Genomic DNA, 140057 nt, shown 5'->3' on the forward strand with positions numbered 1-140057 from the left:
GCTAAGAATCACATATTTATCTTTTGTCCTTTAAAAAATCAAAAAAATTAATAAAAACAAAAAAAAATTATCATTTATCTATTAAAACTCCAATTGTGATTGTAAGAATACAAAAAATGATTTTAGAAATGAATATAATAAAGAAATATTACATAGTCAAATGGGATAAATTTGATAAATAATTGTTTAATTACATATATTAAAAAAATATATTTGATAATGTTGATAATAAAGCAATTATACAGTATTTTTAAATTATAAAAACTTGTCCTGATAATTGTGAAAAAATCTCTTTATATTGTAAATTTTTTATTAATTTATCTTAATTTTTTGTAATGACATTGTTGTTATGAAAAGATTATGTGTGAAAAATTTATATTTATACTTTTGTGTATTATAAAAGATAAAACTCTTTCAGTCCATTGTTGTATGTCCCATTTTAATTATTTTAGATATTAGAAAAAAAATTAAGTTTAGTGCATTTTATATTAAATTTTTTTAATTTTTTTTGTCAAATTGATGTTTCATGATTTTTATATGAAAAATAGTAAGAGTATTTGCAATTGGATAATAAAAAAATGAAGAATAAATAAATGGATAAAAGGAATGAGAGATATATTATAACTAACTAATTACCATACTTAAAAAATGTTCTAGCGATGCAACTGTCATCATGATATAGACTTGATAATTTAAAATATGATATGATGATACGATACAAAAATAATATAAAAAATCATAATCTTATCAAGAGTAGTTGACTATCATATTCATGCATAAAGAAGCAATCAACTACCTATGATTAGGGGTATTTTTAATTTGGTTTTAATCAAATTAATCGATCGAATTGATTTAATTTGATTAATCAATTGGTCATTGAATTAATTTTGGTTGATTAATAGAAATGATTTTAGAAGAATTTCGATTTTTGGTTAATTCAGTTTAAAATTTGAATTAACCGAAAATTTAATCGAAATATAAAAAAAAATCCAAATATAAAATGAAAAATATATGAAATTGATCAATTTATTTCATAAGTTGTTAGAGGTTTTAACTTAATGCTTTGGTATTTGAATATTTTATTGGATAATTTATTTAGTTTGTTTAAATTATAAGAAATTAAGAATTTAAAATATGATTTAATTTAAATATATTTATTATTTGGTTAATCGAAAAAAACTAATCAAACTTATCGAATTAATTTTTGAAATTAATAAATTTAATTTGATTAATGAAAATAAAATAATATAATTTGGTTAATTAGGTTTTTGATAATTCAATTCAAAATTAATCAGATTGATCGAATAAACACCCCTACCTACGATAAAAAAATCGACTATTACACATTTTAAAAAGGTAACAAAGTCTAGGTATAAAACTTAACCAATAAGCAATCAACTGTCTATCTTAGGAAGTGACTACTATGATCAGTGACGGATCTTAACATATAATTTTGAGGGGACCGATTAATAATATAATATATATTTTCTTAAAACATATTTTATCATACTTATTAATATATACTAATAAAACATGATAAGCACATAAAATTATAAAACAAATATATTACTATGACAACATTATATATACTTTTAACAATAACATGATTTACGATTAACATTTTTACATAAATTTTTTTTATTTTTTATAATTTAAAAGTAAAATAAAAAATTATGAATAAATTAATTATTGATTATTTTATCAAAACAAAAAAACTAAATATATTTAAAAGAATGAAAGTAAAATGCTGATACTAGAAATTTGGTGTTTTTTGTCTTTTTGTAAAGAATTTTCAATATGATTTTTTTTGTTTTGAAAAAGAATTACAACAACATGTAATAGAGGCCTAAAGTAAAAATGAAAACAAAAAATATATGGAGAAAATGGGTTGGAGTAAGATAAATCTCTATTTTCTTTTCTTTAAATTTCCAAATTAAACTTCGATCTATTTGTACTAAAAAACAAAAAAAGAAAAACATATTTGGTGCTCGATTGAAAACTTGAATTTTTTTTGAGAAAATTAGAAAGTTAATTTGAATTTTTTTTAAACTCATTTGATTGTAATTTAAAATTTGTGACAAATCTATTAATTTTAAAAATTTACAAGAAATAATTGTTAGATATAATGAATGAACGAATATAAATGTTATTTGAATTTCTCTTAAATTACAATACATAAATTTAATTTATAAAACACAAAAAATAATAAAATTAATATTTTTTATTAGAAGGCCAATTTATATGTATTTAATATAAATATATATACATGCTAAAGGGCTTTAAAATTTTTGGGAGGACCAAGGTCCCCTTAGGTTACAATTACCATCAGCCCCATTATCAATTGCTATTGGTTTTAAGTGCCCTAAAATTAATGGAAGTCGACTACCTTAAGAGAGTAATGGATTGCGTTGCTTCATGGAGCATGGTGGAGACAAAATATATTAAACGATAGTCAACTTTCTTCTGTGAATGGTCGATTGTTCTAGTGAAAATTGTAATTTCTTAAGTGTGAAAAATAAAATTTATTGAAATAAAAAATGTGATCATTCAAATGAACCCATTTGTTTTTCATGCTTAAGAAATATATCTTTTTTATTAAAGAAAGTGATTTTTAATCTAAATATAATATTTACGTTTGGTATTTAGTTGACTATTTATAAAATAAAATTATATTAAATAAATTTACTTACAAAATGTTTAAATTATTGATAGATAAATTTATAATTATTTAATTTTAAATACATAATTTATGATATGTTACTTTTTATATAAAAAAAAATCCATCAAAACTAAATTTCTACTAAGGTAAATTTAAGTGGTGGACTTGCTTTGCAGGGTAGGTAAAGCTCATAAGAAGAATGCCTATGAAACCACTTGCTTCAATCTGGGGTGCTTCATTGAATAGTTGTTGGATTCATAAGAATGTTGAGCTTGCTTTTAAGAACTTATAGAGCTTGAAGATTGTGATGGGCTCCTGTGCAGTTATCTAACGTTTACTTTAGTGATCAGAAAATTAGTGAAGATGGTCATAGGATCTGAAGGATGATTGGTGATAGATTGCTCAAGAAAGCACCAGGATGCAATATATAGAGGTCGATGGTGGGATAACCGAATTTGTTTCTGGTGATGTATCACATCCACTCGATTCTCAAAAAACAAATATACTATATTGAGGCTATTCTTCCCTGAGAACCCTGTCAGGCTGTCACCTTGTAGACTATATATATATGGATCCATAAACCTTGGCAACAGTGTTTTGACATTTCAATTCCACACAGTAATCTATCAGCTGTATCCTCCCGTGGATTCTGATCCTGTGGGCTAGCTTGAGCAGTTGCTGATCCATATCAACAACCGACCATCGAAATTTATCAAGATGGTAGCCGTCATTCTTTACTGCAAGCGAGCCAGCTGTGGCAATTTATATTTCTCCAGATTGTTCTTATACAAAGTAACCATTTCTTGCTCATACGTATGGAAGGAACATCACTAGCATTTTCTTTTAACAGCCACTTTCTTTTCTTGGTCGATAATCATTTTCTTGTTTGTTTATTTGGAAGTAAACCTTCCCCAAGCTATTAATTCAATGTTTTCTTATTCTGCAAGCCAAGCAATCCCATGGCCGTAACCTAAAGATAATAAAAAATATTAAAAATATTAAATTTATTGAATATTATTTTTAATTAAACAACTTAATTAAATTATTATACTTTAAAGAAAAGAAATAGATAGAAAAAAGGTTTAAACTTTTAATGCAATAAAAGTAGAAAATTCCAAAATTTTCTTTACTTTTTTTACTGAATATTTCTTTCTCGATCCAATGACAAAAGAAGAAAAAGTCAAAAAAAAAAAAGAAAGGTAAAGGAAAGCATTCACGTATCCCATCCCTCCAACCAAAAAGCAAAATCAAAGTCTCCAATTCGCCCGTCAACCACGGTGGTCGAATCCAACATTTTCCACTTTGAATCTAACAAAATATATTTATTTATTTTACAATTTTTTGTTTGATCCAATCCAATTAGCCAACTTTAAATGAAACATGTGGGGTCATTAAATTCTCCATAATTTATCTTAGTTTACACGTTTTTTAAGCCAATTATCTTTCTTTAATTAATAAAAAAAATAAAGTCAAAGAAACAAAACATTTGGTCAACCGTCAAAATCTTGCATCATGATGACAAAGGAAGTTGGATATCTTTCTAAGTCTCTATCTCACAAGTCAATTTATATTTAATTTTGTTAACAATAATATTATGACTATCAAGTCGGTCGTTTTTATTATGTTTTACATTATTATTATGATTATATTAGTATAATTCAAAGTCTAAATTTGTATAGCACCTACTTACTAAACTTTCATGTGTTTGGAAATAATTTATAAAAAAATATTTTTTATGATTTATAAATAAATTCGAATTCAAAATAGTTAAAAAAATTTCTTTTCTAAACCAACAACATTCGTTAATCATAATAAAATATTTAACATATATGAAAGAAACTAATAAATAAATTAAATTAATAACCAACAAATTAACAAATTAAATTTAGATATAATAAAATCTAAATTGAAAACTAAAAATATAAATATAAATCATTAAATTACAAATAAAATTTATTTTGAATCGCTTTGAAATTATAGAGTGACATATGATGTGTTCATCAAATGAATAATACAAAAAAAAAAAAATATATGTATATTTTAGTTATAGATTAAATTACTTTTCAATGAAGTCTTCAAAAAAAAAAATGAAATGCAAATTAGGTCATGAGTTCATAAAATAAATTAGGTATTCACTTTTAATTAAAAAAAATATTCTATAGGTGGATAACCTAATTTTTAAATAATTTTTTAAGTCCCACTACTACATTTTTCAAGATAGCAAAAAATTTGTCAATGGCTTTTATTTTTATCCAAAAAAAAAAAACAATCCAAAATCCTCACACGTCCAAGCAAAATCATCACCGACATGCATATTCCAGAATCCAAAATCTCTTGTCTCCAAACATCCCCAATAAACAAATAAAAAAAGTTTAATAAAACAAAATCCTTTGCTTTTTCGGGTTTTATTTGGCTCATAACACGTTACATTTCATTTTCCTCTCTGTATCGTGACTTACTCACCGCCTTTCTTCTTCTTCGCTGAATCGCTCTCTCCTTTTTTTTTTACATTTTCGCTGCTTTTTTTTTCACTCCTTATAGATCTCGTTTGCGTATTCGTATACGTATTTCGTATAAGAAGACGCGTATCCGAAAAAAGTTCCAGCTCCGGTTGGTGTTGTGGCGGTGATTGGACGCTGAAGAGTTTTCCGTTGCGGTGTTGAGATTATTATTATTATTATTTTTTGAGAGAGAGAGAGAGAAGAGGAAAAGAAGAGATGGGAGGAGGAGAAGAGGGAAGACGATATAAGAAGATAACCATTGGAGTTTGCGTCATGGAAAAGAAGGTGAAATGCGGAAGCGAGGTTTTTGTCTCTTTTGTTTGCTCAAGTTTTCTACTAAATATATGAAAATTATAATTTTTTATGAAAAAATATTACGAGGAATGTATGATTTATATAGTAATGTAATGTAGTGTTTATTGCTCTGTTTTTAATGCTTATGTTTTAAGTTTTCAATGTTTTATTGTCTTCATTTTCAGGTTTTTTCAGCCACAATGGGACAAATTCTGGACAGGCTTAAGGCTTTTGGCGAATTTGAGGTAGATCAGATATATTTTTAAAAAATTTAAATTTTAATGAATCTGAATTGTTGTTATTTTTATTTTTATTTTTGAATTGAATTTGACGAAATCTGAATAAGTTGGCAAGAAATATAAATGCTGATTCCTGTGGTATTTTTGTTTCTGTTTTTCCTTCTTTTAGGATGATCATGATTTATAGTAATGAAAAATGTACCTTTTTGTTTTTTGTTTTTTTTTTTTTTTTGTAAATTCTTTATTTGTGTTTTGAATGCTATGTGGGAGTTTGTTTGTGTGTGTGTGTGTGCATATGTTAAATGTTATGTTGTTTTATTCTTATGGATTGCTTGCATTACAATCTCTCTTTGTAGATTATACATTTCGGTGATAAGGTTATTCTTGAAGAACCAATAGAAAGGTACATTTTTGGTTAATTAGTTGAAACCTAGTGTCTCTGATTTACATTATGATATTGTTGATAATATTGGTTATAATTGGTATTATTGATGTCTTTTTCATTTTATTTTTTTTTTAAATTTCTGTGTCCGAACTATGTTGGAATGTCATCCATGATACAAAAAAGAAAAAAAGGGTGTGGAGTAGATCCACAGATTTGCAAATCAGATGTTCTGTTGGAAGCAGTAAATAGACTGTTTGCATTTATGTTGAAAATTTTGAAATCTTTCTTTTAGCATTTCTGACATTTGTTTTTCTTCCAAAGGTAGAGTTTGAGTTGAGCAACTATGAGACTGAAGATCAGTCCCTTCTTGTCTGATATTTTTATTCTCTCTCTCTCTCTCTCCTTTTATTAAAGGATTCTATGATTTTTGGGAGGGAATTACGTTAGAGGATGTGACGGAGAGACATCTATGTGTGCATTACTGGTGGATGTACTTCTTGATATCAAACTCATATGGTTGCGATTCATGTTGTTTCTCTCCCTTAATTGGGTTGAGAGGTTCCTTATCATTAAATTTCCTATTTTTATTATAATTTTGCATATTTCAGGTGGCCAATCTGTGATTGTTTGATTGCATTCTATTCCTCTGGATATCCCCTTGACAAGGCCGATGCATATGCTGCTTTAAGGAAGTAAGTTCTTTTATATATTTTTGTTTGTTTTTATGCATTTATTCTATGTGCATGTTCAAAATATGTAATCATTTTCTTTCAAAATTGCAGGAAATTTGACCTAATTTTAGATTCTACTATGATAATTTTAATTTTTAATGTGGAAAACTTAACATAATGATTTCAAAAATTTTCAACTGTCATACTTTACCTTCGTGAATAAACCTTTTGGGGATACTTTATGTCTATTTGAGCTTTTAATTAAGCCTAGTTGTTAATTAGTAATGTGCTAAATGTTGGCCAAATTACATCTTGAAAAGTTAGGGAAGAATTCAGCAACAAGAAATTATGGGTGAATCTCTGGTATTTTCTTTTGAAATTATTATAGATCTTAAATGAGAATCTGTAATGAAAATAAGAAAAGTAATGATTCATAGTAATTCTGACTGGATCTTGGTCTAAACTATCAATCATTGGCATGTGAAGATTGCCACATCAATCCATCAATATGGAGAAGTGTTAGGTCTCTGTAGATATAACTATATTTAGGACTCTATGGACATGGAATGCTCAAGAGCAGTAGATGAATGATTTGAATTCGAAGATAATCATGTTCAAGGTGATGATTCAATTAATTTCTCTCTAATTTAGGTTGGAAAAGTCTAAAATTTGGATCATGCATGACTGCAATAGGAAGCACCTCTGTGCTGCTGTTTTATTAAGTGCCACGGTCTCCAATAGTGTCCTAGCATTTGAGTCTTTTATTAGAGTATAGACCTGCACCAACTTTAGCCCTATTTATAGTGAATTTAACTTACATCAAGCCATCCAAGTGGTGTTGCCATTTTATTATTCCATCTCAAATATGTTTATTTCAGCAGAATCAATCTTTTAAAGATTGTAGAAAGTTGATTTCTGTCATAGTTCTAAATTCTTAATCTATATATTATCTAATGGTTTATTATCTTATTTTGATCATTCTAGTTCTTTGAATAAGAATAGTTTTCTTCTCTTTTATACCTAGCAAGTAGTAATTACTTATGCTTTGCAACTGCTTCTGCTCTATGATCCAGACCGTTCCTTGTGAATGAGTTGGACCCACAACACCTTCTTCATGACCGAAGGAAGGTATATGAGGTATACATCCTAAACTTTCATCTTGGTGTTGAGGTTTTGATCTGTTATCAAGTTAGGAAAACCAAGACCACTTTCCACCTCACCTAGGGGCTTCTCAGTGGTTATTTTATAGCTCATATCTGTTTCTTTTGGGATGTTGAGAGAGGAGGCCTCAGTAGGGACTTGGTTCTTCTATCCCCTTTATAATGTCTTTACTTTTGGAAATTGATTGATAGTGAGATTAAGGCTAGTCCTATACCACAATTGGTCAAAGTTTCTATTCTTTGATAAAAAAATTATGCTTTGAGCTCAGCTCAGAACTAATTGTATAAACGGTTGAAATGTATAATGTTAATATAGCAGTTGGTTGACAAAGACTAACCTATTTATTTTGGGATTCTAGAGGCTTGAAATGTATGGAATCTCTGTTCCAAGATATGCCCTTGTAAATAGAGAAGTACCGTACCAAGAGCTGGATTATTTTATTGAAGAAGAAGATTATGTTGAGGTCCATGGAAATCGTTTTTGGAAGCCATTTGTGGAGAAGCCTGTTGACGGTGAGTTTGGTCCTTATATTTACCTTTATCTTGTTGCATATATTTGCTTCTCACCAAAATCCAGACAATGAATTTTATATAGTTCTTTGTGGCATTCTTCTTGTTTCCATAAAGCTTGAACTTACCATGCAAAGAGTATGTTAAAGCATCTTTTCTTTTTTATTATGAAAAATCAAGTAGTGGACATTTCATTCATTGCTCATTAATTTCATTCTTGTCAGACAAACGTTATATATGTTCTTTCTGCATGCATATAACATGGGTGAGGATCAATAAAGTTATTGTGTGTGCCATGCACGTAGAGAATGGTTTTCTTGACGCCTTTATTTGTATAGTCTCTATGTGGAGAAAGTAATATATTGATCTACTGAGTCTCTTGATTAGTAGAATGCAAAGGTCAGACTTTTTTTTTTCTTGTAAAACCGTTTTACTTAAAAAAAGGAAATTATATAAAATATAAGATTGTCTTCTTATTGAGTTTATGATAGGAGTTGAATAACAACCACCGAGCTTATGCAAATTATCGAACATATGCATCTACAATTCTGTACACCTTCCTAGTTCAAGTTCAAAATTGTATTTCTTTTTTAATATGTTCCTTTCTTTAGAATTTATGCATATTTAAGCTGCATGCAATTGAGTCTTGAAACAATGCTCAGGAGGATTCTTGTTCTTTGGTACTTCATAATTGTAATAGAAACAACTTTAACTCTGTTTTGATTGGCTGATCCTTTTTCCAGTTTGCATGTATGCTAACAGATTTATTTTGTCCTTTTTTGAAGGGGATAATCATAGTATAATGATATATTACCCTAGCTCAGCAGGTGGAGGCATGAAGGAATTGTTTAGGAAGGTCTGAATACCTATCTTGAACTTTTGGCTACAACTTTTTGTAATTTTTGCAGCTCTAATAGGGATATTATAAGTATCATGGGTTATTTGGAAAATGCTGTTAAAGTTTTACCTAATTTTAAGGTGCAAACTGCTGTTTTATCATTTTCATTTTAAATGCAGCGGTCAATATGCCTAATAGCTGTCCCATGATTGTTCTAATATTCTCTCTGGTAAATATTACTATAATGTAATATAAATTTTCTTTTGTAGGTTGGAAACAGATCGAGTGAGTTCCACCCTGATGTTAGAAGAGTAAGACGTGAAGGTTCTTACATATATGAGGAGTTTATGCCGACTGGAGGAACAGATGTCAAGGTTGTGCATTTTGGTGTACAAGTTTGTAGTTAATTTATTATTCTCTGATTTATAATTCTATGAAGCTCAAATCTTTTGTTATTGAAAACTTTTTGCACTCAAGAGCATACTCTTTTTGTTTAACTGTGTTTGAATTGGAGAGTGGAGGGAAATAGCATATCAGGGGTAGCCTCGCATTTGCTATCTATGATCATTAGGAGATGTGATGTGGTATTAGGAATTTTAATACTATTAATTCAGTTGTTAAATGTGGTATAATTAGGCATTGATTTTTGTATTGGGAAGAAACAGCTATTCTATTTGCAGACCACACATTGGGTTTTTGTGTTCTTGCTGGATTTTTTTGCGGTTTTGTTTAACTTTTAAGCATTAGCCAATACCATTGCTGCTTCTTTCTTTCAAGTTTGTCTGATTGTCCAGTCAAATGAATATAGGTCTATACAGTTGGCCCTGAATATGCACATGCTGAAGCTAGGAAGTCTCCTGTTGTTGATGGTGTTGTTATGAGAAACCCTGATGGCAAAGAAGTAAGTATTTGGTATATATTATCCAAAGCATGTTCTCTACTTCTTCTCTTTGATGTATGCACATGAGTACATGTTCAGAAATCCCAATAGTTGATCCTTATAGTTTCTTGCCAATAACTTGTTTCTTTGTTGATGCTTGATTGCCAAGCAACCTTTGTCCCTTAGCTTTTTAGGTTTTTGGTATGAGGAAGGATGTTTTGTCTGCAGAAAGCTAGCTTGTAGTTTCAAGTCAAACTTATGTAGAATAGTTTTTATCATCTTTGAGAGTTGAATGGATGATGAAACCTCATTTTTTTTTTTTAGTTGGACTAGAATTATCGGGTGAATGTGTCAGTTGGATTGTGTTATGTGAAAGAAATTAATGTCAGGTCATCAGATTTAAAATTTTAAAACTCACAGTCTACAAAAGACGACTGTCAAACAAGGTAATCATAAACTGAGTCATGCTTTTTAATGCACATATTGCTTGATATGTTTTAATCATGTGCAATGATTTAAATCATTGCCCTTACCTTCATGGTGCTGCAGGGTGAAGAAGGGCCAATAAAGTACAAGGTTAAATCAATAGTTTAGCAGAAAATTATATGTTAAAAAGTAGTGTTGCTAGATTTCACATGCAAAAGCTTCTAATTTGATTGTATCTTTCCCCCCAGTAATGGTTTAAATTATTTGCTTGGATTTGTGGCTTATCCCTTACCATTAAATGCACAGTGAAAAGTTACAGCTAGGTTAATTATTATCGATGTCTAGAGCATATAGTACCAGTACATAATCAGCTACCTCTTTTGCTCCCTAACTGATTCAGTGCTGTTAGACTTACACATCGAGGTTGGAATATATGATGTTTGAAACTTATATTCATTACCTAATATGACAGATCAGATATCCTGTGTTGCTGACGCCTAATGAGAAGCAAATGGCAAGGGATGTTTGCATTGCATTTAGGCAAGCGGTATGTCAAGTGAATCTCCTTTGCAACAAACACCTTAATGTTTGACTAATATGGATTTATGGCCATGTATTTTCTGCTATATTTACTGGAAACTAATTGTATTCATTTACATTTTTCTTGCCACCTTGTCTTCTCATTCTCTCATGATCCTTTGAAACATGAATTTTGCTAGAATAATGTGCTCTGGTAATTCTTCTTGCACTGACAGCATGTCTTTTGGGAAAACATTTGATCATAAGCTCATATTAGCATCTTTAGATATTATTTGCACTTATTGCTCTATCATATATTTTACCATCGTATTTAGCTCTTAGATTTTTTTAGGAGTTGCGTTTCCTATTAAGTATTACGTAAAGGCTATAAAAGATTTATTTACATGTTGAAGTTACTTCCAATTGGGTTTATGAAGAATGGTTTGATGCTATTGTAGAAGATCTATATGTTTTTGGAGGTAGTCTAGATGATGTGTTGCAGAAATAACTGCACTTGTCACCACCTTTTCTTATTAATTAATCATAGAAAGATATGGTTTATTAAGAATTATGTGCTTCTCTTACGTTGACAGAAATGCTTAATGTATATCAAGATTTCTTATTCTCCATTTTTAATTGTTTACATGGCATGTCCATTTAATAATCAGTTTGGTTTCTTGTAGGTTTGTGGGTTTGATCTTTTGCGTTCCGACGGGCATTCATATGTTTGTGATGTGAATGGATGGAGTTTTGTGAAAAACTCTCACAAGTAATGCTAATTAGCTTTTCTTTGATCTCATCATTGTTCATGGTGTTGTTCGTATAGATCTTTTTAATTCAACTATTCTACATAATGTCTTGCATGCAGTATTGAAATCACAGATTTTGTTTTATATGTGTCAAAGTTCTTTGGCCTTTTCATTAGTTAATTTAATCATCCTTGCATCCTGTGTCACAGACAGAAAGAGGAGGAAGGAAAAAAAAATAGCATGTGTGAACAATGACCCTGAATATAATGATGTCTTTTTTTTTTTTTTGGCCAAAATTATAATGGTGTCTTCAAGTTCTTCACATTGCTGTGTATTTTCTTCTTCTCTAGTCTATTCTCTGTGTGTTTGTTGTGTCTCCAGTATAACTTAGCTAATATTTAAAGGTCAATGAAACTAAGTGATATTTAACATGCTCATCAATTTTTTGAATTTTAAAAAGAAATGTTGCTACAGAAGTTAGATGCAATAGCTGAGCTAGATACCACTATCGATCTAAAGTAAAATGTTCAAGGTATGAAAAGGTAACTACTGTAAGTCAACCATGGGTTTAAGCAAAAGCAATTTTAAGAAGATAACAAAAATATTTTTTTCTAGAGTTTTGTCTTTCTCTCCTTATCTTATGTCTGGTGGGAAAAAAAAATTATTTAAGGCTTGCATGTTTGTTTCATTTTTAGATGCTTTTATTTAATTTCTATTGACAGGCCGGCTGGTTGAATTGATGTGTTTATTTTTCCTCTGTTCTAAACTTCCTGCTGTCACATTCTCTCTTGTTTATTTTTTGTGAAAAAGACTTAGTCTCCGCCATAATATAGGTATTATGATGATGCTGCTTGTGTGATGAGGAAGATGTTTTTAGATGCAAAAGCACCTCATCTTTCCTCAGTAATACCACCAATTTTACCATGGAAACTAAATGAACCAGTCCAGCCTTCTGAGGGACTTACTCGTCAAGGAAGTGGAATCATTGGCACATTTGGGCAGTCCGAGGAGCTACGTTGTGTTATAGTTGTTATTCGCCAGTATGTTACTACATTTCCTTGCTGTTTTTTCTCGCTTTGTTAGATTCTCAGTTTTTCGTTCATAAATTATCCTCAATGGGCAGTGGTGATAGAACTCCCAAGCAGAAGGTGAAATTGAAGGTTACAGAGGAAAAACTGCTAAACTTGATGCTAAAGTACAATGGAGGACGACCCAGATCTGAGGTGATTATTTTACTTCTTTATTATTTATTTTTATTGTACAAGTAGATTGTGTTGTCTAAGCACCTGTTTGTTTTTTTATCTCTTATCAGACAAAACTTAAAAGTGCTGTTCAATTGCAAGATTTATTGGATGCTACAAGAATGCTTGTACCCCGTTCCAGGTAGCTCTTCATATTTCATTATTTTTCTTATCTAGCAAAAACACTTTATAATATCCGCTCTCTACAACACAAAACATCAAAAGGAGTGAAAGCAAAAGTTTGTAATGATGATTTTTTACTGGACAGGAAGAGGAGTTGCAACACATTTAGTAGTATAGGAATTGGGGTTGCTTTAAATGAGGAAAAATCTGGCTAATTGTGGGCACAAACTAGTGATATTATGGTTTAATTGGATTAGGGAAGCTGGGAAGGTAATTCATGCTTGTTGGTTAGTTTAAAAGGGGAAAGGCATGATTTTGAGGGCTGAAGCAAAACAAAAGGGAAATAAATTGAGCTTCCATCTGGAATGTTAACAATAACTGTGAAGGCCTTTTTTCTTTTTTTTTTTCAGGGGGGGGGGGGGAGTGGTGGTGGGGATTGGAGGAAGGGGAGTTTACTACCTGAAGCAATATCTGCATTTGCTTTTTTATTTCTATAAGAAAAGTACATAACATATTGGACCTTTTGAATTTGTTTAAAGATCAATAATGATTTAATGTTGATTATTTATGTGATATAGACCAGGCCGTGGAAGTGATAGTGAAGCAGAAGATCTTGAGCATGCTGAAAAGCTTCGTCAAGTTAAAGCAGTACTTGAGGAGGTTATAGATCTTATCTTGAAATTACTTGCCTTTTCAGTCTTCTAGCTCTTCTACATTCATTTTATTCTTCTAGTTCGTTCACTCTTGATCTGAACTCTCTGTTGTGGATGTAGAAGTTCATGGTTCCTCATTCCTCCTTTATCATAAATTACCATTTTGTTATATATTAATATATATTATTATATATATCTATTTTTTTATTTTTTAATTATTAGTATGGGCTGGCTGTAACATAATAAAGGCTTTGGTTTCCAGGGGGGACATTTTTCTGGTATCTATAGAAAGGTTCAATTAAAGCCCCTTAAGTGGGTTAAAGTTCCAAAAAGTAACGGTGAAGGCGAAGAAGAACGACCTATTGAAGCACTGATGGTTCTTAAATATGGGGGTGTCCTTACACATGCTGGGAGGAAGCAGGTAATAGTTATGAAACCCTCATGCATATATGCCTATATTACTATTTCAAGTACTTCTTATTCAATTACTCTATAGTTTATAAAGAGAGTCAATTTTCACGTGAGAAGTCAAACTATCCCATAAAATTAAGAAATTCATTAAACTGAGTAAAGTATTGAAATTTTAAAAATGAGAAGGTTTTATTGAATTTAAAGTGGAGTAAAGTATTGAAAATTTAAAATGAGAAGGTTTTATTGAATTTAAAGTGACCATTCATTTTAGAACATCTAATGTTAGAAGGAAAGAAATTTATTTTGGGCAGAGGGATAAAAATTTAATCAAATATGTGTTACTTCATTTGTTTGTTTTCCTTGTTCTTTTCTCTTTAATAATTTTTCTCTCATTTCCATGCAGGCAGAAGAACTGGGTAGATATTTCCGAAATAATATGTATCCAGGTCATAATAATATATCCTTTTATCTTTGACAGTTAATAGTTTTCTGCATCCTCTGTGACAGGAATTCACTCATTGTAAATATGTTGATCTTCTTAGTATTTGCTTAAGTTAATCTTGACTCTCTTGAGATTTATGTTATGTGTCTGGTAGATAAAATAGTGATGAATGGAGAAGTATGCTGCATTTTCTTGATCAATTTTTATAAAATTACAGGTGAAGGTACTGGCCTGCTTCGCCTTCATAGTACATATCGTCATGACCTGAAAATTTACAGTTCTGATGAGGGCCGCGTGCAGGTATCTCTTCGTAAATAAATGAGCATGTGTTTGATCTTTCATATTTATGCTTCAATTCTGAACTCAGTTGCTATATACTTATTGTCATTGCCATCTGGCATCATTAATAGCTTTGTAAATTAAATCATTTAATAGATGTCTGCAGCTGCTTTTGCTAAAGGCCTGCTTGACCTTGAAGGGCAGCTAACACCAATCCTGGTTTGTAATGATTACTCAACAATTGCATTCTGCTTTTTGACATTGAATTTGCGTGACTGAGTGGTTTGTCTTTTCCAGGTCTCCCTTGTTAGCAAGGACTCCTCTATGTTGGACGGACTTGAAAATGCCAGCATTGAGATGGAAGAAGCCAAGGTTTGTACCTCCTCTTGCCCTTGATTTCACAAGCTGTTTTTGTATCTTATGACAACTCAGTAAACTTGACTTTTTGCCTTGGTAAATGATTTGATTTATCTGCCCATTGGTTTGCATTTTAAAGTTTTGGCTACAAAAGGTACTCTGCTGCATAACTTGATTAATGAAGAATGGTTAGACAGACAGGAGAACTTTGAACAGGCTTCTTTAATGATCTTGAATAACCTGGATATAATCTGGAAAATCAACTAAGTTTCCTCATGGATCCATATGAAAAGTTTTGACCTTGCATCAATCTATCAATTAATTGTTCTTTACTAAAAAATTTAGTGTCAAATTGAGAACGAATATAAAACTGCAATATATTTCTTTTAATGTGGATGACCAAGATATAAAATTTCTCAATGATTAGAGGAATGAAGAGATACAATAGTAAGAAGAAGGATGGCAAATTTCATGTAGATGTTGGAGTTTCAACGGTGGGGAAAGCAGACTTTTCAATCATTCCATATCTCATTTTTTCTTGCTCCCTATTAAATGGATCATGACTTTTGAGAAAAGAAGCATGAGCTAGCTTTTATAGGTTTGCGCAATGTGTGTTATGTCTTTATGCATATCTTCTTGAATTGTAAAAGAATCACTCCTAAAAACCTTTTAAGCTGTTAAGTGAGGAGCTGAGGGTCCAATTGTATGTTGCATACTTTTCTTCACTGACATGCTCCTTCATGTGCAAGCCCATCAGACTGAAAGCATGGGTAAAAGCACAGACTTATCATATATATTGTGTTGAAATTTGATTCAATATAATAAGCGGCTGTTATTGAAACTCTGAATCACTTGATTAATGAGACTTTGATGCAATGTTTAAGAACAACCTAAAAACTTAAGCTCTAGGTGTGTGCCTAATAATGGTTTTTTATATTTCGGTGGACATGTTATTTTCCTACGTGGTCATTAGTTGTCATCTTCTACTGCATCATATTCTGTATAGTTAAATGTAAGACTTCTTGTTCTCCATTTTTTCCACAAGTTACCGCCCCACCCTTTCCCCCCTAGAACAGGGTATAAGGATACAAATGAATGATCATGCAAGGTGGTAAGACTGTCCTTTCATGTTTAACAATCTGCGGATCTGTTTGAGTGCTTCTTTAGACTTTCTCTTTTATTTTTTATTTTTTATTTTTTTGCAGGCTAGGCTAAATGAAATTATAACTTCTGGTGCAAGGACAATTCAAAGCAGTGGAACATCTGAATATCCTTGGATGACTGATGGAGCTGGATTGCCTTCTAATGCTTCTGAACTCCTTCCCAAACTGGTAATTTCATAATACCAAGTAAATATGCAACGCCATAGAGACTCCTTTACACCCGTTGTTACCAGTTCTAGCTCATTTCTATGTCATTTAAGAGGGGAGGAAGCAATACAAAATTTTACTGCCCTAAACAAGATTGATTTGCTGATAAAAAGTATGAACCTTTCTTATTCCCTCCCCACCCCCCCCTCTTTTTTAAAATTTTGTTACCTCTTATATACAGGTAACTTTGACTAAAAAAGTTACTGAACAAGTCAGACTACTTGCCAAGGACGAAGATGAGACTCTTACAGAGACAAGCCCATATGATGTGATTCCCCCGTATGACCAAGCAAAGGCTCTTGGTAAGACAAATATTGACATTGATCGTATTGCTGCTGGATTGCCTTGTGGTAGTGAGGGATTCCTCTTGATGTATGCTCGGTGGAGAAAACTTGAAAGAGATTTGTATAATGAACGTAAAGAGTATGTATCTACCTTTTCTTCTTCATCATACTTGTGCTTCGGATGTCTGAATATTCTGCCAGTTCTGTTATATGTCCTTTCATGTAGATTGTATGAAGGGCATTGTCCATTTTTAAGCTACTTAAAATTTTCCATTTAGCATCTTGAAAGTGTAATTATTACTCAATTTTTGGTGGCTTCTTTTTTTTTTTTTTTTTTTGGGGGGGGGGGGGGGCGGTTGTAACTTTGCGGCTGTGATTTAGAGTTATGATAGTGTTCTTATAAAGTATTGACTTCACTGACGTTGGATTTTCCTGCAGACGGTTTGATATAACACAAATTCCTGATGTTTATGACTCTTGCAAGTGAGTAAATGTTTAATTCTATTAACAAAATTTTGTTAGAAAGTAGGTAGCCTATGCACAACAAATTTTATGATTCAGAAAAATGTCCTTTGTTTAAGAATTTATCTTTGCCTCCACTTTTTCTTCTCAAGACTTAATTTTCTTATTTAATCTTCAATTAATCCTTTGAATTTGTTAAACAGAAAATTGAAAATTGTCCATTCCTTTATTTCAAGGAGATTGTTGCATGGTTTTATTGCATTCTAGCAACATACATTAAAGTTGAAATGAATCTCTTTGGATTTTGGAAAATGACTCATCAATGATGATGGTGTAGGCTAGTTGAGAGGTTGGGGATTGCATCTCACCATGGTATTACGGTTGAACAACTGCTTCCTTTTAAGGAGATAGCTGTATATTTTAAATTTAGCATGCCTTTAGATTAGAGGAAATATCATCAACAACATTGTCCGGAGTACTAAGGGGGTTGGAAACGCATCTTGCTGTATTGTACTATATGCAGGGTAACACATGCCCATAATTTTGGTGTTTCATAACAACCTATCATGCAAATCTCCTAAAACTCAAGCATGTTGCTCCGTCTTGATTATAAAATTTTAAAACATTTATAAAAAGTTCTTGGCTCTTAAAAGTTTAAATGCTTCTTTTCTTTCTGAATGCTTATCTATTTTTGATTAACCTACTTTTTGACAGATATGATCTTCTGCATAATGCTCATCTTAATCTGGAAGGTTTGGATGAGCTCTTCAAAGTTGCCCAGGTACAAACATCTTACCACCACAGAGAAATTAATGTTGATCTTTCATAATTGCTATATAAGCTGTTCTTCTGTGTTTAAATCTTATCTAGGTATACTTGCCTTTGATTAGCAACCACTTTGTTTTTGATGACTACATCTTATTGCTTTTTAAACTGGCTTTCTCCTGTTACCATAAGCAAATGCCTTTATAGTAACAAATTACAAGTTTTTAGTGTTGGGTTTGTACGGAAAATTCAATAGGCTTTTAAAGAACATGCTGCCTAGGTTGCTTATTGACCACTACATCACTTTTTGTTCTAATCATCCTGACTAGTCTGTGTATTGTTATTGCAGCTTCTAGCAGATGGTGTCATCCCTAATGAATATGGAATTAATCCAAAGCAAAAGCTAAAAATTGGTTCAAAGGTGATTCCTTGCTGCCTGTCTCATTCAATTGGAAAGGTTTTGAACAAAAGATCATAGTTAATATGTTTACTGAATGACAAAACTAAATCAAAGCCTAAAAAACTAAATGTGGATGGGCCTTTAAATAATTAAGGTTAGAAAGTCTTTGCATGGCTAATTATTCCCCCTTGAACAATTAGCATTAGCAGCCTTTATAATGCAAATGAAGTGCTTTCAGTATTGATGCATGATTAAGGATATCCTAATTTTTATTCTGTTCCTTTAGATTGCACGCCGGTTGTTGGGTAAAATTTTGATTGACCTGAGGAATACTTGTGAAGAAGCACTTGATGTTGCTGAGTTAAAGAGCAATCAAGACAAATGCTCAGCTAAGACTGAAACAGATGATAAAGATTTTCTACCAAAGCTTTCCACCAAGAATGATGACACAAGAAGATCTAGCACCACAAGTGAAGTATCAATGGATCAAGATGATGATGAAGAGAAAGAGACCAAATACCGTTTGGACCCAAAGTCAGTATATAAACCTTTATCGTGCTTTATTCTATATATTTAGTTTATCATCTTACATTTTAGTCATTTTCAATCAGGTATGCAAATGTCAGGACACCTGAACGCCATGTGCGAACACGCCTTTACTTCACGTCAGTAAGTGCAAATCGTAAAAGAACTATGCTAACATTTCTCTTTCTATCATTCAACTAGTATTTTTGTTTGTCATTTACCATTTAGCCTTACACGTCAACCATGACACGCATGAATTTCCAAGTTTGCAAAGATAGTTGACTTTCTATATATTTACTTGCTATGTTAAATTAATTTGGCATCAATCTGTCTTACAGGAATCTCATATCCATTCCCTCATGAACGTTCTTCGGTACTGTAACCTGGATGAATCTCTTCAGGGAGAAGCTAGTCTTGTTTGCCAGACTGCTTTGGAGCGTTTGTACAAAACGAAGGAGCTTGACTATATGAGTTACATAGTGATAAGGATGTTTGAAAACACAGAGGTAGGTGCCTCTTTTTTTTTTTTTAATTGGATAAGTGTCTAAGATAGGAACTTCAACATGATTATTCATAAGTCTTTCCTCAGATAATACGTGGTCAAGTCTTTTAAATAAATGCCACCAGATCCAGCCATGGTAAATTGGTGCCCGGTGGCTTTCACCTTGAGTCCTTCATCATTAAGTTATCTGAGGAGTTTTAATCTTGAATTCCAGGTAGCTTTGGAAGACCCAACACGGTTCCGCATCGAGTTGACATTTAGCCGTGGTGCAGATTTATCCCCGTTGGAGGTAATACTGTCAAATGTACAAAGTCATGGAAGAATGATCAAAATTGGAAGTTAATATCAAACATCATAACGCAGACCTGAAATATTAAATATTTATCAAAAATATTTTGGTTATTACCCATTTTTTGTGCTTCTTGTTGGGTGCATGAAACTACAATAACGCAATGTGCTTCATTAATTCTTTAAAGATTCTCTTAATTTTTTACCCCATATTCTGTTTTGCTTGACAGATGAAAGACAGCAAGGCTGCATCACTGCACCAGGAGCATACCCTGCCAATAATGGGTCCAGAAAGGCTGCAAGAAGTGGGATCCTGTCTCACATTAGAGAAAATGCAGAAGATGATTCGCCCATTTGCAATGCCAGCAGAAGACTTCCCTCCTTCATCCACCCCTGCCGGATTTTCAGGTTACTTCTCCAAAAGTGCATCGGTGCTTGAGCGTCTGGTAAATCTTTGGCCTTTCCATAAGAACGCTCATACCAACGGAAAGTAACAAGTTCGTTCTCCGTTTCTCGTTTAACTTGTTTTTCTCCATTCTTCTGTTGTTCCCATATATGCATTTTACTATTTGTTTACTTCTGGTTAATATAACTGCCAAGAAAGATCATGAGCTCCTTTCTTGAGTAATATTTTTCCTACTTTCAACAGCAGAAGAATTTTTTTGGAAGAATGTTTAAAATTTTATAATTTTAAAATGCGTTGTAAAAAAAAATGAAAGGTAAAATGTAAAGTTATAGTTAATTGAAATGTAAAATTGATTATAATATAATTAAAAATGAGATTATTATTTCATACGTTATTGGTGAAAAAGATTTTTGATACTAATTGTAGCTGAAATTTTTACATTACACACATAAGGATAAAAATTTATTATATGTTTTTTTATTATATTAATTTTTTATTCTTTTAAATATACACTAAAGAAATAATCTAATTTTTAAATTAAATTGTATGATATAAATTGATTTTTTTTTATTCTTCCAGAAAAAAATAACTAGTGAAAGAAATAATCTAACATATTATATGATTACGTAATCTCAAAAGCTGCAATATAGATGTTTCATAACACTTTTCCTTTATATGTAAATAACAAAATGGGATTAACATGCCCACAGCAGAATGATTTATTAATAAAATATTAAAATTTTAATTTTAATGAATAAAAATTAATAAAATATTATATATTTAATTTTAATAAATGAAACCTTTTTTTAACAATTTTAAGTAAAAAAAAAAATTATTATCAAGATTTTAATATGGTAAGGGAATTTTTTTTCCCTAAATTCAACCCAATCTATTCCCCACCTAAAATCACTTCACTTTCATGTTCTTTACTCTTAAGTAAGTGAGGGGATGTGTATGTAAATTTACTATAAATAAAATTTTCTTCTAGATTTGGCTCAAATTGAAATAGTTTTGTAGCATATGAATTATTTAGAGTATGATGAATTTTAATTCCAAGCGTCTCTAATCTATAATAACAATGATTAGACAAGCACCGAGATGTAATTTCATTGAACATCAATTTCAATTATATTCAATTTAAAATTATGATACATTGTAGAGCAATTCCTAAAGAGTGCCGCTAAACACATTTTAGCTGTTTCTCTTTACCTATTAGTTTTTTTTTTTTTTAATTTCTTATAGGTGAAATTATTTAATTTTTTTTTTTGCAAATTTTTGAAAATAAATTTTCAAAAAGTCATAAACTTTTTTGGAAATAAATTTTTGAAAAGTCATAATTTTTCGAAAATGAATTTTCATAAACTTTTAAAATTTTTCGAAAATTTATTTTTAAAAAATTTTAAAACTTTTTAAAAATTTATTTTCAAAAGTTCTGACTCACGTAAAAATATTTCAACATGAAATCTTATGAAACTAAATATGAAATAAAATAAATAAATAAAAAAAATGATTTATTTTTTATTTTTTTACTTTAAATGGATGAAATTTCTTTTGAATTTGATTTGATTGAACTTAAAATCTCTTAAAAATTTTCGATTGAAAAAAGAGAGAGGAGATGGAGTGCGAGAGAAAGGAAGATAAGGTGCTTTGTTTTTTTGGTAAATTTATGTTTTGGGTGTAATGGATGTCGAGTAAAACATAATTAAATAATTTTATTTATAAAAAATTTAAATAAAAAATTAAAAAAAAGAAAACCTCATATGCATTTAGTAACACTCTTCCTAAATAGGATCCACTTAGTATACACCAACACCTAAATGCAATATTTTATTTTTGATAATATGATTAGGGTGTTTTCATATTTTATTTGGATTTAATTTTGATTTTAAAGATACAATTTTTTTATATCAAGATATGATATTTTATTTTATTGTTTATAAAAATCACAAGATATATCGTGCATTGATTATCTAATTTTTAAAAAAATTTTGTTTAGACCACTCAAAATTATTAAAAAAAAATAATATTTTGATCACCTCTATTTGGGTATGCTATCTAATCATTTCATTAAAATTTAATTTAATTCGTTATTTTATAACAAGTGATAATTCTTTTGATAAAAAAAATTTTATCGATTGAGCTGATCCACGTGAATCACCTCCGATAAATTTTCAATACGTAACCCACAATTTCTTAATGGCACTCATCAAATATGCCATTATCCACATCATCATCATTATTAATCATTAAAATCTTATCTTCAATACGTGGAGTAGCCGAGTAGGTCACTTGATTCCTACTATTAAGTATTTTTCATCCATTTTTGGATTCAACAATTTTTTTTCTATTAATTTTTATAATTAATAATTTAATTTTTAAATAATATTTTTTAAAAATAATTACATAAATAAATTGAATTAAAATTCTTTCATTTCAATCATTTTATTTTAGATTTCCTATAAGATTTCGTAATTATACGAGCATCAATAACCCATAAACACCAGAAAAACAATAATTAAACAAATACAAAGCCTTGATGTTTGTTAGTTGCAGTGTTGCAGTGGTCCGAATTGTGTGATTTAATTATGCGATCATCCCTGAATATACTCCCAATTAATCGCACACAATTTTATTTTATTGAAGATGCGAAAAAGATTGTGACAAATGTCTTATCTTATGACTTGTGTTTTGCAAGGCATCGTGGGTGGAAAATTTTGCACGAGAGGTTGCTGGTCTTATTGAGTTCACACATCACACCACAGACTTCTCATTTTATATTGTATTTAAAACAGCCAATTGGCACTTAATTATACTCATCAATTATTGATAGCTCTTAAAGTCTTGTCCATGGCCTACGTCTTGTACAGGATTTTTCAAGTTTGAATCCGGCTTGATTCGCGAGATTTTTTTTTAAATATTAAATGAATGTTTTTATTTTTAAATATATCTAAAAATATTTTAATAAAATCAATAAAAAAATCATATTAAATGAATTTAAATCAGCTTTCACGATGTGAACCTAATTAGATTTGATTTATTAAGTATTTAAGTTAAAATCAATTGACAATAAATTAAGAGATTCAATTTGAATATAAAATTATAAGAAATAAATATTTATTATATATGAAATAATCCACTTTAATAAACTCACATCACATGTAGACAGAAATGGATGAAATTTCCTATGTGATAAATTTGAAAAGAGTAATAGAAAAAAAATCCTAAAACTTGTGGGTTATAGGCCTACCACGCTTTTGCTACGCTTCCACCACATTTTTAACATTAGGTACAGGAATTTTACTTTTGAATAAATAAGGGTTAATAGTCATATAATTTTCACAAATAATATCAAACAATCAAACATTATCTGATTTAGCAGCAGATATGACAAAAATATGAGATCAAGATAAGACTTGATTGAGCAAAGTTTGAAAATAAGTGGTGTCTTAGGTAATGTTTTTCATAATATTTTTTATTGTTTCTCTTGTCAACTTGGAAAGTGAAGTTTTTTACCTTTTAATAAAAGTGATTATATCTCATTTACTCTTTTTGATTTAGTTCATTGTATTTGAGATCCAACTACCACACCAACTTTAAGAGGTTCATGTTATTTTGTTATAGTAATTGATCATTTCTCTCATTATACTTAGATATATTTATTCAAACAAAGAATTGAACTTCTATCAATTTTTTTGTGAATTCAATAATATGATACAAACTCAATTTTCTAAAAAAATAAATATTTTCAGGTCTGACAATGCGACTGAATATACAAAAATTAAGTTTCATAACCTATTAAAGGATGATGGGACTCTTCCTCAAAGGTCTTACCCATATACTTTATAATAAAATAGTCGAGCTAAAAGAAAATATCATCATAGTCTTGACATAGTTCGCGCCCTTCTCATTTCTTCCTCCATTCCTGAATATTTTTAGGGTGAAACAGCTCTCACTGCTGTTTACACTATTAATCTTGTTCCCACACCAGTATTAAGCACATGATTTCCTTATGAGTATCTATACAATAAGGTACTTGATTACCATTCTCTCAAAGTTTTTAGATGTACTTGCTTTATTTTACTTCCTAGTCATGAAAGGACTAAATTTGAATCTAAAACTAGAATGTGTTATTTTTTAGTTATGGTATGGAACATAAAAGGGTATAGGTGTTATGATGCAGTGTCTAAATATTTTTGCATTTCAAGACATGTAGTTTTTTTTTTAAAACATAAAAAAGTTCACTAGTGTGTCATCTATTACATTCACCATGTTCTTCTTCATGTATTTTTACAAATTCATATTTTGATTTTTCTTCAAATGAGAAAACTATTATAGGTACTTTTAACTCAAACAATGATATATCTTCTTTCACTCCTACTATTTTGATTGTGACTCCTATTGATACAGTTATCCCTTCACCATACATACTACCTTCACATCATCGTTCCATTCAAGTAAGGGAACCTAACACTCAACTTCATGATTTTCACTATTATTATGTTTTAGCTACATTATATGAACCTCACAATTTTCGAAAAGCTATCTCTAATCCTCTATGGTAGCAAGTAATGGCAAAAGAGCTTCAAGCTATTGAAAAAACTCATGCTTGGGATATTGTTAAATGACCTTATGATAAGTTAATGATTATTTGTAAATGGGTCTACAAGATTAAAACTCGATCTAGTGGGTTAGTGGAATGTTACAAAGCTTATCTAGTTGCTCGAGGATTTACACAAGAATATGGCATTGACTATGAAGAGACTTTTGCCTTAGTTGCACATCCCACATCTATTCATTCACTATTAGCAATTGTTGCAGCTAGAAAGTGGCCAACCTTTTAAATTGATGTTAACAATACATTTTTAAATGGTGATCTTGTTGAGAAAGTCTATATGAAGTAATCTCCTGGTTTGTCTATATCTTTTAACATGGTATGTTGTTTTTGACGTGCTTTATATGATCTTAAGCAAGCCTTAGAGCTTGGTTCCCAAAGTTTAATATCACTGTTGTATAACTTGGTTTTACATCTAGTAATTATGATTTTGCTCTGATATCATGTTAAGCATTTAACTTAAAACTAATTGACAGTAAGTGAAATGGCCCAACTTGAATATAAGACAATAGAAAATTAGATATTTATTAAATGTAAGATAACTCATTTTAACACGACCAATTTTAATAATCTTTTGAAACAAAATTTGAGTTTGAAAGTTTCTAAAAGTTACTCATCTTCCAATTTTCTCGAGTTCAAATTAATTTGGTTAAAAGACGAAAATTAAATATCGAATTAGTTTCACAAGTTGAGTAAATAGCTTAATATAAAGTTTTTATTTAATTTGGATGAGAATTGAAAATAATTATTTTAAATTATACTTGTAATCAAATACTGTATTCATATAATCAATTGAATATATAATTATTATATTATAATTAAAAAATAATTTATTGAATAATTAATTAATAAATTATAATATAATTAAACAATTAAATTCATGCACAATTAGATTTTAAGAACTCTCTTTCTTATTGCTAAGCCAAACCCTAATTCACAAAATTAAAAAGTATTTTAATCCCTTAAACCCTGGTTCAGTATAAGAGTCTTGCTTATGAGTGCTGTCCAAAATATTGGCATTTTCAACAAAGAATTAAAAACAATTACAAGCACTCTCAAACACTTAGCCCAATAAAGGGATTGCTAATTTTGAATAAAATTAAATACTCTTTTATGTTACTATCCAAAAAAAGAAAATCTTTTTTTTTTATATTGTTTGTTGATGTGCTAAGCTCATACATTTATTTGTCTTCAGTCAAAGCAAATTTAAGGTCCAAGCAAAAGACAATCAACATATAGTTAATTGTGAATATTAAAGATTAGTGTATTGATATTAAGGACCTATATAATACTTATTTACCATACAAGTTAAATGAAGTAAGGTTTTAGGACCTATATGTTACTTGTTTACTATAATGTTGGAAAATTGATGTTCTAGTGTTGATTAATTTGTTCTTCCTTGCTTATATAATAATGGAAGTGGGTAAAATTTTGCCATACCCTAATTAGACTTGTGAGATATTAGTATCTTTCAATCAATTGTTTGTTTTTACTATTATTAAATTATTACTAATTTTAACTTTAGGTAAAAGCAAAAGTGTTTATGAAACAAACCAGGCATTTATGTTGATATTTTTAAAAAAAGTTAAGTTTAGATTTGATTTATTAATTTAGATCATTTAAATTACTTTGTTATTAAAACATAAAAATTTTATATTTTAACTATATTTTAAAATTAAAATTTTAATTAAAAATATTTTTATAATATAATAATATCTCAAGTCAATTCCAAATTTAAAATTTTTATTTAGAACAAAACATGTGAATTTGGTTAAATCACTCGATCCATGAACATTTTTAATTTTTACGTAAAAAGTAAATTTCTTCATGAATCAGATAACTTATTAAGTTCGTAAAATTAATTTAATTTTATGTATATCCTTTTATAATTTATTATATGATTTATATTTATTTAATTAGATTATTGTATTTCAACTCTATTCATATAGATTTATATCAAATTTCAAGTTAATAAAAAATTTATATCTACCAATTTATTTATATATAAAAATTTTAATCTTCAAATATATATATATATATATATATATATATATATTAGATCCATTAAAAAATTTTTTTAAACGATAGATCCGTTAAATTTTGAATTAAACAATAAGAGGCAAAAAAAAAAAAAAAAAAAAAACCAGCTAAGGTTTAAATCAACAGTTGAATTGTTCCTAAATGAACTTATACAAAAAGGAAATTCAACTACTTAATAAAAAAAAAAAAAAAAAGAAATCCAACTATGTTTTCCTGCGCTTAGTACAGTTGTATAACTCTATAGAAAATAAATAAAATTTTAATTTATCAAAAGAAATAGTCAGTTCCACGACAAAAATCAAAACCTACCACCTTGGTGACTTAAAATAAAATCTTTTTTTATTTTATTATTGTCCTTTCTTTTCTTATTTTATTTAATAAAAAAGCATTCCAATCGTGGAGGCCTTGATAACAACCTCATGGATTTTTTTTTTTTTTTAATGTGTATAAGACTACAAGTTTTCCATTTGGCAGCAACAAAATATAGATTTTTCATAGACATTAAACCACTAAAATGTGTTTCAAAAGATTCTCTTTACGTACAAATAATAATTATTATTATTATAATAAAAAAACTCTATATTTTTCCTACTCCAAAATATTTATTAAGCTTGAATTATATAAAAAAGTTATCTCATGCACTAATGAAAAATTGTCACATTTTTTATTAAAAAATATTTTAAATAAGGTTATAAAATCTAAAAATTTTATGGATTATATATGAAATAATTATCGTTATCGATGATGAATCAGGATAATTTTTTCTTAATTTAACATTAAATCTTAAGTATCGAACAACTATTTCCACTTTGATAGTTAGACTGGTAGTTAGGAATAAGAAATTTGACCCAAATGGTGCCTTCAACTCATTCTAAAATAAAAAAATAAATAGAGGTTTCTTAGATGTATCAAAAGCTTAGCAACTCTATTATATTGTCAAATTATAATTAACCAAACAATGTTAATTATTTGCTTGGAAATATCAACTCAAAATCAAAATGATGAAATTACATTAAAAAAAAAAAAAGTCAATAAGAAGAAGAGAAAATGTTATGAAAGAAAGGAAAAAATGACAATGACTATTGGGACTTTGTGAGTGTCAAGTTAGTTGAATTCAATGGGACTCTTCCTATATTTTCTTATGGCTATTTTTTATTCAATTATTATTTTTTTTCTCTTTTCAAATAGATTGGAAGGACTTGTCAAAGTTATCAATTTTGCTCAACCTGTCACCTTTGTTTTTGAGAACATCTTTAACAACAAATTTTTTTTTTTTTACACTTGAAATTACGAGAGATTAAATTTTAATCACTAAAATTAAGAGTTTAATGATCTATCAAGAAATCATACAGTTATTAGTTATAACAACGAAAGTTTAGATTTTATTCATCAATAATGTTGCTACTTTTAATAGATTATTGGTTATTATAACAAAAAAAAAAAACAAAATATATATATATATATTTTTTTTTTACATGAGAAAGGAGTGAGTAGAATCTTACTCTTTTAGTATAAGGACATCAATGATTTAATCAAATGCTCAAATATAAAAACATATTAGCTTTTGAGTTTTCTTTTCGTACAAGAGAAAAACATTCTTATTGGCATTTAAAATTTCAATCCTTAAAAGATTTTAATAATTTGATTTAGATCCAAATGACAAATTGATTTAAGTTGTGTTTTGCACTCTTTCATTTATATTAGTCCATGATTAATTATTACATTATAGCTCAATCCCCGAAGTAATGCCTCTAACCCTTACTTTTTAAGGGTTTCTACATTCTTAATAAGGAGAGATTTATTGTCTAATTATAGCCTTATTGAAAATTTCTTATATTATTTTTCAATAGAGACATTAACATTTAATATATATGAAGACAAGAATATTATACATTGGTCAATCTCTTTTTTTTTTTAATATTTGAAGTTATTAATATTTAAATTCTGATAACCGTAACACATTACCAGCAAATCACGTGATTATTGACAACCTTTCCTATTCTATTTCTTAGCTAAGCAACCACATTAAATCAAGTTTTAATAAAAATATAAATGAGAAACCTTCAAATATGAAAACTTATAGATGTTCTCATGTTTATGTCTAATTCATAGCTTTATATACCAAACTTTAATGGTTTTTTTGAATTTATTGTGAACTAACAAACTATTTTGAAAAATTTGGGTATTGGAGTGGTTGTTCCTATAATTGCAAAGTCATCACAAGAAATTTTGTGGCATATTGCAAATTTTTTCCTTTTATTTTAACTTAATTTCTTGGTTATCAAATAGAAAGCTTTCCCCATCCTTTAAACCCTTTAAATCTTTTGTTGTGAAAAATTATTTTGATCCCAAATCTTGATTCAAATTTTCTCTATTTATTAACACCTAAATCTTTCAATTTATCATGCACAAAAAAAAATTTGTCAAATTCTTCTAAGCGTTTTTGTTTTTAATTAATGAAGTTTTTCTAAATTGTGCACACTTGGATTAATTGTTAACCAAGTTCAATTCCTACTACAAGAATAAAAATTATAATAATAATAACAAAAATAAAAGGCCAAAAATGGGCAAAGGGATTGAAAAGTTCATTTCATCCATCTAGGACCTCCTAAAATTATTCTAACTTGGACAAGTTTCACATAATTTGCTTGTCCATATCATTTGATTGAGTTGTAATGTTGCTGCCCTACTGTCAAATAGATGTCGTGTGAAATAGGAAACAAATAGTCCAATTAAGAGTTGAAAAAGATGTTTTGAGATTTCTTCTTTCTTTAAAGAAAAATTTTGAATTCTCACTTCTAATTATTTTATAAGAAAATAACGAAAGAAAAATAAATAACATGGTTGATACTTTATTTTAGAAGCAAAAAATTTTTGAAGGTGTCTTGAAACGTATTGCGTTGGATTTAAATTTATTTTTTATAATACGTTATTAAAATTTTATTCGGCTTTAATTTTTTTCTCGAATAATTTTAAGACTGTAGTCTTACAAAATATTGTATGATTCATATTTTTTCAAGAAATCAGCTCTACATTGTGTTAAACTTAAAGGTTATTTTCTTTTTTATACTTTTTTTAATTAAAAAAATTATAATTTGAGAATAAAAAAAGATATTATAAATATTAAAATTTAAAATTCAAATATATTGAATGTCGTTTTAATTATATAAATTAATTAAGTTAAGTTTTAAGTTATTTTTATATTTTCACCTAACCGTTCAAGTATTTAAAATTAAGGGAAAAAATATAAGATTTATTATTTATCTAAGAATGGGCTTGGAAATTCAAAAGCATACATAAAATGTGAAGAAATTGTAAAAAAAAAGAAAACAATAAAGTCCATTTAAAGAATATGCTTGCTTAAAAACATCTCTTACATGATCCCTTTATTTCTTTTTTTAAGATGTTTTAAAATTATATTTTATTTTTTAAAATATATAAAACTCATATTTTTTATAATTGAATTTTATTTTTATGATTTTTTTTACTTTTTGATATTAAAAATTAAGAAACTTAAATTTTATAAAATTTTTTTTAAAATATATTAAAATTAATTTTTTTAAAAATTCATAAAAATCAATATATGATAAATATTTTAAGATGAAAAGAATAATAAAAAAACCTTTTATTCATTATAATTTATAATAATTTCAATGTTAATATTAATTCTATTTTCCCAAATAGTTGAACCCCTATAAACTTCCTAAAATTTCATTATTGCCAATGTAGATGACATATTGATTTTTTTTTTTTAAATTATCTCATGAAGTGAAAATTTTAAATTTTACAAAAAAAATTAAAATACTCATATCTCATAACTTATATTAAAAAATAGGCATACTAATGTATAAAAAATAATTTTTTTAATAAAAAACAAAAGGAAAGAAAGTAAGGGAAGGGACAAAATGATCAAAAAGCATCCAACTTAAAACAAAATAATGTCCTGCTGCCAAGTGTCCTCATTTGAATTACCTAAATTTCTTCTTTAAAAAAAAATAATGAGGATATAATAGGCACAGATTGTACCCGCCAATTACATGATCTAACTCTGTTTCTGTCCACCTTGGAACAATCCTACCCTTTAAAAAGCTGACATTTTTAAGATTCTGGTGTGACAATAAAACAATAATAACCAAACTTTAAGGTAGACATATACAAAACAGAGTACTGTGTTTCCTGCCTTCTGAATTCTGATTCACTTTGTGTTTTAATTCTTCAAATTTTAGCCTTTTGATGATTACGTACTTGATTTTTTGAGGTTTAAAAGGACTAAGTTTGTTGATATGGATAACAAGGATGAGACTTTGGATGCTGTGCTGAAGGAAGCTGTTGATTTGGTATGATACTTCATACTTATCTAAAAGAGGAAATTGCTCTGTTTTTCTTTTTTTTTGGTTAATTTTTTTTTTATTATTATTATTTGGTTTAAGATTTTTTTTTCTGGGATTTGTGTTTTGTTCTGATTTTTAATGAATTTGAACCTTTTGAGTGTAGGAAAATGTACCACTTGAAGAGGTTTTTGAGACTTTGAGGTGTAACAAAGATGGTCTAACCACAGAAGCTGCTGAGCAAAGGCTTAGTATTTTCGGCTATAACAAGCTTGAGGAAAAACAGGTACTAATCACAAAAGAACCTTTATTTGTATTTCTTTTTAAATCAATATCTTTTTGTGATTTTTGTGAGAACATGGACCAGTTAACAGGGTGGTTTATAGAACTGATTATTAAGGTTTATGGACTGAGTTATTGCTTATTGGAGCCTATTTGAAAACTTATAGTTCTCCTGAAATCTTCTAGAAACTAATTTTTTTCTTCTTCTTTTTTTTTTTTTGGTTTTGCAGGAGAGTAAAATTTTGAAGTTCTTGGGGTTTATGTGGAATCCTCTCTCATGGGTTATGGAAGCTGCAGCTGTCATGGCCATAGCTCTTGCCAATGGAGGAGTGAGTATATATTTAATGATTGTTCAATAATTTAAGTTGGTTTTTGTCCTCAAACCGAAAAAAAAAAATTCCCTATAATAAGTCATACAATGAATTTATTATTATTTTTTTTGTTTATGCAATTACTTAAGGACTTTCTTGAATGATGTTATCATTCTTTTACAGGGGAAACCTCCTGACTGGCAAGATTTTGTTGGGATTACAACTCTTCTTTTTATTAATTCGACAATAAGTTTCATAGAAGAGAACAATGCTGGCAATGCAGCTGCCGCTCTCATGGCTCGTCTTGCTCCTAAAGCTAAGGTAATGAATGCATGAGCCTTCATGTTTTTCATAGTACTTTAAACTGACCTGCAAAATGGATGATTTTAGGTCTTTCGAGATGGGAAATGGACTGAGGAGGATGCCTCCATTCTTGTTCCAGGTGATATAATCAGTATTAAACTCGGGGACATTATTCCTGCAGATGCTCGGCTCCTTGATGGTGATCCACTTAAAATTGATCAGGTTCTTTTGCGACCTTAACAGATTCATTGCTCTGTTGGCTGAAGCTGAATTGAAATTGAATTTGTTAAGTTTATTTCTTAATCTCCCCTGTTTCACAATGCAGTCTGCGTTGACGGGTGAGTCTCTTCCAGTAACTAAAGGCCCTGGTGACAGTATTTACTCAGGTTCTACATGCAAACAAGGAGAGATTGAGGCTGTGGTGATTGCGACGGGTGTTCATACCTTCTTTGGCAAGGCTGCTCACCTTGTCGATTCTACAAATCAACAGGGTCACTTTCAAAAGGTCTAAGAGCTGCAACAAAAACAATACCTTATTGTTTAATTTAACTTTTCTGTGTTCTTCTGCATTGTTTTATTCATTAAAATGCTTTTTTTGGGATTTGCTTAACAGGTGTTGACTGCCATTGGTAATTTCTGCATATGTTCCATCGCGGTAGGGATGATAACAGAAATCATTGTCATGTACCCAATTCAACACCGTAAATATCGTCCAGGAATTGACAATTTACTGGTACTTCTTATTGGAGGAATTCCTATTGCCATGCCCACAGTTCTATCTGTTACAATGGCAATTGGGTCCCATCGCTTATCTCTCCAGGTTTGTTTTAATTAGTCTTGGGAGTTTGTTATCTTAGATGATTAATGATCATATCTTAATCTTGCTGATAATAATTTGTCATTTCAGGGTGCTATCACAAAGAGAATGACAGCAATAGAAGAAATGGCAGGCATGGATGTCCTCTGTAGTGACAAAACTGGAACTTTGACATTGAACAAGTTGTCAATTGACAAAAATCTTATTGAGGTTGGTTGGCAATTGCTTCATGTTTTATTTGTAGCCTTCTGATTTTATTGCCTGGTCCAACATTTATGTGGATGTTACTGAATAGATCTTTGCGAAAGGAGTAGATCCAGATACTGTCGTTCTGATGGCAGCACGTGCTTCCCGGCTGGAAAACCAGGATGCCATAGATGCTGCTGTAGTGGGGATGCTGGCTGATCCGAAGGAGGTATGCTGCTCGATGTTATGTACCTTTTTCAGTATGCTAGAATAGAATTTTGATTTCTGTTGCTTACACTACAGAGAGAGCAAGAAGAAAAACAAAATTATATCCTACAAGTTTGAGTTTTTTTTTTTTTTCCTGTTAATTTGGTTTCTTTGCTGGAAAAACAACTGCCTAGGCACGAGCTGGTATTCAAGAAGTTCATTTCCTTCCATTCAATCCAACTGATAAGCGAACCGCTCTGACATACATTGACAATCAAGGTAGAATGCACCGGGTCAGCAAAGGTGCACCTGAACAGGTAGGCTCATCATTAGCAGTGCTCTATGTATTTTGACCGTTTTGCAATGCGATTTGAAGAAATTCATTCCTGTGGTTTGATTATTAGATTTTGAATCTTGCACACAATAAGTCAGAGTTGGACCGTAGAGTTCATACGGTGATTGATAAGTTTGCAGAGCGTGGATTAAGATCACTTGCAGTAGCACGTCAGGTATATTTTTTGTAATCTTGTTTTTTGTCCTATAATTAAGTGGTTCTGTCCCTGTTACATTTTACAACAAAATTGATAATGTTCTTGGTTATATTTATCAATCAATGTGCAGGAAGTTCCTGATGGAAAGAAGGAGAGCTCAGGAGGTCCATGGGAATTTATTGGTCTAATGCCTTTGTTTGATCCACCTAGACATGACAGTGCAGAGACAATAAGAAGGGCATTGAACCTTGGAGTGAACGTGAAAATGATCACTGGTGCATAACCTGATATTGATGCTGCTTCAAACTCTCTCAATTTACTTAGTAAATGCTTTTACTTTGTTTTCACTACTGATTGATGCTTCGTCTTCTTGATCTTTCCAATAACAATTAGGTGATCAACTGGCAATAGCAAAAGAAACAGGACGCCGTCTGGGAATGGGAACCAACATGTATCCTTCATCAGCCTTGTTAGGACAAAACAAAGATGAGTCTATTGCTGCATTGCCAGTTGATGAGTTGATTGAAAAAGCTGATGGTTTTGCTGGTGTTTTCCCTGGTATCTTCACTTTTTCCTTTTCCATCTTGAAATTTGCGTGCAAAAATCATCTGCAAGCTGTGCCTAAAATCTCAAAGACACACTTAAACCTGTAGTGCCTCTTTTGAAACATCTTGAAACCACTGGACAACGAGGTCTATGCTTAGCGACTGATGTGATGGTTAGATGCAATATATGGATAACATCGTACTTGATTTTGGTTTTTAGAATGTGCTTCTTTCTGCTCTCGTTGCTTATATGACTTTCATTTAATTGTTGGTGCAGAGCACAAGTATGAGATCGTGAAGCGCTTGCAAGCCAGGAAACATATATGTGGAATGACTGGTGATGGGGTCAATGATGCTCCTGCTCTTAAGAAGGCTGACATTGGCATAGCTGTTGCTGATGCAACTGATGCAGCTCGTAGTGCTTCGGACATTGTCTTGACAGAACCTGGTCTTAGTGTTATTATCAGTGCTGTACTAACTAGCCGGGCTATATTCCAGAGGATGAAGAATTACACGGTGAGTATGGACCATGGCCGTGAGATGTGATAGGAGCATCTGGAATTAGGCGTAAGTCAGGCAGTTCTCTTAAGTCCTAAGCATACTACTTAGTCAGCTCGAGTAATTCAACTTAAAAAATAGGTTTTACTTGGCCTGTCCTGTGGCACTCAATCCTCATGCCACTCCATTTGTCATGAACTCAAGTGGTTATGGGTTTTCAGGCATTATTATCTCCTTCACTTTCACAATTAACAAAAAGTGATCATATGATTTCTTTCATCTTTGCAGATATATGCAGTTTCCATTACAATCCGTATTGTGGTAAGTTTTGGCATTGGCTTTGAAATATTGCATTCTGACAATTTTGTTTAGTGTTATTACTTTTGTGCTAAAATAGCTCTATATGAATGTGTTAATGGCTTCCTCCCAAAGTAGCTTGATTCTAACTTGATACTGCACCGTCATTTGCCCTCTTGCTTGACAGCTCGGTTTCATGTTACTGGCCTTGATATGGCAGTTTGATTTCCCTCCCTTCATGGTGCTGATTATTGCTATACTTAATGATGGTTTGTATTGCTTGTCTTTGTATGCAAAAACTGCATTCTCTTATTCTATTTAGTATGCTCAAATGATATGGAATGTTGGATTTTCTAGTTATTTGTTGCTAACAAAACCGTTGGTCTGCCAGGAACCATTATGACAATATCCAAGGATAGGGTAAAACCATCTCCTCTGCCAGACAGCTGGAAGTTGGCAGAAATCTTTGCTACTGGAATCATACTTGGTGGTTACTTAGCTATGATGACTGTCATTTTCTTTTGGGCAGCATACAGTACAGACTTCTTTACTGTAAGATGATAGTTTTCACATTAATAGTAACAAAATTAAGTTTCATCCGCTTTTGTATGGACTAATTACGTTAGAATTGGCATTACATTTTAATCAATTATGATCTTTTCTGCTATTTGCTTTTGCTTAGTATGATAATGTGTTTTTTTCAGCACAAATTTAAGGTTTCAAGCCTTCATAATGACAATGGAAAGCTTGCTTCAGCAATATACCTGCAAGTGAGCATTATAAGTCAGGCTCTCATATTTGTAACGAGAGCAAGGAGCTGGTCTTTTGTTGAGCGTCCTGGCCTGTTACTTGTAACAGCTTTTGTTGTTGCACAGCTGGTTAGTAAACTACTGGTTTTTTTTCTTGCAATCTTGAGTTATGAAAAAAAAAAAAAAAACGAACTATTCTTGATTTGTTGGTTTTCTGTCATGAACAGATTGCTACACTGATTGCTGTTTACGCAAACTGGAGCTTTGCTGAGATTGAAGGAATTGGATGGCGTTGGGCAGGCGTGATTTGGCTTTACAACCTTATCTTTTATATTCCACTCGACTTCATCAAGTTCTTCATCCGATATGCCCTCAGCGGGAAGGCTTGGGATCTTGTCATTGAACAAAGGGTATGTATTCAAACTTCTGGAGCAGTTTTTGTTGGTTGCTTGCTGCATGTTTCATTTGGTTGGTTGTTTTTGCAGATTGCTTTCACGAGGAAGAAAGACTTTGGGAAGGAAGAACGTGAACTAAAATGGGCACATGCTCAAAGGACCCTCCATGGGCTGCAGGCACCTGACACTAAGATGTTCAGCGACCGCACCAGTTTTACGGAACTTAATCAGATGGCTGAAGATGCAAAAAGGCGAGCTGAAATTGCAAGGTATGTATCTATTAACAATAAGCTAACACTGAAGTTGCGATCAGCTTTTTCATTGTTTTCCCTTTCCCTCTTCTATGCTTACAAAGATATTCAACTTGATGTTAAAGGGCAACTTTTAGGGGCTTACCAAGCCAGATTTTCTGGTTTCTGCTTAGAATATTGTAAGTTGGATTCTGTACAATGGCACATAAAATGATAGCCAATTCCATGGACGGATTTAACATTTCTTTCAAATAGAAAATGTCAATGCTTGATTAAAATGCATAAAAAAATTTCCAGTTAAATTAGTTCATGTAACCACCCTTAATAAAAGACATCTAATAGGTTTTACGTTTAAAACTCTATCACTTGCAACCCTTTTTTATACTCTTAAGCTGCAGGATCCATTAATGAATACAATGCAAGGGCATCAAGGGTTCTAATTGTCATTCTCATCTGATGAATGGCCAACCAGTTGATAATTTGATACTTTTTGGAGCAGAGAAAGACATTGATATAGCAAACTAGATGCGTTTCTGAAGGGGTTGTTCCAGGAGGGGTAATGGGTGGTTACTGATAAAGTCTGATCAATGCTAATCATTTGCATTTTCCATTGCAGGTTCAGAGAACTGACAACGCTGAAAGGGCATGTCGAATCAGTGGTTAGACTCAAGGGTCTTGACATAGACACAATTCCGCAAGCATACACTGTCTAAGAAGACATCCAACATTTTGCTCCTACATGTTTTACATATGCTGCTGCTGTAATTTGTAATCCTGATGCACAATGCACAAACTGCCTTTCTATATGCTTACATCCATCATCTTCCTGAAAGACTCTTCTTTTCTATAGCATCAATGTTATTTCGGCCCTTGTTCTATCTACTTCTTTTTCATACAATTTCATTTCAATGTTGCATCTGCCTCTCTTCCTATCAGAGGAGGACAAAACAGAAAGAACAGAGAAAGAGTTGCTCTGGAAACCTCAAAAGAGTGAATCCCTCTACTTTAAGACCCCCTCAAGAAACACTTATTCCTAATACGATGAAACCTGATCTCGGGGAGTACTGATAGAGCAGCAAGCTTTAAGGACCTCAGAACTCTATCATGGTCACTCTACTTGCTTGAGTAAAGATGTTACATATAAGGATTTCTTATACCTTTGGGGCAATGACCTAAATATCTATCACTCACATTTCAAATTCAATAAGCTGAATTTGGAGATACCAAATGCAATATGCGAAATCAGAGAAACACACAAACAAGATGAATGTAAAAGAAAGCATCTGACCATTGATATCAACCACAAAGTAAAACCATCATTGTTCCACAATAAAGAGTTAAAACATTGTTTATCATCATCAAATTTAGGAAACCCTAAAAGGTATCATTAATGGATATCAACCGCATATGTAAAACCATCATTGTTACACAAATTGTTAAAACATTGTTTATCATCATCAAATTCAGGAAACCCCATTAGATATTATTGATGAAAATATGCAAACTTAAAGTTCAAGCAGCAGCTTGGAGGGTCTTATGCTTAGCAACCTTCTTCTCAAGCTCATTCTTTTGGGCTCCAACCACCCTATCCACTTCCTTTCCTTTCTTCAGCAACACAAAAGTTGGCATTGCCTGCACCCCAAATTCCTGTGCCACGTCCTGGAAACCCACCAACAACCAAAAAAGAATCAACAATGAAAACCAAGGAAATAAATAAATAAATAAAATGCTCAACAACCTCTCAAAAATGTATATCCTTTCAATCTACATTTCACGTTTACAGACCAAATGATCAAATATATTGTCCTAGCTCAACTCCTTTAAGGGGGCATTCAGTACACCAAATTTGATACTGTAGCAAAGGCATTCCAACAAGTTATCAGAATTTTTAAGATTTATCATATATTTTCCATTATTTTGTAGTAAATGAACTCCTAAAAATTACTTATAAATTATGCATATAAAAGGAGAGAGTACTCTTAGGTTACATTTGAGAACTTGAATTTGAGATAAAAGATTTGGATTTCAAATTTAGTATAATAAATTGTATGAAAAATACATATAAATAAGACCTTTGTGATTATTTTCAAATTTATAGATTTGTTAGATGCTGGTATTTATCTGAGAATTTAACTAATTTCTCCATAGTGTGCACATTTCATTCTCACAAATTATACAAAAAATTAAACCTAAATTCACTCTCCCAAATTCATCTTTCCAAACACAGCATTAGCAAATTATCAAAATCCTGAATACTAAAAGCACCTTGACAAGTTACTTAAAAATTATATGTAAAGAAAAGGACAGAACACATACAGGCAGCTCATCAACATCAATTTTTACAAACTCAACATCAGTGAACTTAGCAGCCATGTCATTCAAAGCAGGTTCCATGAACTTGCATGGCCCACACCAGGAAGCTGAGAAATCTATAACCATCTGCTCTCATTTTTTTTAACCAAAAACAACAGAAACCCATTTCAGATCTTTCATACAATAATCAAAACCTCAAAAATAATTATTAGAAAAAAAGAACAAAAGTTTGGATTTGGGGTTGAGAGAAAGGTACAAGATTTGGGGTTTCTTTGACAGAGTTGAAGTGAAGCTGCCATCTGGGAGATGAATGGAAGGTCAAGACCCCTGAAGACGATGATGAATCTTCTGATGGTGAATCGGAATAGCCTAACAAGCTTGAGAAGAACGAACCCATTTTTTTCTTTTTTTCTTTTCTTCCCTTTTTCCTTTTCTTTTCTCAAAGCAAAGAATCGAATAAAAAAATTTTGAGGACTGAGGACAAGGTACAGCGGATGACGGCTACAACAAGGAAGTTTCGGTTTTATCCTTTTTCTTTGCAAAAATTTAGGTGTCCAGAAAATTTTGGATATCTTCGTATAATTATGTAATCAATTATTTTTAATTAAGTTTTTTTTTTATTTAAAATTTTTTGTTAAAAATTTCAAATTAAAATTTGGTCATTAAAATTAATAATTTTAATAATTATTTTATTTTATTAATAATAAATATTTTGAGAATGTTCATTGAATTTATATAAATTAGATAGAGGATTAATAATGTTAGTATGTTTATTTTCTTTTAATTACATTTTTTAATACAAATTGAGTTTAAATATGTTTTTTAGACAATTTTCAATATAAAATTACTCATTATTGGACAAAATTTGGTACCAAAAAATCATTAATTTTTTTAACAAAGGAGGGATCACATTTTCTGATTTGTTACATATAAGTATTCATGAATAATTATCAACATATTTTAATTATTTATAAATTACCTAATTCGAATTTTAATCTGTATTCTATATGAGCAAGTGTTATATATAATATATACAGCAAAATTTCCATCCATTGTTGCTGCCTTGAGAAGTTAGCAATTTGCAGAAGTGAGTTGGACAACTTGTATCTTGTCAATGCATCTTCTCTCAAGGCAAGGGTCTACAAATCTCTGACTGCAAAACATATGGCTACTTGACAAGACTGTTTAAAAACTTCATTGGAATGGAACTGGGATGCCGTGCTTTTTGTTAACAATGGCCATTGCCATGTAACGTGTACCCATCCCAATAGGCACCTGCTCATCTGGTCCCTCCCAAAAGGGGGCTTCACCTTCACCCACCGACGGCCGGTATCCGGTCCTTGGTGATTCAGCTTGTTCATATGTGCAGTTTTGTAGCAGGGCTCCGACTCGGAAATTTATTCCAAGGGAACCAAGGAACTGGGACTGAGTAATAGGGCCATGAACAGACACATCATCTGAAAACATGTTGGATTCATGATATTAATCTTTACAGTTTTCTTTCAGTAACAAATTCTGAACGCCTTTCAGAATGAAATATGCTACTACAACTAGTACAACCAATACAATGAGGATGCAAACCTGAAGCTTCCTCAGTAGAGTGCCTGATGGAAGCAAAATCAACATATGCGCTGAGATCAGCATTCCCAGGGTTGTCTAGTATGTCAACAAACTTGTTCGAATCACCTGGACAAATTTACTAGTGGTTATGAGTATGAAATCAGGGAAAAGGAGATGAAAAACAATTTATAACTGCTAACGTGACAAAATCAAGGATCAGTTAATTGTCCAGGCTTTCGGCGCATAATTGATGCAATGTGAGGAACTAGACCTGCAGACTATCTGACACTACTCCATTCAGACCATAATCAATAATAAGAGCTCTTCCTCCATCAGCGCTTTTTCTCTTTGCAAGTGTGAGTTAAGTCCATTGCTTTGGGGCAAACCTCGATTTGATTAAGTTTCTCTATTTCTTCGGGCACAGCCCACTTGCAGCACTTCATAGGTACAGAGTTGCAGCTGTAGGCTGTGGAGATAGAACAAAACAAAACCTAACCACATTATATAAGAAAGTATTAAACAAGTAGACTCTTTAAATTAGTAAACTGACTGAAGTGTTGTCAAAGTAGATGCCAAATTCTTACGATGAATCTTCAATGACATATATCATTTTCTCACACCAGCCACGAGAAGCCCTCTGCAGAGAAGTTCTTTAATCAGAGATGCATATGAAATGGCACAAGCTATATAATGTACAGTAAAGTTAGAAAACTTTCAGTACAAGATTAAAAACTTGTCTCACTTTAAGAGGAAGACAACAACTCATCATGACTAGGTAACAATTTGATAATATATATACCAAACTCAAAACTTCCAAGTTATATAGCTTCCAGTGATTGTTCAAAGCATAAAATTATTAACTTAGTCCACATCATACATGACTAGATGTATATTATGTTGTATACTGCTCAAATTACTGTGAAATTATTCATGATCTCTGTTATCTAATGATCAGTAAATAGACAATGGAAAAGTAACTTGTGTTTTACAATTTTATCAAAGCATGATAACAGATTATTTAAATGGCAAGTATTAAGGCAAAAACAAAATGTCTCAACTGTTTAATCAAGTAAGCTGCAAATATTTACAGAAACTTCACATAATGACACTAACCAGATAAATGCTGTCTAAAAATTAAAATCTATGAATCATTTTTTTAAGAGCCAGGGATTTAATATTGATGATCCGAGGCTCAGCCAGCAGAAGCAATCATTTACTGATGGATAGCGTCTGTGACAGAAACAACAGCTATTCATTCAGTTCTAGCATCAAAATGAACAAGACAAACCTGAAATTGGTGGATTGGCAGTGCATCATAGAACTATTGGGCAATTATTATAGTGGGCGCTGCAACATATGCAAACAAATAAAAGAATCAAGGAAAGAACAGAGAAAGCTATTGTTTAACCCGATCCATAAACTATAGGATAACTGAACTGTTTTCATAAACTAAAGGGCATGCATATCTTGTTTTTAGAGAAAAAAATCTAGAAGTTAATGCCATACATCCTGATGGAACCTGTTCCAGTGCAGCATGCCATGACACAGGTGTTCCACCCAGTGTGCTTGGAGACCTTTTCTCAACACCTTCACTGGTTTTATCTTCATCCAGACATTTTTTGTGCTGAAGCTTTTGCAGTGCTGGGCTGCATTCTACCATGTGTATATGCAATGACTCCGTGAAGTTATTAAATTTTGATGCACTCTAGAAGAAAAAAACCAAACACTTATTTGACACCTGACCAAATGGAGTCCTTATAAAACTAATTAAACAAAACTTCAAAGCACTACCTTGCATGTCTTTTACATTTAGAAGGAAATTTGACAGAGAAATATAACCGGCTATCATACACGAAGAAGATCAGCCATAAGAGTTCCTCGGCCAGGGCCAAGCTCAACCGGGTTCACTCTGCTTGGTTGTCCCATTTGTTCCCATAAACACATAGCCCAAACACCAACCATCTGAATATGCCAGTAGGAAAAAACATAAAATTAATTGTCTCCTTGAATATTCCTTCACAGTTCACATACACAAATTCAGTAGAAATTGAATTACCTCTCCAAACATCTGGCTTACTTCAGGAGATGTTGTGAAATCTCCTTCAGTTCCAAAGATATCCCGGTTAATATAGAACACAGTCTTGCAATTTGTTAGTACTTCTTCCATATATTTGGCCCGCCACGAAACTGACAAGATTCACAAGCAGTAAAGCTCAGTGTTAAAAGCACAAAAGCCACATTTTCAAGTACTAAAAAGAAACATTAGGAGTTTAAGTTCATGGGTTTTCGCTAACGAGTGTCCTAATGATACTAGTTAAATGCAGCAGTTGACAGGTAATGTTGATGAGTTTCAATGCATTGAACTGACGATATTGCTTTAACTACAAAAGTAACAAAACCTTCAATTTGTTACATCAAAAGAGACCAATTTTACTAACCTTAATAATGCCTTTGAGATGCTTGACAAGTTCAGAGTCCGAGGAAGGTTCATGAGAATGCTCTAAAACACCCAACCAAAAAACACAAAGAATTAACGAAAAAGAAGTGAAATGATAGGAATATAGAGATGGAGAGATGCTGACAGAGCTACCTGGGGTATTGTAGAGTCCAGAACGATCAATGAAAATGGTGTTTGTGGGTTGGTCTTCAAGCTGTTCTTTTGAATTACTCTGATGAATTTCGGATTCTGAAGAAGAAGAAGAGAAAACAGAGCATTTGTTGAGTAAATGAGATGTTGACCGAGCAGAAAGGAATCGGTGAGCTATGGGAGTTTGTTGAAGTAGTACCTTCCTCAGCATTTTTGTCGCTCAAGGCCTCAAACTATCAAATACCAAAAAAGCAGTGGTTTTTGCCTTTTCCTTTGGAAAGTGAAGGAAACTGGGATGCACAAGATCATCGAGAGACCATAACCATGATTCAAAAACTGGAAATCAACTACTTAGATATTAAAGTTTGGGATGAAAGAAACATTCTGGGGATGTAGCTCAGATGGTAGAGCGCTCGCTTAGCATGCGAGAGGTACGGGGATCGATACCCCGCATCTCCATCTTCATGTCCTTTTTGCTAACATGGAATTGCCCCTTCGAGGACCCTCTCCATGATGGCAAGACCATGCTCAAAATTTGGAATTAACTTGAACAAGGTTAGTTGTTTCAGAAAAAAAAAAATTTTTTTGAACAAGGTTAGTCATGTTGAAACCTGAAACTAAATAGATTAGTTTTCTGCATGATTGTCTTACAAATTGTTTCCCATTATCTGAGATATCTGACAATTTATACTTCGAACGTAACACTGCAATGGTGTGTTTGGTCTCATTCAACTGTCAAATAAGTAAATGATACCTCTCAGTTTTATGAGATTCACAGAGATTTAACAGCCAGTGAAATAATTTTAGCCTCTGAAATACGGAATGGTAAATATATATATATAAAATAATAACTAGAAGAAAACCCAAGTTGTTTTATTCAGCCATAACAAGTAAAGATCATTACAATATATACAGTATATTTCATAGCTATCTGACATCCTTGCATTCCATTCTTGGGTCCTCTGACTCTACTTCATGTCTCACTAGAGAAATGGAGATCAAATAAAGTTGGAAACAAACAGAACAACAGCTAAAGGAAGGCCAGAGCGCCACAGAAGAAAGAAAAATCGAAACTAAACATTTGTCTAGACTGATTAGAGCTATCATGGCAAAAAGGGACTAGTTTCTTCTACATATTTATGAGCAACAAAAACAATCTATTAAATGACTTGACTTTTGACGTCCCCAATCTCTCATTTGCTATTCATTGTAATTTGCAATGCCATTGTTTTGAGAATTGCAATGGACAACAGAGAAATCCATGAATGACACTTGTTTTATTCTTGATTAGATGCATGAATGATGTTTATCTTTTGTTAATGAGTAGGAAAATGAGGCTGCTACTATTAATCACAACCAAGAAATACTGATGGAGATAAGTAGATATTCAGAGTTTGCTAGTTACTACTTTACTGGTCTTGAAACTCTCATTCCCTCATCACAATATAGAAATTAACAAGTGCCCCGAGTATTGTGCAACTCTCAACTTTTGGTTTTTGTTTGTTTTTCTTGAGAAACATTTGTCTTGTTCATGACCCTAATAACTTATTTTTTAACTATAATAAAGAGCAACAAATTTATAGCAAATGATAGTTGTTTAATTTGAAGTATAACTTTCTGAAAACTTTTAAATTGAATGATTGATAACAAGGTACAAACTCTGAATACTTCAGAAAATAAATTAAATAAAATTGTATTAGAAACATAAAACTTAGATGACCTCCATTACAAGGGGATGCTACTCAGACAGTTTGACGGTCTGAACTCTAGTTTCTAGAGACACTATTTTCCAGGAATTAGACATTTTCTGGACCAGGCACAACTTCCCTCATTTTACTCTCACCCATCACATTGCTACTCGGTGAAGAATTTCGAAGTACTCTGATTCTAAGTCTGCAGCAAGAGCCATCACTTGGTTTTTTTGGCTGTTGCTGATGGCCATCATGGAAAAAATATAAGAAAAAGAGGAAAGAGCTGACAGAAATTGCAATAGCAAAGACAAAAATTGCTGCAACAGGGTGGATAAAGGTGTAGAATTGATAAGCAAAGCCAAATAAGATAAAACTAGTTAAAACCCAGATGACAGATTTCAGTAAATCTTTCCTTGGTGAATTTTCCTGAGGTGGTAAAGCTTGGAACTGCGTCAAGCAATACATGAGACTGAAATAACCGACGTAAACAAAAACTATGAAAACTGCCAAGGAAAAGTCACCGTGAGTGTAGGCCTGGTAGATTGTGGAGATGCTGTTGAATATGAGGTAGAAGTAAGCTATGGCTGGAAGAAATATGGGTATTTCAGGATTAGTTTGAGGAATTGTGGTTTGATGATTTTGATCATTGTTTGACACCATTTTTTTTGAATGGAAATGATACGACTTTGGAAGCTGAGGTTGTTGAGAATTGATATGATTTAGAGCTCAGAGCAGCACAAATATATAAACTTTAGATGAAGCGATCACACAAAGAAACTGCTGAGAAGATATTTGGAAGTTCAGTGGGGAAAAGATTTCCATTTACCTGAAAAACATCCTGTTACTTTACCTGGAAGTTTCTTGAAGCCGGCATCATCATTTCTTATCTTTTTTTTTTGGTCCTTTTTCCCCTTTACAGTTTCATCAGAACCTTCATGGAAGTTGGAGCAACCAAGGGAATAAAGTCATGGAAAGTTAAGTGATAATGATACCAACTACCTTAAACCAAGAGTATAAATTCATGGAAAGTGTATGCTGTACTTCAAAAACAAAATTATGTTGATTATGCTTGGCCTTAGTTAAAAATGGATTTAGATATCATTGGTAACCCAGTAACCAGGGGACGAGGCATATGGAATTAGAGCATTTTCGGGTTCAAATTATATGAAATTTATATTTTCTTTGAATTATTCAAATTCGAATAATTTTCAAATTTAAATTTAATTTCTAAAATAATTTAGATTTAAATTATTTATTCGAATAAGTTTTGCTAACTCTCCATGTATCATCCTATGGATAAAAATTCTAAGTTCAAGATTTAATGTTTTCTTTTATATTAAAAAAATTATTAAATATATTAATAATTAAATTTTTTAATTTCACAAATAAAATAACCTTAACCTCTTGATCTAGTCAAGGAGCCCTAAAAGGGCACATTGAAGTCTCGGTTTCGAGTCTCCTTCTCTCTCACTTCTTGTATTGAATAAAAAACCCTTCGTTATAGTTTAAAACGTTTTAAACCTCATGTATTAAAAAAAAAAAAAAAAAAACTTCATAAACATTCACAAATGAGATTAACAAGATAATATATATTTTTTAATGTATATTTTAAAACCCTCAATATTAAAAAGAAAACATTTTAATACAATGTGAGACATGTATCATCTTATTAATTTGACTTTTAGAGTTAAAAAAATTTTATTAATAATGCATAAAATAATTTCTCTTAACAAAATTTAGATTTTAATATGAAATATTTGAAAAACTGAAAAAAAATCTTGATGGAAGTTATCCGATTTGTTTATCAACTCTTGGGCCTTCAAATAGACTCTCCTAACTTGGGCAAGGTTTTGGGCCCAATGTAGTCACTTTTTAATTTATTAATTAAACTAGCTTTTTTAACTCAGTGTACGGGATTTTTAATTAAATTTTTCATAATTTTAAATTTATTTTTTAATTATTTATCTAATATATAATCATATATTTATAAATGTTAAGTTACAATTAAATGATAATTTATATATAATATATTATAAATCATATTATTCATTTAAAAAAAATTTAAACTTTTATAAATTTTCAAAAATTACAAAAATCCTTTTTTTCATTAAAAAATATTTTCTTCAATTTGTTTGTTAAATACTCAAAATTTTGTTACCACTTTTTCCTTGGTTGATAAAAAATCAAAAATCAATATTTAAATAGTTAAGATTAATAATTATTTTTATCATAATGTTGATTCGATGGCGTATATATATTTGGCGTATATATATTTGATTAAATAATAAATCACAATTAATTTTGTTATAATCATTTGCATTTTATTTTTTCTTATTTTTGACATACCTTGAGTAATTATTACACAAATATTTTGGGTTAAGAATTATTTCTATATGTGTTAATAAAATAAAGTTATTTTTTAGATAAAAAAATAAATTTTTATGTTATGCTTAAAACTTTTTTTAATATTTTTTATTTTTAATCATTTTTAATATAATTGATAGTATTTTTTGTGAGTTAGATATAATAGTGATCATTATTTTTCTCATATCAGCTAGTGTAGATAAAAAAATTCAATAATAAAAAGTATAGTAAAAAAAATAGAGAATATAAATTTATATATTAATTTGTCAAGATTAAATATATATAATAATAAAAGCAAATATGTTAATAAATTAACAAAAAATAAAACATTAAACAAATTAATAAAACAAAAAATATATATAATATAAAAAATTAACTATAATCAATCTAAGGAAAATTAAAAGAAGTTATGGATTAAAGAGAATAAAATAAATTAACTAAATATATAATATAAAAATATTTGAATTAAAACATAAATAAAATATTATATTTATTTTTCAAATATATTGGGTTAATAATTATTTCTATATATGTCAATAAAATAAAATTATTTTTTAGATAAAAAAATAATTTTTTATGTTATGCTTAAAACTTTTTTTAATATTTTTTATTTTTAATCATTTTTAATATAATTGATAGTATTTTTTGTGAGTTAGATACAGTAGTGATCATTATTCTTCTCATATCATCTATTGTAGATAAAAAAATTTAATAATAAAAAGTATAGTAAAAAAAAATAGAGAATATAAATTTATATATTAATTTGTCAAAATTAAATATATACAATAATAAAAGTAAATATATTAATAAATTAACAAAAAATAAAAACATTAAAGAAATTACTAAAACAAAAAAATATATAATATAAAAAAATATAATTTTATACGTTGTAAATATATATATATATATATATATATATATATATATTAGATATCTAATTTAATTGAAATCGAAATAAAAGTACCCAAACCTTTCAAATCTAAATCTTCTAACCATGTCTTACGGCGGTGCAGCCATGGCGGCGCCTGCGGCTGTGAGCGGCTCTGTCTCGGCGTCGACGATAAAGCAAGTGAAGTTAGAGAGAGAAAGCGAGCTGAGAATCGAAGTGGGTAATGAAATGCCGCTTAAGCTCCGACTACTTAACGGCTCAGCCGAGATTTTCGGGTCCGAATTGGCCCCTGAGATGTGGCTCACTTTCCCTCCTCGTCTCAAATTCGCTGTGAGTTTCGAAAATTACACTTCCAAAGAGTCAATCTTGAGTAGGAATGTATATGTTTTAGACTTTTAGTATGTAATTTCACTCTTGTTCGGTAACAAAGTTTGAAACTTTTAAAATTTTATAAGTGGGTGATGATGGATCATTGAATGGATGGTCATTCTGAAATGAAACCTCAAAAACTTTTCATCTTTTTTTGTTTTGTCATTTGTTTTATCCGACTAGAGGGGTTACGATGAAACTGAATGAATATTTCATTCATGGGTTATTTGGTTACATCAAAAGGTACTAAAGAAAATTTGTTCATATATAGGTGTTCACTTGGTATGGAGCTACAATTGAGATGGATGGTGCTACCGAAACTGATTATTCGGCGGATGAGGTACCTAGTTTAAATTTCAAATTTTCAGGTTTGTGATTTGGATACATGCTTTACATGTAATGCAAGATGAAGGGCAGTTCTCAAATTGTACATTGTGATTGCGGATGCTGTTGCAATGGTTGATTTGCAGACACCTATGGTTAGTTATGTCAATGTACATGCCGTATTAGAAGGACGAAGAAACCGTGCTAAAGCTTCATCGCCTAATGATCCTGAGGCATCCCAGGTATTTTGTGTTTCTTTTTTGCTACCTATGACAGGACTTATGTATTTGACATCAATTAGTAGTGATATTTAGAACGTCTTTTGTCCCTTTTGATCTTGTCAAATATAGTTTTGACAAAAAGTATGAGAATTGGTTTTAATTTAAGACAGTTCTGTTTTAGAAGAGTTCTATCTTTCTTAGATTACACTTTCAATGGTACTACTATTGTCGTATTTCAATTACTATCCATTTTTTATGTTAATAATACCCTTACAGGATGTATTTTGGTTACTCTTTTTCTCCATTTGCTTTGGTATCTCCATGTTTCATTTATGAAGCTAAGAACATTCGTTTACAACTCCATAGGAGCACTCATGCCTAGCTTTGTTTATATGTCAATTTGATACTTTTTGGTTTTCCAGGGGCCCAGGGTAATGGTTGTGGGGCCTACAGATTCTGGAAAGAGCACCCTATCAAGGATGCTTCTTAGTTGGGCAGCTAAACAAGGCTGGAAACCTACCTTTGTGGATTTGGATATAGGCCAAGGATCTATAACAGTTCCGGGAAGTATTGCTGCTACGCCTATTGAAATGCCCATTGATCCGGTGGAAGGAATTCCTCTTGAGATGCCTCTTGTTTACTTTTACGGCCATACAACTCCTAGGTAACTAATTTTGTGTTTTCTGATTTTTTTTGTGGTTATGTACTTTCTTTGGATAAAATATGGACTGATTGACACATAATGAGAAATTTTGTATGGCCAAAAGCTCTTTGTTAGATCAATTGTCATTACTAATTCTCTGATATTTATGGGTGTCACTGTTCTGCAGTAATAATGTAGATTTGTATAAAGCACTTGTGAATGAGCTTGCTCAACTGCTGGAGACTCAATTTGCTCGTAATGCTGAATCTCGAGCTGCTGGCATGGTAATCAATACCATGGGTTGGATAGAAGGTACAGGCTATGAGGTAATGAAGTTTGAACCTTCTATAAATGTAAATGCTGATACAGTCAATGGTTATGTTTGCTTTTGGCAAAAAAAAAAGGTTATGTTTGCTTAAATTAATAAAAAAGTATTATTCTCTCTCCTTTCTTTTTGGTGTTTCTGACTGTTCTTGATGATCTATATCTTCCTCCAGTTGCTTCTCCATGCAATTGATACATTCAAGGCTAATGTTGTCTTGGTTTTGGGTCAGGTAATCAAGAATATTGTTGTCCCTTTGGCCCAAATGCTATCATTTCTCCTTCAATCATTTCTGAATTAAGAATATATAGATATTTTTTTGTTTCCTTGTTGTATTTTGTTTACTAACTAATCTTTATAAACTCTGTACAGGAAAAACTTTTCAGCATGCTCAAGGCTGTAGCCAAAAGTAAGCCTAATGTGGATGTTGTGAAACTTCAGAGGTCAGGGGGTGTTGTATCCAGGAATGCAAAATTTCGTCAGAAGGCTAGGGGTTACAGGATAAGGGTAAGTGCAACATTTAGAGTCAGTGGGTGAACTCTTTCATTTATGTTTTATCATAGCTTCCTCCCATGTTTGTTTTGCCAGAAATTCATTAATTCATACTAGTGAGTTGTGACATACCTTTACAAGGGAAAAAAGGGGGGAAAAAAGAATAGTAGGCATGAAGAATGATAAAAGGAGAACTTTTTTTTTCTTGACATCACTAGGTACTGGATGATAGTTTGCTTTTCTAGGATCTCTTTGCATTTTGGAGACCAAATTTAGACTTCATTTCAATTGTTTGGTGATAGTCCAATTCACTGATGCCTTAAAAAAGCTGGTTTCTTTCTGCTTCCTTTAATAGAGTCATTTATTGGGAAGGCGTACATTTTTCTTGATTTCATAAAGTTTGCATTCTATTTTCATCTTCCTGATAAGGCAAGTACATGCTGTTAATTCTACCAGGAGTACTTTTATGGCCTCGCAAATGATCTTTCCCCACATTCTAATATTGCAAACTTCAGTGATCTGCTTGTCTATCGAATTGGTGGCGGTCCACAGGCACCAAGATCAGCTTTGCCAATTGGTGCAGACCCTGTTGCTAACCCTTTAAGAGTAACACCTGTAAATATTGATCGGGATTTGCTTCATATGGTTCTTGCTGTTTCATATGCCAAGGAGCCTGACCAAATTTTGTCAAGGTTTGTTTTTGCTTCTTCAATGTCTCATCAAATCTTTAGTCATCAAATGATCTGTATTGCACTAGGAAGCACAAATGAAATTTTAGATATATTGCATGTAGGAGAGTAACGCATGTCAATCTAGTAGGATATCCATAAGATTCATGTTGTTTCAAATGCCAAAGCAAATCACCAAATTTTTACAATGCAAGAATGCAAGTAGCTTCTTAGCAATCTTATTAATTGCTGGTCTTCTATCAGTAATTAAGACTAACTACTAAAGGTTTGATTTTAAGTTATATTAGTGACAAATCCCTGTCTTATAGTTGTTTGGTGAGTTTCAAAGTGACTGATCGCAACTAGTCTTATAACTTGGTTATGTAGATCTGACCTGTGTAACTTCTGTTATGTGTGGCACACAGCTAGCGGCCTAGGAACTTTACAAATTGATAACCTTCAAACTGTGGAATTGATCAGGCTGGCTGATCTAGGGAATTTTTTAGAACATCCAAGAATCAAAAAGATTCTCCCCCAACATCCCTGCTACTTACATTATCTCTTTTTGGTGCAGTAATGTTGCAGGGTTTATTTACATCACTGACATCGATGTTCAAAGGTTGAATCACAGGCTCTTTTAATGCTTTACTACAATTTCTTTAACAAATACAGGTTATACCCTTTATCTTTCTTATTCTCAACTACTTCAAACATGGCAGGAAGAAAATTACATACCTTGCACCATCGGCTGGGGAACTACCAAGCAAATATCTAATTATGGGAACCTTGACATGGCTTGAAACTTGAAGCAACTTGATCAAGTATTGTCATTTATTTGTCTGTATTTCTCCTACTAAGCTGTAACATATATAGGAGCTACAATTAACGAGTCCATTGCCTGTGACTTAGCTTCAGTTGAAAATCCTGGTACCTGTTGTAATTTGGTTTGTACCTTAAAAAGCTGGGACTGTTGTTAGTGATTAGTATCAATACATGTTTCCTTCAAGACCATGGTTTTGGATTTTGGTGCTACCAACTTGTTATTGTGAATTTTAATTGATAATTAATTGAGTGCTACTAAGGTTTTAGTTTATGGCTTTGAAATTTTGGTTAAGCTTGCTAAAGGAATAAGCCAACGTTTAGAAACAATCCAAAATCAAGATTAATAGACTATAGAGATGCTTGATACATGCAACATACATACGTACATGCATATATACTTGCTTTTATAAGGGTTTTTTGAAAACATAGATTGGTTTTGTACATATAAATTATAAACTACATGCATGTATACTTGAATTTGTCTAGGCATTCCAATGGATAAAAAATCAAATTTCCAAATATGAAATTATATAAATTCAAAAGAATATAAACTTCAAACGAGTTGAACTTGAAATCAGCCTGATCAGATTTGTAATAACTCAAGCTTAATAGTAAAAATATAATTTGTCATTTGAGGTAATAATCTCTATCTTCTATATTTCCCATAAGGGAATATAATAAAGTAATTATATATCTTATTCATTATGTCGTGAGGCAATTTATAAATTACATTGAAGTCATGATTCTTACTTCTACTAGGCTTCAATTCTTTTAGTCTTCGATTTTACTTTCAATTATTAAACTAATAAAAATAAAGATAAGAGTTACCGTATAAAAGGACTAGTTCCATCCCAATATGCAAACTCACATGAAATACTAATTGGAAAGCAAGAAGGAATACCTTCCTATTTTTGGATTAAAACAACTTAATAATACTATATATGTACACCCTAACCTTCATTATTTTATCATCACTCTACTTTTGCTTCAATTTCAATTGACTATGGCTACTTTCAAATTCCTCTTCCTAGTTTTTTTGATTCAGTGCAGTTTTTTGGCTGTATCTTTTGGCGACAATATCTTTTATGTCACTAATTTAGGAGCCATTGGAGATGGACACAAGGATGATACAATGGTTTTTTTTTTTTTTAATTGTTAATAGCTTCATGTTTATATTTATATAAATATGGTAGCATGTATATGTTTATTTATTTCTTTTTTACTTGTTTATAGGCATTTAAGAATGCCTGGGATGCTGCTTGCCATAGTTCAGTCTCTTCACCAACCTTTCTTGTAACTCAAGGAAAGAGGTTTCTGCTGCAGCCCTTGGTTTTCAATGGTAAATGCGATTCAAATAACATCACTTTCCAGGCAAGTATTCTTAATCTCTTCTTCAAGAGTGATTGGCTCATGAATTCTATTATGTTTTTGCACTTTCTTCATCTTGAAATACATGTTTATGATGGCTGCACCCATCTTTAAGCTTTGGACATTGACTTTTTTTTTTTTCTAGTTTTCTGATACATCGTAGCTCCAAGCAATCCTCCTGCATGGGAATGTAATGATAAAAAATGTCACCACTGGATTACGTTTGAACACTTCGATGGCCTCTTCATTCAAGGATCTGGAGCCATCAATGGCCAAGGAACAAAATGGTGGAAACTTTCTTGCAAACATAACCAAAAAGTAAGGCCATCCCAAAAATTTTCTGCTAAAAATTTTTTTATAGCTTTTAAGTTATAGATCAATCTGCTACTACTGATATATCCTCCATTGCTCTCTGCTCGTAGCTCTGTCGCCAAAAAGCAACCGTAAGTAAACTGATCAAGTTCCAGTTTTGAGTTCTTAAAGATGGTAGAAAGATTTAACATACATTAACACTAATTGCATGAGAATCTGGTCTTGTTTTAGGGTTTTTGTCATGGCACACTCCAACAATGTACAGATTAGTGGCTTAACCTTTGAGGACAGTCCAAAAATGCACATTGCATTTGAAAGGTCAACATTGATTTATGCTACTAAACTTACAATCAGAGCCCCAGAGGACAGCCCCAACACTGATGGCATTCACATCCAACATTCCACCAATGTCTCTATAGACCATTCAATCATCCAGACTGGTACATATATATATCTTCCTAACATAAATAATTATCTCTTGCATGAAAATTTAACTTTTTAATATTTTTATGTCTCAGTCATTTTTATAATTCATTAGGTGATGATTGTATATCAATCGGAGATGGTTCAAAATACCTTAATATTAGTAACATCAACTGTGGTCCAGGTCACAGGATTAGGTAAATATTTCTTTTTATTTTATGCTTTTTTATGCTCTTGTTTTATGAAATTAAATCTGTACTGATTTATTTAGCCTCACATGAAGCATTGGAAGTCTTGGAATTAAAGGAAAAACTGAGGAAACGGAATTTGTTCATGTAAGGGATGTTTCTTTCAAAAGAACAATGAATGGAGTTAGAATAAGGACATGGCATGTATATTAATTAACTTTAAACTCTATATTAATGCAATGTTTTATATTTTTTTAAGCTTTTGAGCTGCGACTAAGCTTTGTTTTATGTGCTTAGGGAGGACATGGATATGCAAGAAACATAAAATTTGAACGTATAATATCTTATGGTGCAACTCGACCTATCATTGTTGATCAATATTATTGTCCCCATAAACATTCAGCTGCGGAAGTAAGCAATGTTGCCTATAGTTACATACATGGGACATCACATAAAGAAATTGCAGTGGAACTTGCATGCAGTGAATCAACTCCATGCAAAAATATAACCATGAAAGACATAAATTTGAGAAATAAAAATGAAGAAGAGAGCACTTCATCATATTGTTTGAATGTGGAAGGGTTTAGAAATGCAAGAGTTAATCCAAATGTATATTGTTTACAACAAGATGAATTGTAAAAATATATAACTATGAATATATATTTAAAATATTACAAATTTCATGATAAAGAGGAGATTATATATTCAATAAAAACATTTAATGATGAAGATATTTATAAAATTAACAAATTTCCAAGCCATCGATATGACCAAATGATTTATTCATATTTACAAACTAAATTTACGTTATTTTATATAAAAAATTAAAAATTTTCTAGTTTTAATTGTATTTTTGATTAAAAAAAAAGTTTTGATATACCTAGAAACAAGTTTTATTTTCTTGCATAAACAATGTAGTTGAATTTAATTTATCTAAAAAAAATGTAGTAAAATTTAAATTTAATTCATAAATTATTATATTAATATAAAAACATTTTTCTAATTTAATGTTAGAACTTTGGGCCTGAAAAATCTAACTCCAATCTGAGACAATTTGGGCCTTTGAGTTATTTTATGCAAAAAAATAAAAATAAATAAAGAAAAGCTTTGGCCTTTGCCTTAATATTATAATAGGGTTTTGCAAAAAACCACCGCTTTTTCTCACGTACTTTTTTGCAAATCAGCGATGGCAAACGGCGATGATGAATGTAAGTCTTTTTTTTTTTTATATATATTTCTTCCGGATTATAATACTTATTAATTACTTTCTTTCTTTTTTGTGGATCGGCAGCCATGGCTGCAAATATGTTTGTGGTTCCTCAAACAGTAGGTAGTGTTTTGGTACTTGGTGAATATGTTGTAGTTAGAAGATTGTAATTTGAATTTCTATTTTATTTCATTAAACACTTTTTTTAAACTTGGGTTTATCTTGTTTTAACACAGGATTGTGCTAAAACAGGAGCTTTTGAATATTGGGACAACATAAAGATTAACTTGTTTATATCTAATAGTTTATTCTTAGCCTCTTCTTCTATTGAATTTTATTGCTTTGAGGTGTTAAAAACCTATATTATCTCTCCTTTTGTTTTCTCTTCTTTATGGAGCAGTACCTATGGCTGCAAATATGTTTGTGGTTCCTCAGACAAGAGGTACTGTCTTGTGTTGCAAGTGCGGTATTCCGATGATGCCAAATCCTTCCAACATGTGTGTGACATGTCTACGGTCTGAGGTTGACATCACGGAAGATTTATGGAAGCATGTGACCATTATGCATTGTCCTAACTGTGATAGCTACTTGCAGCCCCCTAGAACTTGGAAAAAAGCACAGTTGGAATCAGAGGATCTCTTGAAGTTTTGTCTGAAACGACTGGAGACTAATTTGAAAAAAGTTAGGCTAGTAAGTGCTGAATTTATTTGGACTGAACCTCATTCTAAGAGAATCAAGTTTAAGCTGAAAGTTCAGAAAGAGGTTCTTAACGGAGCGATTCTTGAGCAATCTTATGTTGTTGAGTTTGTTCAGCAAAATCACATGTGTGAATCATGTACAAGGTTTCAGGCCAATCCTGACCAGTGGGTGGCTGCTGTGCAGCTCAGACAGCGTGTTGCACATAGGCGAACATTCTTTTACCTGGAGCAACTCATCCTGAAGCATGATGCTGCTTTCCATGCCATTAAAATCAAGCAGATGGATCAGGGAATTGATTTTTTCTTTGCTAACAGGAGTCATGCTGTGAAGTTTGTGGAATTTGTGGGTAAAGTCGCTCCAACAAAGAGTAGACATAACAAACAGCTTGTTTCTCATGATCCTAAGAACAATAGCTACTATTATAAGTACACATTCTCGGTTGAAATATCTCCCATTTGCCGTGACGATTTAATTTGTTTGCCTGTAAGAGTTGCTGCTAGTTTAGGGAATCTTGGTCAACTTGTGATCTGCACAAAAGTGACAAACAACATTACATTGCTGGATCCATTAACTCTAAGGCAGTGTTTCTTGGACACTGAGCAGTATTGGAGGTATTCCTTTAAGTCTCTACTTGGTAGCAAGCAGCTGGTGGAATATCATGTCTTCAATGTTGAAGTTGTTTCTTCTAGACATAATTTGGGGGGCTCCAAATATGTTTTAGCAAATGTTGATTTGTTTCGTGTAACTGATTATGGAAAGTTGTTACACACAACAACACATCTAGGCCATATTTTGAAGCCTGGAGATCGTGCTCTTGGTTATGACCTTTATGGGGCTAACATTAATGATATTGAACTAGACAAGCATGGAGAAGATGAGATTCCTAAGGTAATTTTGATAAAGAAGAGCTATGAAGAGAAGCGCCATAAGAAGCGTGGGAAGCCTCGTCCATGGAAGCTTAAGTCCCTTAATATGGAACTTGATGAATCAAAAGGTAGAGCTCATGAAGAGAAGATGAACTCAGAGTACGAAGAGTTCTTGAGAGATCTGGAAGAGAACCCTGAATTAAGGTTCAACTTGTCATTTTACCGCAACAAAGATTACCAGCCATCAGAAATGCTAACCGAGTCTGATGGGGATGATGTGCCTTCTGTTCCATTGGAAGAGTTGCTTGCTGATCTTGAGTTGAGCGAACAAGAAGATGGTGAAGATATCATGAGTGAATGATCTGTGTTTTATTTTTCTTTTACCTTTTTTTTTTTTTTTTGAGTCTTGCCTTAATTAATTGATCATACGATTTAATTATTCAATAAAAACTTGTGGAGTTCTTCAATTCTATTCATAGGAAGGATCAAAGTCAAAAGATCTAATTCATTGATGACTCTACTGGTTATTCGCTGAAACTTGAGCTGTTAAGTGCCTCTTTCTTGGTATCATATTTAGACAGACAAAATAAGCAATGGTGGTACATTTTGGATTAATAGAAGACAGGCTTTAGGGGAAAATATGCAAATGGTACACCAATGGTATTGGTAAGGCTAATTCTGAATATGGATTCGCCTACTACATTTTGGGTTAGGGTTAATTTATGAATGATTCATAAACTATATTGAAATGTTTAACTTGTTATTAGAAATTTCAAAATTTCTTATGTGACATAGAATCATTAATATGTTAATTAACGTGATTTTCACTATAAATGTGATTAGTTTAAAATAATGACTCGTGATAGATAAATAATCCTTTAAGTATTATATTAATTAACAAATTTATAATTTAGTTATTACTTTATAAATTTTTTAAATTCATATATCGCATTTAATATTTCATTATAGTTTAAAGGAGATTTATGATGATAATCTTTTCAAGTTTCGTTGAATAAGATTAAGAAGTATTCACAATACTCAAACAATTTTTTTATTTTTTTTATAATTAAAATTTTGAATTTCTATTACTGAAATTAGTAATTCAACATGTTATCAATAAATCATAATACTATAGGCAGCTTACAAAATATTCCACTAAATATATAAAAATAAAAAAATAATATTGCATATATTTGTATTTATATTTTCAGTTTTTATTGGAAAACAATTGGATTCCTTCATGAGCAAAGAAGACAGCCAAAATTTTCAAAGCTTTATTCTAAAGCTTTTTTTAATGTTATCTCAACTCATCTTTAATAGTTAAAAGCAGTCCAAAATTTACAAAATTATGATGAGTTTTTCTGCTAGGTTGTCAAATTATAGATTTTTAATGTCAAGTTGCTTTCACAGTTGAGATTTCAGACTCAGTGAATCAGAAAGAAATAATGGAGCTCTATTCAGCTATTTGCTTATTCCATGTTAGCGGTCAATGATTATTAGCTTTTCACTATTTGGCTGCTGACAAAAAAGGGTAGATGGTTATGACCCTTTTGAGTGATTAACGAATAATTCAAGATTTTTGCAAAAGTCATTGCATGGATTAAGTTTCTAGGCCTCCTTTTTTCTGTCAGTGCTGCCATATCAAAAGAATTGGTCCAATAATAGTGGCAAAGTGGCAGTGATTTTCCTAGATAATGTGATTATGTTAATGGAAGACAGGCTCAAAGGGAAGATATGCAAATCATAGAACAAATTATTGATTTCAATTGGGAATTAAAGGAACTAACAAGTGATCTGCTACAAGAAATGCACTTGACTTGACAGCAGGGTTCAAAAACAAAATGCAAAAACAAGAAAAAAAAAAAAAAAAAAAAAGAACCAGAGTTACATGTGAAGCATTAGAGTTTAGGTGAAAATTTTTCCAGTTGCTGTCATCCTCTTTCAAGTAAACTTCAATCCATTAGTCTTACCTTGCTCTGATATTGCCATCACCATCTAAACAACATTATCTGCAGAATAAAACATGTTTTTGGAATCTGCTATACCTTTTTTGCCATGTGTGGTAGAAGATGTTAGCATACCAACCCACCTTTAGAAGATGTTGGCATACCAACCCACCTTCATAAATGCTGACAAAGCAATCAGATAATCCTCCCTTTGAATGTTCAAAATTCTCAATGCTATATCCAAATTCTTATTTTTTTTTAATTTAAAGATAAGAATTTGAAGTTGTCAATTTCTTTTTATAAAATTATATTTATTTATAAAAATAAATCAATTACTATATAATATATGAATTTAGCCGTATTTGTTTGGTAAGATTTTGACAATCGATTTAATATTATATCATTATATATTAATTTTAAAATGAAAAAGCATATACAAATTTACATTGATGATGATCAAAGTTTTTTAATAATCGAGATTATCAAAATTTAACATATAATTATTAAAATTAAACATTTACAAATCACGTAATTATTCATAATAATAAAAAAGTTGACAGTTGGAAAAAAATATGAAATGAAGCAAAAATAATGAGAAGATAAAAAAGGGGTATCAATTTCAAGTTAGTGATTTGTAATTCCACTAATTGGGGTGTGGTGATGGAGAAATTGATCACTGTGAGTTTGGCAGCAAACATACCAAAGAAAGTGATAGTTGTCTTTGTCTGTTAGTATACATGTTTTTATGTTTTTTTTACTGGGCAAAGATAAACCCACCTACATGGAAGCGTGGCACAGTCTCAATGGCATTTCATGTATCATAATCTTTTCAATATGTAAGATAATCCTAACCCAAACCAGAGAAACATTAAACAAAACAAATCTTTAATATATCCACTTCCATGTCCTCCTCAAATGATTTTTTTTTTTTTTGTTTGGAATATGCCAAGGTTACTGTTGTAAGTTAACAGCACGGAAATGAAAATGTTGAACACTCTTCGATTGTTTCTCCCTCCTGCCCAAGCTGCCCTTTTCCTCTGTTTCAAACTGCCCAACCTGCCCTTTCTTGAACACTTTCCCTCTTTCTCAAGCAGCCCTCCTTTCTCCTTTTCTTTCTTTCTCTCTCTCTCTCTCTCTCTCTCTCTCTCACAAAAACCCCCTTTTGACTAAGTCTCATAAACTGGGTCTTAGTGATTATCAGCAAAAAAATTTTTTTTAATGTGTTTGATTGCTTAAAATCACTTGTTTTGAGATGTTTTAAGACGGGTTTTCCTTTTTATGATTAAAAGTTTCCTTGTTATTTAAAAAAAAAAGATCATTTTTTTTGAGTAATTTTGATGGTTTTAGATCAGTTTTAGAAAGATGGGTTTTGGTCATCAGTTTGAAAAAGTTGTGAAGAAAAAATCAACAAGGAAGAAGAAAGATGGAGGAGAAGAAGAAACAGGATGTTGGGTTAAATTAAGGTTCATGGGATGTTGCATGTCTTCAAGATCAAGAGTTGATAACTCTATGAGTGGAAGAACAGGTACTCATTATGGTAATCTTCTCTTTCCTTTCTCCTTTATTTAATTGTTATTAATTTTAAATTTTCTTTTTTTTCTTTAATATCTTAAAAAAAGCTTCATTTGTGTAAAGGTTCTTTTCAATAGGTTGAGGTGAAGGGATGTGGTCATTTGTTGAGAATATTTAGGAGAAAAGTTGTATTGATATAACTGGAGAATAGAAAATTTTAAGATTATAGCCAAGTATTTTGGTGTTGAAGAACTCATTTTAAAGTATAAATAAAAAGAGAGAAAAAAAAACTTTATTTTTACGATGTATAAATTCATCTGAGACTAAGTTGCTCTCTTGTATCATCTTGATTAAAGGTATATTAATATAATTTAGTGATCAAAAAGTTTTCTTTTTGGGCTAATATATATCATATGTAGTAGGAGAAAGAAGATGGAGCCTCTGCAAAAGTTATTCATTTAATGTTTTTTCCCTTTCCATTAGTACACGGTAAGTTTTTTATGAATGTGGTAATTAGTTGATAGCAACTAGTTTTCCACCACTTATTACTTGGAAACTGGAAAGGCAATAATATGATTAGCCTCAAAGCACTGGACAAAATTTTCGAAACATTTAGTGTGTGATAAGTGCATCTATGCTATATGAAATGGTATCTGATAGTTACCATTCTTGATAACTGTTGCATGACCATTAATTTTACTGCTTTGGTTTTTGTATAAATTCAGCTGAAAGCAAAGCTACAAAAGAGAAAAGCAGAGATCAACCAGTTGTTCCTGTGTCTTCTACAACCACCAGTAATGCAGAAAGTGCTTCATCTACTCCAAAATTCAGTGAGGAACTGAAAGTCGCTTCACACCTTCGAAAGTTCACATTTATTGACCTTAAATTAGCAACCAGAAATTTCAGACCTGAGAGTCTTCTTGGTGAGGGTGGATTTGGTTGTGTCTTCAAGGGTTGGATTGAGGAGAATGGAACTGCTCCTGTGAAACCTGGTACTGGGCTTACTGTTGCAGTCAAAACCCTAAATATTGATGGACTTCAGGGTCATAAAGAATGGCTGGTATGATATCTGAATAATGTTTCTTTTGCAATCTTTTCTATTTCAAATTCATGTTTTCCCTCATATTTCAGGCTGAGGTGGATTTTCTTGGTAACCTCCTCCATGCCAATTTAGTTAAATTGGTTGGTTACTGCATTGAAGATGATCACAGGTTACTGGTATATGAGTTTATGCCACGAGGAAGTTTGGAGAACCACCTCTTCAGAAGTATGTAATTGCATTTTGTTCCATGATATGCCTTGTGGATTTTGTGATGGTTTAAGCAAAGTATTGTGACACTTAAATAGTTCAGCTATGCATATGTGGATAGCTTTTGCTAAATAAATGTATGATTTCTACGGTGCTCTTTAACATAGGTTGAACAGAGAATCAGGGTTTTATTATTGGAGGGTAATGTCGTCAGTTGTACAAAATTTAGCTTAGAGATTAATGTGGTGCCTCAAGTTCTCTTCTATATTATATTATTTTATTTTCTTTACCTATGACATGTATGTTTTCTCCTAGTAAGCTTGTACGCTCATTTGGCACTGAAAAGATTCAACAGATAATTGGATTTTGACAGTTAGGATGCGTGATTATAGCTAGTTCGTATGTTAAAATTGTCTTAATTTGTCATTTTTATTTTTGTAAAAGCATCAACTTTGTGAGATAGCCTAATAAATGTCTGGCAACAAAACTTATACATTAGCATGAGTTTTGTGTTTGCAACGGTTAAGCGTGGCCAAATGACACACTCTTTGAAACTTTGTCAAAGTGACATACCATCTGAAACTTCTCTTAGATGTAGTTGCATGCTGTCTTACCTTCTCATGCTGATCCATGCCTTTTCTTCTTGTTACGTGAGTTTGCTACAAAGTTGTTGAGATGGTTATGGTAGTAGGATGACCAATTACAGCAGGAACGAAATATCTGATGCTTGGGTTTATTACTATCATTATGATTCTGCCCTTATGCATTTGCATGTACATTGTTGATGTTTAATTTTCTCTGGTAACAACCATTTTTTGCACAGAAGGGTCCTTGCCACTTCCTTGGTCTATTAGAATGAAAATTGCACTTGGTGCTGCGAAGGGTCTTGCCTTTCTTCATGAAGAAGCAGAAAGACCAGTGATATATCGCGATTTTAAAACATCTAATATCTTGTTAGATGCAGTATGTAACTAAAACAGAAAAAATAGCAAATTCCCTCCCTTTATTTTTTTTTTCTTTTTCTAAAACAAGTACCAATTTCAGGAGTATAATGCCAAGCTCTCCGATTTTGGACTGGCCAAAGATGGTCCTGAAGGAGATAAAACTCATGTATCTACCCGGGTTATGGGAACATATGGCTATGCTGCACCAGAATATGTAATGACTGGTATGTGGTAGAATCACTGCTTTCTTTCTGAATATAATGTTTCATGAATTAGTTTCCTTTATCTCCAACTTTCTTGCTGCTATGCTTTTGAATTAGCCCACCTCTGATATGTGTTAATCAAACAGTGTTAACCATTTTATCACGAATATGTTTCCTATTAAGATTGCTTAAGCAAACAATGTTAACCATTTTCTCTCGAATATGTTTCCTTTTAAGATTGCATCTTTATTATTTGGTTTTATTTTCTCTATAATATGTAGAATTGAAAGCTTTTATCTGGATATGTGATTACATATATCTAATATAGATATTAATTTAGGACACTTGACATCAAAGAGTGATGTCTATAGCTTTGGAGTAGTTTTACTTGAGATGTTGACTGGCCGAAGAGCCATGGACAAAAACCGACCAAATGGGGAGCACAATCTTGTGGAATGGGCAAGACCGCATCTAGGAGACAAGAGAAGATTCTTCCGAATTCTGGACCCTCGCCTTGAAGGGCATTTTTCTATCAAAGGTGCACAGAAAGCTGCCCAGCTGGCTTCCCAATGCCTTAGCCGTGATCCCAAAGCCAGACCTCGAATGAGCGAAGTTGTTGAAACCCTAAAGCCTCTGCCAAACCTTAAAGATATGGCCAGGTCTTCCTATTACTTCCAAACTATGCAATCTGATCGTACTAGTTCCAATGCCAAAAATGGCATCAGAACACAGGCTGGATTTGTAGTGAGGAATGGACAGCCTATGAGGAGTTTATCCAGTTCAAATGGTCCTCAAGGTTCTCCATATCACCATCCTCATCCATCACCAAAGCCTAAAGCAAAAGAATCATAGGTTCAAATTTCTCTATGTTCATATTTAGAATTTGGTTCGTATCCAGTTTCCACTTCTTCAGACTGCATAATCAACAGAGAATGGGGGGTGCCTCTGCCATTTCTTTGACAAGGATTGCTTTATATTCCACTGTTTTATTGTACCAGAAGAACTGAACAAGCCACACTGGATGTGCAGCATCCTGGTCAGTTCATTGAGCTAAACGAAGCCCGTCTCATTCATTTCTCTCTTTTTCACTACTATCCTATACCTTTCTCCAGGATTATAATTCTCTGGTAATGGAGATTATATATTTCATGCCAGCTTGCCGAAGAAGATGAGGATCTGGGAGCAGTTGGTAGGCTCAACCATCATGTGATTGAACTAGGGTGATGGCTGGTGAAAGAGTAGGGAAATGATGAGGAGAATTTATGTAACTTTCTTTTTCTTCTCTTATTTCACTTTGGAATGTGATCATTCATGACTTGAGAGCTCTAATTCACTCTTTCACCTCACAGTTACCCTCTTCATTTTTTTTTTTTTTACTCTCTTTGATTGTTGCTGCTGTACAAATGGACCTCTTTTTTAAGTCTTTAACAAAAGAAAACTTGTGTAAAAAAGCATAGGGTGCTGTTGTAACTCCTTTTTCTCCATTATTACACTCAAAGTCTGTTTCTTTTTAGGCATAATTATAGAAAAAGCCTATGAACTAAAATTAAATAATCATTTAAGCTCTTAACTTTTTATTGTAATCAAGTTCTCAAACTTTTTACCAATTGAGTTATTATATGGTAAAAACTGATTAGGTTAAATTGGATAAAAATAGATATTTAATAATTTAATTGAATAAAAACAAATATTTAAAAGTTAAAGTGATTGCAAGGCCAATTTTCCCACTATCAAATTGTTCTCTGATATGCTGTTAGAAAACTAAATGATCGGTTCAAACTTGAATGCATGTGACTTTGCATACAAAAACAGGAAGAATATCACCAGTTTTCAACAAATTAACTCAAAACTTGCAGAAAGGGGGGAGGTCATTTTCTGTAGAAAAGAAATGCTTGTCCCACTTTATATTCGAATCAAATCACATGATGCAAATCTTCTTCAGGGCTAATAGTGGTGTAGTATGGTATGATATCGCGTTCATACTGAAGCACCCTTCAACCATATCCAACCCTACCATTTATCCAAAGTTTGTTTGGTGTCACGATCATAATTATACACTCTTCAACACCTCAACCTACCTACCTACTCTACCTCCCCCCCTCCCCCCCTCTCTGTCTTCCACTTCCAAATTTAGGGTTTTTTCATCTTTGTATCATGATAACACGCAAATTTTCATATCAGAAGTTTTATTTTCATGCAAAAAATTGTGAAAGAACAAGATGTAACCCTATTATAGCAAGCAATAGATTAAATGGTAATCTTCTTTGTAATTTCCACCCTTCTCTCTCTCTTCTTTCCTTGTGTTTGAAACAAAGCAATTGCCCCATTTGTTTATGAAACCTGATAATCTTATTGAATTGTTGATTGACAGCTAAAATTTAATTGGTGACAATTTCTTTTTATTTTTTTCCCTGTATAAAGATAGACTGTAAAAACCAATGTTTTTGATTTTTGATGTCTACATCAAAATCTGATAAGAACTTAATAAAAATACAAAAGGATACCATCATTAGCCACATCAAATTATTCAATACAGCATAGATTAATTCCCTCTTGGAGTTTTATTTCTTGGGTTGATATTTTTTAAGTATTTCAACATCCATTTGACAACTACATATAATTCAAATATCAATCCAATTCTTTGACTTTTATGCACCAGCATTAAAATAAGTCGCAGCAAGTCTGCTGACATTCATTGGTTGGAAGCTTGGGATATGATTTTTAAAAATAAAACCAATGAATCTTGGGATATGATATTTTTTTAAGAAAGGAAAATTTTGTACTTTGGACTAATATGGCTAGGAGATTTTTCTGGTTATATGTGTGCCATTATATATATCATCCTTGTTTTTCTTCCTTCAAACTTCACTTAGAGGTATGTTCTCTCTTTCTGTCTGTATGTATATATGCGCGTGCATATATGCTTGAATATGTAGTGCATGCGCCTTTGCTGCTTTTTCGGTCTGATTAATTGATAATAATTTTAATTCTGAATTTTTTTTTTCTGAATCATGTCATATCCAAGTCTAATTGTTTTGTTCTTAGGCCAAACTTAATCTTATGCTTATCTTGCTTTGCCAAAAGAAGCTGAAGGATTTTGCTTCAGGAACGCGGGATCATTCTTTGGTGTTAGTTGTTGAAAAATATAATCTCTTGCTTCTAACAACAAAAATTTTGAATCAGGTGACGAATCCTCAAGATTGGTAATTGTCCAACAAACAAACTTTATGTTTTCTCACATTAACTAGACTATAATCTCTAAATGAAGACAACTTGATAGCACGGCTGCTACATGAATTATGTCCATTTTATAGCATAGACATTTGTTTCTGTTCTGAAGTTTGTTCCTTTCTTTTTTATGTTGTTTCTTACATAGAAAAAGACCAGATAGATTAAAAAAAGGACAGCATGGGCAACTTGTTGTGCTGTATTCAAGTTGAACAATCAACAGTTGCTATTAAGGAAAGATTTGGAAAGTTTGATGAAGTTCTTCAACCAGGATGCCATTGTTTACCTTGGTGTCTTGGAAGCCAACTTTCCGGCCATCTCACACTCCGGTTACAGCAGCTAGATGTGCGTTGTGAGACCAAGACAAAGGTTTGTTTCTTGTTACACTAAGCATAAGAATTTCTTCCAAGCTGGCCAGCCTATTCCTCTTGCCTTATTAGAAACGTGGCTTTTTTTCTCACATATGTCCCTATTATTTGTTTTTTATTCAAAATTGTTGCTGCAGGACAATGTTTTTGTTAACGTTGTTGCATCTGTACAATATCGTGCCCTGGCAGAGAAGGCGAATGATGCTTTCTACAAACTTAGCAATCCCAGGACACAAATTCAAGCCTATGTTTTTGATGGTAAGAGAGAAAAATTGGTATGACTTAATTGTTGCCAGATGGTACCAAGAAACTAAATTCGATTTTCTTCTTTTCATATTCTTTAGTTATCAGAGCAAGTGTTCCAAAGCTGGATTTGGATGATGCTTTTGAGCAAAAGAATGATATTGCTAAAGCTGTTGAAGATGAGCTTGAAAAGGTAAAAAGCGTTTACTTCTGATCTTAACATCAGTTGTTGGATTCTTGATGTCGATATTGAATTTATTGATGAGCGCTTTGCTTCATTTTGATTATTAGGCTATGTCTGCTTATGGATATGAGATTGTCCAGACCCTCATTGTTGATATAGAACCAGATGAACATGTGAAAAGGGCCATGAATGAAATTAATGCTGGTGAGTTATTGTCTGCAATTTGATCTGTCAAATTCTTACTGTGACATCTAGTTGTTTCATATGATGATTTGGTAGTCTGAATAATTTTAAATTTCACAGCTGCAAGAATGAGAGTTGCAGCAAATGAGAAAGCAGAGGCTGAGAAGATTATACAGATTAAAAGGGCAGAGGGAGAGGCAGAATCCAAATATCTCTCAGGAGTTGGAATTGCCAGGCAGCGCCAGGCAATTGTTGATGGTCTAAGAGACAGTGTGCTTGGCTTCTCAGTCAATGTGCCCGGGACGACTGCTAAGGATGTTTTAGACATGGTCCTTATTACGCAGTATTTTGATACGATGAAGGAAATTGGTGCCGCCGCCAAATCCTCATCAGTGTTTATCCCTCATGGACCTGGTGCAGTTAGAGACATTGCAACCCAGATACGAGATGGGTTGCTTCAGGCGTCTCAACATTAGGAATGAGAGCCCTTCAATGGCTGAGTTTTACAGGCTGGTGTTATGTTAAAATTCTGCCATTTAACTGATACGGCTAGCTTTGCTGGTGTGATCGTTTGGTGTATGACTGAAATCTGTTCCCAGTCCCTCTTCTGAAATATGAATGTAATTTGCTATAGTAAAATTAATGAAGGGGTAGATTTTACTTTTTCTTGTTTTACCACACTACATGAAAACAATATGAAGAAAAACTGCAGGGAATTGAATTAAAAATAGGTTTTACATTTGGGAAATTCAGTAGTGCCAATGTCACACAGTTTAAACCACTATGCCACCATTTTTTTCTCTTTTATTTTTAAAACGAAAAAACACTGAAATAAAGAGTAGATGCAAACACCATAAAAGTCTCTGAACATACACTTCAAAACTCTAAGCCTACCATACTCTTTCAAAATGAGCTGTAAAGCTCAAGGCTTGAGTGCCAATGCAAGCCCAACCTTGGCGCTCTTGTCAATGGACTTGGTATCTACCTCTCCAGAAATGGTAAAGATGGATTTAGGGCGCCACTCATGCTGGATGAGAGCACTTGCCTTACCAGCATTGTTCACCCGTGCCTTAACCATGGTCAATGGATCCAACGCATGTTGTGTCCCGATAGTGATGGTGTTCTCATTGGTAGAGAAGCAATGGGTCACCTCAGCACCAACAGCAGTGTTAGTCAAGGGATTCACTACATGATAGTAGGATGCATTAAGAGAGTCACCCTTTTCATTCCTGCATCAATAAACAATAAAGATGTTAATCGAGAGATATATACTCTGGACAGTTCACATATGAACAGGTACATAGAACAAATAACATACAGAGCCAATGAAGCAATGAGATCTGTATTGGAGAAGCTCAATCCAGCATTGCATTTGGTGAAATTCCCAGTCTTTGTGTCAAACGAGAGATCAGTACCAAGTGCAAGAGCGTTAGTTCCAAGCACACCTGAGAGATTAACTATTGGGTTTGCGGTCAATCCAATGCTTGTGCTTATCCCAGCATACTCATGCAAATACTGCAGTTCAACCTGGTATACAAAGAGAAAGATAATAGCATTGTCCAACAGCATCATGAAACATTCTCAGTAACAAAAAGGTTGCATTCATGCTAGAGGCAGTTGAAACATGTTATCCAGAGAGAAGCCAAAACGAGATAGAGGAAGTTTCTGAGGCTACAAATTGAAATTTGAGGACAGAACTGCCTACCTTGCCAGACCTCTGATCAGGGACCCTGAAGCTAAAAATTGCCTTCAGCCCAGGTGCAGGTTCATCAACTGTTATAGTGGTAAAGAGCTGATAAACAAACACTACTTTAGTACAACAAAAAATGTTCAAAAGATCTTATAAAATATAGCAGCCATACAAATTCAATAGCAAAGGAACATAAAGGGAAAAAGAGGAACTATAAACTCAACCAAAGAGATCCTTCAAAGAATAGCATTCCCTCCAAAAGTTACATCATGCTCCAGTAATATGATGTTTTAAACAATTTTATCAGGCACATTCCCCTAGTTAAAAGCACAGGCTTGAAATATAGCGGGATGAGGTATAACTACTAAATTTCTTAAAAAGGAATTTGATGAAGCCAAAGAATATTAAATAGAGTAAAGAACATCACATCTCACTTGGAAAAAAAAATGTAACCAAGCACTCAAACATGTACATCGAATAAACTAGAAATCAACAAAAAAACAGATGAAATACTTACACTGGAGCAGGTGTCCACTTTGATATCCGCCGTAAAATTCCTATTCTTCAGCTGGGTGTTAACATCAGTTAGGAAGAGATCCCCTTTCTTTGTTCCAGAAGAGGTAATAACCTAAAAATAAAGGTAAAAAACACCCACAAATGCCAAAGAATTAATCAAAGTTCTTGTAGCAGATTACGAAATCGAACATCTCGCATAATAGATTGCAGTAAAAAGAATGAGATGACCATGCTAAAACTCTAAAACTAAAACTCTAAAAACACAAATCTTTCAACATTTCAAGCTTTAAAAACATAACAGGCAGAAATGCACTAAACTTAGCTACCATAATTACTTAAAAACTGAAAAAAAAAAAATCCCAATAAATATATATCTTTGAAAAAAATTTAAAATATCTTTAAATTCAGCTTAAATTAACATCCAGTTATCTAATCAACATAACTTTATATTAACACATGCATCAAAAGAGTTCTACAAACTAAAACCAGCAAAAAAATCTAAAAATGAAACCAAAATCAGCAATTAGGTTCATTGAAACAAATAACACATTCATTTTGTATCAAGCTGAAGAAACCCAAAAAGAAAGCTAAAAGATCACAATAATATTATAAAATGTGACAAAACCCACAACTTGGATTTCATAAAACAAAGCATCCAAAATTAATTCCTTACTAAAAATATAATTTTGAGCAAAAATAAAACAAACCTAGAAAATGAAAACCAAAATTCGATTTAACAAAAAAAAGCAAAAAATTAAAAAAAAAAAAAAAACTTACAACTCCAGTTGGAGAAGAGGTGGTCAGAGTGAACTTTTGGTCTGTCTGATAATCCTTATAAAGAAGATCTATGAAATCCCAAAAATTAAAAAAATGCACATAGAAATTACAGCTTTAAAACTTAAAATACGTACAAGTAATTTTTGTTAAAGTAATAGTATGTTATACCTCTGGCTTTCTTGCCGATTTCAGTGTACAGACCAGGACCCTTCCCCATGATATTTTCTTTGGAATTCAGAGGAAGAATTTCGATGATAAAGAGGGAAATAAAAAGCAGTGAAGCCTAAAACCTCAGAGGTGGATAAATAAATAGGAGAATCCAAAAACCCTAATTTCTCCTTCCTTTTCGGGAGTTGGGGTTTTGGTTAAAATATTATTTTATTAAAGAAAAAACACTGAACCGTTGGATGTTGGAGATGAATCGGTTTCTGGATGTTTCCGTCGTTGATTCATGATTGAAAGTCTTCCCACGGGTTATTTTCATTTATCAACTGTTTTTTTTCTTTTTAAATTTGAGGATTTGGCCATCAAGAAACGAGTTTTCTTTTTTTACAAGAAGTGGATTTTTCTTTAGTACTTACCTATATTTTTATTATATTAAATCTAAAATTTAGTTAACTTGGATTTATATGATTATATTTTATAAAATAATATTTAATAATTTAAAATTTTTTATTTACGACATTTTTTGTTTAAAAAATATTTATAATAACAATATAATAATTAATTACACTATTTTAAATTCTTTTTCAATTATACTCTTTGTGTTCTTTTTCCCGAATTTTTAATTCTTTGAATTTCATTTCTTTTATGAAACAAAAGTTTTTTCAAAATTTTAATTAATATAATAAGAAGAAAACATTTTTTTAGAAATTATTTATAAATTTTAATAATTCAAGAATGTTAAGGATGTTTATAGTTTGTTTATGTCAAATTTGAAGACAAATTTATTGAAATTAAAATTATAAAATAAAAAAACAAAAGAAACGAAAAGGAATTGGTGTAAAATTTTGCCACATAAAATGGTGCACCTAAATAGATGAAAATGACACCGTTTTGACATTGTTTTGGAACTACTAGAAGATTGGCTAATTATTACATCACAATTTCCATGAATAAAAATATTTATGACAGCTTTAGCAAATTTTCATTTTCTACTACCTACTTTATGCTAATATAAACAAAATTAAGCATATTATTGTTGATGAAATTTTTTAAAAGATCAAAATTAATTTTCAAGTAATTGGATAATTAAGTTTGACCCATTAAATTTCTCATTTTTTTTTAATTATAGATCAAATTAAACTTATTAAATCATAACAGTCAAATCAATATTTTTTTTATTTGAGATTTTTTAACATTCGATAATCATTTTAAATTTTAATTAATTTGAAATTAAATCGAATCGAATCTCATAAAAAAAATAAATTTTACTAAATTTATTTTTTTATTTATAAAATTAAAAATCAAAATTTTATTTTAAAAAATTAAAATTTTTATCACTCGAATCAATATTTGTTACTCAAATCAATATTTTATTGATTATAAATTAATAATCACTTTAACTGTAATTGATTTAACATTTAGTCACTACCTAATAAGTCAACTGACTATTTCAACACATCTGAGGCGTAAAAGATTTTTTTTTTTTCTTTTTTCTTTTCTTACATTGCTTACTTGAGTATGAAAATGCGTCTTCGAGTACTATCTTGGATGCCTCGGGACCAGAAAATACATCAACAAAACTCGTAATTTATGAAATGAAAAGTTCAAAATTTTCATGTTTGATGGATAATTAACTACAAGTTTCTCTCCTTAAGGAAAATAAATCATCAAAACTAAAATGCATAAATTATAGGGTGTTAAGATTGTGAGACATGAATGGTAGTTGTCTGATGAATATATTCTTAAATCTACTACAAAAAGGGCAATAAAAAAATGCCTGATGCGTTTAGAATTCACATGCATGGAGACTAGTTGGCTACGTCGACGTGCATTATGCACAAATTGTGTAACAGGTTTAAACATTTTTACACACTGTAATATTATTTGTGGGAATGAGAGTAATCTATTCGAATCTTGAAAAAAAAATTAAAATAAAGCACAAGCTGATGGTAATGGGCACGTTCATATAACATTTGCATACATGACTGTAAATCTAGATATCATCATGTTTCACTAGGAAAAATGATTTTCGAATCTAACAACGCAAATATTATTCATGCAAGATTGATTTGAGATGAAATGTAAATTCACCATGTTCTAAATTTTAGAACAGATTTTTATCTTACATGGTGGGATATTTTTCGAAAAAAAAAATCCATGACTGATTTCTACTTAAATCGATTTTCTATGAAAATGTTTGATCAATTGGTAGTGTATTAATATGGTGATTTGAACATGAATTTTTCATTTTTTGATAGAGTGAAAGATGGGTAAAATTTAGAATTTCTTTGTCTAATTTTTAGTGTTATCATCTCATGGATCAGTTTGCTGATCTTCTATGAAACTTTTGACCATTTCCCAGAATTTGGTGTCATGAGGTGTAGAAATTATTACTGTTTCTGAAAAAACTTAGCAGAATTCTCTAGGAATTTCACAATGCTAAAAGAAGATAGTAGATCAATGCTACAGGTAAGGCAATAAGCATGCCAAAGATTACCCTGAAATCAACAACTAACCAAAAACTTCATGATTCAATGGATCCAAATGAAAAGATAATGTTGAAAACTTCAGATGCTAAGTAATGTAGATTACCCTGTGCTTAATATATAAGGATGAACATTGTACTCTTTGGCAAGAACAAATGGAACGACTCCTTGAGGAAGAGCTGCCTGCAAAATGTAGATTGTGTAATTTATTTTTCTTCCCTTGATTGCAGGTTGATATTAAGAATAATTGAAAAGTTGACTAACCTGCACAATTGCCACTCTTAATAATCTGCCTCTAAGTCTGAGGGCGGTAGAGGATGCTGCCATTAGAGCAGGACGGGCCATGAATTTCATGACCAGCGCCACTGCTGCCATTCGAATACCACATGAATGCTAGGTCGTGATGCCAAAAACAGACCTATTAAATGACAGGACAGCACGAGTTAGAATTGATGTTAAAACGTTATTCATGATTTGGTAAATATGTTTCTGTAATGAACCTATGCCGTCAGCCTGATGGTTCAAGTAACATCCCCTTCGAGGATCGGATTTTTGAAGTTGCAGAAAAGGGAAGGACAACCTCTTATGTAGCCTAATCATTGAACCAAAATAAAAGAATGGAAGTGCAAAATCGTACCTAAGCTGAATATTGCCATACCAAGTCTTCCACTTCATAATATTGCTTTTTATTTTTCAATAATGGCTTGGGAATTTTATGTTCCACCTACAAGAGATTTCAGCCCCATTACTTCATAGTAGAACACAGCAAGTTAAAGAAATTTATCAGTTACCAATAATAACTATCATCAAGATGTAAAACCATAGTTGGGCTTGAAATTCCAAACCGAATTGTATGCTTGCCCAAATAAGACCCCTGTAAGGTTGCGTGAGTATTAGGATTTGCCATGAGCCCCTCTGTCCAGAAAATGAATATAGCCTTGGATTTCCTTGGTCTGGTGTGCGCCTCTTCTCCTCCCTCCCCTTGTGCTTCAGCAGGGGCCTCTTGATCCCCTTCATTCAGAAAAAAATAGTAGCAACAATATGATATATTGAAGAAAGCATGTTATACTGACACATCAAGATCATGGTTTAGTAGTCATTGCATAATCATATGTTAAAATATTAAATTTCTGGCTATGTTTACGTCAAAGATCTTACTTGATGCACATGCAACAGGAATGAAGAAAACTTAACTGAAAAAGAAAACATGAGAAAAGAAAAAGAGAGATGTACAGCAACTTCATTATAAAAGAGAGATGGAGGGAAACCCCATATGTATTCTGGAACCACTTGATTTATCTTTTGTTACTAAAGTTGACTGAACTAGCTTGAAATTCAATCGACCTATTGATTTTGTGAGTTTAAATTGAAGTTTTGGATGACGAAAAGTTCAAGTTTATGAAACTAATCCATGTTAATATGTAAAGCAAAGTTTGAATGTTTGCCTGTGTCTTGTGAAGGTAGCGTCTCAGAGGCTGCTTTTGTAGCGTTTGGCTCAAACAGAAACATCAGTAAATTGTACCAAATCAAGCTTTGTAGGGCAACTATCTGAGCGAGTAGTGCAGCTGATTTATCTCCATACATGGCCCTCAACAGTGGAATCCCAGGATTAAAGTGTTAGGCAGGGTTGATCGAGAGAGGCCAGTTATGATGTATGTTAAACCTCTCCGGGAGCTGAATTTGCTGATGGCTAACAAAACTACAAAGGCTAGTAGTTTTTGAAGAAAGTCAGCAATTATGAGTTTGAGGTTCATCTTGTAGGGGTTGTTTTCTGAGATTACCTGGAAAGGCAATAGTGGGATTGAGAATTTAGCTACGAACTTGCTTATGCCAGCACATTGCTCTGGTGTAAAGAGCCCCCACCATTTCATAGAGATGTAGGCCAAATTCATGGAAAAGTACAACGGGACAGTGGTTGCGACAACATGATAGACATCTTCCAGAGAAATCATGGTTAAACTAGTGATTTAAGGGTTGTCCAAGAATGTTCTGCTTTTTCTATAGAACCTTGGTAATGGAAACTCTTTATATATGCTCTATTGTTTCCTTTTGTCAGATATAAAAAGTGAGGCAGGATCACCTGTGCTTATGGCAGCTTGCAAATCCTCATTTATTGCCTCTTTACATGAATTACTGGGATTGTTTTAGAACATATTCATCTACTTTTTTCTTTACATTTATTTTTTCCTCTTGTAATGGTTAGTATTAGATAATGCTAGACATGGTGATTATACAAGTATAAAGAACTTTATAATCGGTAGAAAGTCAGGGTGTTGTTGTCATCATTGATCAAAAGGTAGATTCCAGTTTCCTTGTGGTTATGTTTTACAAGGAGAGGTAGATAGGCTAAACTCTAAAAGAAATCTTGGCACTAGGCTTTAATTTTTTTTGTCTTGAGTTCAATCTCAAAGAGCAAAAGACAACATTCATCTTTTGACCCTTGAGAACCTCAATTCTTTTTAAAAGCAATTCAGGATCAAAAGTCGAATTAATTGTGATAGTCATCTCAATGAACATCATATGCCATTGTTGCCAAATGTTGTTTGTCCAATCTATTTCTTTCTTGGATGAATATATCTATAAAATGAAATTGTCTGAAACATCCTTCATGGATTTGAGTAAATGGGATTTAACTACATCCTATCAACCTAGGTATGCTTAGCTTATGATTTAGATTGCTTCGCAAAATTTTTTGGTATTAAGCTGAGGAAGAAGGAATAAAGAAGTGAACTGCATGGGAAGTAATTGAAGTACTGAGTTTATGACGGTATGGCAGGGAAGCATTTTTCTATTTTTATAGTTAAGAATAAGTGTTGTGATGAATTCACTTTATAAAATGTGAATTCTTGCCATAAAAAGCCCTGTTGTCTCTTTCTTCATGTTGTCAATAATCAGATGGAAAAAAAAAATCTAGTACATCTAGAAGATTTCAATGCCAAGGGATCACTGAAAAACCTTTAAAAAATTTCTTCAAAAGTAGATCAATATCTTTGTCTGAAGACCTTCCCATGTATGGTTTCTTATATCCTTTTTTTGTTTGAATATAATAATTCCCATAAGGAAGTGTACGGTGCAGTGGAAATTCACTATTAACAGGACCTGTATATTCTTGTACAACTTACATATTTGTTTTAGCACAAGGTTTACAAACAGAATTGTTGGCCTGTTTACATGAAAACAAAAGTGAAAGAAACAAAAGAAATTCATCATGGATTTATATCTGCATAACCATCCATTAATGGATTAGTAATACTACTTAATGCCTCTTTATTCACCAGCAACGTATCCTTCCCGTCTCCATGCTACAGTTTTCTCTATAAAAAAATATATAATTGAACTTCTAAGTTTTAACCATATCCAGAAATGGTTTTTCATTTGGCATCTGTTTGTGTGGCAGTGATTCAATTAAGACTCCAAATTAAGTTTGTGAGCATACCATTTTCTTGCATGGGGATGTGGTTTAGACCATTTCTTGATTTTGTAGAGAGAAACAGTCTGTGGTTTGTAATGTTGTAAAAGGATATGGTTGCCCACTCTCTTCGCACTAATATTAGAACTATACAGTTGCTCGGAGGGTTTATATAAAGGCACTCAAAAGCTCTTCGGTTCCTCAGATCTAAATAACCAAAGGCTTAGCCAACCAAGTTGGCAGCTTAGAGCCTTGGATATTTAGGTTTCACCATTTTCTTGGTGTTGCTGGGATTGAACGTGCAGCGTGTTCAGGTCTTAATCCTAGGGCCTCTCGTTCATATCACCCAGCAATTGAACCAAGAAAAAATATCCCAAAAAGAAAAAAAAAAAAAAAAAAAAGAAGATCAACATAAAAATATTTATTGGGGAAACAGTAATGGAGGTAACCAAGCTGCGGCTTTTTTTCTTCTTCTCTTTTGCCACCCTAGTTCCAAGACTATGGGCAAATATTGCTGAATTTGATGACTTTTGGAAGCAACGTGCGGATGAGGCCTGGAAGAATACCCTGGCAGCTTACGAACCGAGCCCAGCAAATGTCACCAGTAACCTCAACCATAATGTTAACGAGTAAATCTTGTAACTATTTTCTTTTTATGTATCTCTCCTTTTCATTACTGTCTCTATGTCAATTAGCAACCTTTCGTATTCATATTCTGCAACATTCTGGAGCATAATCGTATCAAGTTGGAGAGCAACAACGTCCCAAAAGGGCAAAACTTTGTTAACTTGTATGTTAAATATATGCATAATCGTTTTATTGGACAATTTGGTGCAGGGCTCTTGTAGAAGCTAGTGCTAACAAAACCATGGAATTTGAGGATGTTAGTACTAACAACACCAGGAGGAACTTGAGGGGCAAGCACAATAAGAACACTGGTCCATGCATGGCGACGAACCCAATTGACAGGTGCTGGCGATGCAAGAAGAAGTGGGCCTTGAACCGTAAGAATCTGGCGAAATGTGCACTTGGTTTTGGCCACAAAACTCAGGGAGGAATGATGGGGAAGTACTATTTGGTGACAGATAATTCTGATGATAATGTCGTAGACCCTAAGCCAGGAACTTTGCGTCACGCTGTGATCCAGAAGCAGCCCTTGTGGATCATTTTTGCTCATGACATGAACATCAAATTGTCACAAGAGCTACTCGTTCAAAGCAAAAAGACAATTGATGGTCGTGGAGCAAATGTTCACATTGCTTATGGAGCTGGCATTACCCTTCAGTTCGTGGACAATGTGATCATTCACAACATTCATATTCATCACATTGTTACGAGCAATGGTGGCCTAATCAGGGATTCTGTCGACCACTGTGGGTTCCGGACAGTAACTGATGGAGATGGAATTTCCGTCTTTGGATCAACAAACATTTGGCTGGATCACCTTTCCATGTCCGAGTGTCAGGATGGACTCATTGATGCAATCCAGGGTTCCACTGCCATCACCATCTCAAACTGCCATTTCACCCATCATAACGATGTAATTGTTACCTTAAAACTCAGCAGGTTCACATTTTTTTTAACATGTTGTCTTCCAGTTTTCAACTAACCATGTTTGGATTTGTTCTTCAGGTGATGTTGTTGGGTGCAAGTGAAACCTACTCTAGAGATCAATTCATGCAAGTCACAGTTGCATTCAACCATTTTGGGACGGAACTGATACAAAGGATGCCTAGATGCAGATGGGGTTTCTTTCATGTTGTCAATAATGATTACACTCACTGGAAAATGTATGCCATTGGTGGTAGCATGCATCCCACCATTATCAGCCAGGGCAACAGGTTCATTGCTCCAGACGACCCCAAGGCCAAAGAGGTAAATCAAAAATACCTAAGGAACAATTTAAAACATGTACAGTTCATAACTTGATGATGTTCATACAATTTGTTCTACAGATAACCAACAGAAACTATGCACCAGAGTCAGAATGGAAGAAGTGGGTATGGAGATCAGAAGGAGACTTGTTCATGAACGGAGCCTTCTTCAGAACTTCTGGGCCGCGGTCACATCCCCATTTGAACTTCAACAAGTTGCAGATGATCAAATTCAAGCCTGCAACATTTGTCAGAAGGCTCACTCGTTTTGCAGGGGCTCTTGACTGCAAACGAGGGGCAGTGTGCTAGAAAGGAGACTACGTTTTTTTTTCCCTTTTTTTTTGTTGGAACATGTAAACAGGATGATGATAAATGAGGGAAAACAAAGACTCTCATGGTTCTTCAATTTGTTTGTTGTTTGGATTATTGGGAAGTGAGAAGAAGTTGGGAATGTTAATTCATGTGATTCTTTTTTATGTTCTGTTTTTAATGTAATTCATGATTGACATATGGGTATTGCTAACTTTTATGATCATACACTTTTTTTTTTTTTGCCAACGTTTTAAGTAAATATATATATATATATATATATATTTGTGTTATTCCAACTTAGAAATTCTGAATATTGTTAATTTCTAAAACAAAAAGAAATATATGAATTTGTTCTCTCAAGTCTCATGATAATTACCGAATGTAGTGCACTCGTTGTGTGTATAAAAAAGGAAAATGAAAGTTATGTTTAAAAATAGAAAAACATAAATACACTTATCTACATTTTATTATTAAAACTTTTGAGTTAAATGGATGCAACTTGATTGGTGATGCCAAATTTAATTAATCACTTTAGTATTAATATGGATAATTAAAAATATAAGAGGCTTTAATTACCAAAAACATGTATAAGAGACTTGGTCTTAAAACAAAATTTAATTTGTTGATAGACTTTAGTGATGTTCATTATAAATAATCTTTCTCGAAATATAAATAATAATCGTTGGTATGCTTTGGGGTTTTCTATGAATGAGAATAGGATGGCGAAAGGGCTGATCCAACCCTCATATTTCTTTCAGTGGACAGAACAAAAAAGACCCAACTTATATTTGGACAAAATATTCCAAACAAATGGCTTCAATTAGTGGATATATGGCTTTTGGGCCTTATAGATCAAATTTATTCTTTTCAACTGAAATCTTTATTCCTTTTAAAAAAATAAAGATATATTGCAATTTCTTTTCTTTTAGAGTAGTGCTATTTTTTTATTTTTTTTTATAAAAAAAGGTAAATAATTTTATTAAATATTTGCTAATAACGAAATATTAACATTAATAAAATTTCAAGTGAGATGCCAACTGAAAATCAATGGAAAGGCAAAATAAGAACTTATTAATACTATAAAATCCATCTCTTTCTGCTACATCCTACAAAATTTGAAAGATTCGAAACGGTTTGAAGGAAAACCTTCATTGCCAATAGTCTTTACCATTTTTCTTTCTCCTCATCTATGTGCCATGCTGAAAACAGTCTACCCCAAATCTGGAACCGCCTTCTTCTAATTAAATTTATGCACTGTCAGATTCGTTCCCTGAATCTTTGTTCATTGGTTGAGGGTTTTTATAAGCATTTCTTTCAACATCGTATCGCTTTCTATCTAATTTAGCCTTTGCTTCATATGGTTCTTTCTCCTCCTCTGCAAACAAATGTTTTATTTGTTACCATCCAGCTAAAGCTATAAACGTCATTGAAACTAAAATTCACAATTTAATTTCAAAGAAACTTAAACAATTCAGAAATAACCATACCTGACAGCTTTTTCCATTTCTCTCCAAGTATTCTCGACACCTCTGTAAATGAAGCTCCAGGATTACTTTTCTTTAGATTCTGTAAAAACAACATAACCAGCTTAATCAGCACATTCATGAAGCTCACTTCTTTGATGGCAGCCTGCCAGAATAAAATGTTTCACCATCAATGAAAACATAGAATATGTGACCCACCTCCCTTTCCACTTGTGAGAAAAACATGAAACCAGACATGGCCCTCTTGGGCGCATTTGGATCCTTCTTTTTCCTTTTTTTCTTCTTCCCATCATCTTGTCCATCTTTAGCTTTCTTCTTAGTTGCCTTAGAAGAAGCAGAAGAAGCTTCCTTTCTGGGATCCTTTTTGGCAGGCTTCTGTAATTGGCTGTTCAGTGTGAGAGTCCAGAATTTCCATCACTAGAATAAAGTATGTGAAGGAACAAAATGACTTGCCTCTTTCTCATCTCCACTTTCACTAGCATTAGATTCTTCCTCCCCAGAATCATCAGTTGGAGAGCCCCCATCATCCTTGTCAACAACAAAGTCCTCATCCTGCATTGATTCACCATGTTTACAACACCGACAAAAAGACAACCAGCAGGGATATGCAGAACCTAAGAAGTCAGACGCAGACATCTATGATGGTTGCTACTCAATTTTACATGCAAATAGTCACAGAGGACATACCATGACAACTGGGATATTTTCTTTCCTATAACTAATACTAAAACCAATGGGCTTAACACATGCTTCATATTTGAGGATAAAGTACATAAACTTTTTGTAAACATTTGCTGGCATACCATATAAAAAACGTGAAGATTGCTCACCTCACCAGCATTATAGGGCAAGAAAATAAAAATTGCAATCAATACATTTTTAAACAAGGCAACAACCATATGCACATTGCACAACAACCAAAATAAAATTCAAACTACAAACAAATAAACAAATAAATCCATGCAATTGAAAAAGAACTCACCTCCTCATCACTTTCATCCCCACCAGCTTCATTCTTAATGCGTTCAAGATGTGGGTCAACCGCATCATCATCCTCGTTTTTAAGAATTTCAGCCACGCCATCTGTGGTTCGTACATCTCCAAGGTTCATGATCTTCAAACCCTTCAAACTGCATGGACAGATGGCAGTTAATATATTGGGAAAAGGACCAAAATTGTTCATCCAATGAAGAACATCTCAACCTGACCTGATGAAGTCAAACAAATTATGATATTCGTTCCTCTGAATATTCCGGAATAAATGTTCTTGCTCAGTTTTTAATCTTATGAGAAGATCAAAGTAATGCATATTTGAGCTACCAGCAGCATGTCTCTCAAATTCAACATAAGCAATCTGGCATTTTGAGCAAAAAGGAAAGAACAACCAACCATGTCATTTAAAATGGATATATATCATTTGCATTTAGACCAACAAATCAATGTAGAAACAGTTTAGACTTCATACCTCCTCATGAAGAATAAGTGTAGGAGGTTTGGGTAGAAAGAAGAAGCTCTTTTCAAGTGGATACAGAACTCCATCTTCAGCTTTCAGTGAAGACTTAACAGCATAACCATCTTGACAGCTACGGAATTTTCCAGGTTTGGTAACTTTGGCACCAGACAAACCACGCATTATTGTGGTGAACACTTCATGAATGAGTCCCTGTTTTATCAAGCATGCCACAATAATATATGTAAATTTGATAAACAAGATTGTAAATCAAGGGCATGCAGTGTTTTGGATGGACTTATAAATGAAAACATTTTATTACCTTGTAAGATGGTTCCAACCTGTCCTTGTACTTTGTATTCAAAAGATCCTCATTTATGGATAAGGAACTTTGAACAACATAATCAGTTTCAAACTGCAAAAATTGAAAAAGGAGAAGATAAGTGCAAAACACTTGTGACACATGCAGTGAACACAAATCTAGGCAACCAGAAATACCTGCAAGACAATATGGGGGTACAAAGTTTGCCCTTTACGGATAGGTGGATCAAGTGTAACAACAACAAAAGTATGAGGCTGGTTGGACTGTCAAACACACAAAAGAGTCAGGAAAAAATATGTTAAGAGATTATAAATAAAGTGTCATCACTCTTTTATCAATGAACACTATTGTCTTGATAGCAGGGTAAAGAATTAAAACCTTCGGAAGCAAAAACAGGCGAACAACACTGCTATACTGAATTTTGAAATCATTGGCCTGGCCTTGGAGTCGCAAGAATGACAGATGAAGTTCAACACTATACCGACCCCTATATAAAGAGCATGCTTAATCAGCCATATAAAGAGCATAATAAATCAGCCGCATAAAGAGCATAATTAATCAAACATATTAAGCGCATGCTAAATCATCCATATACGAGTAAGAAAACAGTGTCAATAAACCAACAAATGAAACAAATAAAAAATCATATATATTCGAATAACACGAGTGTGATTACATAAGTACACTGATTCATCCCTATCTCAATATTTGGGCAAGACCTACCTAGGTGTGAGGATTGCAATGCCCTCAAAAGTGACAACAGCTTCCTCAACTCCAGCACCAACATCAGCCACTGACATTATTTTTTCACGAAAAACCTAGCAGAAAGTTATTTGTACACGGCATCACTAAAGTAATCATTATCCGTACATTCATATGATCCTATCAGAGAAGTGACAACAAACTTACCTGAGCAGGTGGGTGATTTTCATCACCGACAAATTGGGTGTTAGAATTAGGTATGTGGAAACTTATCTCCATCAGTGAATCTTTCTGTCATGACAGGAAGAAAACCTACTTTAGAGAAATATCATGTGTCCTACTCCTGGAGAAATTTGTGGCAGATAAAACTTTCCTAGACCAAGTAAAGCTTACATAAAAAATAAGGTGATCACAAGCAATTAGAGAGAGTGAGAGAGATTCCTTTCAACATTAACAAATAATCAGCAGACCAGTGAGAAACACACCTCATTAGCGCCAGTTGTATCATCCACATGGAACTCCAATATGACATCATTTTTCCCTTGAAGCTGAGTTTGAGACACATCTGCTAATGACACTTCAAAAGCTTGCTTTGAACCAGTCACAAAGGTAAGCATATTCCCTGCACAAACAATATTGAGGCTTTTAAAACTACAAGCATAAACAGTTTATGGCATACCAAAAACCAGGTGAATGCCAATATGGAAAACCTAGCTGTAAAGGATAAAGATCAATGATCCAAGTACCAAGGATCTCAATTAGAAGAACGCTAGAATCAAGCAAACTGAAGCATAAACTCCTCCTTCTTTCCAGTGCACATGATATGAAGTTATAGCATGCAGAAAAGATAATACACCATTATCCACTAATGGCAAAACAGTGACTGAAATCTATATAAAAGTGCCACAGGGCACAACAAATCACCAAATTTTGTTAAAAGCTAAATATCTCACTAAATTATTGATGAAATCCTATGCTATGGACCCCTGGATGCTGAGGCATAAAAAGCTTGCAAACCTAAAAATGATGGAAAATGTTTCAAATGTCAAAAATCATCAAGCAGATAATAACATGTGCACAAGATTAACCAAATGTAGAAAACAAAAGACACAAAACAGTTTGAAAGCACATTATGTAATCTGCTTCAGAAGCTACAAACAGAGACCAATATATGTTAGAAAGCATTGATAAAAAGAAGGAAATCAAATAAGATTTACCAACCATTTAAATCGACTTCTCCCCAGTTATGACCGCTCACAGAAAGCTGCTTCTCTTCTGGTGTTATTCCACAATTATTGTTGAAAAAACTAGTCAAACTGGCAACATCCTACAGAGCAAACATAACAGAAAAAAATAAGGAGCATGTGTCGATGATGGCACTCTCATCCAAGGACTATAAATACAATGCTAATATTATTTCTCAATGACCATAGTTCATAACTGCCACTGACAACCATTAGGCAATAGGTATGTAAAATGAGAAAATATACTGCTATTAGGGAGAGGCTTATATTAACCTGATCGCGAAATCCAGTGAACTTGTAGTACAACCCATCTTTGATTCTAACACCAAGTTGGTTTGTCCTAGGTACCTTCATCCATGTAACCCCTAAGATATCAGATTTATCAACTTCTACTGCTTTACCACCTCCTTGTTTCTTCCATAAAATCCCTCCTGAATAAATTTTAAGCTGTCCAGGATTCTGCATCTCATCACATGAAGTGACAGGCATGTAAGATTCCAATTTATATTTCTTTCCAAACTTAATGAAAAGTAAAGTAAAAGGGAAAAGGATTTAAGTCCACATTATGAAAAAACATAAAAATTGATCAAACGATATTTCTTACGACCTTATTATTAAGTCAGACAAAATGGCCAGAACCACAAGATTGCAGACATTTATACCTTTATCATTAGTTTCCAGGCAAATTACATATAGAATATAGAATTCACAAACAGTGAAACCTAAGTCTTTAAACCAAACATGCAAAAGAAGGCAGCAGTCATATGTTTCACAAGTTCGTCCCTATTCTTCTTTTTTTTTCCCCTTTCAGCGTGAGACTAGATTTTTTTTTCTTGTTTATCCAACTAGACTCCCTAGTTGTAAATAAAAAAAAAGTTTATCTTATTTATTTTTCCCAATGATCCCTTGGCACAAAAACAGACTAAAATGTAAAGAAAAACAGTGAATATTTGTTCTATGAAATTAATTAGGGTTTCTAGATTAGTAACCAGAGAAAAAAAAAAAAAAAAACAACATAAGGAACCCACATTTTATTTCGTTAATCACCGGAGCCTTAACTAAAAACCGTATAATATTTTCACCATAAACTAGACATTCTTGAATTAGGGTTTTAAACAAATCAACCACACTTATAAAAAGCTATGGTCCATTTCCTTCTATCAAACATAAGCATCTAAGAAGCAGATAGAAAAAAGAAAAAAAAAAACAAAATATCATTAAAAAGAACTAAAAATTAGGGTTTTCAAAAGGGAAGAAACCCTAGCAAATAACAACAAACAAAAAAAAATTGAAAGAACAATAGAGTTTCAACCAAATTTTAACCTAAAAATGCCGGAGCAACGTGATAAAAAATTACTAAGAACGAACTTAGGGTTTCTAAATGATTCCAAAAGAGAAAGCAAAATCGAAAAGAGTAAAAACAGGAAATTAAGCTACAAATTATTCGAGAAATAAGAAAGTTCGATCCAGATAGAGAAAAATAGGACTCACCGTGCCGCCTCGGCCGCCGAGGGAGATGTTGTTGAAAAGATGGCCGTCCGTCATGGCGGCAATGCTACTGAGAGAGAGAGAGAGGAACTGAGATCAGAGGGAAATGAACAACTAAGGGAAAAGGGTTAAGCTGAGGTTTTTATAGGTCAGGGAGGGCTGCGTCCTACGCACATTTGTCATTGTGGCGCGAAAGAAGAGTGATAGGGTACGGTTGATGGAAGTCGGTAGTGGAATGAGGGGAGCATTAGATTACGCCACGTGTAATTAGATTTTTAATTTGAAGTGATTGGGTTGGGCTCATTTGGAATTGGATTTGTCGGTTTTGATTACTGAGTCTGGTCCATGACAAGGTCTCGTTTGGGCCACACCATTTTCATTGATACCTTTGAGCCATGTCACTTTCATTCATAATAGTTTTTTTTTAATCTAAATTTTTGGTGGTGGGTTTAATAGGAACACATATTTTATTTTAATAATATTTTTTTATTCTAAAAATCAATCAAAATAATACACGGTTTGATTATATTTACTCCATAAAAAATTTAAACTAATGCATTACAATAAACAAACTAAAATTTGAATTACTCATAAAAAATTGATAAGCATCAATAATTACTAAAATACCCATATCCAATTAACTACATGCCTATAATATAATTTTCTCGTAAAATAAAAAATTAATTAATTACGTTAATAAGCACTTGAGCTCCTTCAATTGTTAAAGTGGCAATATTAAATGAAATTACATATTTTACTATCTTAAAACGTTGAATAATAATTTCATTAAATACATCAAATTACATATTTATTAAGAGGAATGATTAATTTATATAATATAAAATTTTTTTATTTTATATATATATATATTTTTTAGTTTTTTATTTTAATACATTCAAAAGATGAAAAAAAAAAAGAAAAAAAAATTTTGTTTAATTTCATCATTTGAATTTATTAAAATCAATGATTAAAAAAATGTAAAATTAAAAAAAAATTTACATTATGTAAATTGATCCCTCCTTATTTTTAATTGACATTTAAAAATTTTTATTTATAATTTTTAACTTGTTAAATTATTTATATTAAAATTTCATAAATTTGGTGTACCATGCATCAGACGTTATTAAGCTAGTTGGTAAAGTATACTGTGGTTATTCCTTACAATTTAGGTTAGAACTTAGAACTACAATGACTAATGTCTAACTGAAATTGTAAAAGAGAATTTCCGGTCCTCTCAATTCCTCCTCATCCAACCTAGTCTCTCTTCCCCAAATTCCTAACATAATATTAGTAGTAGGGTTAAGCTAAGAAACTGGGAGCATTTTATGGTTCAAAGGACAAATTCGTTTTTTGGTTGTAGAAAGTTGGTAAAATTTTAAGGATATTTCAGATTTTTGAATTAATTTGACGTCGATTTAATTTTTGGAGGTTAACTTCGATAATATTAATAGATTGAACGATTCGTTTATTTATATCGTATAAAATATTAAAATTTATATATTTATATTATATTTTATATAAAAATTATATGTCATAATTTTAGTGAATACAATTATTTTTAACTTTAAAATAAAAACGTTGAAGATATCTTCAACCTGTATTTTTAATCGACTTTTAATTTTGTAATTTCAAGTTTCTATGCTCTGATCCAAATTTAGTGCAAAAACACAAACATTTTATTGAAAACCCTTTTTCTCAAATAAGCATAGAAATTATGTCTATCAAAGGTAATTACTACTTTAGGTTGCTCTGGCATCTTCAATGATTTTTTGTAAATCAAATAGACGGATTTGTGTCATTCATCTTTTGTAAAAGCTTGGAAGGTCATTTCATAAAAATTACTGTTCGATCTTAAAGCATAATTTAATTTATTTATACGATTATTTTATTTAAAAATAATATTTATTAATTTTAAAATTTAAGTTTTAATATTAACAATTTTTTATATTAAAATTACGGCATTTTTTTGTAAAAAATAAAACAAAAATTATTGCTTTCCTTAACCTTTCCTTCATTATCACATAAATGAATGTTTTTTTTTTCTTTTCAATTAGATCATTCATAAGCAATTTTTTTATCTAACAAGTGGTTAGTTTAATCGATTAAGATTATTTTTTTCGACGAAAAAATTTTGAATTTAAATCCTATCGAAGGCTGTTTGTTAGAATCATCTCAAATGTACGACTTACAATTAATTGTTTTAAGCTGTCAGATACGACACATTTTATCTTAATTTGAGGGATTGAATAACCTATTTATTGTAGATTTTTTTTTACTAAAAAAATTTTTTTTCCTCTGTCATAACTCTTCCTATCATCTTTATAAATACTAACATTCTCCATTGGTCAGATGCTTTATTTCACAAGGCTCTTGTGATCACCGCTGTAACATTATCATACATTTTAGTTATTTATTATTATTATTATTGTTTGTTTTAATTTAAAAATTTTTTATATTCAATAATTATTTTAAATCTCAATTAATTCAAAATTAAATTAAATTGAATCTCATAAAAAAATAAAATTTTTCAAACATTTATTTTTTATTTATAAAATTCAAAATTATAATTTTATTTATAAAAAATCAAACTCCTTGATCATTTAAACTAAAAGAGATCGATTATTATTATTATTTTTTAATCTTTACAATGGAAACATGACACCAAAAAGACTGATTCAATGACGTAACAATTTGAAAGAGATACATAAAAATTTGTCATTAAGGAATAGTTAAGTTTTTTCGCAAGATGGGATACCCTAAAATTTTTATTCCCAGATAATGGCACCTTTAATTTTTTTTTACTTAAATAGGGTATTTTAAGCCATATCCACTTCTATCACTTCTATCATTGTTAGGATGACAACAAGGTGAGTTTGGAATGAATTTTTATTCGTTTTAAATTTGATTCGATTTTATATTTGTTAAATTTGAATCTGAATTTATTCAAAATTTTTTATTTTTTTAATATTTAAATTTAAATTCGATTCGATTCGAAATTAATAAAATATTATTTTTTAAAATATAAATATTAAATATATAATTATATAAATATATATAAATAAAAAATTAGTTTAAAAATTATTTTTATATAATATTAAGTCGGATCAAATTTATTTAAAACTCGAATCCAAACTCGACTCAATTCAAAATTTGATTTTAAAAAAAAAATTAATCCTATAAAATCGAGTCAAAACCTATCAAAGACAGGTTGGATTGCCCACACTATTCATTGCTAAGTGGCCAAATTTCCAACGTGGCATGAAGTTATTATTTATTCATTTTAGTTTTCTTTTTTCTTTATATTTTCGTCTCCTTTCCATAGCACTATGACCAAAGCAGAACCGATGTCAACACAGAAAGACAACAATAGTGTGATGGGGCAAGATGAAGTGCATCCAAATCTGCTAAAGCTGCAAAAACAGCAAACAAAGTGACTCAATTAAGCATTATTTTCGTTTCTTTTATCTCTATAAACAATTTAACCCCTTTGGCTTCTCAAACAACACAAACTGAACATACTCATGTTCTGTAATCATCAATGTCCATGACCAAAGGATCATAAGAATAAACCATAAACTCCCTCAAAATCTCATATTTTCACCAACTCAGCAATCATTTTATTTCAACTTAATCAAACACTATCTCAGCAATACCAGTTTTTTCACAGAATCCATAAAAATTAATTCAACAATTGAAACCCAAGTTCCTGCAAGATTCATGTATACTTCATCATGATGGTTTTCAAAAATAATGAGGCAAAATGATTTCATTCCATGAAAAGGGTCTGTTCTGCTCAAGAATAGCTGCCTACTGGTTTTACATCCCTTCTATCCATCTTTTATGAAAAGCATGGCTTATCATGATTCAAGGCTTCTGTAACCAATTCCATACAGTCAACAAACCACTTGCATCCCCTGTGAAAAAAAGGGGAAATGGCCCTCTTTGAATCGCTCTAGCTTCTTGTTTTGAAAATAACCTGCCTCTCTTAGGCAACAATGGCAACTCATATAGGTTAACAAAAGTGCTTGTAGAAAAGAAAAGAAAAAATTAAAATTAACTCAACTGCCATGTTGGCAATTTAACCACTTAGGTAATTATGTATAATTTACATGGCTTAAAGTACTCCATTTAAGTAAAAAAAAAAAAAAAAAGAACCTATAATTGAGAATAAAAATTTTAACGAACCTCACTTTGAGAAAAAACAAACCCTTTCATATAATATCCTTTCAGCAGTTCAGACAAAAATAGCGGAGTGATAAAGAGCTAAGTAATTAACAAACAAGCATGAAATTATGCTTCATTTAAGTATTTTTCCCAACTACAATCCAAAGGGAATTTCTTGTGCAACCCTCCGACCAAAATTAAATAATAAGTTCTCATTGTCTACAAGAACATTTTGCTTGTTGATTCCCATAGGAAACTCAGTCAATTACAGCTTCGTACAAGGAACAAGCTCCATCCTGCCCACAGGCTGCCCTGAAATCCGGAACCAAGAGTCTGTCAGTTCCAAATGATACAAAAATATGTAACAAACTGGACGGGGAATCCAATGAAGCTGAAGGCAAAAAAACTGTCAGTGTGTTACTGTTACTATCAATTTACCATGTTCTGTAATAACAGGTTGATTAACAGTATATGATCTTTACCTCTTTCACAGAAAACAAAAGCTCAAAGGAATTTCCGGACAGTTTCCTTTTAGGTATACTGAACATAGTTTATTATGCGTTTAACTTGTCTATTATTTTAATGCCATGGCCAACAGTCATAGTAAACTTTTACTTACAACAGGCATTTTCTTTTTTTTTTTTTTCTTTGGATTTTATTTAAAATTTCTGGCCTCCAACTGGAACCGTGTTTAACAGTATTCGAGTTTGACAGTTTAACCTGTTTAGACAGCTGCTGTTCATGACGTTTAAAGGTGATGACTTCTAAGTTATAAATATAGCAGTAGAATTTATTTTGCCACCATGGCAATCTGGCAATTTGATCACTGTACAACAATCGATGTTCTTGACCCTATCATGGATGACACATATTGGGTAGTTGTATGAACCATCAGGCACCAATATTCCGTGGACTGAACTTATGAATCGGTTGAGGTTTGATTTTGTAATGGTTAATCAGAAGTTCACAGCTTGCTGAAACAAAAAAAGGGGAAGACTTACCATAGGAAAAACTAGCAAAAGACAAACATCTCTCAAATGGCAGCATATGTTTGACCTTACTTGATGCATAACCGACATTGGGAAGCAAATTTGAAATGAATAAACAATCCATTTTTTTTCATATACATATATTGGGGCTCGAATAACAGAATATGGACACATAAAATTTGTATTCACATTGCAAATTTGCCTTAATTGCTCATAGAGATCATCGACACCCTTGTTTCGACTTGATGAATAGTTCCTACAACAGTAACGAAACATAATGACTCCAAAATTGATAAGCACATTATATATACATGAACTCTTTCTCTCTATGGGTCAAGCAGCGATAGAAAGAAAAACCAGCAAAAGAAATAAGAAAGGAAAAAACAATCAAGGTAATAAGAGATGGAAATGATGATGGTTAAGGATGAACAGTGCCTAGGAAGGCGCCGAATGTGCTCAGCAGATGGTGAGGTTCAAGCAGTAAGGTGTGTCAAGAGAAGGCGAAGAGATCCAGCTTCAGTTGCACTAGGCTGTGATGACAACCAAGATCAGCAACGACAGCAACAAAATGAACAAACCAATGGTGCTACCACTGTGAAAAGAAGTTCAAGGTTTCGTGGAGTCAGCAGGTGCAAAACAGACCTCTCTAGTATTCTGGGATTGTTTCATCCCCCCTTCTTTTATTTCTCTATGGCTAAGTTTTATTATTATGAAAATGAACAGGCATAGATGGACTGGCCGGTATGAAGCCCACTTGTGGGATAAGCTCTCCTGGAATTTTACACAGAAGAAGAAAGGGAAACAAGGTAACCTTTGTTTCTTTGTTGCATTTCCCTTCTCTTCATTATAATTTTCAATTCAGGATGCTTATATATTGTTGCATGATTTTATGTTCTTCCATTCACTCCTCCTGTGGAATTGAAACTTGGGGATCCTGCAGTTTATCTTGGTGAGTGCATCAGTGCTAATTCAAGTTTCACTTTCCTACATATATCCCCCCCCCCCCCCCCCAAAGGTAAAAAAATTCTTTCTATACCATAGAGAAATGAAAATATTATTTTTTCTAAATTTTCAGGAGCTTATGATGATGAAGAAGCTGCTGCAAGAGCATATGATTTAGCCGCACTTAAGTATTGGGGGACATCGACATTCACCAATTTTCCGGTATGCATACCTCATAATCTCATTTAACAAACATGATGACCTTCTATTAGTTTGAATACACAGTAATAAAAGTACTATGTGAGCAACTGATCTAACTCCCTTGATGATTTCTGCAGATATCAGATTATGAAAAAGAGATTGAAATAATGCAAACTGTCACAAAAGAAGAGTACTTGGCCTCATTAAGAAGGTAAAGGCTTTATATATCAAATCACAGACTGATATAATTATCTAAAGGCTATTGTCACTAAAAAATATCAATTGGAATTACTTTGTTACAGAAAGAGCAGTGGGTTTTCAAGAGGTGTATCCAAATACAGGGGAGTTGCAAGGTACTTTTCTTGATAATCTGGTGAATAATATCTGCATTTTTTATGCAAAAGCCAATAAAACTAAAGATTTCTTTGGATAAAACATGTAGGCACCATCACAATGGAAGATGGGAAGCAAGAATAGGGAGAGTCTTTGGAAACAAATATCTCTATCTTGGCACTTACAGTAAGTTTCTATACTTTCCTTCCTGTGTTAAATATGGCAGCCTTTTTCAACCATGGATAAAAGGATACAAACTATATTACAATTAAAAGGAGTTTTATTTTCCTAAACAAAATGTTTATCTCATTTGCAGGCACCCAAGAGGAGGCTGCTCGTGCTTATGACATTGCAGCAATTGAATATAGAGGGACAAATGCTGTGACCAACTTTGATTTGAGTACTTATTTCAGATGGTTAAAACCAGGGACAAATAATCTAGTTGCTGCTAATGAATCACTGGCAATGACAGAACCTGAATCATTGCAATTAACAAGTAGCTACAGTCCAAGAGAGGAATCCAAGCCCTCATTCCACCACTCTTTTGCAACAGATTATTTGAACTCTCCACAAAAGCAAGAAGTTCTTGAAACCAAACTCCCTTTCAACTCATACAACAAGTCTTCTTCATCACCAACTGCCCTAGGTCTGCTCCTTCGATCTTCGATATTCCAAGAACTGGTAGAAAAGAATGCAAATGTGTCTGAAGATGAAAGCAGTACTGATACAGTTGATGAATCAAAGAACCAACAAGCAGGAAGTGATGATGAGTTTGGTGGGCTGTTTTATGATGAAACTTATGACTTCCCATTTATTTGCTCTTCTGGTCAAGATAACATAGAATTGCAAGAAAGAGCTTTCCCACTCAGTTTCTGATCTACCAAAAGAAAAAAGGCCAAGAATATGTAGATTGCATGGTTTAGAAAGGTAGGTAAGCATAGCTACTGCTTGCATTGTGGATGCTTGTAAAATATGCAATGTTGTAAATTATACTCGTAAAATCTACAATTTCTTTTGAAAATATATGAGTGTTGGTAGCTGTTGTTTGAGTTTGTGAATTTGTAATATATAGGATTCAAAAATGAGTGTAGCATAGCTGCATAGGTGGAATAGGGAGAGGAATTTGGGAATATATATACTCCCTCTTGAACTATAAAAATATATATTTTACTTGAATGCATGGTATTAAGTTTGTATGCACAATCTATAAACTGTTTTACTAATTTGTATGTTATTTTTGAAGAAAATGAAAAAAAAAATAAGAAACTTTTAAAAATTTTGTTTATTTCTTAAATGTGAATATACAGATTTAAATAGTTATTATGAAAAAAAAATTCATTTTAAATATGTTAAGAGATAGCTCATTATTATGAATATATAATCATTATTATTGTTGTATTTGAGATTATTAGAGATTAAAATTTGATCGTTGAAATTAAAAATAGAGTCGTGGTTATTATTATTTTATATTTAAAGACATACATTTGTATGAAGTTTATAGAAAATTTTGTTATAAACATTAATGAAATGTAAAGAAAATTATTAAAAAAAATCAAATTCAAATAGTAAAAATGGTTGGAGTGACATTAACAAATCGAAATAATAAAAAATTTTCACTTAATCTAAAATTTCATATGAATATAATGATTAATTGCATAATTTTGACATATTTTTTCTTTTGAGTTAACCTCAATCTCTTTATAATTATTTAACTTTAGGCTAATTAAAAAAATTATATTTTCTCTGTCTCAAATTATTTGAACGTTATTAATTTTTATGAAATTTGAAAAAAAAGTTAAATTTAATATATTTAATATTAAAATTTAAAATTTCATGATTTTTAATATAAAAAATTTTTTAAAAAAATAAAATTAATTTTAAAATATAAAAAGTAAGAGTTTTATGTTAAAAATGTATATAATTTTAGAACATTTAGAAAAAATAGACAAAGGAAATGAGATGGTGGAGTTATATATTTAATTTTAGAAATTATGTAAAAAGAACAAATTTGGAGGATGATTTCGTAATTTCATATTAACCTATGTTACAACGCGGATCTCATCTAAAGTCTCCTTTCTGAAATCTGAACTGTAATTTCCAGGCTCCCTTCCCTTCCCATCACAACAAATCATCCCAAAAAATACATTTCCCCATTTTCCCAAATCTACATCTTTAGGGTTCCGTTTTGAACTTCCGATTTCCAAATTCAGATCTTAATTGTTCAAATAAACAACAAAAGAACCAGAAAATGTACGGATTCGAATCTATGACATTCAACATCCACGGCGGTTACTTGGAAGCGATCGTGAGAGGTCACAGGGCTGGACTCTTAACCGCCGCAGATTATAACAATCTTTGCCAATGCGAAACCCTTGATGATATCAAGATGCATCTCTCCGCCACCGAGTACGGCCCTTACCTCCAAAATGGTACGTTTCTCAGTTCCTATTCCCCCACCTTTCACATGATCTTCAATTTAATTGCGTTTTCAATTTCAAATATACTAAGATAATAAATTGATTTTTATTTGAACTGAGTCGAAATTGAAATTGAGCATTTTTTTTTAATTTTGATTATAACACTTGCTGATGCTTTGCAGAACCTTCACCATTGCATACGACTACGATTGTGGAGAAGTGCACTCTTAAACTTGTTGATGAGTATAAGTATATGTTATGCCAAGCTACCGAGCCATTGTCCACCTTCTTAGAGTATATCACGTATGTAAAGATTTGTCCTTTTTGTTTCTTTGTTTGAATTGCTTGAGAGATGTGGAATTATCCTGCGGTTAGATCTAGCCATGGCATTGATTTATTTCACATCTTATGATCTTGCTTTGATTTAATTGAATATTAGCAGTGTTGAGCTTTTTTAGTAACATTAGTTTGTTTTTAGAACTAGGCATAAAGTGCTAAGTGTTAATTCAGTATCATCTGGTAGTTTTGATTTGGTGGCGTGAATTATGCACATCCTTATGCTGCTTATGCAGTTCTGTTAACTATTTAGCCTGAAAGAACAATATGATCTTATATTCCCTTAAAAGTTAGATGCGGTTTGTTCCCCTCATCCCATGATCTGGTTAATCAAATTTAAGATCAAGTTGAAATATAGCTGCCTGAATGGTTGGTCTTCTTTGAGTTGTCTTGATGGTATATGGAAACCTCTCTGTTTAGAGGGTGTAGAAATGCAGTTTGATTAACAGGTTTTTGTGGATTTAGCACCAGCCAAAGAAAAACTTATGTTTTGATTGTTCCATTTAGATATGGTCACATGATAGACAATGTTGTCTTGATTGTTACTGGAACCTTGCATGAGAGAGATGTTCATGAGCTTTTGGAGAAGTGCCATCCTTTGGGCATGTTTGACAGGTAATCTGCCCCTAGATGTAGATCAGGTTATTATCTGACCTCTCATAATACATATGCTCACTTTTCTTTTTTGCTGCTTCAGCATTGCAACCCTGGCAGTTGCTCAGAACATGCGTGAACTTTACAGATTGGTTCTTGTTGACACTCCACTGGCTCCATACTTCTCTGAGTGTATTACCTCTGAGGTATAGGGTTATAACAACTTTTCTGATATTTTTTCATCATATTAATTGTCTCTGATTCTCTTTCTGTATCTCTCTCTTTTTAAGCATGCATGTCAGATTGTTAGTAGCTGTGCTTTAGTGTTGTTTTTTTTTAATGATTTAATTTTTTAAACCTTTGATTCTTGGATTCATTCATCTTGGCTTTTTCCAGGATCTTGATGACATGAACATTGAAATTATGAGGAACACTCTCTACAAAGCATACCTTGAAGACTTTTACAAGTTTTGTCAGGTAAGGTTCTAATACAGAAGAATGGCTTTTCTTTTTCATATGGCATATGCTAGTTGTTTCCATTCTCTACTTCCATGTTAAGGTAAACATTCCTTTTTCCTATAGAAACTTGGTGGTGCGACAGCAGAGATCATGTCTGACCTCCTAGCATTTGAGGCTGACAGAAGGGCTGTAAATATTACCATTAACAGGTACTGTTACTTATGGAAAGGGTTTACTTCCTAAAGGTTTCTAGTTTTAGTCTTGTTACTTTCTTATTTTCTAATAAACATGTTTGGTATGGTTTACTTTTTGCAGCATTGGCACTGAACTTACTCGTGATGATCGTAGGAAACTATACTCGAATTTTGGTTTGCTGTAAGCTCTTTCTCTCAGGCCTGATTATTCTTCTTTGCTTTTGGTAATAGGCTCTTTTGAGTGTTTGTTTCTGACATTGCTGCTTCATGTTAAACAGATATCCCTATGGTCATGAGGAACTTGCTGTCTGTGAGGATATTGACCAGGTTCGTTTCACATGTTATGTTTGCTTAGATGAAGTTACTTCTAGTTCTTAGTCTTTTGCTTGGTTTGCTGTCTAGGTTCGTGCTGTGATGGAAAAATATCCTCCCTACCAATCAATTTTCTCTAAATTATCTTATGGAGAGAGCCAGATGCTTGACAAAGCATTTTATGAGGAGGAAGTGAAAAGGCTCTGCTTAGCTTTTGAGCAACAGGTTTATACTTGATTTCTCTGGCTTCAATGATCTCTGTAATAATAGTAAACAAAGAAAAGCACAGCAGCGGCGTGTGCTTGATTTTATTTCTGTTGTTCCCTCCTTTCTTCATCTATGAAATAATTTATTGAATTTTCTCTGATTTGCTTTTCTTTGGACGATGACCTGCAGTTCCATTATGGTGTTTTCTTCGCATACATGAGATTAAGAGAGCAGGAGATCAGGAACCTGATGTGGATCTCCGAATGTGTGGCTCAAAACCAAAAGTCCAGGGTTCATGACAGTGTTGTCTTCATATTTTAGATGATCCCGACTCGGTTGGTAATAATTAATCGGATTGCCTTGTGCTTAATAAGCTGTAAATTGTCTTAATTCCCCACCCACATTTTCATTGGAGTGGTTTAGCTGCTCTTTTTGCAACATTTGTCTGTTCAATAATTAACGCCTTTATATATGTTTCATGTGTTAATTGAGGATAAAAAGTTGTATTAAGATTGATTAAAATGTGTACCTTGAGGTTGTTTTCAATATTTTAATGATGGAATTTCCAGGAAATTTCCCATTATAGTATCTATCTATACTTTTAGTTGTAGGTTACTGATTATATAAGGTTTGTATTTGTCATTTTTGGTGGTCGATGTTCTCACTCATCTACATCTTATTATTCATCCTAATTTTTTTCCAAAGTATCTTTTGCCAAAGAATGATATGATACTCACTTTAACTCATGCAATATATTTGATTTGTATCATATAAAATATTAATAATTTATATATTTGTATTATATTTTATACGAATTATATGATATAATTTGTATTGATACAAAAATTAAATATATATTTTTTATTTTTTAAATTTATATATAACTTTTATTAAAATTTTAAATTATATTATTTTTATGTTTTTCGGAATTTTCAAATCATGTCATCAGGTTCTATATTAATAAATTATTATGTTTATATTTGACTGTGGAAATCTTCCGAATGCTTCGTATCCTTTCTGGACTGATTATTGTCTCAGTTGGCCTGCATATTGCGGCTATGCGTATGTGAAGCGAACAAGCTCAACCGCACATAGAATCTTGTCCCTAGTATATTAAAATACGTTAATTAATGCAAGAGTTCCTTTTTACTCAATATCATTCAAATTTTTTAACTAAAAAAATTAATTTAGATCTTTTTTTTAAATTTATTTTAAAAATGTATATCATCTTATTAATAGGCATGAAAATCTAAAATCTGTACATTTTACTAGAAAATCTACAATTTTATCTCATAGTTCCAAATAACATTAGCAAATACTTAAAGAAATTTAAATTGTAAAAGATTTTAATTTAATTTTTCTAGAAAATAGAAATTGATTCATAAAAAATAGAAAAAAAAGCCTCGAATTTTTGTTTCCTTTTATGGCCATTGGAGAACAGCTTCACTGAGAAGTTGAAGGTGCAATAAAAAGATCCTTCTTTCTTTCTCTAATTTTTATTGGAAAAATCAGAATAAAAGGAAAATGGCGGAGCCACCAGCTTCACCACCGCAATCGGCAACAACAGCGGCCCCGGCGGGGACCATAAAGATCACCAATTTGGATGAAGACTCATTGGCTCATTGCGCCACGCACCTTAGCCTTCAGGACCTCTAAAACCTCGCCATGACCTCCAAATTTCTCAAAAATGTGGCTTACTCCGACTCGATCTGGCTCCATCGCTTCGGGTTTCGTTTCTTGAAAATGTTTATATAATTCGCTTTCAGAACGAAAAATAAAAGTTATTTCTTTTCAGAAATTTTATTTTGAGGCAATTATTTTGCAGGCTCGAATTTCATTTTCTTTATGTCAGTAAAATTGGATTGAAAAAAAATAGATTGAATTTAATAAAGAAAGTTAGTGGGAACTGTAATAAGATAATTCAAGAATATATTAATATATTAATATTTTTTCTTTTCCGTCGGATTTAATTATTATATTTGATTGAATTAGGGAGCGTTGGCCACTAGACATGCTATCTAGCTCTTCATCGGGAGCGAGGAAGGCCTATTTGGATTGGTGTACCGCGTTGCATCAGCTTAAATTTGCTGATCCTTTTGTTCTAGACTTGTCTACTGAAGCAAGGCATTTCGACCGTATACTTCTGGATGCTTTTGCATTTGCTTGTAGACCTGATAATTCGTGTTATCGTGTCATATAAAATATTGTATTCGTATCATTTTATTAAACCTATTTCTGGATTTTATAAAATTTTAAGTCATGTTATTTTCATGTCTTTGATTCGTATCGTTTTCGTATCATATCACCGTGTGTTTCAAATTGCCAGGTCTATTTAGCCGCCATTGGAAAGCTTAAGTAAGTTTGTTTGTTTGCTAGGGTTCTATTATAAGAATGATGAAAATCGACAGCTTTTTGATTGGAGGCTCGCTTGTGAGAATGAGTGATCATAATGCAAGAATTACATGCATGAGTGAGTCAATCTGATGGGTTTCCTTGTATAATAATTTGACCTTGTCTTTGGTTTAATCTCCGGCAAATGCTAATGTTACTTGTCTCTTCATATTATTGCATATTTTGGCAAATTGCATTTACAAATATGGAGCTTGATTTTCTTGATTAAAGTTTGGCATGTATGAGTACTAAAAAGTTTACATTGCTAAAGCAATGTGCTTATTTACATACGAATGTTTCATGGATATCAGGCATTAAAAGGGGGTATATCCATATGGAAAAGCTATAGCTGTTTTTAATATATGAGATGATTGTTCTGCAGTTGTTTCCACTTGATGAAAATTCTTTAGTTCAGAGTGAGACGCAAAGAGAAGAAATGTTTTGGTAACCTCAAGTTATGACCACTCTAATTCGTCTATGGTGGAAGGTATTGCACCAAGCATTCTTCGGCTTTTGCATTTCAACAGAGTCAAAATCATTCACCTTGCTTGTGATTCCTTGCATGGGATTGAATAGAAGGGCATACATATTATAAGCTGCTTCAGTTGGTTGTGCATTATTATCTGTGTTGTGTTTTGGATTATGAATAGAATGCAAAGCCTATCTTTTCCTTAGCCTCTGTTACTTGTTAAAACATCCTGTTTGCATGTCTTGTTTGTAGGGCGCTTGCCAAAGGTGTTTTATAGGTCATAATGGTGCAGTTTCCACATTGTCAGACAAATTATTAGGTGATGAAGGTGCCAAAGTATTGGCAAGCAGTGGGGAAGATGGTACTGTTCGCCTCTGGTCCCTTAGTTCTAGTGGAAAACATGGCCAAAAAGCTTTAAAGGCTATGCTTTATGGGCATGAGAAGCCTGTTATGTTGATGTTAGTTGCAGGGCATGCATTTTTTTCAGTAAGAAAACTCTCTTGTTTATTTCTTGTCTGTCTTATAACAACACTTCGAAAATTTGAGTTTTATATCTATATTTTCTTTATTTACAATCCATGGTTGATTTGTTCATCATTTTTCCAGGCACAAAACTTCCTTTTGGTCACCATGTCAAAGGATTCTAAGGTATCTTGTTGACCTTTCTTCTTGAACATTCATTTCTTAACATCACCTGATTTTCAATTTTCATGTTTCTGTTTAGAGATTTTGGAACAGTTATAGTACTATTTCACCATTCTGGGGTTTACAGGTGAGAGTTTGGGATACAAGTACATCATCAGCTATTCGTTCTTCATGTTGTGTGGGAATGGCTTCTGTTGCTGGTGCACCTGTGGACATAAATGCCATGAAGCCTTGCTCTATGTTGCTGCTGTTCTTCTCTAATAATTGTTGACTTAAGGACAACGCGAAAGGTTAACTCTGCGGCAATATATCCACCAAAATTGTACCTCTTCGCAATTATGCCCTCAAAATCCCTAATCTGCACCAGTGGATTTGGCAAGTAAGACATTTTCTTGTGATGAATTCATTGGCTTTTAATTTTCCCTTTATCATGGTATTATTTCCTAGTAATGGAAGTGTTAATGAAACAGTTTGTACTTAAGAGGATTGTTTTCTTTCTTTCACCCTATGAACTTTGATATTTAAGTGCTGCATTTTAGACAATGAATTAAACCGTTTTCTGGGTATATATGGCTTGCAAACCAACTTCCCTCATTTGCTATTGTGAAAATTTTCTATTAACAACAGATAACTTTCATTCATCATAAGTACGTCATTTTTTATGCAAAGTTTTCCATTTGTTGAAAATAGGTTTTAGTAGGAATTTCAGGTTGTTTAATCTCAGAAAGTGTACATTTAATGCGCAGAGCAATGCTTTGGGATTTCAGAAGAAGCCAGGAGATTTCAAAACCAGAACCAGTAACTCAGTTGGATGGTCATATGGGTTCAGTGACACTATTACACGTGGATCCATATAAAATTTACAGGAGAGCTGGTGGATAACTTTATTACTACTTGGGAGATTGACACTGTTACAAGAACAGATTCTTTGCTTTGTAATCGTCCAGAGCTGGGAAGCACCAATATTGGGTGTTCAGCCATGGCCGTAATGCATGTAGAATTGCTACTGCCAATTATGGTGAAAATCAGGGACTTGTCCGCTTTCGGGATTTCTCCAGAGCAACTCATCCGATTTTCGAATATGATGATGAAAATGAGGATGTTTCCAAATTCTGGGGTACACAATCATATGGTGATTCTGACTGATCCAATGAATGATTAGCTTGCATCTCTATTCTTTACGCATGATCTTTTGACTTTTGTATATAAATTTAGCTGCTATCCGATCCTTGGGTAATAAGGATATAGATGAGTATTATTTCTTTGCTTTTGTTCTTCTTTTTCCAATATTCTTTTAGCAAGAAGATTGTAAGTTTGTAACATTAAGGTCCTTTATTGTTTTATGCATAGTTATATGAAATTAAAAAAAAAATTAATGAGGTTTCCTATTGTTTGGTTGAATGTCTCACCTGCCACCTTTAGTAAATCTTTCACTTATGGATAAAAAAAAATCCTTTTTACTTTGTATGCTACCAACTAAACATCTAAACCCTTGAGAAATTGGCAATCTGACCGAAAACTGGTTTCAATCCGGGGGCAAATTGGAAATAGAGCATTGGGGTTTGGAAATTAGTCTACCCAACTCTAATTATGCTCACCAAATCAACGATTGTATGTTGAATTGATAGAGTATTAAATTTTTAATTTTAAAATTATCCAAGCTCAAAATAATCTGTTAAACTCAAATTTTGCTTCTGACGTCAAAGATATGTGATTTGTTCGATTGAATTTTTAATTTTAATAATTTAAATTTAAATTTGGGCAAATTTAAATGGACTAATGTAATGGAGTGGAAAATTTAAGATTAGCCACCACAATATCCAAAGATATCAGGGCCGTCACATGCTCCTCTGGGCTTTGTTTTTGGGTTGTCATGTTGAAATGCTGTTTACTTCACTTCCTCACTGCTACAATCTACATTTGAGTTCCTCACAGTCAGAAAACCGATCAAAACGCTAGCACTAATCGATCATATAGGATGAAATAACCTTTCTTCCAAGTTTCACCACCCAAGAAATAGAAAATGCCCACCTTCAGCACCACCATCGTCCTCCTGATCCTCTTCCTCTCCACCACCACTTGCCCCATCAGCTCCGCCCCCGTCCCTGGCCTAGACTCCTTCCTAACCCAGCAATCCCACCTCGACCCCAAAGCTACAATCGATCCTTTTCTATCCCTCCCTTCCTCCGTCAAGAAATCCCTTGCCTCCTCCTCCCCTGGCCCTCTCCCCATCTCTTCCCTAATCTCCAACCTCCTTTCCATCTCTCTCCCAATCCCTCTCCACATCCGCCTTGTAGGCTCCGACTTCTCTTCCTCCTCCCCTTCCCTCCTTACTTCTTTCCTCCAATCCTCCATTACGTCTTCCCACTTCCACCTCATCTCTTCTTCTCTCTCCTCCCACTCTCTTTCCGTCAGCCACTCTCTCGACCTAGACATCTCCCTTTCTTCTTCCTCCCTCTCCTCTTCCCTCTCCGCCGCTGTCTCCTCCGTCCTTGCCTCAACTGCTTCCTCCCTTCGTTCCCCTCTCCTTTCCATTCCATATTCCGCCATCGACCCCATCATTTCCAGCCATTTCGATTCCGAGAAAACCGACAACTCCGTTTATATTTACATTCTCCATCTGGGCGTCACGTCAAAGCAACCTTATGCTTACTCCTACACTCATTCTGACTCTTCCGCCGGCTACACGAATTGCTTAGGGACCCTTTGGACTGGCAAAAAAAGGTATCTTTGGATAGATCTCGGGGCTGGTCCGGTTGACTATGGACCGGCCATATCTGGTGATGGGTTACTTCCGAGAGGTGAGTTTCACCCTTTAGCGGCGTTACATGGAAGACCTAAATCGGAAAGGGCCTTGCTTACGGAGTTGGCTTCTTTGATATACAGTGCTTATCAGGTACTTGTTGTTCCTCCTTTGAGAATTCCTGTGTATTTTGAGAATACTTTAACTGTTCAGCTTATTCATGTTCACACATCTGAAAGTAAGGATTTAAGCGGTTTGGATTGGAATGAGATTGAAAAAACGTTTCGTAATGAGGCAAATGATGGTGAGTTGTTGTTCGGCAATCAGAGTTTGGAGTTTAAGAGGTATAGCGTTAGGTATGAGGAGTGTTCAATTTGTTCTTTTGCTGTTTCTAGGTCGATCAACTCTTATACTTCCAGGTTTCTCTTTGATAATTATACTTTGATTGTGAGTGAGTATTTGGATTCGAAACGTTTGCATCAAATATTGTCTGATTCGGCTGAGGAGTTTAGGAGGGTTGCAGGGTTGCCCGAGGAGGAATTTGGTAGTAGGGTACTTCCTGTTTATGTGTTTGATTTGGATTACAATACCATTTTGTTACTTGATCGGTATCATCAATCTGTTGCATTTAGAGATATGGTTATTGCTGTTAGGACAAAGACTGCTCAGACTGTGAGTGATTACAGTTGTAATGGTCGTCATGTTTTTACACGTACGAGGGAGCTGGAGAGGCCACTTGTTGGTTCAATTTTACAGAGTATGTGGGGAGTGTCGCCGACTCATTTGTTGTGGAGTCCTACGCATAATAGTACACTGGTGGATTACACATGGAGTGTTGGTCAGACACCTTTTGGACCATTTTCAGAGATTTCCTCACTGTCTTTTGTGCAGAAGGATGCAGCTCGGAGAAATTTTCTCTTGACATCATTGAATTACAGTATAACAAGTGCTATTGATGTTCTTGAATCGGTAGCTGCACATGGTGGGGATAGAAATCTCCTTAAACAGAATCAGCATGTTGAGTTCACACAAAGGTGGCACTTGTTCAGGTACAAGCTGGACAAAGCAGTTTCTGCTTTGTCACGTTTTGACTTTGATATGGCATTCTACTGCTTAAGGTCCTCAGATCATGATCTTTATGCAATTCACAATCTTGTGTACACTGCATCACAAGAAATTGAAGCATCGCTTGTTTGTTTCAAGGACCCACCATTTCCATGGGCTTCAGTATCATTTTCTGTGGTTGGTTTCCTTGCTCTCTCTTATGTTTATGCAAAAAGAGACAAACTTTTCAGAAATAAGAGGAAGCAGTTTTGAAAGTTTTAATGAAACAAAGTTTGTATCATTTGAACATACACATGTATTCCTGTGAGAGATGTAAGTCTCAAGATTGGAACTTAGTTTTACTCGAGAATTACTGAAATTTTAGGGGGAATTCTGCTTTATCACTTAAATTTTAACTGTATAATCTGTCAACTTATGCTGTATTTCCCTTGTATGCTGGATGAATGTCTATTTTATGCACTTGAAGTATTTTGTGGTATCTGTGATACCCCTCATTCACTTCTTATCTGCTTGTTTCGATGTTTTTATTTTTGGAATGATGATAGACATCCATTGAGTAACCATGCATTTGCTCTTGAAGTTGTTCATTTGGATGGTTAGAAAATGTCAAGATTTGGCATGTGACTGACTTCCTTAAAAATACCCATTGAAAAATGCTACACACTTTTATAACCAGATAATGACTATCTATGTTACTATCTTTCTGGAACAGAAGTTTATAATTAGTGCTGATATGGAGTCTTATGGTGTAGGACATACCTATGAATCATATTGTTGAAATGGAATTTCAAATTTCAGCATGAAATATGTGCTAGGTATATTTTCTGCTGTTTTCTAGTTCAACAGACATTTGCACTTGCAGATAAGTTAGCCAGTTTCTGGATTTGAAATGATCTAGTAACCCTTCTCTATTACTTCCTTTGGTGTTTAACGTAAGAACTTGTGAGTCAGCAATACTTTAGACTAGGGGCAGATACACAAAATATTTGGATTTGTTATTTTGTCTTGTTGGAGACCCCAAAACCTTTTCACTCATCATCTATATGTCCATTTTTTTGTTCATTTGGTCATTCGTGCATGATCTTTGTTTGAGTTTCAATTATGCAGTTAACTTATGTTGCTTGGATTTGGGTGCATTTAATTTTATACCTAGTTTTTCCTTACACATGGAGGATCATACCTGATAAGAATAGCTCATTTTGAGGAGTCAGATATGCAGTCTCATACGGGTATTTTATGAAAATTGAAAGGTGTGAAGAGCAGCATAGGAACCCCCTGCACCAAACACCAATTCATAATTGCAAAAGTCTAGATATAAGTTGTATTGATTTTTTTGTTAATTTTAAAGTATGCAGCCAGAGCAATTGCTCCCGCATTTGTGGCTGTTTGTTGGGGAGAATGTGTCACAAACTACCGTTGGCTCTAGCAATTATAATTGTATCGTGTATGTTGACAATGAAATTGATTTTAGCAACTGCTTGATTCATTACTCTGCAAGTTTTTTTTTTTTTTTTTTTTGGGGGGGGGGGGGGGGTAGAGGGCGGGGAATGGATAGATATTTCTTGATCATGAGTTGTTCTGCAGACTTTTTTGCCTGCTTACCTATGTCAAAAACTTTGCATTTTGTGGTTTATGCCTCAATGTCCTGATGTTGGCTACATGAAGGTTAATAGCATACAACCCAGAGAATAGCTGATGTTGGTCTTCGTTTTGCTATAACACCTAATTTGCAATGGTTTATTTCTTTGTGCATTGCTGCTCGTGAAGATGGAAATCATGAATTATCTCTCAAAGTAGATAACAAAAACATTGCAGGCTGACTATCCTTGTAAAAGGGTTGCAAAACGAGCCCCGACCACCCCTCACCCTCTTTCTTTAGATCAGGGCTAGAGTGGGGAATTCAATCCAACCCTTTTCAGTTTGGTTTATATATGCACCAATTATCTGATGATAACATCCAAGTCCGAAAATATTATTTCTCAAGATGCAATTGCAATGCTTGCAAGCACATATAGTTCCTTCAGATTTCCAGCATAATGAGCCAAAGAGAGCTCTAGTATAATAAGTTGGAGGTTGAAATCTTTATTACTAGTAATTAATTACTACTTTGCTAGTAAGCCTTTCTAGTTTGAATTTAAGAAGAAGATATCTGACGGCTTTCTTCAAAATTGTTGCAAGTTTCCTTTGTTTTCTTAAACCCTATCTTGGAACAAAAACCAGTTGGGCCTCAAAGTTAAGAATCTCATGTTTGGAACATGAAATATTATCATTTAAGCAAGCAAGACCGACCGTGATGCATGAGCTTTATCAAAAATTAGTCGAGCATCATTTACTAGGCCAATTGAATATCAAGAATTGAATATCAAGACAAGGTTCCCCCCGGTTGGTAATGGTACCGCTTGACTGAATACCGCTACCAAGCACTTTCCGACCCTTTGGCCAGACCAAAATGACCTTGGCCAAAGAACACAACGACAAGTATAACTTCACCAAGTTTTTCTGTCCTCGTTCCGCCCCTTCTACTTTTGACAAATAAGGCGGTTCATTCCTCCGATTTCAAATAAACCAAAGCCCATGACCAATTGACCATGATAACAGATCACCCCAAAAGGCAAGCCATTATTTTTGTTGTTAATGAAAACCCAAGACTGCCAAGGCAGGAATGGAGATAACCAAATGGCACCTGGAAGGAATCTGAAGTCAAGGAGATAACCAGACCCTTTTTCATTTGGTAAAAAGCTTGTAATTTTCATTTTTCAGTAAATTAGGATCCATCTTTTTGTATATGAAAGGGAGGGAACTTTTGATCCATTTATGCAAGGCATGTAACAATGGAAAATCAGCAGCAAAATTACATTCACAAATTTTCAAAACTGGGTTTTACCATGACAGTTTTCTCACCACAAAGCTCACCTCCTTGTACTCGAAATTTAGTACCATTGAAGAAGCTCAAAAAGTGTTCGATGAAATGCCTCAAAGAACTGTTTATCTCTGGAACTCAATTCTTAGAGCTTATTCTAAACAAAGTCAGTGGAAAGAAACTTGGATTCTTTTCAAAAACATGATATCTGATGAAAAAGAGGAGAAAAATGAACCTGATAATTATACTCTGTCTATAGTTTTAAAGGCTTGTGCAGGATTGCAGTTGCTTGAACAAGGGAAAATGTTACACGGGTTTTTGAGGAAAAATGAAAATATTGGATTGGATTTGTTCGTGGGTTCTGCTTTAGTTGAGTTCTACTCGAAATGTGGCAAATTGGGTGACGCCTTGAAAGTTTTTAAGGAGTTTGAGAAACCTGATGTTGTTTTGTGGACTTCAATGGTTAGTGGATATGAGCAGAACGGTTGTTTTGAAAAGGCTGTGGCATTTTTCTCAAGAATGGTAGTGGAGGAGGGTGTTGATCCTGATCGTGTAACACTTGTTAGTTTAGTTTCTGCTTGCGCTAAGTTGATCAATCCTAAGCTTGGCAGGAGTGTACATGGTTTTGTCATTAGGAGAGGGTTTGAAAATGAATTATCTTTAGTTAACGCAATCTTGAATATGTATGCAAAGACAGGTTTTGTGAAAGTAGCAGAAAATTTGTTTAGGAGGATAGAAGGGAAAGATGTTGTAACATGGAGCTCAATGATTGGTTGCTATTGTCATAATGGGGCTGCTGTTGAAGCACTGCGTCTTTTCAATGAAATGATCACCAAAGGATGTCAACCTAATGCAGTTACTGTTGTTAGTGTACTACAAGCATGTGCAGTTGCTTGTGACATAGACGAGGGTCGGAGGATTCATGAACTTGCAACTAGGAGACGTTTTGACTTAGAAGTCTCAGTTTCTACCGCTCTGATTGATATGTACATGAAGTGCTTGTCACCTGATGAAGCTGTTAATGTCTTTAGGAAAATGCCTGGGAAAGATGTTGTCTCTTGGGTTGCTTTGTTAAGTGGGTATGCTCAAAATGGGATGGCTTGCAAGTCTATTGGGATCTTCAGAGATATGCTGTCTAGTGGAATCCAACCAGATGCTGTTTCTATGGTAAAGATTCTTGCTTCTTCTTCAGAGTTAGGTATTCTTCGCCAAGCTGTATGCCTTCATGGTTATATCACTAGAAGCGGCTTTGATGGTAATTCTTTTATTGGGGCTTCTCTCATAGAGTTGTACTCAAAATGTGGTAACTTAGACTATGCAATAAAAGTATTTGGAGGAATTATAGACAAGGATGTTGTTCTGTGGAGTGCAATGATTGCTGGCTATGGAGTTCATGGACATGGGGGAGAATCGTTAAAGTTATTTGAAGAGATGGTCAAGAGTTCAACAGCTAGGCCTAACAATGTCACTTTCCTCTCTATATTATCTGCTTGTAGCCATGCAGGTTTACTCCTGGAGGGGATCGAAATATTCCATATGATGGTAAATGATTATGGACTGCATCCTGGTTCAGAGCATTATAGTATATTTGTTGATCTCCTTGGCCGTACAGGAGAGTTAGACGAGGCCATGGAAATTATCAATCGAATGCCAATTCCAGTTGAGCCTCATGTTTGGGGCGCCTTGCTTGCTGCATGTAGGACTCATCACAATGTTGAGATAGGAGAGTTGGCGGCAAAGAATCTTCTCTGCTTAGATTCTAATCATGCAGGTTATTATATTCTGTTATCTAATATTTACGCTGTTGATGGGAAATGGGGCAATGTGGCACAAATTAGAACTCTGATAAAGGAGAAGGGGTTAAAGAAGATGTTTGGACAGAGCATTGTTGAGATAGGGAACGAGGTCCATAGCTTTGTTGCTGATGATAAACTTCACCCGGAGTGTGAGAAGATTTATAAACTACTAGGACAATTGGAGGTGATAATGAGATTGCAACTAGATCATACTTATGGAATTTCTGGAGCTCCATCAAATTTTATGATAACCTGAACTGATCGACCGTCATGATATCTGCTTGATGTTAGCCTACCAGCAACATTGTAAGAAGAAATTGATCTTAAAATTTTGCCATATTAATCTTCATTTTGCCATAACACCAAATGTATAAAAAAGAAAAAGAATATCTTATATTGATCTTCATTTTGCCATAATACCCAGCTTTGTTTCATTTACTATTTCTTTATGCATTCCTGCAGGTTCATGAATTATCAGTCAAAGTAGATAACAAAAACACTGTAGACTAGCCTACTTCTTCGGGACATCCGATAAAAGTGGAATGACATGGAGAAAATTAGCAGGCCTCTATGTCACCAACCAAGACTTAAACCCTAAGTTCACGCAGCTCGAGAAAACGAGAATGGACTGTTTCGACGAGCACAAGGATGATAACGCACATATAAAAAATTAGTCTAAATTTTTAAAAAGCCAAAAAGCATTGTGGGCTATCCTATAAAAAAAAATCATTAAAGGGTGCAGGAGTAGGGCCTAATTTTAACAGACCCAACCCTTCTTTCATTCAATCCAAACCCTTGTTAAGATTGGGGAAGGGGAAAATGCAAAAATTATTGGGCCTTAACATCTAAGTTCGATATAATTTCTACAAGAGGTAAGTTTAAAAGGGTTAATTTTCTAGCATTATCAGCCAAAAGATAGCTAAAAAAAAAATCCATTGAATCCTTATAATTAATGAATTACTTCTTTATGCAAACAGGCCTGTTCTGGTTTGAATCCAAGGAGATGGATATCCTAGCAACCCTACTACAAAAATTGTAAGTTTCCCTGTGTTTTCTTTACCCTATCTTGGAAGACAGCTAAAATATAGGTCTGCCTGTTAAGGACGAGGGTTTTCCACCATATAGCTTTAGCGTTTAAGCATTAACCCCAAATTAATTTGCCCATTAATGTGAAAATTGAGGCAGATTTTTTTTTTATTATTATTATTTAAAGAAAAGAGGTCTGAATTTTTTTTATAAAAAAATTTGTAACTTAGAAAAAAAATTTTCTTGTGTTGAAATTTTGTTTTTTAATAAAAAAACCTACGTATCACTAAACCAAATGCTCCAATTGAGGATGGTCTTGTTGTTAGATTGCTCAAAAACTTGATTCCCTGAATTTGAAGGCACCAGGCCTCTTCAATCAAGTGTGATTGCTTTTCCTTCTTCCAACGTTTTCGAATATTAAAATTTTATCTTATAACACATGTATCAACCCATGTGATTCAGGTTGAACATGTAATTCAACATTGAGATCTCAGCATTTTATTTTTCTAAAAATTTCTAGAATCCTAGGAAATAGTAAAGAAAATAGCTTGTTCTCTGAACATGTATCATCTTTTGATAACGTGTGACCTCATCAAAAACATTGAAAATCAATGTGTTCATTGATTCAGGTCAGCACTAAGCCCTGTTAATTGCATGTTGGCTGCTACGGAATCAAGCATTTTACACTATTAATTTCTTAAATATAAGTCAAAGTAAATGAAAGTTAATTTTTTTTTTTACGAAATCATATTTGTGTCGTATTTTTATATCGTATTTTAAAATTTTAAATTTATATTTCAATCTAATAATTTATATTCTTTTACAAAAACAAGTTTATATGAGGGGAAGTATCCTATTACAAAGACATAGCATATTATAAATTTCAACAAACATTTATATTAAATTTACATGTTATTCATTAAAAAAATTAATAATAGCAAATATCAAATTTAAATATTATAAATGAATCGATGACTAGATCTAATAATAATTCATCAAAACAAGATATATATATATATGTATAATTAATAACATAATTACTAACATCTATTGATTCGAGTGATAAAGAATTCAATTTTCCTTAAATAAGATTTCAATTTTAAATCTTATGAATGAAAAAAAATAAATTTTGGATGATTTGCTTCTTTTATAAAATTTAACTCGATTTGACTTCAAATTAATCAGAATTTAAAGTGATTATCGGATATCAAAATCTCAAATCAAAAAAATTAATAACAAAGTTATCAATAATTGGATTCTAACTTTAATAAAAAGTGTAAACAGATTCTTTGACAAAATACTGCAATTACAATGAATTAGCGTATTGATCGAATCGTTGGAAACAAAATTTATATTTTACGCAACTACGTATAGTACAGTTTCTGTCACCTTCAAACAGGTTGAAAACATCAAGGAGATATCGTTTTTAAAAGGGCTTGCACATGATTCTTGGTTTGATCTTTTAGCTTCTATAAAAAAAAAAAATTTATCATATGTATTAATATCATTATCTTTTTTTGCTTTCAACTTTTTAACAAGAAAAGTTTGGCACAAAATTAACATTAAGAAGACATCATTTTTAAAGGCTTGCACATGTTAGGGTTTATCGTAGACTAGGCTAGACTAGTTTAAAGGTTATGATAGAATATTTTAATGAAAATTTATAAGAATTTGAAGGATAAATTTATCAAAACTATGAATTTTCTTCTTTTTTTTTTTTCTTCTTTTTTATAAAGAGAAGTCAAAATTTAGAAATAAAAAATACGAAATTCGAAGAGTTGGGGATTGAATTTCAACATTAACCTTACAATAATTCACCTAATCGTAAGAAAAGTGAATAAATCATTTAAATTAAACTTCGAATTGAATATTAAAAATTTTCAAAACCTAAGCTATTAATATTTTGGTGGTTTTGACTTATATAATAATGTTCCTCCATTTTTGGCTCTTGAAAGTATAGTCTTTTGGCACTTATTCTTGTGTCACTAAATCAAACTTTTAAAAGTATGGAATCAGGTGAAAGGAATGAGATTTATCATATGTAAAAGAACTACCTCATTATATATATAAATGTGCTCAGACAAGTAGTAATTAAGCTTATTCTACCATCACTTGACCTTGTAAAAGCTTTTGTTTGCAACTTGAGATAATTGGGTTCTTCAATTGGTTTGTGTGTGTAATTTTTTTTTTCTTTCAATCACATGCATTCATGTTGCTTATTGCTTATGAATTAAGGATGTTTTAATTAAGGATGTTTTACTTCAGATCAATTATTCTTATATCCACATTAAATAGAACCTCCCACGAGATGTCAGGTCAGGTGCTACCATGTGCGGCCGCAGCAGTTGAAAGCTCAACTCCGCCGTAGGATGACGCCAGAGACACCCAACAATAGCTTCCACTTCGCAGTTCGGTCATATATCATTGCAATATGCCTGTTTCGGATAACTGCCCCAACAATCTATTAACAATCCGTTGCATCGTTTTAGAAAATTAATTATTTCAAGTTTAAATTATTTTGAATTCAATTTTAATATTCAATCCATGTTTTAATTCAAATGAATTTCATTGATGTTTAAATATGGGTTTTGAGTGATTTTAAATAATTTCATTTGAATGGTTAAAAATTCAAGTCGTCAATAGTTTTAGTAAGCCACTTGCAAATTATTAGGACATGGAAAATTCTAATTGGAGATTATTGGGTTATTTTTGTTTTTTTGAAAGATAAATCACACTTTTTGTTTTGTCATTGTCTAATAACTTTTATACAAACATGCCACTATTCTTAAACTTTCTCTAAGAAAACAAAAAAAAAAATTGACACTTTCAAGCAACAAAATGAAAGCACATAGCTTGAATTGATGTTTGATGAGATAGAGGTATGGGCTGTGGGGGCCTTGTCTCAAAGTCATAGCAATAAGCAAAGCAATCAGATTATAGATATCACTCATAGGTGTTTTATTTAATAATTTTATTTTGTTTTTTATGTATTTTTTTTTAAAAGAGTTGTTGTTACTTGTAGAGATGTGTATGGATATGGTAGAATATTTGTATCTTTTTTTAAGATTTTAAAATTATATTTATTTTTGTATTCATACTTAACGAGTATTTTAAATTTATTCATATTTTTATTTCAACGATTATTTAATGAATATAGATAATTTTTATATTTACAATTTTTTTTAAAAAATTAAAAACTAAATTTTTTTTAGTATTTTTTATTTTTATTCTTATATATTTAGATAATTTGTTTTATAAATATATATTAATATATATTTTTAATAAAATATATTAGTTTTAATTAATTTAAAATAAAAAATTATATTATTTAATAAAAATCTATATACTAAATATATATAAATATATATGTTGGGTATGAGTATAAGAATATGCTATATTACACATTCTCATCCCCGTATTCAATAAAAATTTAAAATCATATCCATATCAACCTCATACGTACAATATATTACCCATTCACATTTTTATTCTGATAAAAAATTAAATTTTTCATTGGTTACAGGTAAAATTGACATCCCTAATCATCAATTTAGTAAAAAGTTTTATATATAATATATAACTATATATTTTTGTCACACCTATAATATGAGTGCAAAAATAATAAAAATTATGTTTTGAAGATTAAAAAAAAGTTTTTATGTATTTTTTAGTTAATATTTAATATACTGTCAATATAATTTTTTAATTATAAGGATTGTTAAGAAAAAATAATTATATGATAAGTGGGTAATATCTTCTAAACATGCATAAAAAAATATTTTATAAGTAAAACACTATTGTAAGGGAATTTCTTTTCAAATTATTTTATCAAATATAAAATTAAAAATATTAATGTCTTTCTATTATTGTGAAAAAAAAAAAAAAAAAAAGGAAAACTACCCAATCGCTTTTTTTAAAACATTTTATTTTTCCAAAACAACTTTTTACTCATAATTTTATCTTCACCTACATAATGAATGTGTCGAAATCTAATATATTTTAAAAAGTTAAATGTTATAGTTTTTTAAAAACATATTTTAATAAAAAAAAGAAATACATATATCCTTCATTTTATGTTTTATTATTATTATTATGGAAAGTCTTATTTTTTAATACGAAAAAAAAAAAGTGAGAGAAGATTACTCCATTTCAGAATTAAAACATATCGCATGTCTTAATAAGGATCTACATTTAAATTTATAAATCATTCTTATATTGTTAATAAAAAAAAATCGAATCTAAATCTTATAAGTAAAATATTTGATTTTTATCGATTAATTAATCTCATTGACATAAAAAATATTATTATATATATATCAATAAAAACTTAAAAGGAAGAGTATGGGATTTTAGTAAGTTGGTAAGGAGAGGTAGAACTTTCAGAAATTAAATAATGAAGTCAAAAGATATGTGTTTTTTTTTTTTTTTTTATAATTATGTGTTTATAAATTATTTATAATTACTTAAAATAATTTTCAACTGCATTATAATTCAGTTACCTCATATTATTCAGAAGAAGAATAAAGTTAAATGCAGAAATTTATACATAGAAAATATTATAATAATATTCTCAGTCAAGCAAACTCGTTGGCTGATGGTTTGGTCAAAGCTGAGATTTAATCACTATTTGTCGAGTTTTTTTTTCTTTTTTGTATTTTTAATTTTGTTTAATATGTCTAATTAATTAGTGGATTGAAACAAAAGGAACAAAAGGTTTTCTGAAAATCAAAGAAAAAAAAAGCTTTAAAAATTTCTTCACACGTGAGCTTTAAATTTTTTTGGTTCATACTAAAAGCCTACCTCAAACAAAAACAAAATTTACGTAAAATTTTATAGGATAAATTTTTGAAATTTTAAAAAAATGATTTAATAAAAATTTTAATAAAAAATTTAAGTAGATAAATTGATAAAATTTAATGTAAAGATTAATAAAATATATAAAAAACTACTAAAAATATTATTTATAATTTAAATTTGATAGATATTTATTAAATAGTAAAAATTTTGTCATTATTTTATTAAAAAATTTATTTAAAAATATATGTTAAAATTTATTAAAATTTTTTCAAAATTTACATAATTTATATAATAAAATCTTTTAATTTATCGATTTTAATTTTTAATTTTAATTTTTATATGATCATTTCTAATAAAAAATTTTACTTAAAAAACTCAATCTAAGTATTTTTCCCTTAAACAATTGCTTGACTTTAATGGCCAAATAATAATAATAATAATTGCTTGACCTTATAATTCAGTCTTTGAAATCAATAATTACCCCTAAAACATGGATGTGAGACTCCACCTAGTCAAGTCTTGCTTTTGGCTAAAAACCTTGAAGTAGTCAAAGGAAAAAATTAGGGTTAAATTAACAATATCAAATGAAGAGGTACACAAGAAAATATTAGATTAAAATCTTTTAAAAAAAATAACTATTTCACTTTTTTCAATAAGCTCTCATTCTTTGATTTATATACAAATAATTGTTTATTTTAAATGAAAAAATGATTTATGTTAATTTATTTAGATACAAATTAAAATTTAATAGTTTATCTAGATACAAATTAAAGATTAAAAAGTTATTTGAATACAAAATAAAGTTTAAAAACATATTTGAGAAAAATAAAAATATAAAGATTTATCTAAATAAAATAAGAAAATTTAAGATTTTTTTAATTATTTTAACCAAAATATGATTCATTTCTTCACTCTTGTCAAATGTCCCAAATAATTTATTTCTTTTAATGTCAGTTAGTAGATTCACCTTTAAAATTATTCAATAATTACATGTTAGAGTATAAATATTTGAGATAAAACTGATAATGTAAATAATTTATACGATTAATTCATTTAAGAAAGGTGTTTTTTTTTTTTTAATTATCAAATGTGATTGGGCTGATGTGAATAGTACAAGAGATATTAAGAAAGATCAGTATAAATTTACACTTGTGAATTTTTCTTGATTAATTTACACTGGACAACAACTTATCGATAAACTTTATGTTTTTTCATCTTAAGTCAACACAAGTTTTTTATTCTGAAAATCTCAAAGAATTAAGTTGGTTTGTTGTTCTTCGAAATACACCTAGAGATTTATTTGATTAGGGGTTAGATACAAGAGATGATGTTAAACATAAAATTGAACGTTATCCTTTTGCTGAACAAAACTTGGATGAAAATATCTCCAATACCTACGCTCAGTGGGTTCACGAAGATGTTAATAAAGACATTTATGAACCATGATGGATTATTTATATTTTGTAATTCGAGTGTTTAAGACAAAATGAAGTAAGTGATTATATGTAATTAATATCGCATTTGCTATTATATATTTATTATATTGTAAATCATACATTATCTTTTGATTTAATTAAATCGATATGTTATTTATATATAGTAGGTTATGATTTCTTAACTTCTTAATGTCTTTATATATGTTCTAAACTAATATTTTTTATATATTCGTTTTTATGATGCAAGTAAACTAAATGCGGAGGAGTAGATTGAAAGGAATATATATCAGAGATATTAGTTCAGAATCATCTACGGCATCTGTTGATATTAACTATGGATTGAATCCTTTAGAGGGGGAATGAATGTACTGTTGGATCTATTCAGTCACTTCTAACCCTTCAACTGATATTGGATCTGACAATACGAGAGGTTCAGGTTTAGATAATATCCCGTCAATTGATTATACTTTAAATTTGAATACAGGTATCATATACCCTATGTTTAGAATTCGATTATAATGATAAAAGGATTGCCATTTTATAAATTTATTTTTTATTTTTTGCAGTTGATAACAATGGTTAACGGAGGACCAGAAGTCGAACAACTTTGAAGGAATTATTTGCACTACCTTCGAACGAGCATATTATAGTGTTTGCAAACTCTGATAGGCAATCAATTGGTGAAGAGGCTCAACTGTTGGCTGGATTTCTAGGCATGCTTGCCCATAATGAAATGAAATTACCTATTCATTATGAAACATGTCATAAAGTTCCAGCAGAAGTTAAGGTCGATGCTTTAAACTTTATTGAGATATTAGTAAAATTAATTACATATAAAAAAATTAATTATTTTAAATTTAGTTTATTGATTAAAACTTTTCTTTTTGTAATATGTCAGTTAAGATTTGTACTTGAAATACCAACTTTATTTGTGCCTAAGTCATTGGGAAAGAAATGAAAAGATTATAAGCATAATTTGAAGAATAAGTATTTCAATCGAAATACTATTGTAGATATGACAATGGAAAATCTATCCCGTAATATGATTAGGTGGCAATATGAATAATTAGTTAGATTTTAGTTTTCAAGAAAATAAGAGGTACTAATTTATAACTTTGTATAGTAGAATGAAATAATGAAAGTGTTTTATGCTTTAAGTTGGTAATATTTATATTTCTACCATATACGCAATTATTTTTTATGACAGAAAAGAGAACAAATTGAGATTGATAGCAAAAAGTAACAGAAATATAGCTACACAAGTGGATCAAAAAGTTTTGCAATAAAACAAAAAGAAATAGTAAGTTTATGATTTTAAACTTATTCCAATGAATGAACTTTTTGTGTTCTTAAAAGGTAAATATGCAAATTAATAGTTAATGTTCTGTTTTAATAGTTTTGATTGTTTCAATACATGATATTAAACTTATCAAAAGTTTTGAACTTAGTTAATATGGATGATATGTATGAAAAAGTTATTGTTTATGTCTATTTAGGTAAAAGTACAAAATTGTTGTTATTATTCTATTTAAATAGTTTGGATAGCTTTAATACTTGATATTAAACTTGTCCAATTGATTAAACTTGGTTTCTACGGTTGGTATGGGTGGAAAAGTTATCATTTATGTCTATTTTGGACTATTTTTACCTTTAAAAGGCAAATTTACAAATTAAACTTTTGGATGGCTTTCAATAGTTTGAATGGCTTTAATCCATGATATTAAATTTGTCTAAATAATTGAATTTGGTTACCATGATCGATATGTGTGAAAGGCCAAAATGCTTTTATTATTTGTGTCTATTAAGATTATTGTGTTGTGAATGGGCCAAAATATAAATATAGGATATTAAAATTATTTAAAATTTTTGAACTTGATTAACAAGCATGATATGCATGAATAAGTTACGGTTGATATGTATCATATCAAATAACATATGTTTTTGTATAGGAGATTGAGATGGGCGATAAAATTGGACGTGTGAAACTTTTTCGCTTAACACACACAAAAAGGACGGATTTAACATGAATGTTGAAACATAAAAAATTATAGTAATTTGTAACATCCATTTTAATAGAAAGTAAATATTTACTCTTTTTAACATATTACCAATTAATCATTAAACTTGATAGTTATATATGACTAATTTACAAGAAAAAATGAGAGAGAAAATGACTGCTGAGATTGAAGTAGTATCTAATAGTTCTCTCAACATGCAAGAATTGAAAAATTGAATATTCATAGAAGTTATTGAAAAAAAAAGACATGAACGGGTTCGAAGCCTTGGATTGGATCCTACACCATCTACCTACTATGGACGTTTGCATTCAAGAATATCGCTAAATGAATAATTTAGTGGCATTTATCATAAAATGCCACTAAAATAACAGCGCTCTTACTAGAAAACAGGCTAAATTAGTGACGTTTTTCTAATACAAACGCCACCAAAGTAATGACGTTTTTTTGATAAAAATGTCACTAAATTAGTGACGTCTCAAAGATAAAAACATTGTTAAAATAGTGACATTTTTTTATATACAAATGTCACTAATATAACGATATTTTTTAGATACAAATGCCGTTAGATTAACGATATTTTTTAGATACAAACATCGCTAATATAACGGTATTTTATAAAAAAATATTGTTATTTTTTGTGACTCGTGTATAGCTGATACTGTGACCGATGTTTTTTGCAAATGCTGCAAATCTTTTAGTGGTGTTTATAAATGCCGCTAAATGTTAAAAAAAACGTCACTAAAAACTTAAACCCCTGTAATGAAACAATTGTAGATCTGTGTTGCAATGACATGGGCTATGAATCATTTTAATACTACTTATTAAAAAAAAAGAGAGAAAAATAGTATAGAAGCATTATCAACCTTCAATTATTTTTTAATACCAATTGTATTTCGTTATTTTATATATAATATACATATATATTGGCTAGTGCGGTAGTGCTACAACATCAATATAAATATAAATATATATATATATATTTAATGGCTATTAGTGGTTTTTGCTTTGCATTTTGTGAAGAGTGAGTTAGAGAGGATATTATTATCACAATTACCCTTAAATTAACTTTAATGTCTAGTCTTATTTGTCTAAAAGATAAAGCATAACATTCTCAAAATTTTCACCTCGTTGAATGGGGATAAAAATTATTTTATGTTATTGATGGTCTTCTTTTTTTTTTGACAATATTACATATATGGTCTTGAAAACTTCTTTGAGACAATTCATTAATGTTAGTATCTATTCTTCATATCGCCATGTTGGTCCAAAATAGGCTATCCATGTTTATGAGCTCTTGTCACTCTAAGCATTTATATATTAAAAAAAATTCAATTTTTTTAATACAAAAAAATTATAATATGAGATAGAGAATAAGATTGAAGATGAATTTGGAGTTTAATTAATTCAGTTGATTTATATAATTATTTTTTACAGATAGCATCTATAGTAAATTTAAAATTCAAATTCTGACACTTAAAATCCTTTTTCTATCCTCAAATTATAGCTTTTGAATATTAGATTATTTATTGAATGTTATATTTTAAAAATAATTATACAAATCAATTAGATTAAATCTCGACTTAAAAATCCCAATTTCTTATGCATTCAATATAGATAATTTTTTTAGTCATAAGATAGATAAATTAATTGCTTAATTCTAATATTAACCCTAGATATGTCATATTTCGTAATAATTTTTGGTCGTACATCGATCAAGATTAGCAATAACAAAAGATAATGCGATTCGACAGAGCCAACTCATTGATCAATCTCAAGATAATGCCAACTATCCTTTGGATTAGTTATCATATTATTAGAGTTGGTACTTCAAGTTGCAAGTTTGAGAGAATTTAGACACATAATGTTCTCTTCATCTAAATATGTAATTAGGTAAAGTGATTTAAGAGTAAATTATGAACTTAAAAAAAAAAGATAATGCGATTTGAGAGACATCTTTTCTTGTGGAACTGGCACTATAATAATCATGCATCAATGAGAATTAATGGGAAAAAACCATAACCCAAACATCATCAACATCAAGTTCAAGAGGTGCTTAAGGTCGGGAAGCTAGGCCAATTTCTAAATCATGAAAATTCATGACTATAGATATGGCATGTTGTATAGAAATCAAACGGTGAGGAATCAATGTTGAAAAAAGTTATATAGCAAATAATAATCTTTTATAAACACAACTTTTAATTGATTCTCTTTAGTCATGATTATCAAATTGGATTAACATAAATTTAAAAGAAAAAAAAAAAAACTGAGAGAGAGGGTCTTTCCACGAGGTCTAGACCTTGCAAAATCATGTTTTCTCTCCTCAAAATGGTGGATTAAATTTAAAGCTTTTTATTGAATTTGGAACCAAAACCCAAAAAAAAACACAAACCCCTGATTTTTTTTTCCTTTTTGGCTGCCAAATATTTTGACTTTTGGCTAAATTTTTACAAAGTTTTATTTCGATATCGTGCGTGTTGGATATATTTTTGAAAGTTGTGGATTTTGGAGAATTTAAGTACGTAATAATCTCTTTAGATGAATTAAATAGATAAAGATTTAGAATTAAGGATATAGATTAAATATATTTAAAAATAGCCAAAAGCTAAAAATTAATGTAGGTAAGTTCAAGTGTCCAACGCCATCATTTTTCATTTGCATGCCTTAAAAAGCCTTTAAAAACCAAAAATGGAAAAACCCCATTGAAAACCCTTTGCTGCCTTTGTCATAGCTGTTTAGCAAATCCTACCTTTTGCATTTGCCTTGGATTTCCATAAGTGAAAACAACTTGGATTCCCTTTCCCAAATTATCCTTTTCACTTTTAACCTAATTTAATTTTTCCGGTTAAATAAAAACAAATTTATGGGTTCTATTTCTCTCTTTTTTCAATGGTTAAATTAAAGGGTTTTTTTTTATATTGTATACTATTTGCAAATATTTCCTCTCTTTTCTTTCATTTTCCTACATCACACTAGCAAGCCCTTGCATTTTACTCTCTCATGAAAACCCTCCCCTTGGAAAATAAATATAAAGCTTTTCGCATTTATTATTATTGATGTAATTATCTGATTTAATGGTTGAGGAGTTTGTTGAAAGTTGAGTAATAAGAAAATTAACGTAACCTATCACAAAAAAATCTGAAGACGCCGAGGAAAATATCTTGGGATTGATTGACTTATTAGATGTTAAATCGGCTGGGGTGGCAATATAATAGTTACTATTTATGTGATGATCCAGGTATAGCAATTATGATTACAATTAAATTCAAGAAGAAATCAGAAGATTCAAAGACTAGGAAATTAAGTCTACGGGCGATTGGTAATTGGTATGGTACACGCTAATAAACCGAAATATATAGAATATATGTATAGATATAGATGGTAGTATTGGTAGGCAAATGGGTTTTAAGAAGTCATGTTCACATCTCTTTATAATTATTTGTTTTTATTAATTATAGAGAAAAAAAAAACATCAAGCTATACCATTTATTAATTGTAAAAATATGGCCATATGTGTATAAAAACATTTCTTTGTCTTCCATGAATTAATTTTTCTATTTTTACTCCTTCTTTTTCCTAGAATATTATATTACTTTCAATTTCTATGTATAGTCTTTATCTTATATATATACATACATATATATATATATATATATGTATGTATGCATGTATACATACATACATACATACATACATACATACATACAAATATATATGTATGGGAGATGCAGAAGTTTTCTCACTTGAGTAATTTCTTTAATTTTTTTTTCTTTTTACAAAAAGTTATGCTAATTTTAAGTACTATGATTATATAATAACTTGGAAAAGTTGCAAATATTCATGAAAAAGTCCTAAGTTAGAAGAGAACATTGAATAATGAGGCAAGTACAACAATAATTGATTTTTAGTCTTGGTTAAAAGAACTTTGGGTGGCCTTGTTCATGATAGGGAAAGAAAGCCAAAAAAGCAACAGATATAAAAGAAGTTAAAGAAATATGGAATATTTTAATCTTGTAGTTTCAAAGTTTTTCACTAATGGTTCTAATTTAATTTTTTCTCATATATATATATATATGACAAAAAATCAAAGCCAAGTAGAGTTACATGGACCAATCAGATGTTTCATTCTATAGAGGTTCTAATATTGAAATAAATATATATATATGTATATAATTTGCCCTTGAATTGTACATTTATACCATTATTCGCTTTTAAATATATACCAAGTTGGAAAAACACACAAACTATACAAATCTAATTGAAAATTGAAACTATGGTAACATAAATGAATTGTATAACTAGATTAGGGATTGAAATTTTCGTTCATACATTTTGTTCTTATATAAATGAGAATTGATTTATAAAACCTAAGTAACACATAGACGCGTGAATCGTTTTCATAGCATTAAAATATATCTCATGTAACCGTTTTTGTTTGATTACAAGCATGATTCACACATGTTAGTTAAATTTTAAGTAATGCTTTTTTTTTATATTTGTATTTACGGTCTTTTTTTATTATATCTTGTGGGAATCTAAACATTTACTCCCTTCATTATTATTTTCGAGTTATTGATGCATCTATCCATTGGATCTGTGAAGTGCTGAAGTGCTCCACCATTTCTATTTAGAAAAGTAAGTGTCATGTTTTTCATCCAAGGACTCTGCATGCTTAATTTACAAAGACTTTGTTCAATTTACGATTACACTTATTTATATATAGATTGATTAAAATAATAATATTTTGGAACAAATATTAGCTAATTCTGGTGATTCATGTAATTATTTTTTTTTTTTACTAAAAGGCTATATGAGATAAGAATAATTGTATGTGTTGAAATTTAAATTTTAGATATGTTAAATGTTAGTTTCTAAAAATGACTATGTAAACTAATAGAATTAAGTTATGACTTTATGATTAATGTTAACTTTGAGTGATGGTTGATGTTAAAATCAACTTTTAAGAATTCTATAGTCAAAATGTCAAATAGTATGATAAAAATTAGGTACAACTTCTCCAAGACCTTTTATTTTTTTGAGATATTTTGTAGCTTTAGTGATTTTTTTTGGGTATATTTTACTGAATTATTAATTTTTTTATAGGAAAGAATTATTAATTATATAGAGCATTTCATTCTCTTGTTGAAATTATCCATTTAAAGTTAATTAATTGAAAAAATGAAAATAAATTAGCATGGTTAACAAATTTTATATCGTTTTTAATTAGATATTAATTTTTGGTTAGTTTTCAAATTAAAATTTTTTAAAAAATGGCAAACTATAGTTTTTGCAATAATTCTTCAGAGGCTAAGGTTCCCAACATGCTTGTTTATTTAGTGAGAAAATTTTCCAAAATATTAATAACATTTAAAAATAATTGAAATAATGAAATAATCATAAAAATGGTTATAATATGATATTCTTTCATAAGTTAAGCCATTTGGAAAAGCAAGGTAATAAAGCTGCTCAAGTTGCTGAACCTCATTCAGATAATGTTTTCTATGGGATAAATTCCATAAGAACCACTGTAGTTTTATTGCATTTGCAATTTCACCACTATAGTTTTAAATTCCAATAAGATTATGGTAGTTTTAACCTTTGATATTCGTACTTATCCATTAACAAAATTACACTTCTTTTCCAATTAAAAGAAAGAAAAAGTCTCATATTTCTTTCAATTAAAGATTGTAATATTGAAGACAAAATAATGTCCAAGCAATTGATTCCTTGAATGAATAATAATAATGAAGAAATCCATACAGTAAAAAAAAATCACTTTTAGGTAAAAAAAAAACTTATGAGAAAAAATATTTGTAAGATACTTTTTTTTAAACTTAAAAATTTATTTTTAAAGCCAATTAATTATAACTCTATTTGGATGAAAGGTGAGATTAATTGTAATAAGATTGAAAATAGTATTAGAGGTAAAATTGATTTAGTAATGAGATTAAAATTAATTATGAAATATGTGTTTGGATGTGTTATAACAGCTTTGGAGTACGCTAGACGAAAATTTTTAAAATAAGATGAGTTTCCACTAATAATTTTTTGCTAAATGTAATTGATCACTTATTAAAATTTATTTTTTAATAAAATCTTAAAATTAATTAAAATTTATTAAAAAGATAATTTTAATGTCTGAAAATAGTTTAAATTTAGGAGTCGATTACGTATGGGAAATGATTAGCATCCCCATAACGTCCGTTTAAAATAGTACCAATTAATTATATGTTATCTTTTGAATTTTAACAAAAATGGTCTTAAGTTTGGTATTTATCAATAATTTCCTTAGTTTATTTTATTCATCATAATTTTTGGCCTTTTTTATTATTTTATTCGATAAAAATGAACTAAAAACTTATTATTGAAAATTTCTAAAAAATATTTGAATTCGATAATAATATTTGAAAGAAATTTCTTACTTAAAAATTCCTTAAAACTTATTACTCAGACATTTTAAAAATCACATCCTCGAAGGCTCGTGTTTATTTTTCAAAAATTATGTGTGTGCAATGTAAATGACAAATTATTAATGCCCATATTTTATTTTTCCTTTTAATTAATAATTCAATTTTTTGTTTTTTATTTTTTTATTAATTTTTTTATTTGAAGAAAAGGAAAAAATTTAATGTATTGAAAATTTTTATAAATACTTCAATTCGCTAGTAATATTTAAAAAATATCTTTTCACTTAGAGATTTCTTAGGCTTCACTACTCAGACAACCTCAGAATCTCATAATTGACGATTCATATTTGTCTTTAAAACTAATATTTATGATGCATAAAATAATCTGATGAATAAAAAACTTTCTCATTTTTTATTAAACAAAAAATAAATGAAAATTTTTATTGAAAATTATTCTAAATGCCCCAATACTTTGACAGCATTTTAGATAAATTTTCTTACCTAGAGATTCCTAAAGAATAACTATTCGAATTTCTTTAAGATCTTATCCTTAAAGATTTTGTTTACTTTCATAATTAGTATGTATGAATGAAATATGATGCACATTGATTAATTTGTAACACTATTATATTGTATAAAAGTTCATTTTACTTTTTTTTTATAAGGAAAAGTAAGCGAGAAATTTTTTTTATTGAAAATCGTCCTAAATATCCAATACTTTGGTAATAATTTAGAAAAAATTTCTCACCTAAGAATTTTTGGAGAGTCGCTACTCGGACTTTTCTAGAATCCTATCACTGGAAATTCATAAATTTCTTAATTATTATGATTATTTCACCTTAAAAATTAGGTCATAATATAATTATCGATAAATCGTTCCCTAAGAAATGCATACTTTTATAAATATTTTATATTTTTATTTGTAAAAAAGTAAAAACTACTCGAATTAAGGAAAAATAAATAAGAATTTTTGTATTGAAAAAAGTTTCTAAATATTTCAATGCTTTGGCAATTTTTAAAAGACTCTTTTCACTTAAGGAGTTCTCAAGAATCTCTACTCAGACTTTTCGGAGTCTCATCATCAGAATCTTCATTTAATTTTAATTTTGTTATATTTATAAATATGACTTTGCAAGATAAAATTAAAATTAAAATCTTAATCATTTAATGTATTTTAAAAAATAATTATAGTATTTATTTATTTTATTATCCATAATTTAAAATACTTTAAAAAATGCATGCAGAAATGAACAAGTAATTAGGTGGGTTATATTGAATTTACCATAAGTTTGGTTTGAATTCAATTTAATGAAAGATGTCAAACCAAAGTGTTAGCGTTAAATTGATCCTTATTTTGAAATGACAAAACATTAAAGCTAAATAAACTTGATCAAGATTTTGAAAAAGGATTTATTTAGTACATGTTCTTAAGTTTTATATTTTGGTACTAAATAAATAATATAATTTTCAAAGCTTAAACAAACCTTTCTTTATTTTCATATTTCTCAAACCAAATCTATCTTTAAAGATTATTTATTTGAGCTTAAATGAAGTTCAATTGTTGTTTTTAAAGTGAACTTATTCATTTTGGACTTAATACAATTTTGATAATATTAGTTTTGAGAAATAGATTAACTTAAGAAAGCTGTTTTACAAGAATAAAGTTTTCCAACATCAAACTTATTTTATTTTTCTGTATTAATTCACAAAGTCTTAATATTTGAATTTTATATGATTGGAAAGCTCTTTGAGTCTACTTTCTAATGGATCAAAGAAAATCAAAATCCAAATTTTCTAAGAAAAAATTTTAAATTTTTACTAGACACTCTACAATTGTCAGATTAACTGCACAAAGTGTAACTTTGAAAATTCAATATAATTTTTACACAGTGAATTAGGTGATGAACTTTACATGAATAGAAAGCCATTTAAGTCTAGTTTCTAAATCTTCAAACAGTTTGTGATTTGAATTTGTATGACTCAAATTATGATCAAATTAGTAAGTAAAGTGAAAAACGAAAAACTACTACCCAGCATGGACAGGATCGATCCCCTCTAAAAGGATCGATTGGTTTTCAAATAGAATGCGCCTAGAACCAAAAATCCAGAATAGGGATTGATCCCCTACAAAAGGGATCGATCAGTTAGGCTGTTTTCAAAGGGAAATTGGTTTAAAACATGAACCAATCGATCCTCTAAAGGAGGGGATCAATCTTTTGAAGGCCAAAATCACTCAAACGGTTATTTTCTCAAGGATTCAACTGCTACTTTCACTTCCCAAACACTTCCAACGGCTACTTCTTCAATTTCTTTATAAATTGGGCACTTCAACACACCAAGATGATTGATGAATCAAGAGAGTAAGAGCCAACAAGTAATATTTTCATTTTCTCAAATAATCAAGAGTTTTTAGAGCTTTAAAGTCTATATCTTTGCATTTATTGTATCCAAATTATTTTTGTTATTCATTTATCATTTTCTTGTCTATATTATTGTATACTTCATATTAGCAAATACCCAACCTTTGAGAGGTTCTTAGAGTTTGCAAAACACTTCAAAAAATTTGTATTGTGTGCTTGTAAACTTAAGGGGGAGGATAACCCTTAAGAGTGTGTAGTGTTGAGTTTGTAAAGCTTTGAGAAGCTTATTTGTAATCTTCAACACATAGTGGATTGGAGCCTTGGTGTGGACAACCAAGAGAGAGGACGTAGGTGCCTTGTGGAGAAGGACCGAACCTCTATAAATCAGTGTGTTTAATTTCTCTATCCCTATCTCCTCATAATTTATTATTATTCATATTTGATTTTAAGTTCATTAATTGTTATTATTTTCATTATATTTTCATCAAAAGGGCTTATTTTCTTAATTTCCATTCAACTATATTAAAATCATTATTTAGAAAGAATTTGAAGAGATCCAATTCACCCCCTCTTAGATCACCATCTAACCTATAAAGCTAACACAAGGTCTGTGTCTAATCTATGCTAGGTTGAGAAAGAGGTAGGTCCAATGAGTACAGTTTGGATCAAGTTGAAATTGGGTTAGGTGGAAGTGTCGAAGTAGGTAATTGGTCAATGCATGTTATGTTAACTCACCAGGTTCTCTTTTTCTTTTAGGCTATAAAACTTTTGGGTTTTTTTTTCTTAAATCATTTTCATTTTTTTTTCTAAAAACAAAAAACTCCTTCTTTAAAAGAAAACAACTACCCTCTTAAAACAACCAGGCCTAGATTCTGATAGCTTTGTTGCCCTTGATACCACCACCTCTTGCTGTCGCTGACAACTGCTTCTATTTATTTCTTGTAGACATCCCAATCTGTCTGAAATTCTACTTGAGTTAATTTTGTTAATAAAAAAATAATAAAAAAAATAGATAGTTGAGTTTGTGTAAAATTGTTGAAACTGGTTTGTAAAGTTGGAGTTGAATTTAAAGTTGAAATTCAAAGGAAATTGGGATTCCATTTTGGATTGAAGTTTTCAGATTCAGAACCCTATAAATACATGCCAACACAGATCACACAAACACATACAAAAAATTAAGAAAAGAGGTAAAAATCAGAGAAAGCCGTCAAGAAATTTTTTGAAGATTTTTTAGGGGTTTTAAAATTTTTTTTGAAAAAAATATAGAAAATTTCCAGATTCCGACAACTTTTTTCAATTTTTGTCACAAGCCAAGCCAAGAGAAGCCACTTTTTAAGCCATTCAAACTTTTTTTTCTATAACTGAGCCACACTGTAGCCATTAGAGTCGAGCCAGCTCTTGTTTTAAGTTTTTTTTCACTTTATTTATTTATTTATTTATAGTATTTTTACGTGATTAAATTTTAGAAAAAAAAATAAAAAGGTAAAAAATAAAATAAATTTTGAGAATAAATATTAATTATCCAATGATGGAATTTATAGAAATTTCAAATGGTAAATTTTTATAAAATTCGTATGTGAGATATTCTAAATTTGTCCCAAATGGTAAAATAATTTAGATAAAATTTTAATAACAATAAATAATATTTATTTTCAAAACACAAAAAAAGAAAAAAAAGAAAAAAAAATATTTATAAAAATTTTGGAATTAAGTACAAATTACCCAATGATAAGGTTCTTAAAAATTTTAAATGGTAAATTTTTAAGAAATCTATGTGAGAAATTTTTTCTAAATTTGTCCCAAATTGTAGAATAATTTAAATGAAATTTTAATAAAAGTAATTGTATTCTTTTCCAAATTTGGTTGAAAATATTTGATAATTATCTAATGATGAGATTTTTAGAAATTTCAAATACTAAATTCCTAATAAATCTTTAGGTAAGAAATTTCTTTAAATTTGTCTCAAATGATAGAAGAATTTAAATGAAATTTTAATAAAAAATAATTGTCATATTATTTTCCTTCCGAAGACAAAAAATTAAACAAAGAGAAAATATTTCTAAATTGACTCAAATTGTGAAAAATTTAGAAATCCAACAAAAAAAGAAAGAATTTTTAAATATGCCCAAATTGTGAAAAATTTAAAAATCTAACATAAAAAGAGAGAATTTCTAAATAGGCCTAAATGGTGAAAATTTTAAAAATTCAAAAAAAAAATTCTAATTTGGCCCAAATAGTGAAATAATTAGATATATTTTCAACAAAAAATAATAATAAATAAATCTTTTTTTCGATGATGAAGTCTTTTCAAGGAAATAAATGTGATCCTTAAATACTCTTGAGGTGAAAAAATATTTTTAAGAATTCTACCTGATTGATGAAAAAATCTTATAAATTATTTTTAATATTTTAACAAAAAAATTTGAAATCATTAGACTCAAAACCTAAGGATAAATTTAAAATAATATGGTACCATCCTTTGGATGAGCATGTAAGGGTGCTATAACCTTTTCTACATATAATCGAACTCGTGAACTTTATTCTGGTTAGTAAACCTGAACTTATTCTTTTGAGGATCCTTAGTCAAGCTTAGGAGCTCCTTAAGAGAATAGATTCTTTAGGTGGCTAATCACACATAGTTAAAAAAGATTGATGGCGATTCCATTTGTTAAGTCTAACTATAGATTTTTAGATCTATATATTATGATAGTTTGGCGAATCCACTAGGAACGTTATAGAGAGTCAAGCCATAACATTTTAAATTTATTCTATCCTCTGATCTAATGGTTTTATATTGTAATTATTTGTTTACTAATGGTTTTCTTTTTTGTCTTTTATTTGATTTATGGGGCATGAAACCTATATGTTCTTTTACACACACTATCACATGCATTTACATTATATGAGCCCTATACTCTAGCTCTATATTTTTTAGGAGAGAGTAAAATACCTACGCTCGTGAGATGATAATCTTCGTAATGCTAGCGAAATACTCCCACTTAAATTGAATCATTTCCATTGGTAGCCTATGATGGGTAAGGATTAGACTACCTTACTAGTCTGTGATAGACGATGATATAAGGAATAATTTAAAAACCTTTAGTGGTCAAAATCATTTAACCCAGCATATAATTTACATTTAAAAGATCAGCTTTAAGATAAAGCCATTCCTATCTAGTGATAGATATACCTCAAAACTAAGACACAAGGAGGAACAATTTGTGTGATATTTTGCTTATCTAACCATTTTATTTGACTTTGTGCATTTGCATTATCATGTCATCAATCATTTTCATTGTCATATGTAACGTTATGCATTTGCATCATTTTTATATTAGATTTCATCCATGAAAATGTACATTCTATTTATGCATCAACATACTAAACATAAAGCATAGCATAGCATTTTTAATCATAATTGTGGTACTCAAGGTTCAAGGATAGCTCCAGCAAGCAAGAACCCAACTTACCAATATAATACAATATAAGAGCTCGAGCCAGACAAACAAAACAAAAAAATTTTAATCATTTCGAGAGGATAGAGAAAGCTCAAGAAAAGCTAAAAATGGAGTTAAATAAGATTTTAGATGCCTTGAACAAGTTAAATAAAGGGAAAAGTATAGAAAAAAATACTAACTAATAAGATCATCCATCACAAGAGGTGGATAACCTTTGTACCTTCTTAATTTTAGATTGTATCAAGCCCAATCCACTCAAGATGTACTATCATAATAGTTCACCTATCTTATAAGGTACACATACCCTGAAATGCCCTCAACTTCAAATCCATCACAATCCCAGAGTTATGTAAATCATGTCTTTACAAAAAATGTAGTAGAACTAGTTTAAGTCCCTGATTTGAACAATCTAAAAGAGAACGAAAAGTTAAAACCAAAAAGAGGCGAGTCACTAAGAGACTCGATAGCTGACCAGAAGATTAGTATGCTAGAAGAGAGGCTGCGTGCAGTGAAAGAAGTAGGTTTTTATGATTTCGTAGATACTGCTAGGCTTTGTTTAATCCTAAATGTGATTATTTCTTCAAAGTTTAAGGTATCAGAGTTTGAGAAGTATGAAGGTACAAAATATCCAAAGACCCACATTACCATGTATTATCAAAAAATGACTGTCCATGCTAATAATGAAAAGCTGTTAACGCATGTATTTTAAGACAACCTCACTGGCTCTGCTGCTAGGTGGTATGTCCAATTGGATAAGACTCGTATTCATTTTTAGAGTAATATGAACCATGATTTCATTAATTAGTACTAATATATCATAGATCTAGCTCTTGATCGACTTTCTTTACAGAATATAAAAAAAAAGACAATTGAATCATTTAAGAAATATGCCCGAAGGTGGAGGAACATAGCTACTCAGGTGCAACCTCTTTTGACTGAAAAAAAATCACAGCGTTATTTGTCGGCATTTTAAAATCTTTCTATTATGAAAAAATGATAGTGAATGTACAAAAAATTTTGTTGATAAGGTGATTTCAAGGGAAATCATTGAAAATATCATTAAGAATGGTAAGCTTCAAGAAGGCAAGACCACCAAGAAGGCATAACAAAAAAGTCGAAGATTAAGCTGTAAACTTTGATGGGTAACAATATAGAAGCTATGCTTTATATCCACCGTTAGTTCATCTTGTTTTATTATCCCACAGTTAATGGCATTGCACAAGCCCCTTACTAACCATTTCCACAATTAGCTTACCCCTACATCAGCTTCAAAGCCTAACAACCTAGCAAGTAGTTTAAGAAGATCTCGAGATAACCAAAAAAGAATGCACATCGACCTTATCCTCATGACCTATACTGAGTTATTCTTAAAACTGATCAAGAACAACTTGGTTTCTTTAGTTATTCTAGAATAATTGAAGCTACCATATCTAAAATGTTATGATGCTAATACGATGTGCGATTATCATAATGAAAATATGGGTTATTCTATTAAAACCTACCATGCTTTCAAACATAAGGCACAAATTTTGATCCGAAAAGGCTTCGTAAGCTTCGACGAATCAAAGGGGCAAGATGTTAATAAAAATCTTTCTTCTGATTGCATAAAGACATGATTTTGAAAATGATGTTAAGGCTAGTTGGAAGCTGCTTGTCATTTTAAGATTTCTTTCATAGTAATGTTAAGAATTCTTTTGTGCAGTAAGATTTTATTTGTTATCATTTTAATAAAAGACAAGTTAGTGCATTTCATTACATTTTCTCTTTTATTCAACCATTGTTCCATGCTTTGTTACCTTTCATAACTTTTTATTCCTATTCTTAAATTTCAAATGATGAATGTTTAGACAATAATAACAATAATTCTGGGATTTAATTTTGAAAACTCATTCATATTGGTCTGAAGAGACTATTTGAGCAAAAGAAGTCAGCTACTAGTAAATGTGAAATAGATATGTCTTGAAGATATGTAATTTTTTATAAAAATTCATGAGCTTATTTTTGTTCAATAGATGATGTTCAAGTAAAGCATTCACATTTGAGATGAAAAATGATTTTTTTTCTTTTACCATTCGAAAAACCATTCATTGCTATCCCTTTGAGCCTATTATAATTTTTTTTTCTAAAAAACTTTGACCAAGAATCACCTTCTACATTAGGGGTAATTTTTTAAAAAAAAAGAGGTAAAAGATCGTAAAGGGTCTTAAATAGAAAAAAAAAGAAAGAAAAGTAAAATAAAAAAGAGAGAGAAAAAAGAAAAATGAATGCCACAAATGAATTGAGACAAATTAATAAGAATCTTTTGTGATGAATGAAATGAATGGAAGAAGAAAAAGTGATGAAATGATGCAGAGTGGGGCAAAATGCAAAGTTGCATCAAATGATGAGAAATGATATTTTGGTTTTGAACCTTTTTAAACACATATTTTGAGCTTATTTTATTCATTTCTTTCATGACACCTCATCATTGCCTACATTACAACCTTTAAAAGTTCATTTGGATGAAATATGAATGTTCGAATTGAATGATCATATATTGGGCTAAGGTATGCTTATGATGGAATAACGAAATCGTGCTACGTTGTTCTAGAGATTGATGGGTAAAAGATATCACTAATGGATAAAAAAATAAGAAAATAAAAAATAAAAAATGAGAAGAGAAAAAAATGAAAAATGAAAAAAAAATAAAAAGGTGAAAAAATGAAAAAAAAAAAGAAAAATGGAAAGAAGAGAAAAGAGATACTCAAATTAAAAATTCGAAAGAGCGATTTGGGTAGAAAAATCTCTGAGTTGAGAATTGGATAAACAATTCACATGTATGGAATGTCAAAAACATCTGAAGATCTCTCAAAACTATGACAAAGTTTAATAAACTCAAAATGACTTCGAAGGTCAATGGAATGAGTTTTTGAGAAATATTATAGATTAATGTTAAGAGTTGTCTAAGTATTCATTGTTTGGACAATGTTGTGCCATTCAATACCATCTTTATTGATATGTTTTGAATTCATTCTTTTGCCTATTTATTTTTATATCAAACTCATTCCTCATTGATTACATTTCCCAATTCACATTGTGCTATCTTATTCTCATATCCCTAAAATAAATCAAGGAAATGTATAATTGCATTGTATTTATCATGATTTGAAATGATAATGAATTAATGGTAATGTACATAAAAGATTCTTGCATTCTTTTGAAAAGAAATCCAAGATGAATAGGAGCAAAAAAAATAAAAAAAATAAAGCGCTGACATATGTATAGTGATGGATTGGTTGACATAATTTGTGAAAAGTGGTTAAATGATGAAAATGATGTGGGGGCAATGGATGCAACATGTTTTAGAATGGCTAGTGCTAAGAAGCCTATGAATGATGATTAAGTGATAAAAATAATGTGAATCAATTGACAGAATTTGTTCTAAAATAGCTAGTGCTAAAAAGCCTATGAGTGGTGACTAAATGATAAGGAATGAAATTTGTTTTGAAATGGCTGTTGCTGAGAAGCTTGTGAATTATAGTGAAAATAATATTTGTAGACACCCAATTTGGTCCAGGCCCGGATCAATTGGGCCTAGTCCAAATAGGCAAGTCTATGTTCTTTTTTTCTTCATTTTATTTTTATTTTTATTTTTTTTTTGTATGTTACATTTTTATTTTATTTTTATTTTTATTATTATTGTTTTTTTATATATTTTTTTCTTTTATTTTTTTTTATCTTAGGTATTTATGTATTTATTAATATGTATATATCTTTATTATTATTATTATTATTATTATTATTATTATTATTATTATTATTATTATTATTATTATTATTATTATTTTCTTCTTTTTTTTCTGTTAATATTTATGTATATCAGATTATGTATTATCTGTTATTTAATTTTAATTTATCTGTTAATTTTCTTGATTTATCTGATTTATTTTCATTTGATTTTTTTTTTATTTATCTGGCTAGAAATTGGATTGGGATTCAATCAAAAGAGTCCATGTTGGATTCAATGATTGAATCCGAATCCAAAGAGAAATTGAGATTGATCATAAACTCTTCTAATCAATCCTTATAAAAAGGATCCTAAGGAACAGAATAGAACACGGAAAAATAGTGAGGAAAAAAAGCTACTGGTTGAGAGAAAAGGGCGTATAGAAGAATTTTGAAGGCTAAAAAAAAGTTTAGAAGTGTTAGAACAGCTGTAGGAATCAAAAAATTTTTTTTTGAGATTTTTGCTGAAAAGTTTTTTTGGAAATTTCTGGAAAATTTTCAGATTTTGGTGATTTTTTCGACGAAACTTAAATTTTTCGACAACAATTTCGGCCAAGATTGAAGTTTTCGACCAGCTGCCCAATTTTCGGTGAAGATTCCCAGAAATCGACCAACTTTTCGGTGAACTTCCGACGAAAAACTCATATTTCGATAAAAAATTCCAGAATCCGACGAATATTCAACCGAAGTTTTTCGATCGTTTTAGAGAGAAGGGAGAGAAAAAAAAGGAAGAGAGAGAGAGGGGAAAAGGTTTCTGCCGAAAAAATAAAAGAAATAGCTTTATATACCCTTCCAAAACGACGTCATTTTTACGTTAAATAACCTAGATGATCCGCGCGTTTTGCCAAGATCCGACCCGACCCGAGCGTCGACGCGCTTTTCGACCCGCGCGTGTTCCACCTCCCCGAGTCATTAGTCGAGCCGAGCCGACGTTCTGAGCCACTTCTTCAAGCCGTTTTTCTTCATTGAGCCGAGCCGAGCCTTTCAGGTTTTTTTTTTTGTTTTTTTATATTTATTTATTTGTTTTTTTGTTTATTTATTTATTAAATGAGGATTATTTAATGTTTTATTATCTTTATTTTATTTTTATTTTTGTTTTATTTTTTTTATTTTTAATTTTATTTTGTTTTATTATTTTATTTTTTTTAAATAAAACCTAAAAAAAATATTTTTGAGAAAAAGTTAAAAATATCAATTTTCTTCGAAAATCAAAGAATCTAAAAAAAATATTTTTGGGAAAAAGTTGAAAGTATCAATTTTCCTTAAAAATAAATTTTCAAAAAAAATTTTTTTGAGGAAAAGTTGAAAGTATCAATTTTCCTTAAAAATAAATTTTTAAAAAAATATTTTTCGAAAAAAAGTTGAAAATATCAATTTTCTTTAAAAATAAATTTTCAAAAAAAAAAGTTTTGAGGAAAAGTTGAAAGTATCAATTTTCCTCGAAAATCAAAGAATAAAAAAAAAATATTTTTGGGAAAAAGTTGAAAGTATCAATTTTCCTTAAAAATAAATTTTCTAAAATATATTTTTGGGGAAAAGTTGAAAGTATCAATTTTTTTTAAAAATAAATTTTCAAAAAAATAAATTTTTATGAAAAAGTTGAAAGTATTAATTTTTCTCGAAATTAAAGTTTTCAAAAAAATTTTTAGGGAAAAGTTGAAAGTATCAATTTTCCTCGAAAAACAAAGTTTCCAAAAAGTATTTTTGAAAAAAAGTTGAAAGTATCAATTTTTTTGAAAGATAAATTTTGTAAAAAATATTTTTTGGGAAAAGTTGAAAGTATCAATTTTCCTTAAAAATAAATTTTCAAAAAAATAAATTTTTGAGAAAAAGTTGAAAGTATCAATTTTCCTCGAAATTAAAGTTTCAAAAGAATATTTTTGGGAAAAAGTTGAAAGTATCAATTTTTCCTGGACAAAAACAATCATTCTTTTCTTTCTTTTTATTTTTTAATGTTAAATAATCTGACAATAGAGCCTTTGCAAGTGAAACAGTAGTTTTTCTTGCATACTCTTGATGTGAGGGAATTTTTTTAATTTTTTGCTAAAAGTATTAGAGTCAATTGAGAATAATTTTCAATAATTAATTACTTGGTAAAATTTTAAGGCTCATTGCATAATACAAATTTAAGTTGGTATCATCTTTTGATGGGTGTTGTGAGGATGCTATAACCTTCCTCACACGTAATTGAACTCTCGAACCCTGTTCTGGTTAGTAGACCTGAACTTATTTTTTTAGAGACCCTTAAACTTAGGTGTTCCCTGAAAGGACAGATTCTTTAGGTGACCAATCGCACCTAGATAAAAAAGATTGATGATGACTTTCTTAAGTCAATGTCTAGCGATAGATCCCCGGATCTAGACGTTACGACAGTATGGATCAATGGATGAAATTTATTTTGAAATTGCTAGTACTGAAAAGCTTATGAATTGCGACAAGTATCAATTGACAGAACTTATTCTAAATGGTCAGTGCTGAGAAGTTGAAAAAGAAAGATGAGAGATGGTGGAGTCTTGAAAATCATATTACCACAATTAATTAGAATTTCATGACATGAAAATTCACATTACATGCATTACATTTGCATTATTGTTTGGAAAATATGACATTGTGAGAATCTAGCTTGTTGCATTTTCATCATTAAAAAAACATTTGCATCATTGATCATGACATTCATTACATATAGAATTTTGACCTTGGCAAAAGTTTGAAAGTCATCTAAAATTTTTTTTTTGAATCTTTGGACGATGTCTTTTAAGATAAAATTATGAATCCTCAAATGAGAATTTTTTAGTCTTAAATAAGAATCTTTAAAAAATTCTCAAGTGAGAATCTTTGAGTCTTAAATAAGAATCTTTAAGAAATCCTCAAATTAGAATCTTTGAGTCTTAAATAATAATATTTAAGAAATCCTCAAATGAGAATCTTTAAGAAATTCTCAATTGAGAATCTTTGAGTTCTTAAATGAAAATCTTTAAAAAATCCCCAAATGAGAATATTTGAGTTTCAAATAAGAAACTTTGAGTTTTCAAATGAAAAACTTTAAGTTTTCAAATGAGAATTTTTGAAATGTAAAACCATGAAATGTATTGGATATGAATCTCTAAATTTTGAATGAGAATCTTTAAATGTTGAATGCGAGTCTTGTAATTTACAAATGCAAATCTTGAAATCTTGCAAATTTGAATTCTTGTGAATTTGAAAATTTGAGAATCAAATTTCAGTAAATTTTTACGAAGCTAAAATGTTCTTATGAATCTGAACCTTTGAATTTTGAACTCAAATTGTGAATCTTCAAGTTTCCATCAGACCTAATCTGACTCTTCTGGACATGATTGTTAAGGAGCTTTTATTTTTTAAAGTTGTTGCTTTTATTTTTCAAAGTTGTTGTGCCTTTATTTAGAAGAGCATTTATTTTTTCAAAGTTATGTACCCATGTTTAGATGAGCCTTTTATTTTTCAAAGTTGTTATGCTTTTGTTTAGAAGAGCTTTTATTTTTCAAAGTTGTTATGCCTTTGTTTAGATGAGCTTTTATTTTTCAAAGTTGTTGTGCTTCTATTTAGAGGAGCCTTTATTTTTTAAAAGTTGTTGTGTTTCTGATTAGAGGAGCCTTTATTTTTCAAAGTTTTTGAACTTTTGATTAGAGGAGTCTTTTATTTTTCAAAGTTGTTGAGCCTCTGTTTAGAGAAGCTTTATTTATTTTTCAAAGTCATTGAGCCTCTGTTTAAAAGAGCTTTATTTATTTTTTAAAGTTATTGAGCTTCTATTTAGATGAGCTTTATTTATTTAAAAAAAATAAAAATATGTGTTGATTCTTGATTGGGTTAACTATGTTTTTGCATAATTTTTGTTTCAAAGAAAATGTATAAAAAAAGGCCGCTTTAGACACATCAATCTATCTAGGGTTTTAATTAAGTTAATTTTGTTAATAAAAAAATAAAAAATAGGTAGTTGAGTTTGTGAAATTGTTGGAACTAGTTTGTAAAGTTGGAGTTAGGTTTAAGGTTGGAATTTAAAGAAAATTGGGATTCTTTTTTGGATTGGAGTTCTCAGATTCAAAACTCTATAAATACATGCCCACATGATCACATAAACACACATAAAAAAAATTAGGAAAAAAGGTAAAAATCATATAAATGAGTCAAGAAAGTTTTTTGGGGTTTTAAAAAAAACTTTTTTGGAAAAAATCTAAAAAATTTCTAGATTCCGATGACTTTTTTCAATCTTTGTCTCAAGCTGAGCCAAGCGAAGCCACTTTTGAAGCTATTTCAGCTTTTCTTCTCGCAGTCGAGTCGCACTATAGCAATTAGAGTCAAGTCGCCTCATGTTTTGAGTTTTTTTTCATTTTATTTATTTATTTATTTTAGTATTTTTACATGATTAAATTTAAAATAAAAATAAAAATAAAAAGGTAAAAAATAAAATAAATTTTAGGAATAAATATTAATTATCCAATGATGAAATTTATAGAAATTTCAAATGGTAAATTGCTACAAAATTCCTACATGATAAATTTTATCTAAATTTATCCCAAATAGTGAAATAATTTAGATAAAGTTTTAATAACAATAATTAATATTTATTTTCAAAACAAAAAAAGAAGAAAAAGAAAAAATAAAAAAATATTGATAAAAATTTTAGAATTAAGTACAAATTACCTAAGGATGATATTCTGAAAAATTTAAAATGGTAAAATTTTAAGAAATCTCTAGGTCAAAAATTTTCTCTAAATTTGTTCCAAATGGTGAAATAATTTAGATGAAATTTCAATAAAAGTAATTACATTCTTTTCAAATTTGGTTAAAAATATTTGATAATTATCCAATAATGGGATTCTTAAAAATTTCAATTGGTAAATTCTTAATAAATCTCTAAGTGAAAATTTTCTTTAAATTTATCCCAAATAGTGGAAGAATTTAAATGAAATTTCAATAAAAAGTAATTGTCATATTATTTTCCTTCCGAAGACAAAAAAATAAATAAAGAGAGAATATTTCTAAATTGACCAAATGGTGAAAAATTTAGAAATCCAATAAAAAAAGAGAAAATTTCTAAATAGGCCCAAATGGTGAAAAATTTAAAAATTTTGAAAAAAAAAATTTTTAAATTGACCCAAATAGTAAAAAATTTAGAAATCTAACAAAAAAAGAGAGAATTTCTAAATAGACCCAAATGGCAAAAAAATTTAGAAATTCAAAATTTTTTTTTGAATTTGGCCCAAATTGTGAAATAATTAAATATATTTTTAACAAAAAAGAATAATAAAGAAATTTTTTTTTTATGACGGAGTCTCTCTAAGGAAACAAATGGGATCTTTGAATACTCTTGAGGAAAAAAATATTTTTAAGAATTCTATTAGATTGATGGAAGAATCTCTTAAATTATTTTCAATATTTCAACATAAAAATTTGAAACCATTAAACTCAATTCCTAAGGATAAATTTAAAATAATATGGTACCATCATTTGGATGGCATATGGGGCTGCTATAATATTTTTTACATGTAACTGAACTTCCGAACCCTGTTCTGGTTAGTAGATCCGAACCTATTCTTTTAGGGATCCTTAGTCAAGCTTAGGAGCTCCTTAAGATGATAGATTTTTTAGGTGGTGAATCACACCTAGTTAAAAAAGATTGATGGTAAATCTATTTGTTAAGTTTAACTATAGATTTTTGGATCTATATGTTATAATATTTCTTTTCTATTTTTTTTCTACTCCCTTTTTTTTTGTTTTTTTCTTCGATTTTCCTTCGTCGAATGTCAAACCTCCAAACTTTCCTTTTTTTTTGCTTTTTTTTTTTTGTGTTGGTGCTAAGGTTCTTCTCCTTAAAAAAGACTGTAATTTTTTTTGTTATGATAAGTTTCGAGTGGATTTTTTTTTGTGTTTTTTGTGATGGTTTTTTTGTGTTGATTATGGTTAACAGTGACGGTTCACGATTGTGATGATGGTTGTCTCAGTTTGGAATAGGTTTTAAGGGTAGTGAATAAAAATGGCGAGGGGTTGTTCTTGGTTGGCAAAAGAGTTTTGAGTTTGTTGATGTATAGGGAAAATAGGGCCAAATGGGTTGATTTTTTTTTTTTTTTAAACTGGGTTACTGGTTATTACAAGCTTTATGGTGGTAATAGTAGGGCATGTGATGTTGATGGTAGTGATTGTTGATGGCAGGTTCAAAAAAGGGGTGAATGGGTTTATGTGGTTTTTGTTGGGGGGGTTTGAGAGTGGTGATGGTGTGATTAATAATTGGTAGTGAAAAGCTTGGTAAGCTGAATGATGGTCAAATGTAGAGGTTGAGAGATACTATAGAATTTTGTAGAATTTTTTTCCCTTTTTTTTCCTCTTAATGTATCTTTCCTATATCTATGAATGGAAATAAGACATAGGCATTCAATGCTCAAACAAAATTGTAGCAGCAAAATCGCTGCACTTGAAAAGCATATTTGGCTTGTTGTGGTGTGAAGATGGGTTGAGGAGCTTGTTGCTCTATAATACTGCAATGCCAACTTCAATTGTTTGCTTCCTTTTTTAAGGGCATATTTGCTTATTTAATTTGAGTAATTTAATCTAAAAGTAAAATTAGGCTTCAAATTTTGGACTTTAAATTGAATTTTGGATTTCCAATAAGCTTTCAAGCCCAAATGATTTTAATCGGCCTTTAAATAAAATGTCATTAGATTGGATTTTAAAAATTAAGTTTGGATTCAAAATTAGACTTTGA

General features: G+C 31.1%; 17 protein-coding genes, 1 non-coding gene and 2 pseudogenes across 51 annotated transcripts; 14 read left to right on the forward strand and 6 right to left on the reverse strand.

Moving 5' to 3' along the window:
- The first annotated feature begins 5104 nt into the window (after positions 1-5104).
- LOC111292364 (inositol hexakisphosphate and diphosphoinositol-pentakisphosphate kinase VIP2-like) lies at positions 5105-20570 on the forward strand. Of its 22 annotated transcripts, none has more exons than XR_016345865.1 (30): positions 5105-5463; positions 5640-5699; positions 6050-6096; positions 6687-6770; positions 7823-7886; positions 8269-8422; positions 9205-9275; positions 9527-9631; positions 10066-10158; positions 11036-11110; positions 11766-11851; positions 12665-12871; positions 12955-13054; positions 13144-13214; positions 13774-13855; positions 14111-14269; positions 14663-14705; positions 14919-15001; positions 15137-15199; positions 15278-15352; positions 16543-16668; positions 16889-17130; positions 17430-17474; positions 18168-18234; positions 18568-18639; positions 18905-19152; positions 19230-19287; positions 19482-19649; positions 19733-19934; positions 20164-20570. XR_016345865.1 is itself a non-coding variant. In XM_022884701.2 (30 exons), the coding sequence occupies exons 1-30, from the start codon at positions 5377-5379 to the stop codon at positions 20425-20427; spliced, it is 3174 nt and encodes a 1057-aa protein (XP_022740436.1). In that variant the 5' UTR covers positions 5105-5376; the 3' UTR covers positions 20428-20570. The 22 variants fall into 22 exon arrangements, 21 of the variants coding, with proteins under 21 accessions (XP_022740436.1, XP_022740438.1, XP_022740441.1 ...); XM_022884701.2 differs by having other exon boundaries at positions 19860-19934; XM_022884703.2 differs by having other exon boundaries at positions 5105-5445; positions 19860-19934.
- A 10532-nt stretch (positions 20571-31102) lies between these two features.
- LOC111291682 (plasma membrane ATPase 1-like) lies at positions 31103-37533 on the forward strand. 3 transcript variants are annotated; one of them, XM_089767014.1, is made up of 22 exons: positions 31103-31135; positions 31250-31328; positions 31486-31605; positions 31832-31930; positions 32096-32233; positions 32303-32437; positions 32541-32720; positions 32829-33035; positions 33123-33242; positions 33328-33447; positions 33620-33742; positions 33830-33934; positions 34047-34191; positions 34310-34474; positions 34739-34977; positions 35248-35280; positions 35444-35525; positions 35648-35808; positions 35961-36134; positions 36233-36415; positions 36491-36669; positions 37268-37533. In XM_089767014.1, the coding sequence occupies exons 2-22, from the start codon at positions 31275-31277 to the stop codon at positions 37362-37364; spliced, it is 2859 nt and encodes a 952-aa protein (XP_089623140.1). In that variant the 5' UTR covers positions 31103-31135; positions 31250-31274; the 3' UTR covers positions 37365-37533. The 3 variants fall into 3 exon arrangements, with proteins under 3 accessions (XP_089623140.1, XP_089623139.1, XP_022739292.2); XM_089767013.1 differs by having other exon boundaries at positions 31259-31328; XM_022883557.2 differs by having other exon boundaries at positions 31103-31328.
- Positions 37534-37921: 388 nt separating this feature from the next.
- Positions 37922-39540, reverse strand: TRX2 (thioredoxin 2). The gene is made up of 3 exons (XM_022883559.2): positions 39221-39540; positions 38968-39090; positions 37922-38310 (listed from the first exon to the last, which is right to left on the reverse strand). Exons 1-3 carry the CDS (start codon positions 39359-39361, stop codon positions 38164-38166), a joined length of 411 nt encoding a protein of 136 aa, XP_022739294.2. The 5' UTR covers positions 39362-39540; the 3' UTR covers positions 37922-38163.
- A 380-nt stretch (positions 39541-39920) lies between these two features.
- On the reverse strand, positions 39921-44648 carry LOC111292582 (uncharacterized). Its single transcript, XM_022885024.2, is given in 13 exon segments — positions 39921-40421; positions 40546-40663; positions 40796-40880; positions 40882-40966; positions 40969-41015; positions 41109-41161; positions 41813-41871; positions 42031-42229; positions 42376-42486; positions 42581-42696; positions 42699-42711; positions 42963-43024; positions 43115-44648. Coding segments are annotated over 13 exon segments (1419 nt in total). The 5' UTR covers positions 43323-44648; the 3' UTR covers positions 39921-40158.
- TRNAA-AGC (transfer RNA alanine (anticodon AGC)) lies at positions 43498-43570 on the forward strand. Its single transcript has one exon. It is a non-coding gene; the product is annotated as a tRNA-Ala (tRNA).
- Positions 44649-44776: 128 nt separating the features above from the next.
- Positions 44777-45531, reverse strand: LOC111292631 (uncharacterized). The gene has a single exon (XM_022885105.2). It carries the CDS (start codon positions 45460-45462, stop codon positions 44908-44910), a length of 555 nt encoding a protein of 184 aa, XP_022740840.2. The 5' UTR covers positions 45463-45531; the 3' UTR covers positions 44777-44907.
- A 2563-nt stretch (positions 45532-48094) lies between these two features.
- LOC111292887 (protein CLP1 homolog) lies at positions 48095-52105 on the forward strand. The gene is made up of 10 exons (XM_022885507.2): positions 48095-48385; positions 48696-48764; positions 48895-48990; positions 49392-49633; positions 49800-49938; positions 50110-50166; positions 50307-50441; positions 50883-51118; positions 51669-51713; positions 51814-52105. Exons 1-10 carry the CDS (start codon positions 48161-48163, stop codon positions 51899-51901), a joined length of 1332 nt encoding a protein of 443 aa, XP_022741242.2. The 5' UTR covers positions 48095-48160; the 3' UTR covers positions 51902-52105.
- A 674-nt stretch (positions 52106-52779) lies between these two features.
- Positions 52780-54420, forward strand: LOC111293405 (putative polygalacturonase At3g15720). The gene is made up of 5 exons (XM_022886152.2): positions 52780-53602; positions 53707-53727; positions 53828-54036; positions 54135-54216; positions 54303-54420. Exons 1-5 carry the CDS (start codon positions 53478-53480, stop codon positions 54418-54420), a joined length of 555 nt encoding a protein of 184 aa, XP_022741887.2. The 5' UTR covers positions 52780-53477.
- Positions 54421-55318: 898 nt separating this feature from the next.
- Positions 55319-57455, forward strand: LOC111292180 (uncharacterized). 2 transcript variants are annotated; one of them, XM_089767015.1, is made up of 3 exons: positions 55330-55415; positions 55499-55537; positions 55815-57455. In XM_089767015.1, the coding sequence occupies exons 1-3, from the start codon at positions 55394-55396 to the stop codon at positions 57338-57340; spliced, it is 1587 nt and encodes a 528-aa protein (XP_089623141.1). In that variant the 5' UTR covers positions 55330-55393; the 3' UTR covers positions 57341-57455. The 2 variants fall into 2 exon arrangements, with proteins under 2 accessions (XP_022740160.2, XP_089623141.1); XM_022884425.2 differs by lacking the exon at positions 55499-55537 and having other exon boundaries at positions 55319-55415.
- Positions 57456-59714: 2259 nt separating this feature from the next.
- LOC111292307 (serine/threonine-protein kinase PBL34-like) lies at positions 59715-64179 on the forward strand. 4 transcript variants are annotated; one of them, XM_022884608.2, is made up of 6 exons: positions 59715-60462; positions 61163-61497; positions 61569-61704; positions 62513-62649; positions 62731-62854; positions 63174-64179. In XM_022884608.2, exons 1-6 carry the CDS (start codon positions 60288-60290, stop codon positions 63683-63685), a joined length of 1419 nt encoding a protein of 472 aa, XP_022740343.1. In that variant the 5' UTR covers positions 59715-60287; the 3' UTR covers positions 63686-64179. The 4 variants fall into 4 exon arrangements, with proteins under 4 accessions (XP_022740343.1, XP_089623143.1, XP_022740341.1 ...); XM_089767017.1 differs by having other exon boundaries at positions 59845-60450; XM_022884606.2 differs by having other exon boundaries at positions 60018-60462; positions 62510-62649.
- Positions 64180-65476: 1297 nt separating this feature from the next.
- LOC111292309 (hypersensitive-induced response protein-like protein 1) lies at positions 65477-67702 on the forward strand. Of its 5 annotated transcripts, none has more exons than XM_022884616.2 (7): positions 65486-65708; positions 65940-66016; positions 66210-66430; positions 66567-66687; positions 66774-66865; positions 66964-67060; positions 67160-67702. In XM_022884616.2, the coding sequence occupies exons 3-7, from the start codon at positions 66242-66244 to the stop codon at positions 67513-67515; spliced, it is 855 nt and encodes a 284-aa protein (XP_022740351.1). In that variant the 5' UTR covers positions 65486-65708; positions 65940-66016; positions 66210-66241; the 3' UTR covers positions 67516-67702. The 5 variants fall into 5 exon arrangements, with proteins under 5 accessions (XP_022740347.1, XP_022740351.1, XP_022740349.1 ...); XM_022884614.2 differs by having other exon boundaries at positions 65528-65708; positions 65940-66036; XM_089767018.1 differs by having other exon boundaries at positions 65531-65708; positions 65879-66036.
- Positions 67703-67735: 33 nt separating this feature from the next.
- Positions 67736-70368, reverse strand: LOC111292311 (mitochondrial outer membrane protein porin of 34 kDa-like). Its single transcript, XM_022884618.2, has 6 exons — positions 70191-70368; positions 70023-70090; positions 69247-69357; positions 68745-68831; positions 68358-68566; positions 67736-68268 (listed from the first exon to the last, which is right to left on the reverse strand). The coding sequence occupies exons 1-6, from the start codon at positions 70237-70239 to the stop codon at positions 67962-67964; spliced, it is 831 nt and encodes a 276-aa protein (XP_022740353.1). The 5' UTR covers positions 70240-70368; the 3' UTR covers positions 67736-67961.
- Positions 70369-72618: 2250 nt separating this feature from the next.
- LOC111292308 (auxin efflux carrier component 8-like) lies at positions 72619-75583 on the reverse strand (annotated as a pseudogene).
- Positions 75584-75992: 409 nt separating this feature from the next.
- Positions 75993-79184, forward strand: LOC111292312 (pectate lyase-like). The gene is made up of 4 exons (XM_022884619.2): positions 75993-76711; positions 76920-77622; positions 77715-77957; positions 78038-79184. Exons 1-4 carry the CDS (start codon positions 76521-76523, stop codon positions 78263-78265), a joined length of 1365 nt encoding a protein of 454 aa, XP_022740354.1. The 5' UTR covers positions 75993-76520; the 3' UTR covers positions 78266-79184.
- A 134-nt stretch (positions 79185-79318) lies between these two features.
- LOC111291985 (FACT complex subunit SSRP1-like) lies at positions 79319-85144 on the reverse strand. 2 transcript variants are annotated; one of them, XM_022884147.2, is made up of 16 exons: positions 84962-85144; positions 83744-83929; positions 83448-83553; positions 82712-82848; positions 82434-82517; positions 82248-82342; positions 81903-82011; positions 81701-81787; positions 81525-81617; positions 81218-81415; positions 80961-81106; positions 80735-80882; positions 80206-80304; positions 79951-80127; positions 79756-79834; positions 79319-79643 (listed from the first exon to the last, which is right to left on the reverse strand). In XM_022884147.2, the coding sequence occupies exons 1-16, from the start codon at positions 85013-85015 to the stop codon at positions 79516-79518; spliced, it is 1926 nt and encodes a 641-aa protein (XP_022739882.2). In that variant the 5' UTR covers positions 85016-85144; the 3' UTR covers positions 79319-79515. The 2 variants fall into 2 exon arrangements, with proteins under 2 accessions (XP_022739882.2, XP_022739883.2); XM_022884148.2 differs by lacking the exons at positions 83448-83553; positions 83744-83929 and having other exon boundaries at positions 84962-85100.
- A 5303-nt stretch (positions 85145-90447) lies between these two features.
- Positions 90448-92827, forward strand: LOC111292404 (AP2-like ethylene-responsive transcription factor At2g41710). Its single transcript, XM_022884790.2, has 8 exons — positions 90448-90740; positions 90835-90917; positions 91052-91060; positions 91187-91275; positions 91392-91465; positions 91557-91607; positions 91697-91773; positions 91904-92827. Exons 1-8 carry the CDS (start codon positions 90514-90516, stop codon positions 92461-92463), a joined length of 1170 nt encoding a protein of 389 aa, XP_022740525.2. The 5' UTR covers positions 90448-90513; the 3' UTR covers positions 92464-92827.
- A 785-nt stretch (positions 92828-93612) lies between these two features.
- Positions 93613-96689, forward strand: LOC111292897 (V-type proton ATPase subunit d2-like). Its single transcript, XM_022885524.2, has 10 exons — positions 93613-94016; positions 94187-94307; positions 94848-94955; positions 95038-95140; positions 95331-95411; positions 95517-95602; positions 95709-95768; positions 95866-95914; positions 95990-96124; positions 96296-96689. The coding sequence occupies exons 1-10, from the start codon at positions 93836-93838 to the stop codon at positions 96425-96427; spliced, it is 1056 nt and encodes a 351-aa protein (XP_022741259.1). The 5' UTR covers positions 93613-93835; the 3' UTR covers positions 96428-96689.
- An 805-nt stretch (positions 96690-97494) lies between these two features.
- On the forward strand, positions 97495-100994 carry LOC111292396 (uncharacterized; annotated as a pseudogene). The gene is made up of 6 exons (XR_016345866.1): positions 97495-98576; positions 98880-98984; positions 99219-99452; positions 99573-99614; positions 99739-99990; positions 100358-100994. The product of XR_016345866.1 is annotated as an uncharacterized LOC111292396 (transcript).
- Positions 100995-101397: 403 nt separating this feature from the next.
- Positions 101398-103924, forward strand: LOC111292394 (uncharacterized). Its single transcript, XM_022884771.2, has one exon. It carries the CDS (start codon positions 101635-101637, stop codon positions 103669-103671), a length of 2037 nt encoding a protein of 678 aa, XP_022740506.2. The 5' UTR covers positions 101398-101634; the 3' UTR covers positions 103672-103924.
- A 1062-nt stretch (positions 103925-104986) lies between these two features.
- Positions 104987-109335, forward strand: LOC111293152 (Tetratricopeptide repeat (TPR)-like superfamily protein). The gene is made up of 3 exons (XM_022885917.2): positions 104987-108381; positions 108538-108947; positions 109053-109335. The coding sequence occupies exon 1, from the start codon at positions 106205-106207 to the stop codon at positions 108329-108331; it is 2127 nt and encodes a 708-aa protein (XP_022741652.2). The 5' UTR covers positions 104987-106204; the 3' UTR covers positions 108332-108381; positions 108538-108947; positions 109053-109335.
- Positions 109336-140057: the final 30722 nt, after the last annotated feature.

The sequence above is a fragment of the Durio zibethinus genome, chromosome 10, assembly GCF_047325235.1.
Source record: "Durio zibethinus cultivar Kanyao isolate XHJ-2024 chromosome 10, ASM4732523v1, whole genome shotgun sequence".
NCBI classification, from domain to species: domain Eukaryota; kingdom Viridiplantae; phylum Streptophyta; class Magnoliopsida; order Malvales; family Malvaceae; genus Durio; species Durio zibethinus.

What these genes read in the sequence shown, in the direction of transcription:
- LOC111292404 (XM_022884790.2), top strand. Translation starts at nt 90,514, where the DNA reads ATGGAAATGATGATGGTTAAGGATGAACAGTGCCTAGGAAGGCGCCGA. An exon ending in AGGTTTCGTGGAGTCAGCAG is followed by an intron (nt 90,741 to 90,834) that starts GTGCAAAACAGA and finishes GAAAATGAACAG; the next exon opens with GCATAGATGGACTGGCCGGT. An exon ending in CGACATTCACCAATTTTCCG is followed by an intron (nt 91,276 to 91,391) that starts GTATGCATACCT and finishes TGATTTCTGCAG; the next exon opens with ATATCAGATTATGAAAAAGA.
- LOC111291985 (XM_022884147.2), bottom strand. Translation starts at nt 85,015, where the DNA reads ATGACGGACGGCCATCTTTTCAACAACATCTCCCTCGGCGGCCGAGGC. An exon ending in ACCCCCATATTGTCTTGCAG is followed by an intron (nt 81,618 to 81,700) that starts GTATTTCTGGTT and finishes CAATTTTTGCAG; the next exon opens with TTTGAAACTGATTATGTTGT. An exon ending in AATTTGTTTGACTTCATCAG is followed by an intron (nt 80,883 to 80,960) that starts GTCAGGTTGAGA and finishes CTGTCCATGCAG; the next exon opens with TTTGAAGGGTTTGAAGATCA.
- TRX2 (XM_022883559.2), bottom strand. Translation starts at nt 39,361, where the DNA reads ATGGGTTCGTTCTTCTCAAGCTTGTTAGGCTATTCCGATTCACCATCA. An exon ending in TCAAAGAAACCCCAAATCTT is followed by an intron (nt 39,091 to 39,220) that starts GTACCTTTCTCT and finishes AAATGAGAGCAG; the next exon opens with ATGGTTATAGATTTCTCAGC. An exon ending in TTGATGTTGATGAGCTGCCT is followed by an intron (nt 38,311 to 38,967) that starts GTATGTGTTCTG and finishes GTGGGTTTCCAG; the next exon opens with GACGTGGCACAGGAATTTGG.
- LOC111293405 (XM_022886152.2), top strand. Translation starts at nt 53,478, where the DNA reads ATGATAAAAAATGTCACCACTGGATTACGTTTGAACACTTCGATGGCC. An exon ending in TCTGTCGCCAAAAAGCAACC is followed by an intron (nt 53,728 to 53,827) that starts GTAAGTAAACTG and finishes GTCTTGTTTTAG; the next exon opens with GGTTTTTGTCATGGCACACT. An exon ending in GGTCCAGGTCACAGGATTAG is followed by an intron (nt 54,217 to 54,302) that starts GTAAATATTTCT and finishes CCTCACATGAAG; the next exon opens with CATTGGAAGTCTTGGAATTA.
- LOC111292887 (XM_022885507.2), top strand. Translation starts at nt 48,161, where the DNA reads ATGTCTTACGGCGGTGCAGCCATGGCGGCGCCTGCGGCTGTGAGCGGC. An exon ending in CTGATTATTCGGCGGATGAG is followed by an intron (nt 48,765 to 48,894) that starts GTACCTAGTTTA and finishes GTTGATTTGCAG; the next exon opens with ACACCTATGGTTAGTTATGT. An exon ending in TAGAAGGTACAGGCTATGAG is followed by an intron (nt 49,939 to 50,109) that starts GTAATGAAGTTT and finishes ATCTTCCTCCAG; the next exon opens with TTGCTTCTCCATGCAATTGA.
- LOC111291682 (XM_022883557.2), top strand. Translation starts at nt 31,275, where the DNA reads ATGGATAACAAGGATGAGACTTTGGATGCTGTGCTGAAGGAAGCTGTT. An exon ending in TGAAGGAAGCTGTTGATTTG is followed by an intron (nt 31,329 to 31,485) that starts GTATGATACTTC and finishes TTTTGAGTGTAG; the next exon opens with GAAAATGTACCACTTGAAGA. An exon ending in GCAAAGGTGCACCTGAACAG is followed by an intron (nt 33,743 to 33,829) that starts GTAGGCTCATCA and finishes TTTGATTATTAG; the next exon opens with ATTTTGAATCTTGCACACAA.
- LOC111293152 (XM_022885917.2), top strand. Translation starts at nt 106,205, where the DNA reads ATGAAAGGGAGGGAACTTTTGATCCATTTATGCAAGGCATGTAACAAT.
- LOC111292312 (XM_022884619.2), top strand. Translation starts at nt 76,521, where the DNA reads ATGGAGGTAACCAAGCTGCGGCTTTTTTTCTTCTTCTCTTTTGCCACC. An exon ending in CTCAACCATAATGTTAACGA is followed by an intron (nt 76,712 to 76,919) that starts GTAAATCTTGTA and finishes AATTTGGTGCAG; the next exon opens with GGCTCTTGTAGAAGCTAGTG. An exon ending in ATTTCACCCATCATAACGAT is followed by an intron (nt 77,623 to 77,714) that starts GTAATTGTTACC and finishes TTTGTTCTTCAG; the next exon opens with GTGATGTTGTTGGGTGCAAG.
- LOC111292364 (XM_022884701.2), top strand. Translation starts at nt 5,377, where the DNA reads ATGGGAGGAGGAGAAGAGGGAAGACGATATAAGAAGATAACCATTGGA. An exon ending in GAGGACGACCCAGATCTGAG is followed by an intron (nt 13,055 to 13,143) that starts GTGATTATTTTA and finishes ATCTCTTATCAG; the next exon opens with ACAAAACTTAAAAGTGCTGT. An exon ending in TTGAGATGGAAGAAGCCAAG is followed by an intron (nt 15,353 to 16,542) that starts GTTTGTACCTCC and finishes ATTTTTTTGCAG; the next exon opens with GCTAGGCTAAATGAAATTAT.
- LOC111292307 (XM_022884606.2), top strand. Translation starts at nt 60,288, where the DNA reads ATGGGTTTTGGTCATCAGTTTGAAAAAGTTGTGAAGAAAAAATCAACA. An exon ending in CTAATATCTTGTTAGATGCA is followed by an intron (nt 62,650 to 62,730) that starts GTATGTAACTAA and finishes TACCAATTTCAG; the next exon opens with GAGTATAATGCCAAGCTCTC. An exon ending in ACCAGAATATGTAATGACTG is followed by an intron (nt 62,855 to 63,173) that starts GTATGTGGTAGA and finishes ATATTAATTTAG; the next exon opens with GACACTTGACATCAAAGAGT.
- LOC111292309 (XM_022884612.2), top strand. Translation starts at nt 66,242, where the DNA reads ATGGGCAACTTGTTGTGCTGTATTCAAGTTGAACAATCAACAGTTGCT. An exon ending in TCAAGCCTATGTTTTTGATG is followed by an intron (nt 66,688 to 66,773) that starts GTAAGAGAGAAA and finishes CATATTCTTTAG; the next exon opens with TTATCAGAGCAAGTGTTCCA. An exon ending in TTGAAGATGAGCTTGAAAAG is followed by an intron (nt 66,866 to 66,963) that starts GTAAAAAGCGTT and finishes TTTGATTATTAG; the next exon opens with GCTATGTCTGCTTATGGATA.
- LOC111292180 (XM_089767015.1), top strand. Translation starts at nt 55,394, where the DNA reads ATGGCAAACGGCGATGATGAAT. An exon ending in GGCAAACGGCGATGATGAAT is followed by an intron (nt 55,416 to 55,498) that starts GTAAGTCTTTTT and finishes GTGGATCGGCAG; the next exon opens with CCATGGCTGCAAATATGTTT. An exon ending in TGTGGTTCCTCAAACAGTAG is followed by an intron (nt 55,538 to 55,814) that starts GTAGTGTTTTGG and finishes TTTATGGAGCAG; the next exon opens with TACCTATGGCTGCAAATATG.
- LOC111292897 (XM_022885524.2), top strand. Translation starts at nt 93,836, where the DNA reads ATGTACGGATTCGAATCTATGACATTCAACATCCACGGCGGTTACTTG. An exon ending in CGGCCCTTACCTCCAAAATG is followed by an intron (nt 94,017 to 94,186) that starts GTACGTTTCTCA and finishes GATGCTTTGCAG; the next exon opens with AACCTTCACCATTGCATACG. An exon ending in ACTTTTACAAGTTTTGTCAG is followed by an intron (nt 95,412 to 95,516) that starts GTAAGGTTCTAA and finishes TTTTTCCTATAG; the next exon opens with AAACTTGGTGGTGCGACAGC.
- LOC111292631 (XM_022885105.2), bottom strand. Translation starts at nt 45,462, where the DNA reads ATGGTGTCAAACAATGATCAAAATCATCAAACCACAATTCCTCAAACT.
- LOC111292311 (XM_022884618.2), bottom strand. Translation starts at nt 70,239, where the DNA reads ATGGGGAAGGGTCCTGGTCTGTACACTGAAATCGGCAAGAAAGCCAGA. An exon ending in CCTCTTCTCCAACTGGAGTT is followed by an intron (nt 69,358 to 70,022) that starts GTAAGTTTTTTT and finishes CTTTATTTTTAG; the next exon opens with GTTATTACCTCTTCTGGAAC. An exon ending in CTGATCAGAGGTCTGGCAAG is followed by an intron (nt 68,567 to 68,744) that starts GTAGGCAGTTCT and finishes TTTGTATACCAG; the next exon opens with GTTGAACTGCAGTATTTGCA.
- LOC111292394 (XM_022884771.2), top strand. Translation starts at nt 101,635, where the DNA reads ATGCCCACCTTCAGCACCACCATCGTCCTCCTGATCCTCTTCCTCTCC.